Below are 144,179 nucleotides of genomic sequence, written 5' to 3'. Positions count from 1 at the left end.
TTTTTTTGTACGCACGTGCGTCCAAATACAGAAAATACAGGATTTTTGTACGCACGTGAGTCCAAATACCGTAATATATTGTACGGTCACGTGTTGCAAATGAACGTCCGCGATTGGATAGATAAAATAGATATAGAATAATAACGAAATATTTTCTCGTATAAACGAGATATGAGTCATAACGAGTAAAGATCTCATGTGATATGGATAATTTTCTTCTAATAAAATTGAAAGAATATCTCGTAATTACAAGATAAGAACGATTGTTTTCTAATAACAATATAAAATACATATACATACATGTTAGAATGTCTTCACCTGGACCCGTCATTTATTAAAGTACTTGATTTATATAAAACTGCAAACTCAGCACGAACAACGCATGGGCAATTATACATCTTAAGGCCAAGTTTAATTTTACTTTTTGTATAGGTACTTCAAATCATTAATAGATATGACAAAACAAGATATGTTCGAAACTTTCCTAAGAATCAGCACTGAATATCATTAGTGTTTAAAAAACTTTTAATTGCAATAAATATTTATATGCAATCTAATTTAAACTCTATTTGACTTGGTAATTTTATTTAGCACAGAGACACATATCAATGAATTGTCTTTGCCTCAAAGAGGACAATATTAGATACATTATATAATATCACGACAATCTTGATTTTTTTCGTGAGGACCGTGTTTTAAGTCGGAGAAAAGCCTCAAACTATCCATTATGTGAAAGAATGGACAATCTCGGCGCGGACGCCTCGATTTGTCGATTCTTGCACATAATGGACAGTTTTCGGCTTTTCTCCTTTACTGAAACTGTGTGTTCGAGTAGAACGTATGTGCAATATATCGGTGCTTAAATGTCAATAATATAAGCACTCAATGGTGGATGCCTACTTGAGATACAAATTACTAAAATTATAGCTTAATCATAAAATATACTCACTGCATAAATTTTTTATTACGGATTTTTTTTTGTCGAAAAACGAAACAAACTATGCAACAACCTATTAACAGGAATTGCACAGTAACTGCATAACTATGTAAATCTTTTCAAGACCCAGTTGTTCGAAACTTTAACAAGCGATAAAGCGAAATTTTAGTTGTAAAACCAAATGTATTGGTTAAGGATTATGAACACTTAAAAGTCCAAACAGTTAAATCAAAATATCATACTAGTGTTTCCACCCAACACTTCTATATTTAATTACAATTTAAAGGTCCATTACTAAGGGAAAGTGAGTTGGCAATTTTTTTCATAGCCAGTGCATAGACTTCTGCAAGACGCTAAATAATGAAGATTGGCAGGTCAAAATTTACAGAAGGTCTTTAGAACTCAAAGAAATGTATGTGTATTATGTTGAAATTTCAATGAATCAACAGAATGACCCCCCAGGTCTTTTTAACTTCCTTCATACTTCATAGAAAAATAATTGTACATATACTGCGATTTATTTCGAATTTCTACATACCAGCTTTCATTTTCCAATAAAATGAAATAGTTTCTGTGCTTTTTAAAAGAAATTAAAATGTTCACTTTCCTTAGTATTGGACCTTTAAGCTTAACAGTTGGTTAAAGTTTTGAACAATGGGCCCAGAGTGATAAAATATTTTTCAGTTAATACCGAAGCAAAAACAGTTATGTACATGATAACAAGCGAGTATATTTGTGTACTTTTAAACGCCATGGTACATACCTTATTGTTTGACAATATTGCCTATCTGACCGACATATTTAGAACTTACTTCCAATTTTCTGAGCATTCAAATGAACGAAATGCTACTAGAAATATTATAGCTAACAAAAAAATAAACATAATAACCAACTCCGCGACATATCGTGAGTTACAATAAACATATTAATAACAGTCATGTGCTACAGACGTACTTGCTACAGCCACTCCAGAATAGCCATAAAAGCTAGAAACGTATCCGAAACAACAGTCATTTAATGATATAGCCGTTTTTACTAGAAAAATATACGGCGAACAATAAATGAAAACCAACGATGTAATTAGCCCGATCCAACTGGTTTTGTATCACATAATGTGATGATTGTATCACATATTGTGATGATGAGAACGACCATCGATTTGTTTTTGATCATAGTTATAGTCATAAAGATGAAATATTTTAATTCCTGCGGAAATGGACAACGTTTACCGTCATGACCTCTTCACTACATGAAACATGTCTCTTTTTTCTTGTTTCGCTTCGTTCGCTTTTAAACGGCCTCTCTATAGAGAGCGAATATCATGTTAATCTTCACGTTTAAGTCTGCGGTCTTAAAGAATAAACTTGCATTTTCGTTTAAATGTGAGAAGTGTTTTTGGTATCTTTTCACAAAAGCATCGATTTTATGGTAAAAGTTTGTCGTTAGACAAAACCTATCGCATGCCTCAATGTTCATCCGACCCCATCGATGTATTTTAATATCAGCATTTTGTACATTAAAAGTGGAGATAATATTCCTGAAAGTATTGGAAAAGTTAAAATCTCAAATCCATTAGTGAAAATACAGCTAACTGATACACTGGCACGCAATTTTTATGTTATCCGGTCTATTACGCTGTCAGATTCATTCGAAAAAACGAGGGTTTGTATTGCACCAAAGATGTAACAGCATAATATAAGTACGGTTTCAATGGACATTTTTATTGGTTTTCAGAATATGACCATGTGAATTGCTGAATTTTGTGCATATTTTTTCACCAGGTTCAATGCACTGAGATAACATTGTAGCGTAATATCTTCTGCATAATAATTTTGACCTATATGTTAAGGATGCGTTTCTTTATAATAGTTACATGATCAACCTATAAAAAATGAAAAAAGTCTGACGAAAACAGTCAAATTAAGACAAGTGTACGTAGCTTCGGCTTCGAACAGCTGATTGTATGGGAACAGGAAAACAAACACAGGCCAAAACATCATGTAGATGAGGCATCTTCATCTCGAAAATCTATTAAAACTGCTCAATATTTAAACAATAGGTTTCAGGATCAATTAAACCATTTGAACTGGACAAAAGAAGTATGAGCGTTTACTGTTATTTCACTCAACATGGCGTTTTCCAGATAACATTTCTTATAACGCATTTCCTTGTTTTTACAAAATCCACAAACATCTGATAAAATTGCATTAGGTTTATAAACCTATTCCGTCTGCTGTAATTTAAGAGGCAAGACATAGAAAATATATTTAGTAAACGGATATGGACAACAATTGTTTCATTTACATAGTAGTCACTCATTTCATTTCTTTACCTAAAAGGTCAAAGATCATAGTTCAGTCAAAACTAGTTACTTTTAAATATAGGTAGGTTAAGAAATTAAAATGCATCCCTATAGCACGGACCTTTCGTCGTATCCGTATGTTTCTATCTGGCATTGCACAACAAGTAAATTTGTATTTTGTGATTTGAAGGTCTGTATATATCAAGCATGGCCTTGATGTATTTAGGGGCCTGATCATGAAAAGCTTTATAGGTGTGGGTCAGGATCTTAATCCCCACTCTGTATGGTACAGGGATTCAATGTAGTTCTTTAAGCACTGGTGTTCTGTGCTCGTTATGGTGTGTTCTCGTAATTGTACGTGCAGCTACATTTTGAACGTTCTGAAGTTTGTTTAAACAAGACTTTGGAATGCCATACAAAAGAACATTATAGAATGTCGAGACTTGATGTAACCAGGGCGTTTACTAAGGACCTTGTGGCATCGGAGGTGAAATAGTCTCTTACATCTTGTATCTGACGCAACTGGGTATAATAAGACCGACATATTTGCTTTTCCATGTCCATTTTCGAATCAAGGATTGCGCCTAGATTACTTACGCTGGATGACGGTGTTATGGTAGACTCATCAACTTTCACTGTAATGTTATCAGTGTGTTTTTCATTTTGTTTTGATGTAAATACAATGTCTTCGGTTTTTCCAGCATTCAGTTTCAGCATGATTTTATTTATCCAGGTGATTACTTCATTAAGACAATGTTCTACTCGTAATTCAATTCTAGTAACAGACTCTGTTGGCTTAAATGACAGATATAATTGTCCACCATCAGCATAGAAATGATAATGGTGCCCATGATTCTCACAAATTGCACCAACAGATTTTGTGTACATGATAAATAATTTAGGTCCACGATCTCCAGTTTAAAAAAGTAGCTGTTCCTACATGTAAAGTTAGTTACGCTGATACAAATAAGTGATATAAGACAGAATATAATTTTAAAAGGTCAGTTCAATACACAATTATTTAATATAGAATTGGTGTCAATTAGATGCGGCTGAGTAGAAATAATCTTAGTGTCCGAACAAAAAAAATATTAAAAAAAACATTACACATTGCAGAGCTTCAGCACATTTTTTTTGCACTCCATCTTTCCTCCTATTACCATCTTACATTATCTGAGCATTGCTTTTCTGTCGGAAAACACAGACATTTCATTAAAATAATTATACGTAAAAGAAAATGTAGATAAAGTATAACTAAGCATTGCTTTAATGCCGTTTCTCAATGATGTCTATCATTAAATCTAGTTATATCAAAATCAAATCAGAGTTGACGGCAAATAAACATTATGCCTTTCACACGTTTTATCATGTACTAGAAATATATCTTGCATGTTATTTCAATCATGGATAAAATGGATATTTTATTGAAAGCAGTCGAAAGGATCGAAATTTTACTGACATATTCATCATTCAAGCGGGTGAGAAAATCAAGTGTTTGTCCAATGTAATGTCTTTTTTATTTTCATCATTCATTCATTTATTTGACTTGCGAAAAAGTATTTGAATTAGGTATAAGTTTTTCATAAAAGACGATCAAACGCCAAAAATAAGATTATTGCGAAGGTTTTTCCCGACAAATTATATCTTGGAACCTAATATCTAAACGTAAATTACACGGCTTTTGATAAACCCGTTGATATTTGAAAAATAGCTTACAAAATAGAACAATTAAGTAAATAGGTAAGTGAGTGGTTCAGGTCTATTATTGTACAAGACTTGCAAATATCTTTACCCCAACCGCTCAACTGTCAGTGTTGAGTAACATGTGTGGAAGCTTTCCAGCAGCTGGCCTGGATAATTTGTTGTTCTGTCAAATTGCATAGATAATTATGCCAAATTACGAGAAAGGCCACCTCCATCAAAGGCTTTGATTTCACAAGTACGTGCACAGCGTCAGAGTAATTTAAATAGAACCAACGAAACACTATAAATAACGAATAAATGAAACCGCGGCATGACAACATTTAATTAGTGAAAATTGAATATTGCATACCAACGTCTTCTTCGAAGTAAGAGGTGCAACAGATTGAAACTGTTTATAAATCATAACTATATATCATATAATTCATGAAGAGGTATATAGTTTGAAAATGTCTGGAAATCTATGATTGTTGAATGCTTTGAAATGTTAATATCAGTATGTTAAATATTTAATGTGATTTTAGTTTTAAAATTTGTACCAAAAAAAAAAAATGTATTGACATATTATAAAGAAACTTGTTTTTTTTTTTAATTACACACATTGTCAAGTGAAAGGTAATGCCAGTGATGTTCAACGCAGAGCTGCACTGCATATCAGCCTTATGTAGTGAATGATATTAATGCTTTGTTTACCTGTAGATACGTGAACCTGCGTTTGCGAATTGTTAATCATGTTAATAGCTAGTTTATATCTTTCAATACCAAGAAACCTGTTCTCGGCAAGTAACTGCAAACTTCGTCACAGATACCATTAATTGCTATGCTATATATTCTACATACATGCACCTTTGAAATCTAACCCAAAATCGGACTTATTTGATGGAATTTATATTCAGGTTTCACCAAGCCATTGATACACCATGAAAACAAACTCTGATTTGCTTTTAAGTTTAATGTATTTATGATGACATATTTGTTTTTTAAAGAATGGATAATTGAAACCTCATATTGTTTATACAACATAATTTATTTAGACATTACTTAACCTAACTGGTGCTGTAAAAATGAAATGCATGTTACGGCGTCACAAATTATCACGAGTAGCCCATATCTTCATAATGTGTTAATGTTTCTACATTATTTATGACTGTGTTTATAGACCTACTGCTCTGGTACATATAAAGTCTCACATTGTAAAACACACATGAAAAGCAAAGCTGAATAAGATAGTATGTTTTTATTAAAATAAATATCTTGACTACCAGGGATGGTGAGGATGTTGTTAATTTCATGCTGGGTGAAACCGAGACTGTTATTGGCTTGGTCAGATTTGTTCTATTCTTCCGAAGAGGATAATTTACTTAACGTGTATGAAGTTAAAAGATGGGACTGTGTCTGACAGATCATATAAATAAAATGACTTCACATGCGTTTCCAACAGTATTTAATTACAAAAATACAAACTAGTTTCGCCTATGGGCTCATCAGTGTACATACAATGTAACGTGATCTATATATATCTGCCCACCCGCTTAGCTCAGTAGGTAAGAGCGTTGGTCTACGGATCGCGGGGTCGCGAGTTCGATCCTCGGGCGGGGCGTATGTTCTCCGTGACTATTTGATAAACGATATTGTGTCTGAAATCATTAGTCCTCCACCTCTGATTCATGTGGGGAAGTTGGCAGTTACTTGCGCAGAACAGGTTTGTACTGGTACAGAATCCAGGAACACTGGTTAGGTTGACTGCCCGCCGTTACATGACTGAAATACTGTCGAAAAACGGCGTTAAACCCAAAACAATCAAACAAACTATAAATCCTACCAAGGTGGGGGGGGGGGGGGTCCCAGTTAGGTGTCTGCGCAAAATGTTTTTTGATTTTATTTATATTTTGTGGTAATATACCTACATGTATAAAGTTTCATTAACAAGTGTTGCTGTTACCAGTTTTGACTTACTTTTATAGATATTCACATTTAAAGTGGGTGGGGTAATCTGACATGTGATCAGCCAGGAACACAATTTCTGTTATTTTTTTAAAAATGGTTCTAACTTTTTACCTGAAACTTTCATGATGAAATAACTATGCAATGGACATTCACACAACATGTTGCATTTTAAATTGTACTGAATACTTTTTTCAGCATAGAGCCACAAAGTGGTCTAATCAAATTTACTGATTTTCAATGGACGAACTTTACCAAAAAGCTAAAACATTTTTCATTAGTTGAGATATTAAGGTGTTATTTACAGCAGATATTGCAAACTAAATAAACATTAAAATGACAGTATATCAGTACACTCTGATTAATATTGGAAGAGTGGTACACTCTCAAACTGGGAAAAAGCGGGTGGGGTAAATAAATATTCGAAGCAACACTACAAAAATTGTGCAGTTGTTAAGAAATTGCCTCAGATTGTCTATTACTATCTTAATTTTATTAAATACAACATTGATTGATAAATTTTAACAAAAAAATCCCATTTTATACATGTGTGTCATGGAAAAAGCATGGACCTTGAACATGACATGTAGACAAACCAAATTAACCCTGAAAGCTCAACGTATTTAACAAAAGGTTTTGCCTGAGGCGGAATATTTTGAGGAAAGCTATTGTTCAAATTAACATTAAATTTTCTGCATTGATTTTTCCACGGCACTCATGTATAAAGTCTTATTAAAGTGAACAAATTTTGTTATAATTTATCAACCAAGTCTTTATTTAATAAAACTAGAATGTGTCTGTAGGACACAGGGTGTCCCCCTCCCCCCGCATGGTACATTTGTCACATATAAGTGGAAATAATTCAAATGTTTTCAGTCTTAATGGGGTATAGCCTAAAAAAATACTATGGAAAGGATTCATTATTCTATACGATATACTTTTTGAGCTATGAGCATCACAAACAAAAAATCCACTATTTTAGCTATTTCAAGGGCCATAACTCTGTAATAAATGCTAAAATTCTCAAGAAGTGCCATGTGTGCAAAGGTCACATTATGATAAAGACTCAAGCAAGGTTTCATGAAGTTACATTTAAATACTTCTGAGTAAGGCACCGAGAATACTTCTGGGTAAGGCACATAATTAGGTAAAAATGTACATTTTGTTACTATTTCAGGGGCCATAACTCTGGAAATAGGGGCAAACCCAGATAAAAAATAGTAGATGCGCAAGTTCATATCATGATAAACACTCATCAATTTATATCAAATACTTTTTGAGCTAGGCATGTCAAAAGGTAAAAATGTGCATTTTTGACTATTTCAGGGGCCATAACTTTAGAAATAGGGCGCTGACCCAGATTAAAAATAGGAGATGCGCAAGTTCATATCATGATTAAGACTAATGCAAGGTTTCATGAATCTATATCAAATACTTTTTGAGCTAGGCGTGTCACAAGGTGAAAATGTACAATTTTTACTATTTCAGGGGCCATAACTCTAGAAATAGGGAGCGGAGCCAGACGAAAAATAGGAGGTGTGCAAGTTCATATCATTATAAAGACTCGTGCAAGATTTCATCAATTTATATCAAATACTTTTTGAGCCAGGCGTGTCACAGGGTGAAAATGTGCATTTTTTACTGTTTCAGGGGCAGTAACTCTAAAATTAGGGGACGGAGCCAGACGAAAAATAGAAGGTGTGCAAGTTCATATCATGATAAAGACTCTTCCAAGGTTTCATCAATTTATATTAAATACTTTTTGATCTAAGCGTGTCACAAACTTCGGACGGACGCACGGACGAATTGACGGACGGACGCACGGACAAGAGCAAATCTATATGCCCCAACCACTCATGGGGGCACAATTAAGATAGTAATAGATAATCTGTGGCCATTTCGTAACAACTGCACAATTTTTGTAGTGTTGCTTCGAATATTTATTTACCCCACCCACTTTTACACAGTTTGAGAGTGTACCACTCTTCCAATATTAATCAGAGTATACTGATATACTGTCATTTTTATGTTTATTTAGTTTACAATATCTGCTGAAAATAACACCTTAATATCTCAACTAATCAAAAATGTTTTAGCTTCTTGGTAAAGTTCGTCCATTGAAAATCAGTAAATTTGATTAGACCACTTTGTGGCTCTATGCTGAAAAAAAGTATTCAGTACAATTTAAAATGCAACATGTTGTGTGAATGTCCATTGCATAGTTATTTTATCATGAAAGTTTGAGGTAAAAAGTTAGAACCATTTTTGAAAAAATAACAGAAATTGTGTTCCTGGCTGGTCACATGTCAGATTACCCCACCCACTTTAAATGTGAATATCTATAAAAGTAAGTCAAAATTGGTAACAGCAACACTTGTTAATGAAACTTTATACATGTGCGTATATTACCACAAAATATAAATAAAATCAAAAAACATTTTGCGCAGACACCTAACTGGGACCCCCCCCCCCCCCCCCCCCCCCCCCCCCCCCCCCCCCCCCAACCCCTTTATGCACCATTTGGAGCACAGAGTTACCTTTTAACAGCTTTTCTTTTCTTTTTTGATACTTAAAAGGACATTTCTCTGTAGATACTTAAAACAATCATATTGGCGTCCTTAAGATATTTGAAATAACAAAACAGAATAAATATGTTACTCCATGCGGTTCAGTAGTTTCTATTTGAGAAAGTATTGTGCTTATTTAGTCTAGCTCATTGCAAATAGACAGTCTGGTTCTTTAATTTGCCCGGCGTATAGCACCGATACAAGAAGAACCAGTACTATTCTCGTGGTAAGGCTGATGAAACGCAAGAGCATCTCAGATTTTTCCAGTGCCTGGACCAGGATTGAACCACGGACCTCTGGATTGCCAGTGTGTCAGCGTGGCGTTGAAGAGGTTAAGCGTTTGCTTTGAATATTTTCCGACTTTGGCATTGATATGACAAGTAATCTCGCGTTTGTTATACACATGTGTATGGGACTTTCATTGAATGCTGTTTGAATGATGTATTTGAAATCGGGATCATAACGTAACTCAAAAATTTCCTTTTAAGGAAATAATAGAGATTATTTTAAGAGAGTTTTTCGAAAGTAATAAAATGTGTCATTCGAGATTTATTATCCTCCCCCAAAGGGAAGCCTATAGTCGCCGCTTCGTCCATCAGTCCCGCAATTCTTGTCCGGAGTATTTCTCAACAAATACTCGTTGGAATTAGCGAAACTTCATAGGAAGCTCACTATCAAGAGGAGATGCGCATATTGTCTCCGTGTTTCAATTGAATGTTGTTTTTGTTTTTTTACCCAGTTATTGCTCTTTGATTATTCAGCATACTGTAGTATTACTGTAGTATAATTTTGTCCGGAGGATATTTCAGCCACCATTGGTTGAAATTTAGCCATACTTCAGGAGGCTTTACTATTAAGAGGAAGTGCGCATATTGTCCTGACCGGAATTCATCGAAACTTCAAAGAAAACTTCACTCCCAAGAGGAGATGCGCATATTGTCTTCATTTTCCGGTAGGATAATATTTGGTAAACTATAGTGTTAACATATCTGCTATTTCTACTTTTTTTTTTTTTTTTTTTTTTGGCATTGCATTAAAAGTATTAAGTAATTAAGTAACTGAAAATAAAAGGTCCCAAGAAGCTTTCTTTCATTAAGAAGGTTTAAGCTTTAATTATTGTTTAACGTAAGAGGTCACGGGAGCCTTAATAGCTACAAAGCTATGAAAACCTGAAATAAATTGTAACAGTAGCTTTATTAGCTACATATGTTAGTAATTTGAAAATAAGAGTCTCAGCAGCCTTATTTGCTAAAAATGTTAGATGTAATGAAATCTAGAAATAGTGAGATCTAATGTAATCTGGAAATAGTGGTCACAGGAGCCTTGAAAGCTAAAAAGATTAGTGAGAGAGCCAAATATTAGCTTTAGTGATAACTGAAATTATTAGATAGTCGTTTTATGTTCATTTTGAAAAAAAAAAAAACAACAGTATTCTATTTATTTATTTATTTATTTATTTGGGCTTTACGGCGCACCAACACAGTATAGGTTATATGGCGCCAAACAGGAATAAAAACAGTACTCAGATTTTTTAAGTTTATTACTGATATATCCTATAACAAATTTATCAACAGAGATATTCACGTCTGTTTACGTTAAACAATTTCAGAGAAAATTCCAAACTAAATTTTCTGGCTAAAGATTTACATCAGATGATATTACAAAGTAGAGCAGATAATACACGAAAATCTTACACAGCCTATTTTAAAAATTGTTTTTATGGTGTAAACCAATGGATATTTTTCAAACATTTCCGGCTCTAATTTTGCTACGATAGTTCTTTTCCGGCGGTTGAACAAGTTTACTACTGTATAGCTTAAAATTGGCGACGTTCGGACGTGAAAAAATCCATATATATTGAAAATAGTTACTTTTATCATTTTATCATGTTATTTTATATTAGATTCTGCGAGAAAACTTCGCGGAGGACCCATTGAAAAGAAAAAAACATTGACTTCAGATGCTCAGCAATCATCCCCCAAGGTACGCGTATTTATACAAGATCATAGTTTTTTTGTCATAATTATATTAATTTTCTGGCTTCTAAAAAGTTTATGCACGAAACTAAAATTCTGTAGTTAGATACAATATATTATGTATCAAGGCTAAATTACTTCGAAATTTTAGGGTTACAGTTTCAAAGAAGGCGTAAGAACCTACTATGTGAAGAACTACATTTCCATACATACTGCATACGAGGGTGACAACGAGCCATATTTATACTGATATTTACAGACTCCTAATTTGTATATATATCTGAGACCAAAACATAGAAATGACAGAGTTCCTTCAATTCATGAACCTCATTTACAAGACTACTGGCGGTAGAAGGGATAACATAACGGAACTGTAAGATTTTACTTTATGATATGCCGACGATTATTAAAAGATAATGGTTATTGTATTATACAAACAGCTCTTTTCTTACGATTTCGAATGAGGGCTTCCTCTTAAGCTTCTTACAAAAGAAATCTGAAATTATTGGCATATCAGAGCACATGCCTGTTAACACCATAACACCATCAGTTGCATCGTCTTGTTACACTCGGAAATAACTGTAATGTGTTCTGTCTGTTGTAAATGATAATACTTTGAGCATTACAGATGCTGTTGTAATTAAGGCCCAAGAAACCTTTTGCAACATTATGCTATATGTACGGTAATAATGAATTACCAAGCTATCATCATCCTAAATGTATATTATTTTGTTATTTCAGGCCAGAATGTATATCAAAGATACCCGAATCTCTTTTCATTACTACTTATTAATTCCATCAGTAAGTATTAAACTAGCTATACAAACGTCTTTATTATTAAGATGTTACTGCAGCTGAGTGTTACTGCAGCTGTGTGTAAAACGAACATTTAATTATTATTAGAATGCAGTAAAGACTGTTTTTGTGGTGGCTTCAGAAAACTTGTAGACCTTCAATATTGAATGCTTTTCTCTTTCAAAACCGTTCGTGTATGTACTGCCTAAATACTGGAAACTCCTGTGCTAAAGATTTTATTGTACAGGGAACAGTTGCACTTAGCTAAATAGCTAGATCATTTTACTATCTCATATAATTTGTTCAATTTTCGTCGCACTTTTTAGCCTGCCGAATAGCAAATAAACATACTTACCAGTAGTATGGGGGACGTCCCCTATACTGCTCTTACCACTGTGCCGACTTCATGATCCGGATCACGGCTGAAAAGTACAACAGATATTGCCCAAAAAAGTGATCATACTTTTTGGAGACATGAATGTTTACGGAAGATAGTCAAAGTAAATAATTTACTGCACAAGCGAGAACTAAATGTGTACCGGGGATAGTAACGATATATTTTAACAAATGAGATAGTAATAATAATTACCCATTGCAAACGGATATTTATCCCATGGAGAAGTCTACCCTTGTTTCATTGGGTATCTTACGTAGAATTTGTTAAGTAACCTACGTACTTTTTGGAAGGAGGGGAGGGGAGAGGGGACTATAAGGTAATATAAAATAATTTAAGTAAAGAAACATTACATTTTATCATTTCATAGAAACGTAATTTCAGAGAGTTTTATATACGTTTCAAATCGACGCACAAAAGCTACTATGTTTATAAGTACTGAAATATGAATAGTAAAGTGCAGCAAAATGGGTAAATAATCAAGCGTGAGACTGGAATATGCCATGTAAAATCGGGTACAGCTGTACTCTGTATGTAGTCAAAGATTTAGTTGGGTTTGATTAGTATAAGCATGCCCCAATCAGTTAAAATAAAAGTTTAGTTCGAACCGAAATGTCAAAGAAAAACTGCCACGTATTATAAAATATGCATATATCACATAATTATGTTAACGAAATCTTTGAAATATCCTTCATTATTTTTCAATAAATTTGGAACACCCTTCGCAGACGAAACTGGTGTACATACCTATTTGAATAATTTGAAAAATGTAGGATCTATGGCAGTATTCAAGGTTTAGTAATTGTGGTCTGTTCATCGAGTAAACTTATTGCTCTTGCAGGCATCTGGGAAGAATTACCGAATTTCACATTAAATGAATACATGCATTAAGTGTGGTTTTGAGGTCACAACTGTAGTGAAAGGCAAATAATTCGAAAGCATCATGGAGTTCTATGTACAGTTGCTTTGTTATACACTTTTATGGGCACTACATTATCGTATACTTCTTTCTTACGGAGTAACCTTATCAGTATTTATTCTTTTCTTTTGTTTTTCTAAATTAGTAAGAAAGTATGGAAAACCCCGTCTAATATTAGATTTCAAGCATTAAAACGTATCTTTTGAAAAAAACAACACAAAAGATCTACGGCTAAGAGTGATTCTATGGGTTGTAAAATATAAACTTAATCAGCTTATACTCTGTAGGAGACGATAGTCGAGTTTGATACTCGAAGCTTGTTCTGCAAAAAAAAAAAAGAAAACAACGACCGCCTATGTCATATATGTGGTTTTCATTGTAATAAACACTTCGAATAAGAATATATTCAAAAGAAAATTACCTTTCAGGTTTTAACAACGCTGTCACTAGCATGTACAATGACTCGGAAGAACAAGTGGTTGACACGACTTGGGGGACGGCCTGGAGCAGTGTTGTATGTACAGTGCTTAAAATGTATTTAGGATCTAAAAGACAATTTTATATTACACCAAATTAAGTTATTTAGTTCATTTACTGGCTATAGCTGTATAATAGATAACATTTAAATGTATCTATAATTTATAGAACTAAACATTCGGAACTCTAAACTGTACAACGTGAATTCGAACTGTCCACCACGGAGGCCACTGAATTGATGTATAATTTGCATTATCGAAATATATTGTAGGGGTATTGCACAGTTAATATAGCAATTAAACCAAGTCTGCTAGGTTGCTTTCTCTGCTCTAAGATTTAATTTACTAAGATATCTGCAATTTTAATATCAACAGGCATATGAACCGCGCCATGACAAAATCAACATAGTGGGTTTGTGACCAGCATGGATCCAGACCAGCTTGCGCATCCGCGCAGTCTGGTCAGGATCCATGCTGTTCGCTAAAGGTTTCTCTAATTGCAAAAGGCTTTAAAAGCGAACAGCATGAATCCTGACCAGACTGCGCGGATGCGCAGGCTGGTCTGGATCCATGCTGGTCGCAAACCCACTATGTTGATTTTCTCATGGCACGGCACAATTATCGTCTGTTGAAAACCAGAGGGTGGTATCTACTAAATTTTCTGAAATTTGGGTTTTCGCATTTTCTGTTTTTGACATCTGAAATACATACTGTGTCAAAATATGAGCGCTAGATCTTTATTATTTTTTAAGTTATTGATCAAAGATCAAATGTCGTATCTCAAAATATAGATCTTTTCTTCGGCCAGAACCAAGCAGATATAGATACTATGAATTTTCTCAGTTTATGTGGCAAAATATCATGCCAGACTGTATCATTTACCCATACAATGTTTTGGCTTTCATTAACATCTAAGTATATGGTATATACATTTAAATCAGAACATAGCATTTGGTAGTAATATCCTATAGCATTCACGTTAAAGGATCATATTTGTTTCCTCAAAATGCCAGAACCTAGCATCTGGAAATGCAAAATGTTTACTAGTAAAATATTGCCACGTTTCATCTGCCAAACTGTGATATCTAGGGCTAATTGTTTTTGGTTTTGTGAGATAAAGGACAATATCTGCAATTTTTAAATACCAGATTGTCTCAATTACCAATGATACATTTTAAAAGCTGTCTTTTGAACTCAGAAGGTGCAAATTGGTGTTGATAACATGGTATGTCAACTTTTAGGGGTGTGTGTTTTGTTTTCAAAAATGATATTATCTGGTCATTTTGTGGTTAATAAGGGTGCAAAATGTTGTAAAATATACCAGGGAAAAGAAAAGGTATGTTTTATATATCATAAATTTATATTACAAATATACAAGTATATACATAGCAAACATGAATTGAAACTATTAGGGAAATGGCCATTAGGAAACGAAATAATCGAAGCATAAACTAACCAGAAAAAGTCTATAACCAGTTCTAACAAAAGATAATATGTAAGGGTAGACTTCTCAGAAGCACAGAGTATTAAAAACACAGCCCCAGAGATATGAATTTGCAAAGTAGGCCCACAACAAAAAGCCCACAACAAAAAGAAGCTGTAATGGAAAAATATTTCAGACGGGATGCTTCAAACATCCAACAAGTACATATTAATTTATGCTAAATGTAGAAGGAGGGGAAGAAAATGGTAAGGGGCAAATCTGGGGTTGGTGGGGGAAAGGAACACAAAGAAAACAGTAAGGTACCGTTTTAGTCCCACAAGCACACAAACGCACCCACGCAAGAAGGAAAATAACAGATCGTTTACCATCTTAGGATTCCGGCAGCAAAAATAAAGGGAAGCCACGAAAACATTCGACTAAGTATGTGTATGCGGGCAAATATTTTCAACACGATAACAGTGACAGAGACAAGACTTATATGCCGAAACCGAAAGATTTAAATTCTAAAGACACAGAATATTATTTCCAGTTGTCAGATTCAGTGAAAAGCGTTCTAAAGGAAAAGCTGGTGAAGAACACATGGAAGGACACTGTGAAGAAATTATTTAATTAACGTCGAAGAAATTATCACACACAACCAAGAAACAGCGCAAAGAAGTATCAAGTATTCAACATCATTGTTACAGAGAGGCAGACGTAGAGCACTTGAAGACGTTGAGTTATAATAAAGAAATAATGAGACAAACGTGTATAGCTGCAAACGAAAGATGTTTAGGCCGATTCTTAAATGATGAAGGACTTAAATGGGATAATGAGTCCAAAGATTTTTTTTCCAAGCAGCATGCTATTCAAACCTTATATCAGAATCAGCTAAGAAAATAACTGTGTACCCACTTGGAAGAACATACAGTGGATATGGGGTTTCTTATAGACAAGTATGGTTCCGAAAAAAGAAGAAAATATTGTTGCTGAATAATTGTTTGAAGTTGAAAATAATAAGAATGATGGATACCCGCCAATCAAAGTAGCTGATCTTGCCATTGGTACTTGCGAACTATGCTAACTGTTCATATATGATATACACCAGCAAACCAGATCAACAAAAGATTATTGAGCCAACTTTAAAGGTATATGACAATGATAATGAAAAAGAATTAGCATATATTTCAATTATCCCAAATATTCTGGACTATTATGATGCATGTATTAGTGTTGTGACACGGGGCAGTTTGCAGTTTGTACAGTTTGTAACCTCACCGTTGCCAACTGCAAGCACTGGCGTACCTGATTTCAGTGTTTGCAGTGTTTCTGTCCATTAAACTCTATGACTTCAAGTCAGCAAGGAAAAAGGCAATTTTCAAGACTGAATGTGACGTCGAACTTCGGATACGTCGATGCAATTTTTACAGTCCCTTGAATATCGAGGTAACGGTATTCGACTGTAGAGACAACTCCGCCAAAACTTTATTGTAGGCTAGGTAAGTATGTACTCTAAGCACTTTCTACCTCTAGGCATAAAAAATGCATAATTACTACAGTGGTCAGTAACGTGAAAAGAACAAAATTAATCAAGGAATGCCAAGTGAAAGTGTGACATTTTTGTAGTGAATTTCGTCAGCAAACAGAATATTTTTCCAAAAGTTGAATCGACAGAATGTCACAAGGTAAAACATGTTGAAAAAAGCTTCTGATGGAAAGAGAACAATCTCTGCTACTTGATATATGCGTCAAAATACGGGGAAAATATATAGAAAATCGAAGCAAATAAGCTCTGGGCTGATAAATGCATTACTGTTTTATCCTGTATAGCTGGTAACATAGGTAGATAAATTTTTTACTGCACTGATATATAGTATGCTGAGGATTACGACTGACAAACGAAGTTCACACTATTTCACTCTATAAACAGATTGTTAAATGTAATAAAATGAAATCCTATTTCCATGTTATGCTTTCTAGCTCTGTCTAGATAATAAATGCCCCGCCGTTACATGACTGAAATACTGTTGAAAAACGGCGTTAAACCCAAAACAAACAAAAGATAATAAATGCAGGATATTTAAAGTGAAAAATATGTGCACGTATCATTCACGCAGTTGTCAAGCCAGATGCCGTATATTTCGAATTTTTATAAGTTAGCCAGTTAAAAAAGTACTAATAAAATTAAAAGTAAAACTTCCTTTTTATCGTTCAGTATACCGATTAATAAATCATTTGTAGACTGAAGCCAACATGTTTCCAGGTGGAAAGTCATATCTGTCATTTTGCGGCCAATTTTAAATTGGCTAAAACAATACCTAATGTTACCTGTGACCTTGGCGACCTTTTATAAAAAATTTATACTGTCATCTAATAGCTTTACTGTAATGTTTGCATTTTTACCCAGTCTTTCTAGACCTGAGCTAAAATCCACTAACTATTACAGCTAAGATGATGAAATAAATGCGAGGTTTCTACATCCTGCGACGTGTAATTTTATCATACACGTACTTACTAAAAGACTCTCAAAATCTGGAATTTTAGCCGAATTCCACCATGTTGTATTTTCCTCACTTGAACCTCCGGATGTGACTTTTAACACTCAAACTGCTGATAACAAACGTATTGTGTTATCACCTATATGTTTGTCTACTATCATAACGTTGATAACAATTGATAAGTAGACAATCAATCTGCGGGCAAACACTATCTAAAAATGATTATCTAATAAAATGTACATGCATATAAAATTATGTTAATATTTGGAATATCTAACAAAATGCAATATGTTTGAAACGGATTGACACAGTAAGTGAAATTATTTGTTATTTATTACAGGTAGCACATGACATTTTTCAATATAAAAGACACGTTATTCATCTTAATAAATTATGTGTTCAAATTAAGGGGGTAAAAGGTAATAAACTTGAAAATGATGCAAAAATGCATTGATCACAGTGCGAGAAAAATCATAAAAATACAATTTTAATAAAAGTCATGGGAGTGTATTACATTGCGGCATCGCTAGTTTATATAAATATCAAAAGTAATCAGTTGAACAGTTTTATTACGAAAATGTACCCTGGCCAAAATACGAAACTTACCCCTACCACTTGAAGAGAAAGGGCATCATTTTTGGATATGTGTGTGGTGTAAATTCCCCCGACACAATTTAATGTTATATAGCGGCCTTGATGGTGGTGAAGGCCCAGTGTGGTCCTCCAGACGTTATTTCAAGAATGAGGTAAAGGGAACCTGAGTAGAACCACAAACTTTCCTTATGTCCTCACATGAAAGGTAATATATAAATCGAGGTCAGAAACAGTGCAAATGAAAACAAAATATCGTTAATCACGTCGTGTCACTGCTAACTGATACCATGAAGCGATAAAGTTCCTTAACTTGCTGTCAGACAAAAGCCTTCTGGAAAAAAAGTAAATTCCCTTGTATAAGTACTTCCTTTTTTATACAACCATTTTGAAGGGGGAAAAAATGGAAGATTATAGAATATCAGTGGCCAGAATTTTACGTTTTTAAGCTAGAAAGTATAAAGCAAGAACATTCAAATTTTTCAGAATGAGTAAGCACCAATTAAGAATTCTGGGATCAGTGGTTGAAAGATCAGTGTCAAAAGGATTTTACTTAACATCTGTTAATTCTTTTGTTTTCGGTTTCTTGGTCAGGAAGTATAACAGCTACAGCTTTCAAACTTTACAAAATTACGGAGCACAACTTGTGAAGGATTCCTATTGTATTTAGGGTCTGTAGATTAAAGGGCAAGGTCACAGGGATAACCCCTACCTCCCAACATCCATGCACACACAAACACACTCATTTTCATATCTCTCAGTCGATTTCATAAACCCTTGTCAGGCCGCCCGCCACCCACACACAGGCCTCCATGCGCTACACCCCCCCCCCCCCCCCCCCCACCACACACACACACACCACCACCAACCTCTCACGCCTCACACACATACCAACTCTCCTCTCTTTCCGTGTGTACTTCTTAATTCAGTTACTTGTTTCTTAGTATCCTCTCAAGCATTCCTCTCCCTCTCCTCTCTCCCAACAAACACCTCTAAATTTCCTCATCGATATGGGTTCGAGCCTATTTTGGTGCGTATTATTATTTATATGAGGTAGCCATTCAGCTGTCTTACGAAAAGTCGATGGTTTTATCCAAGTGCCAGTCCCTGAAATAATGCCCGGAGAAGCACCTGGGATCTGCCTCCACCACGAAAAGCTGGAAAGTCACCATATGACCTATATCATAATTGTGTCAGCGTGGCGTTGAAGAGGTTAAGCGTTTGCTTTGAATATTTTCCGACTTTGGCATTGATATGACAAGTAATCTCGCGTTTGTTATACACATGTGTATGGGACTTTCATTGAATGCTGTTTGAATGATGTATTTGAAATCGGGATCATAACGTAACTCAAAAATTTCCTTTTAAGGAAATAATAGAGATTATTTTAAGAGAGTTTTTCGAAAGTAATAAAATGTGTCATTCGAGATTTATTATCCTCCCCCAAAGGAAGCCTATAGTCGCCGCTTCGTCCATCAGTCCCGCAATTCTTGTCCGGAGTATTTCTCAACAAATACTCGTTGGAATTAGCGAAACTTCATAGGAAGCTCACTATCAAGAGGAGATGCGCATATTGTCTCCGTGTTTCAATTGAATGTTGTTTTTGTTTTTTTACCCAGTTATTGCTCTTTGATTATTCAGCATACTGTAGTATTACTGTAGTATAATTTTGTCCGGAGGATATTTCAGCCACCATTGGTTGAAATTTAGCCATACTTCAGGAGGCTTTACTATTAAGAGGAAATGCGCATATTGTCCTGACCGGAATTCATCGAAACTTCAAAGAAAACTTCACTCCCAAGAGGAGATGCGCATATTGTCTTCATTTTCCGGTAGGATAATATTTGGTAAACTATAGTGTTAACATATCTGCTATTTCTACTTTTTTTTTTTTTTTTTTTTTTGGCATTGCATTAAAAGTATTAAGTAATTAAGTAACTGAAAATAAAAGGTCCCAAGAAGCTTTCTTTCATTAAGAAGGTTTAAGCTTTAATTATTGTTTAACGTAAGAGGTCACGGGAGCCTTAATAGCTACAAAGCTATGAAAACCTGAAATAAATTGTAACAGTAGCTTTATTAGCTACATATGTTAGTAATTTGAAAATAAGAGTCTCAGCAGCCTTATTTGCTAAAAATGTTAGATGTAATGAAATCTAGAAATAGTGAGATCTAATGTAATCTGGAAATAGTGGTCACAGGAGCCTTGAAAGCTAAAAAGATTAGTGAGAGAGCCAAATATTAGCTTTAGTGATAACTGAAATTATTAGATAGTCGTTTTATGTTCATTTTGAAAAAAAAAACAACAGTATTCTATTTATTTATTTATTTATTTATTTGGGCTTTACGGCGCACCAACACAGTATAGGTTATATGGCGCCAAACAGGAATAAAAACAGTACTCAGATTTTTTAAGTTTATTACTGATATATCCTATAACAAATTTATCAACAGAGATATTCACGTCTGTTTACGTTAAACAATTTCAGAGAAAATTCCAAACTAAATTTTCTGGCTAAAGATTTACATCAGATGATATTACAAAGTAGAGCAGATAATACACGAAAATCTTACACAGCCTATTTTAAAAATTGTTTTTATGGTGTAAACCAATGGATATTTTTCAAACATTTCCGGCTCTAATTTTGCTACGATAGTTCTTTTCCGGCGGTTGAACAAGTTTACTACTGTATAGCTTAAAATGGGCGACGTTCGGACGTGAAAAAATCCATATATATTGAAAATAATTACTTTTATCATTTTATCATGTTATTTTATATTAGATTCTGCGAGAAAACTTCGCGGAGGACCCATTGAAAAGAAAAAAACATTGACTTCAGATGCTCAGCAATCATCCCCCAAGGTACGCGTATTTATACAAGATCATAGTTTTTTTGTCATAATTATATTCATTTTCTGGCTTCTAAAAAGTTTATGCACGAAACTAAAATTCTGTAGTTAGATACAATATATTATGTATCAAGGCTAAATTACTTCGAAATTTTAGGGTTACAGTTTCAAAGAAGGCGTAAGAACCTACTATGTGAAGAACTACATTTCCATACATACTGCATACGAGGGTGACAACGAGCCATATTTATACTGATATTTACAGACTCCTAATTTGTATATATATCTGAGACCAAAACATAGAAATGACAGAGTTCCTTCAATTCATGAACCTCATTTACAAGACTACTGGCGGTAGAAGGGATAACATAACGGAACTGTAAGATTTTACTTTATGATATGCCGACGATTATTAAAAGATAATGGTTATTGTATTATACAAACAGCTCTTTTCTTACGATTTCGAATGAGGGCTTCCTCTTAAGCTTCTTACAAAAGAAATCTGAAATTATTGGCATATCAGAGCACATGCCTGTTAACACCATAACACCATCAGTTGCATCGTCTTGTACACTCGGAAATAACTGTAATGTGTTCTGTCTGTTGTAAATGATAATACTTTGAGCATTACAGATGCTGTTGTAATTAAGGCCCAAGAAACCTTTTGCAACATTATGCTATATGTACGGTAATAATGAATTACCAAGCTATCATCATCCTAAATGTATATTATTTTGTTATTTCAGGCCAGAATGTATATCAAAGATACCCGAATCTCTTTTTCATTACTACTTATTAATTCCATCAGTAAGTATTAAACTAGCTATACAAACGTCTTTATTATTAAGATGTTACTGCAGCTGAGTGTTACTGCAGCTGTGTGTAAAACGAACATTTAATTATTATTAGAATGCAGTAAAGATTGTTTTTGTGGTGGCTTCAGAAAACTTGTAGACCTTCAATATTGAATGCTTTTCTCTTTCAAAACCGTTCGTGTATGTACTGCCTAAATACTGGAAACTCCTGTGCTAAAGATTTTATTGTACAGGGAACAGTTGCACTTAGCTAAATAGCTAGATCATTTTACTATCTCATATAATTTGTTCAATTTTCGTCGCACTTTTTAGCCTGCCGAATAGCAAATAAACATACTTACCAGTAGTATGGGGGACGTCCCCTATACTGCTCTTACCACTGTGCCGACTTCATGATCCGGATCACGGCTGAAAAGTACAACAGATATTGCCCAAAAAAGTGATCATACTTTTTGGAGACATGAATGTTTACGGAAGATAGTCAAAGTAAATAATTTACTGCACAAGCGAGAACTAAATGTGTACCGGGATAGTAACGATATATTTTAACAAATGAGATAGTAATAATAATTACCCATTGCAAACGGATATTTATCCCATGGAGAAGTCTACCCTTGTTTCATTGGGTATCTTACGTAGAATTTGTTAAGTAACCTACGTACTTTTTGGAAGGAGGGGAGGGGAGAGGGGACTATAAGGTAATATAAAAATAATTTAAGTAAAGAAACATTACATTTTATCATTTCATAGAAACGTAATTTCAGAGAGTTTATATACGTTTCAAATCGACGCACAAAAGCTACTATGTTTATAAGTACTGAAATATGAATAGTAAAGTGCAGCAAAATGGGTAAATAATCAAGCGTGAGACTGGAATATGCCATGTAAAATCGGGTACAGCTGTACTCTGTATGTAGTCAAAGATTTAGTTGGGTTTGATTAGTATAAGCATGCCCCAATCAGTTAAAATAAAAGTTTAGTTCGAACCGAAATGTCAAAGAAAAACTGCCACGTATTATAAAAATATGCATATATCACATAATTATGTTAACGAAATCTTTGAAATATCCTTCATTATTTTTCAATAAATTTGGAACACCCTTCGCAGACGAAACTGGTGTACATACCTATTTGAATAATTTGAAAAATGTAGGATCTATGGCAGTATTCAAGGTTTAGTAATTGTGGTCTGTTCATCGAGTAAACTTATTGCTCTTGCAGGCATCTGGGAAGAATTACCGAATTTCACATTAAATGAATACATGCATTAAGTGTGGTTTTGAGGTCACAACTGTAGTGAAAGGCAAATAATTCGAAAGCATCATGGAGTTCTATGTACAGTTGCTTTGTTATACACTTTTATGGGCACTACATTATCGTATACTTCTTTCTTACGGAGTAACCTTATCAGTATTTATTCTTTTCTTTTGTTTTTCTAAATTAGTAAGAAAGTATGGAAAACCCCGTCTAATATTAGATTTCAAGCATTAAAACGTATCTTTTGAAAGAAACAACACAAAAGATCTACGGCTAAGAGTGATTCTATGGGTTGTAAAATATAAACTTAATCAGCTTATACTCTGTAGGAGACGATAGTCGAGTTTGATACTCGAAGCTTGTTCTGCAAAAAAAAAAAAAGAAAACAACGACCGCCTATGTCATATATGTGGTTTTCATTGTAATAAACACTTCGAATAAGAATATATTCAAAAGAAAATTACCTTTCAGGTTTTAACAACGCTGTCACTAGCATGTACAATGACTCGGAAGAACAAGTGGTTGACACGACTTGGGGGACGGCCTGGAGCAGTGTTGTATGTACAGTGCTTAAAATGTATTTAGGATCTAAAAGACAATTTTATATTACACCAAATTAAGTTATTTAGTTCATTTACTGGCTATAGCTGTATAATAGATAACATTTAAATTTATCTATAATTTATAGAACTAAACATTCGGAACTCTAAACTGTACAACGTGAATTCGAACTGTCCACCACGGAGGCCACTGAATTGATGTATAATTTGCATTATCGAAATATATTGTAGGGGTATTGCACAGTTAATATAGCAATTAAACCAAGTCTGCTAGGTTGCTTTCTCTGCTCTAAGATTTAATTTACTAAGATATCTGCAATTTTAATATCAACAGGCATATGAACCGCGCCATGACAAAATCAACATAGTGGGTTTGTGACCAGCATGGATCCAGACCAGCTTGCGCATCCGCGCAGTCTGGTCAGGATCCATGCTGTTCGCTAAAGGTTTCTCTAATTGCAAAAGGCTTTAAAAGCGAACAGCATGAATCCTGACCAGACTGCGCGGATGCGCAGGCTGGTCTGGATCCATGCTGGTCGCAAACCCACTATGTTGATTTTCTCATGGCACGGCACAATTAATAATATATATATTTCAGTCCTATGAACATTATCGGGAAATCTCATCGTTTCCTGTACGCTGCCGCATGGGGCTCTATTGCTTTCCTTGCTACTGATCTGATACTTGGTTTTGTGGTGATTGTTGAACTTTCAGGACCACCATATGTTACCGGTAAAAGCCTAAAGCAAATATATTTTAAATGTTTTGTGTAGAATTGGTAAGCTTTTGCTCTAACTCTATTATTTGTGTTTCAAACCTTGAATGACAAATTTTATTCCTACAGTTCTGTATATCAGTTGTTTCGTATTTTTTCAAATTTTGTATACTGATATTGACCTAAACTGACCTTTAAGGAGATGTAAACACTTAATAATTTATTCTTGAATTGTTTGCTTATTAATTTTTGTTCATTGTATTCATTTAAAACTTTGCTTTCGGCTGATAGCCGTTTCATTTATGTAACGACAGATAGTTAACGTAGGCATACTAAAGTACTAACTTGTACTCCACATGAAACTGCCAAATCCTTTATTATTATTATATAGGAGTTGGTCTTGAAAAAGCGAATAAGCAAAATCCCATGAACACTGCTAATTCGTGCTATTCTATATCTATCATAAGTAATTTTAGAAACGATTCAACGACAAGCAAATATGACACTTATTTGCGATTCGGTGACGAATTCCCACCGTTGAAATGCTCGCCGTAAAAGTAATATGCACCCGAATTTTATCGACAGTCAGTATAGATGAACGAGGGCGTATTCAATGTTGCAGAGTTCAAGGTTATTTACTCTTTTTGTACTTGGACTCAGTGTTGTTAATTTTCAGGTCTTTTGGGATCACGGATAACATTAATTTCTCCTTCAGTAGAATTTCACTTAAGCCGGTGCTTTGGGGCGTGAGAGGTGTTGCACATTTCATTACCTCTCATAAACAGACTCTGTCAAACCGTGTCTGCTGTAATGTTTCTTGGTTGCTTTCAATGCTTCTAAAGAATCTTTTTAACAGATTTTATTAACCAGGTTACATTCTGTGATTATATTCGAACAAGAAAATTATAATTACTGGAGCTCTACTCTACACAAGCCGTGAAAAAAAAACAAGTTTTTTTCTAAAGAAATCTATAACAAATAGATTGATTGGATTGCGAATGTTCTATTAAGTACTAGACGTTTACATAGAAATTAAAATGTATATTTCTTTTCGTTTGCAGTGTTCAATAAAGTACTGTCAATGATAATTATTGGTGTAGACTATTTTCCAATGTTTGCCGCCCTCGCTCTTGAATCTGTCAATGGTTATATGATTGGCACAGCCTACGCCTGGATGTTACTTATTGTGCAGATATTCACGGAGGCAGAGTGTGAGTTGGCTGCTGTAAGTTACATGTTGTACGTGTCAAGGAATGTTTCAAATGAAGTACAAATATCCGGAAATTTGATGTCCGTAAACGGGTACTTCACAGTGTCAATTTTCGATTAAAACTTCTAACAAAAGACTAAATTAATAAATAACTCACGGGAATTAATAAAGTAACTAATATCGTACTCAAGAAGAGATCAAATAATCTGAGGTCCATATTTTCTATGGAATCTGGTCTTGCATATCCTCAAATAAATTCTTGATAATTAGCAACAGCATTTCTTCATAGCTTTATCTTATACTCATCTTTTTCAGCAAGCTCGACTGGTTTTGTTTTTTCGAGACCTTCCTAACCTTATATGCCTTGGATACCTGTCTATCAGTCTGCCAGTGCGGGCTATTTGGGCATTACGAAAGACGTCAATAGGGCTTATATCGTCGTCAGAAAGGGTATCTGTCCTTAAACTGACCAAAAAAGCAGAATTCTCGTCTGAAGCAAAGCATGTGAAGAGTTTATTGAAGCCACTCCCACCCCCAACGTGAGTTGTAAATAGCCACATAAACATACAAATACATATATTGTGTGACAGTTTCAGTACTTAAGTGATACATCTATCAAAAATTAGTCTTACTAGATACTTTTTGATGATACGTGTTTAAACCGCTTAGTAGTGCCTAGGAGGTAACGTTTCTAGACACTGGTACACGTTTGATTTCAGTTTCAATTTATTAAGCGTTTGACATAATTATGAAAAATTATAACACTGAAATTTTAATGCAATCACATTGTACATGTTAGAAATGTGAAGTAAGACCACAGTCATTTTGTGTCTGTTTATTTACATTCTCCCCATTCGTCCTATTGAAAATTATGACGTTAATTTGGTATGAACCGCAAAAGGAAAGGCGCCAAAGTTACGATAGCATTGCTTAGTGATTACGTACCGCTGTTTTGACGACGTCCACGTGAAGTCAATGAGAACGTTCCTTAGATGACGTCTTAGGTGTTCTGTCCAGTGATCAGAATGAGCGGGAAGCTTATCATAATGTTAAATACAACAGAGAATGTGCAAAATTATAGGAAAACCTTATTTACAAACGAAAAGGAAATATAATGTAAATATAAGATATAAATATTTTTTCGGAGTTCATGTAAAATGAACGACAGAATAGAATCGACAGAATCCATGCATTTCTTAAAAACAGACACTGTTCAATCTTGATTATTTGCCTGCATTCCAAACATTAAAATACCAGAATAAATAGAACTCCTGTAATTGCATGTATTTAACTCAAAACTTCATTAACGATTAATGTTAAACATCAAACAAAGGAACCATTCTTCGCGTAACCATTTCTTGATTGTGGTCTGCTAGGATTTGTATCATGTGCTTGGAAACCTAAATGTAAGGCCTTACGCGTGTAGCGATCACCTCCATACCTGTCCTTACGCGTGTAGCGATCACCTCCATACCTGGCCTTATGCGTGTAGCGATCACCTCCATACCTGGCCTTACGCGTGTAGCGATCACCTCCATACCTGGCCTTACGCGTGTAGCGATCACCTCCATACCTGGCCTTACGCGTGTAGCGATCACCTCCATACCTGGCCTTACGCGTGTAGCGATCACCTCCATACACTTCAAAATTCTATAAGAAGATCGTTTGGAAGCATAGAAAAAATAATGACAGTTGTCAACAGACTGTTCGTCTAAGTACATGTATTCGTTTTCTGTACGTAGTCGTACATGTTTACGACTTGTACTGCCGGCATGCATTTAATAGCTATTTGTTTTGTCCGTGTTTTTGTTAAATATCTAACTGCTAGGTGTACGGTTCATATCAAAATGACACCATATCCAGGCAATAAGTATTTTAGCAATATCTTGCTTACCCTAAATGTACAGACATTCAATTGTGAAAAATCAACCTTGTTTTTATAGTACATTATAATACCATTTTTTTCCTGTGGTAATTCACCATAGACTTATCCACGCTATTTCGTCTTCAGAGAACCACCGTCAACATGTAACGAAAAACTGATTGCAATGTTGAAAACCTTTGTCAGTGACTGGATATACCAAAGTAAACACGGTAAGTGGTTTGTGCCTCAGCCAGACTTCCTATATTGCAACTTTATTTGCTGCTAATAATCTTATTGACATTTAGTTTTTCGGCGAATGCCGTACTAAGAACGAATTTGTCAACTAGACTGACCCATGTCACATGATTAAGTTTGCAAATCAAAACTACCTTTGTCTGTTGTTTGTAAAATAAGAGCAATGAAATTTTGGTTAAAGATCATGAAGAACCCTAATACTGCTTTATATGATATTTATCTTGATCAGTGTAGAACTATTAACGGTATTTGCTGGTCAAATCAAATTAACTCTATTATAGATCACCTTGGTTACACGTATATACGCATGAACTTTGATAATAATGTGAACTATTTCCCGTTGTTGAAAAACAGATTATATGATCAATTCATTCAAGAGTGGAGTGAATCTATAAATGCTATGCCTAAATTGGACAGTTACTGTAAATATAAAACGTCATTCTGTTTTGAGGATTATATTGTGAAATTAAAAAATACTGATTTACGAAAATTGTTTACTTGCATGAGATTAAGTTCACATCAGCTTGAAATTGAGATTGGTAGATATAATAATATAGATAGAAGTAACAGACTATGTAAGATTTGTAACCAAAATGTTGTGGAGTCAGAATATCATTTCATTCTTTGTTGTAGTAAATATACTGATATTAGAAAAAAGCACATTGGTAATACACAATGGCCCACTGTCCAAAAATTTAATAATTTAATGTCTTCAAAAAATGCGAAGGTGCTTGTTAAGATAGCTAAGTTTATTAAAGAAGCCACGCAATATAGAGTTGATACACTTAAAAACAATACTACATAATGTAACGTAGATTATTGTATATGTTTTGTTTGTTTAGATGTTTCCTAACATTTTTGTTTTTCTTCTGTAATTTATATGTTTGTTTATTGTATGCATACACTTTTACTTTTTTGAACTGTATATGTATACATGTATTTGTATCAATTGTTAATATGCCATGTTCCAATTATATTTGTTAATGGCCAAAGGCATGTGTAATGCCGAATTTGCCGAATAAACCTTGAACCTTGAACCTTGATAACGCATTATAGATACGAACGAATTTGTCACCTGGACTGACCCATGTCACGTGACTTAAGTTTGCAACTCAGACTACTTGATAACGCATTATAGATAATTTATCAAAATGAAAGATTTATGCAACACTCTGCCTGATTGGAAGAGAGCGTCTATTTTTTCACCCTGCTGATTGTGCAACGCTGAGTGAAATGTCAAACAAAGCGTTTATCCTTAATGACGCTGTTTACAGTTTTAAAGCTACGTTTCGCTCAGTATATTTAGCAAGAATATTGATATATCTGATATATCTAAAAAAAAAATGATAAGTAAGTTTAATAAATATAATAAACATCTGTTCAAATACCAACATATATCAATTCAGAGAAAGAGCTGAATACGGTCTGCGTATCACATGAATAAGGGTGTGATTAGCCGATCGATTAAAGTCTTCTAGGTAGAGAAGTGCCTTCCAGGCCACTGCTGTAATTATTCGTCGTAGAATAAACGAAACAAAATTTACATTCCTACAAAACCTTTGTGAAAAAATAAAAGAAAACCATTTAAATTATTAAAGTGTGGTGTTTAGTTTTGCTATTTGCAAAATGCTAGATAGATGATAAAATAACACAAATGATATGAAAATCTCATAAACATCTTGTCTTACTACAATTTGCCGCCGACCATTTTTTAAAGATATTTCCTGTTTTCTATTGTGAAATTGCTATTTGTTTGGTTTAAAAGAACATACAATTTTACATAATACTGCGATTCGTGCGTTATTTCATATACAATCCTTGATTGAAAAATGTCTTGCAAGTACCTGGAAAAATGTTCAACACTTAGCGCCTATAATATGCAGATCGCTGTCTATTAGAGAAATACATCGGCGAAATATTATTTAACATTTATGGGGGCATATATCTCTATGAAGTACTCTATGGTCTTCTTTGGTGGCATCGGTTTCGAATTGTACATTGTGTAGCCATATTACCTTGTTCACTGTACATTTTTTGTCTTCCAGCTATATGTAGGACTATATGAGCCGTGCCATGAGAAAACCAACATAGTGGGTTTGCGACCAGCATGGATCCAGACCAGCCTGCGCATCCGCGCAGTCTGGTCAGGATCCATGCTGTTCGCTATTAAAGCCTATTGGACTTGGAGAAACTGTTAGCGAACAGCATGGATCCTGGCCAGACTGCGCGGATGCGCAGGCTGGTCTGGATCCATGCTGGTCGCAAACCCACTATGTTGGTTTTCTCATGGCACGGCTCATATCATTTTACAGCATGTTGTCTACTTTTAAGAAACGATGTTATATCTGTTATATTTGTACAAGTATAAACCACATTTTGACTTTTGACAAATTCATGAATCGCGCTAGCGATTCTTTGAATGATTTATCAATAGTCCCGATATGATTTATCCTTTTATAAACGCACAAGAAACAACATTCTATCCTTATATGTACATTTAACAGTAGCATAACTACAAAAAAAAAGCGGGCCTTTTCCATAAATATATTGAAATTATACTATCAAATAATCTTCGATCACCGACCTGTATAACAGATAAACAGCAAAAGTCAAAACGAGCAACTCATGTTAAAATAAAACATCACTTTCCGATAAAGATACAAAATTAAAATCCAAGAAAAAAAATCGCGTAGTGGTGTCGATTCAGTTTTTACAATTTCGTCAGAAAGAGGGATTTTAGCTATCAAAGATTTCAAAAAGACTTCCGATTTTCAAAGATTTTTATTGAAGCGCCAGTTTGTTTATGCTTTTGTAAGCTATATCAGAACGCACGTGCAATCCCGCGAAAGGATCACTCTAGATGTTTTTACACCAGTGTTGTTTATATAATATTGAAACGTAAAAGTAAATATTTAAAGAAAGTCAATATTTGTCAATTCTAGGTTATAAACATAACCATTTACTCTTTTATATTCTCAGGTTTTAAATATTCTGCACGAATGCTGTCCATTATGGTAATCGGATTAATGTTGATTTACAAGGTATTGCTTACATTTTTTCATTTTTCTATATTAATGTCATAGTACTAGAAATAATAATGAACGAGTCATATTATATAATTTTTCAGGTATGTTATTTTAATGTTGATTAGTAGGATACGTTCCTGCTTTATTTTGGTCGCGTTTGTTCCACACAAAATGAAAATTATTAGCTATTCAAAGAATATCATTCAAACGTAAAAAGCATTTTGATATATTTGTATACTATTGATTGATTTCTTCTAGTTTCTTAAAAAGCACTATAGAATTATGCTATATAAACTCAATAAGAAAGATATAGATGCTGTTTAATTGATATTTTATCAACTAGTCACGCACCTATTTTACTGATGGAAATTTTTTCAGGTTACACTTGAGGTAACAGTAGTTATTGTGTCATTTTTGAAGTTGATTCAAGATTCGTTACAAAAAGAATTGGATGAAATAGGATGGTCGGCGAAGGCAAATGAAACCCAGGATACAACTGATTTAAGACAAAGAATATATCTATTTTATAATATCCTTATTGATGGAAAGAGTAAGTTGCCAATAAATTCAATGTACAAAAATACAACTGTAATATTCTTTTTGTCACATGTTAATAGCTTTTTGCTGAAACATCAGAAGTTTATCTTTCGTTGCCGATATAGACGAAATAAGTTCTACCAATGTCTTTTATACTTTAAAAAAACGATATCAACGTCAAAATGGTATTTCACTAAAGTAATTCCAACACTTCAAGGACGCCAAACATATGCTCAGCCCAGTGTCAGGATATTGTGACTGAATGGGTATCATGTAAAGTGTCTACGGCGGGATATTTCGGTGAGGCAGCACTTTAAAGTTGAGCATTGTGCTCACTGCTACAAGAGGACACGGTCGTTTATATGGCTACAAATTGTTGCAAAAGATGCTAAGCTCCGGACACGCACGCACGCACGCACACACACACACACACGCACACATGAATGAATGAATGAATGAGTTGGGTTTTACGGCGAATCGACACAAAAAGGTCATATGTCGCCGAGAAAAAGTTAAATGAATTACGTTAATTGTAAAGCATATATAAAACTATTAAAGTAAAAAGGTATATAGATATATAGTGTAAAAAGACAGTTGCAAACATAAAAAATGTAAAAAAAAATGTGAATAAAAATCAAATAAGGTTCAAATTTTATGATATATGTCTATTTGCTTCAAATATTGCAAAATTTTTTCGGCAGAAATTATGAAAGGAGACATTAGATATTAAATTCTTATAGAAAATGTTAAAAAGAACAGTTTACAAAAATGTAAAGGTTTAGAAGAAGTTTACTGACTTTGTTTACTAAAACTACTACAAAACATGGGATTAATTAATCAAGTAATTGGTTCAGGGTGATAAACATTGTCATACATAATGTGGGTGATGATGAGGAAAAGTTTGAAACCCACTGAACGATCATAGCAGAGATGAAACGAAAGAACTGAATTCCAATATATTAATCGGAAAATCTTATTAAAATTGGATAAAATTCATGGAATATTGGTGCAAAAGTTATGGACCTTGTTATATATGATGTTTGTGAAGTTGGATGACGATCAACTATTGGGGCTGAATCAAATTCATTAAAAGAAAGAAAGTAAAGAGAAAGTGCATCACATCTTTGTCAGGATATTATATGTTAAACGGTTATACTTGATGAAGTACCAGGGTAAGTCTTATGTAATATGTGGTTGATGATAAATATTCAAATATTGACTGCTGTAAGTCTAAATCAAATTCGTCTTGTTAAAACAGAAGAAGACAAGTAAAAGGAAAATAAAGCATGAAATAAGCCACGGATACCAACGCCAACTCTTTCACGAATAGGAAAGCTCCCCTATTGATTTCATATAAGAGATTAAAAATTAAAAGTCAATATTAATGTTGTAAGAGTTTGACTATTTTTCATAATTTCTACACAAGCGTTTATAAAAATAGATAGTGCCTTAAACCCTTTTTTTTTCTTTAAGTTAACTTATAAAATGTTGTAAGAGTTTGAATATTTTTCATAATTTCTACACAAGCGTTTATAAAAATAGATAGTGCCTTAAACCCTTTTTTTTTCTTTATGTTAACTTATAAATTGACGAGCTTGCTTAAGCTTTTAAGAAATTATATAAATCTACAGGCGTATCAAATATAACTACTGTTCTAAATTTAATGCGTATCCGCAAGACTATATTTTTAACAAGCAAATTCGATGAATTGGTATCCCCCGCCGAAAGGGTTTGTGGTGAGGAATGGCAAAAAAATATATCCGGAAAAAAGTTAAGGATGTTAATAAGAAGCAAATAATTTCATTAGTCAAAATCAATTTAACAGAAAACAAATGTTTAATTAAAGAGTACATAATAAATGTATGATACTTTGATCCTGACTAAAGAATTTATTTTGTATGGGATATGCTTACTGTAATAAGCTTAATAGCTTTTAAAATTAAATGCAGTTAACTGAAATGTGAGCTTGAAGTTTAACTGGAACGAAATATTGTCTTTGAGTGGTTTGGCACCAGGTGTTGCTGTTTAACATGTACTTAAAGAACAATGTCCTTAGAGAACACAGGGAAGATATCTTGAACATTTGGGGCAATTAGAATAATTCACTTTGGCTGGACCTCGTGAAATTATTCCATAGTCGTATTACCTCGTTGTCGCACTTGCTCTACCCAGGTGCTCTCTAATGCCTGGAACCATGCATGGAGGGGTATCTAGGGTCTAACTCAACCATCAAAACCAGGAAAGTTTCAAGTTTCCATATGACCTTAATTGTGTCGGAGTGACTTTCAACCCATCCATGAAGTTAAATAAATACATTTAAACATGGTTCTGCTACATATCAATTCATAGGTAACTTCTAAGTGTAATTCATTTTCACAAAATGGCTATATGCATTTTATGCAGAAACAAGATGGTATAGTTTAAAGTTCAATATGCGCAGAAGAACTTTTACGTGTATACATCTATTGTTACGTTCTGTGTTGTGTATTGGAGACGCTAAGAAAGAAATATCATGAAAATGCCAATGAGTTCTAAACATTAGTAGCAATAGATTTAAATAATTCAGACAATTTTGAATTCTGAAAAATAGAAATATACTGGTATTGAATTGATACACATAACTATACAATAGCCAAAATATCGTGCATTACTGGAAAAAGTGTATACTCACTGAACAAATTATTATTTGACAGCCTTAAGACTTCTATATAATAAAGTTCATAGTAATATATTAGAGTACTACCGGTTATTGAGTGCTAAGGCTTCTCCTTTCTCTTGTAGGAAAGCAAATTTTGATAACAGAGTCTGTGTAAGCATCACTATTATGGTCATCATCAATGCTGGCCTGAAAAATAAACAAATGGTAACTAGATACAAGTATGGTCGAATTGTGGTTCATCGAGTAAGATCGTGAGAGTGAAAATATAATCTATGTTCTTTAAAGAGATGAGTAACGGGAAAAGTAGCACGACAAGTAACAGGATAAGAAACGAGATAAGTGTCAAGATACGTAACGGGATAAGCAACGGGAAAAATAACAGGATAAATAATTTAAGAGGATAAGTAGCCGGATAAGAAATTAGATAAACGAAATCAGTAAAGCAGTGACACGCTTGTTGTGATAAATAAAGAATGTTTAGCCCATAATTTAATTTAACTACCAGTTTTCATATATTTGTGAGAGAGAATGGTCCATGACGATATATTTGTAAAAACTTACAAAGAGATATTATTAATGATAATAGAAACTGAAAGTCTTGAAGGAAATTAAAAATATAACTACATCTATTTGTTAGGTCTTTAAGTGAATTTTACATGTAACTAGCTGTGTAAAAGTTAGGTAGATTTAATCAAGCTGTGACACTGATTTATCCAAAGACATTTATAGACAAAAAAAATTTTAGATACCATGCGTTCATGAGAATTGTAAGTATCCACTGGTAATAGCCTTGTTGTATCAGCGTGATCACCACCATCAGCGCTAGAGCTACTATAAATAATATCATGAAATACATCACAAAACCTGAAAAAAATAAAGTATATGTAGTAATGGTGAAAATTCATTTTCATTTTTCATGCCTTTTACATTAAACAGCAATCTTCTCAAAAACGGTTGTTGAAAAGTGTTATCAAAATCCGTCCAATATAGTAACAGTTAACTGCTAGCATTTCATATTAAATTCCTCTAAGTGATATAATTATTTTTTCTGAAAACATTTTTTCAAACTTTTTTCTATGCGTATGAAGCAAACAATTATCAAAGTTGACATCAAGAACTCAGTCCTTTCAAAGCCTAACCGATGAAACTAGCGGAAATTGGGAAAAGCATGTTTTGGAAAAGCGGGAAGTATTAGGTTTTTATTCTTTACGGCCGATCGGGTGGTTAGGCGTTTGGGCAGATAAAATCGGTGTCCGCTCAATAACTAGAATCAAACCAAATTTATGGTATGCATCTCTATAAAATTAAGGTGAGGTACGGACCAGTATATCCATCACTGAATGGGTCAAATTTCTAAGACTGACGGTGTGTGCTTGGTAACTAGAGTACTTTCCTTTGATGTCAGCCATACTTATGCAGAAGATGCGTAACTATAATTCTAGGCAAGGTCCGATACAGCAATTCGGACCAGTATCTCCAGGCTTATGGCTCTCTGATTGGCCAACCTGGCCATAATTGACAGCATCCGCCCGATAACTGAAGTCTAGATTTGTAATACCAAACATACTTATACGAAGTATGTCTTACAATACGCATGATAACCAACCAAATCAAATTAGCATCTCCTGAGTAATGACTCTTGAATGTGTCAAAGTTGTGACAACTGACACTGTACACACAATTTCTTTAATATATTTACTTGGAACTAAAGGGAGGGGCCTCCGTGGCCGAGTGGTTAAGGTCGCTGACTTAAAATCACTTGCCCCTCATCGATGTGGGTTCGAGCCTCAGTCGGGGCGTTGAATTCCTCATGTGAGGAAGCTATCCAGCTGGCTTACGGAAGGTCGGTGGTTCTACCCAGGTGCCCGCTCGTGATGAAATAATGCACGGAGGGGCACCTGGGGTCTTCCTCCACTGTTAAAGCTTGAAAGTCGCCATATGACCTAAAATTTTGTCGGTGCTACGTTAAACCCAACAAAATAAATAAAATAAATAAATGGAACTAAAGGGAATATATGCAGAATATGTATCTCTGTAATATCTATGTCAGGTTCAATAACAAAGTTTAACTAGATTGGATTAGCATCTCCCTCAAGAATTGTAGCTATTAAATTTATTAAAATGGCAACATTTCCTATTAATCATTAGAGTATTTTCTTTGATCTTAACTATTCTTATACAGAACGTGTATCACTAAAAACTCTTGGCCATGTCATGCTCCTTGAATAAGTAAACATTTCAAAAGTTGACAATGCATATATTGTGACTGTTTCAATTAGCAAATTGACACATGTAGGAAAATTGTTTGCAAACTACATGTGTTTCCGTTTTAAATATAATTATGGTTTAAGAAAATGTATGTTACCCCAGGCAATATAGGCTACTTGATATCCTGCATATCTCATACTTCCAATCTGAAAAATGTCCAGTATTCCAGTGGCATACAAACTAATATAATTGTACATCAAATAACGTTTCAGATTATGATAATAAAACATAGGTTTTGAGTCTACATTTAGCGTGGTGATATAACTAAGGAATTTTAAATTAATAGATATACTTTCCAAACAGCTACCAGTACATAATCAGAAATGAAAACTGAAACCAAATTCCAGAATAAAATGCCACTTCTAACAGCGCACCCACCAGACCAGAACACTACAGTAATGTATGTGTTGTTGTGCAAAAGAATGACATGAACACGAAAAAGCATAGACAGAGAAAAGCATTAAAACAAGGAACAAATCTTTTCCTAGAAGTATGTGTTTCATTAAATAACTATCAAAATGTGAAAACCTTTTTGATTACAGAAAAAGGGAGAACAAAAACATGACATTACCCTATAAGAAAAGTAAGAAAGAGAAACTTACCAGAAGAGAGGCATTCGATCGTGTTGACCTGTGTGGTATATGGACAGTGTTTCCTCTATATAAATCGAACAAGTTTGATCTGAAATAATGAAACTGTATTCTACAACTTTGTAGACTGTTCTCCAGCTTTTGTTTCCTTTATCTCTTTTCAAAGTCTATAACCTAGGTAGGAATTTTCAAAAGCACTGGCTGATTTATTTTCATTTGTTGTAGAACTCTGAATCCAACTACATTTAAACTTGGTTCAAACAATATTTATTAATCAAATAGCATTTAATTACAATACATATTTACAAAAGCTAGGGATCGAGTAGAAAGCTAAGCTTTTTTAGAAACTCTTTCCCGAAAACATGTATATATTAAATTGCAGTGACAACAATTCATTGTAAAATTCATGCATGCTTGCAGACAATTCTTTTCAAGTTTTAAATATTTTAATAGTTCTGAATTAGAAGTAACTGTATACTAGTCGATTGTCGACATGAAATAGAAAAAGTGGTACTTCTAAATGTGTTGCGTTAGGACTATTGGGAAATAGCCGATGAATGTTAAAATTATATGAACAGAGAGAGAGTGAGAGAGATAGAGAGAGAGAGGTGGGGGGGGGGGGGGGGGTATTTGGTTGCTTTTGGGATGGGGTTACTTGTGGGATTTCTAGGCTTGGTGTTTCAGGTCTTAAATGAATCTCCTGGTTTGATGTATGTATTCTTGAACGTGAGTGAAGACAGATGTATTGATTTGGGGACTATTTGCATCACCAAATAGGAGGAGTGGTAATGTAATGTTTGTGATAGCACTAATTTTATCTTGTAATTGTGTTCGCTGCCTCTGGTATCGAGGACTCTTAAGAAAGTTGTGGTGCATCGTTTCAACCTCCCCGCATAGACAAAGAGGGCTGTTAATAATGTTTTTTTTTAATAGAGGTGCTCATTTAATGAGCTACACTGTGTCGTTAATCTGGTATGGAGAATTTGGGATTTTCGATCACCCAAGTAGTAATGACATGGTACCTTTAAGTTTACCTTTAAAGCTATTGAGACTGGGGGCTTCTCTATGTTCAGTGGATAGTTGGTTCCAGTCAGATATTGTTTGAGGCAGAAATGAAGTAGAATAGAGTTGTGTGTTACAATGTTTAGGTCTAAGGTCCTGAGCATTTCTTAAGTTGTAAGCAGTCGTGTTCCCAACGAGATTAGGTACTAATAATGATAGATAAGATGTAGTGCGATTGTTTGTCATTTTATAGAAAAGAGTTAGCCTTTATTTCCTTCTTCGTTCTTTTAAAGGTTGGAAGCAAGTCTCTTTGTACAGATTGTGGATGGAGACTAATTTGGTGGTCCCTGATATGATTCGAAGGGCTTCCAGTTGTATCTTTTCTAGTTCGAATTCATCCTGGGTAGTTCTGTTGTCCCAGACAACATTAGAGTATTCGAGAAGGGGTCTAATGAAAGCAGTATAGATTGTTTCCAGTGATCTTCTATCCAGAACAAATTTAAAGCTTCTTTGATGTTTACCCTTTGCCATGCCTTTATCTTGATGTTTTCGATATGCTCATGCCAGGATCCATCGTTCGCAAAAGTGACACCAAGGTGTTTATGAGATTCTACCTCTTGAATTGGAACGCCTTTCATAGTAAGTGGGGGATGAAAAGGTTTGTTAGCTTTACGAGATAGTAATAAAGATTCAGTTTTAGACGGGTTGAAATCTACAAGCCAGGTACTCGCCCAGTTGGAAATTTTGTCAAGATCAGAGTTTAGTGTGATTGCAGAGTTATATGGGTTGACAACGATGATGTAAAGACTGGTATCGTCTGCAAAGAGGCGGATAGTAGAGATATTATCATGGACAATGTCATTGATATATACAAGGAAGAGTTGGGGACCACGAATCGAGCCTCGAGGAACACCCGCGTTTACAGGTAGAATATCAGAAAAGACCCCAGAGAGGACCTCTCTTTGCTTTCTCCCAGAGAGATAGTCTAAGAACCAGTTTAATAAGGGACCAGATATACCTGTAGCTTCCAATTTATGAAGGAGACCGCGATGCCAGACGCGGTCAAAGGCTTTGGAGATGTCACAGAAGACAGCACGTACCTCCTTTTCTTCATCTAGAGCCTGACAGAATGTATTATAGATGGAGATGAGCTGATTTGTAGTGGAATCATTGGAAACAAAGCCAGATTGAAGAGATGTGATAGTGTTGTTTGCAATATAGAAGTTGAAAACATATTTGTGTATAATTCGTTCAAGAGTTTTACTGATAGTGCTTAGAAGAGAAATTGGTCTGTAATTTGAAACTATAGTAGGGTCGCTTTTCTTGAAGACTGCACAGACGTGTGCTAGTTTCCACTGGGAAGGTACTTTTCCAGTTTGTAATGATTTGTTGAAGAGATGACTGAGAGGATGTGCTAGTTCTTGCGAAAGTTCTTTTAATATTCTGTTGTTTATTGAGTCTGGACCCGATGCCTTACCAGTAGATAGTGATTTTTGTACTGATGCTACTTCTTTTGGTGTTATTTCAATGTTGTTTAGCTGTGGTGTGTCTATATTTCTATTTGCGTTTGGAGGGGGTTATTGTTATCATTCAGTTCTGTCTGCGAGTGAAAGAAGTTGTTCAGTAGATTTGCTTTGTCTGTGTCTGAAGTTACATATGTCCCGTTGTCATTAAATATTTGTATGCCAGTGTTTTTGTTGATTTTGATGTAAACTGTTTGAGTGTTTTCCAGAAGTCTGTTGGAGTTAACCCCTCTGTTTTTAGCTTGTCTGCGAGTTTCACAGTTAAGTTATGGTAGAGTTATGTTTTATTTCTGATTTGGTTGTATGTTTGCCAGTGTTGTGGGTTATTTGATTTTTTTGCTTTGTCGTATGCTCTTTTGCGTTTTCTGATTTGTTTTCTTATCTCGTTGTGGAACCATGGTGGTGATGACTGTCTTATTGTGACTATTTTATTAGGAATATGTTCTTTAGTTATTTTGTTGATAGTATCTGTAATGTTACTAGCATATGTGTCAATGTTGTCTTGTTGAAGGGTTTCCCACGGAAAGCAGGCAATTTCACGCATGAGGCCATTGTAATCTCCACGGTTAAACTGCCAAATCATTCTCTTATATGTTCTAAGGTGTGGTTTCGTAAAATCAATGCAACAGAAAATTGGACAGTGATACATTGTGTTCTGATCCAAAAAAGATTCTCCAACACCGGTAAGGGCCACCTTGCATGAAGAAGAGACAAGGAACAGATCTCTGAGTGAGCTTGATGTTTCAGTGAAATGTGTGGGTTCTTGTATTGTTTCAGACATGTAATACTGTGAGGTTATATTTAATACCTTTGCTGAAGTGAGAGGTTTAAGCATGTCGAGATTGCTTCACCGGCCACAACTATGTCAGAAATGTTGGTATCAAATGCGAGTCCAATAGAGTTTTCTATCTGAGCAAGAACATATGGAGCAGAATTTAGAGGACGATAGAAAGTTCCATAGAGAAGTTTTTTCGTTTAAAGTTGAAGTTCAATCCATATACTTTCAACTCCATGTACTTCCAAATCAGGTCTCCTTATGGCCGGTATTGGATTGTTCACATAGACGAGGATACCACCATGATTATCAGTACCCCTGTCTTTACGAAATCGAGGCGAGTAGTTTTGAAATAGTAGAGCGTCAGAGTCTGTAGTAGCTGCTAGCCAAGTTTCCGTGAGAGATATGATATCAAAGAGATCCAGCTCACCTTCTAGGATGTCCTTTTTTCTCAGAAAGCTTTGGACAATATAGTGGACAAAGGAAAAAGTTTTCGAAAAGTCATTTATCATTGTGAATGAGGAGTCAGAAGAAGAAGTAGGCCTTTCGGGGCTAGGGCCAGCATTTTTATGTATATCACCTCCAAGGAGAAGAATCATTGCCATCCAGGATACGAGTTCAAAGCTATTGAACCGTTTGGTTCCTTTCATTTTATGCTGAACTGAACAGAACAATCCCATGGTCACCCTGTATAATTGTATGTCAATCGACATTATGTTATAGCAGTATGAAAACAGTGTAAGGGTGGGGTAACCCGTGTCCCCAAGCAACCAAAAAGATAAAGAGATAGTTCAGGATGAGAATGAAAACAGAAAGAAATGGCATAGTGAGAGATTTCTTTTAGCCCCATATGGAGATGAACAAAATTTTCTCCATATGAAATTGTGTACAGCGAAGTTGAACTATTTAATAAGCATTTGTATTTCATTGCTTAATTGACAAGACGTGATTTTACCATATATGTGTGTTCTAACTGATAAATATTGTGGAGGACTCAATCACCTGCAATTTTATATTGTTTAATTTATTTAAACTTTTCATGGCCGCTCCACGGCACTTAACGACTACTGTTGTAATAGTCTATAAAATCTGCAAGAAGATCTTTTTGAAGCACACCAGGCAAAAACCAGATACAATAATGGCGACAACTATCAATGCTATCAACAGCGTAAACAAGAGGACCATGATGGTCCTGAATCGCTCACCTGTCCCCACATGACCCAGTTTTGAACTGAGTATGACGTCGTTTGTTCTATTATTTGACATAGAGACTTAGTGTTTGAGCTCATGTGACCCAGTTTTGAACTTGACCTAGATATCATCAAGATAAAAATTCTGACCAATTTTCATGAAGATCCATTGAAATATATGGCCTCTAGAGAGGTCACATGGTTTTTCTATTACTTGACCTAATGACCTAGTTTTTGAATGCATGCGAGTCAGTTTCATAACTGACCTAGATATCATCAAGATTAACATTCTCATCAATTTTCATGAAGATCTCATGAAAAATATGGCCTCTAGAGAGGTCACAAGGTTTTTCTATTTTTAGACCTACTGACCTAGTTTTTGACCGCACGTGACCCAGTTTCAAATCTGATTTAGATATCATCATGGTAAATATTCTCACTAGTTTTCATGAAGATCCATTGAAAATTATGGCCTCTAGAGAGGTCAAAAGATTTTTCTATTTTTAGAGCTACTGACCTAGTTTCTGACCGCAGTTGATTTAGTTTCGAATCTGACCTAGATATCATTAAGATGAACATTCAAACCAACCTTCATACAGATCCCATGAAAAATATGGCCTCTAGAGAGGTCACAAGGTTATTCTATTTTTAGACCTACTGACCTAGTTTTAGACCGCACATAACCCAGTTTCGAATTTAAACTAGATATCATCAAGGTAAAAATTCTGACCAATTTCCATAAAGATCCATTGAGAAGTATGGCCTCTAGAGAGGTCACAAGGTTTTTCTATTTTTAGACCTACTGACCTAGTTTTTGACCGCACATAACCCAGTTTCAAATTTGACTTAGATATAATCAAGATGAATATTTTAACCAATTTTCATGAAGATCTCTTGAAAGATATGACCTCTAGAGAGATCAAAATGTTTTTCTATTTTTAGACCTACTGACCTAGTTTTTTACCGCACGTAACCCAGTTTCAAACTTTACCTAGATATCATCAAGATAAACATTCTGACCAACTTTCATAAAGATCCCATGAAAAAAAGTGACCTCTAGAGTGGTCACAATCAAAAGTGTACGCACGCACGGACGACGGACGCCGCGCGATCACAAAAGCTCACCTTGTCACTTTGTGACAGGTGAGCTAAAAAATGAATAGCGCGGAATCACACTTTTACCGACCTGTATGATGACAGCATATGGAGTATAGTGATCACGCTGCCTAAACATGCAAAGCTTACCGCTACTATAAAGCAAACTGAAAACATAAAATGCAGCAGAATCTAGCAATTATATCAGCTTCCGATACATGCATGTAGCTTAGTGATATTATACACAAATGCAACACTCAACTAGAAAGATTCAAGTCCCGAGACATGCAAAGCTTATCGCTACTATACATTACCTGCAACAATAAAAGCGCTGAGTCATGCAAAGCTTTCCGCTCCTACAGGGAAAACGAATTGAATTTCATAAAACACAACATTCATCTAGTAACGATTAAAGCACAGAAACATGCAAAACTTAACGCTGCTTTACAGCAAACTCGAATCCATACAGCAATGATTAAAGCGCCGAGACATGCAAAGCTTACAGCCACACATTCAGCGCCGAGAAATGCAAAGATCATTCAAAATAGTTTAGCTGTGAATGAGGCTGCAATAAGATGCTAACCTTACTTGTAACACAAGCAAGTTGTTGACCTAGTACTCTGGTGATGACATGCTTGACTGTCTATCCAAAGGACCAGGGTTCGAATCCCTGCCCAGGCACTGGAAATTTCTCAAATCCTCTTGCGTTTTTCCGCCCAACCAGAGGTCATTACTGGTTCTCCCCTGGAAACACGGGAATAGACTACATGTAATATCATGTGCCCCGGCAAAAGAGGTTAGGTGGGGAAATTTGTATTTTAAACAAGTACGCTCCACGAATCTATGATAAGGTAAATGTGATCATCAGTGGATGTTTTGTTTATGATTGAAAATGGATTAACCAACTTTTTTTCAAATGAACCATTTCTCGGCGATCAAGGATAGACACGGGACCATCGTGCATATAGCCGGTCATTTATCTGAATAATTACAGATTGCTACGACATTCACTTACTTCTACCATTAATAAGTAGGTAGTACATCAGATACGTAAGGTCTCTGATAGTGGTAATAGACTCGTCCTCGCCAGGTTCAGCTTCATAACCTATCTCCTCGAGACCTGCCTCGAATCCCTGTTCTACGAGATCCAGAATTGATATCACCAACACCGTCGACTCTAATGTAACCTTAAAATGAAACAAGTGGTAACAAAGTAAAAAAAACATGTATTGCCACATTCGTACTACTGAAACAAACAAACTTCGAACATTGTAATTAACAATCCAATCTTACAGAATATTGGTATGATCTTAAATACATATCGGGAACTTTTAAGCCTGTCTACCAATATTTACGGTAATATGAAAAAAATGATTGCATATTGTCGCCCAAAATACTTATGAGAGAAAATTGTTGCTTGAGAAATGATATTTATTTCGTTCTATTTCTTATTTCCATAGAAAATTATAAATTTCATTTTGTATGAACATCAAAAGGAAAGGCGCTATAGTTACGATAACGCTGCATAGTGATAACGCACCGCTGCTTTGACGACGTCGGCGTATAGTCAGAGAGAACGTAGATGACGTAGCAATTGTTCCGTTTTGTGAACAGAATGGGCGAGTAGCTGATTTTGAATAATGTTTAATGCAAGAAAATATGTGCAATTTATAATATAACCTTATTAAATAGAAAGGAAATTTTAATGGAAATAAAATGGGGTAACTGGGACACTGGGAAAAGATTGTCGTGTAGTCATGATCAAAGACAAAATATAAACTTGATTTATCGACATGCTACTATTTGAAACCAACACGATATATGACAGCTATAATTTTTATAAAATTCTGAAAACCTGTGCCTCACTCTTACCCCCACCATGTTCCAAAGACATGGGACAGTGTAAATAAAAGTAATCCCCTCCAGGTGAATCTCTTACACACGTAATGGAAACAAAAAGGCATGGCATGTAAAACACAAAAATGCTCGTGTACATGTATAAATATATAAAAAACAAACCTTAAGAACCAAAAACGTATGTACTCAATGCCTTTTCAGATGGGCCCTTAAGGGCCCGACGAAACAGGCCAGAAGACAAATATCAAAACAGTTCAGTCCTGGTAGGATTTAAAAACTGCTTATCATAGAGTCCTCCCCATCTTCCGTCAGACGCAATCAAAGAGGGAAGCGTAGTGTCTAACTGTAAACGGGTTGAACACTAAACATGCGGTATGTCTCAAAACAGTTGGGCGTAACCTCTTTTAATAAAACGTTTGATAATCTTTCCAAATACATTTGGAAAATTACCGTGACCCAAGATCTTACGAAGTTTGTAAACCACATCCCCATGAAAAACGGGTTTAGAAATACCTTCTCGCAGAAGTGCCTTTAAATTACTATTGAATTTTAAAACTAAATCAGAATTACGATAATAAAATTTAGCAAAATATTTACGCAATTTGTAATAACGGTAGCCTTGCTGAAGAAGTTTACCTGTAATATATTGATTACGTTCATTGAAATGCTTGACATGACTACACGCTCTGGCAAACCGAATTAATTGAGAAGTATATACCCCATAAGATGTAGCCTGAGGTACATCCCCGTCCAAATGGGGAAAATTTACAATACTAAAATTAAAATCATCCCTCTTGTCATAAATTTTGGTATGTATAAAATTGTCATAAATAGAGAGATGTAAATGTAAAAATGAAGCATCAGTATCCGAATTGTTAGTTTTAATTAACTGAAGCTCCCTAGGATAAATAGTACCCACCAATTGACCAAAAAACGGGTTATCCATATTAAGAATATCATCTAGATAGCGTGATGTATTATTAAATGCCGTTATAATATCTGCCTGCGTATCTGGAGAGAGGCTCAACATAAAGTCTCTTTCATAACAATATAAAAACAAATCTGCGACAAGGGGTGCACAATTTGTTCCCATGGGAATACCAACAACTTGTCTAAAAACTGCATTCCCAAACCTGATGTAAATGTTGTTCAATAAAAAGGAAAGGGCTTTACAAACTTCGTCACAGGTCCACATTGTATAATGTTTAATGATATTGTTAGTAAAAAAAGCTTTATCAAAATTGCAAGCAATAAATGTAGCATTCTCTCTGGCAAAATTCTTTTGAATTAGGGTAGTTAATTTGTCATTTAAGTTATGTGGTAAAGTGGTATACAAAGTAGAAAAATCGTATGTACTGACTGTAGATACCTTGTAATTATTAATTTTCAACTTATCCAGGATTTCACCAGAATTTTTAATCGACCAAAATAAGTGTTTACCAGAGTTTTCGTATACTTTATCGCAGTATCTTTCCACGTGGGCTTTCACAGCAGTTAGACATGATGTTAATAGTTTTGAAATATTTGTAGTTGTACAAGAGCTTGAATTAGCGATGAAGCGAGCTTTATATGGCTGTTTATGCAATTTAGGAATCCAATACATGGTCGGTAGTTTAATTTATTGATCGTCTATACGAACTTTTAAATTAGAAACTTCAGTGATGTGATCAGTAATCAACTTATTTTCAACAGAAGGACTCAATGTATAAGTGTTAGTGCTATTTAGTTCGTTTTGTAAAACATTAATATAATGTAGGCGTCAAATGATGATAATATTGTTGGCCGCCTTGTCTGCTGGAACTAAGACATACTTAGAATGAAATTCTTGGATTTCCTGTTTCAAATGTCTTAAAGTAAACTTGGGTTTTGGTGGAAGTAGGTGTTCATTAGTTTGATAAAATTTTATTCGAGAATCAACAATGTTAAAAATATTTCGTTTCCGAGACGTTAATGCATTGGGATCAGCGTTCTCACGACGACACCATTTAACACAGAAGGTTTCGATGGATTCTGCAATCTGACCACGACATTAAAATCAATAGTTGAAGAAATTCTATATTTATGTCCTTTAAAGAAACCCTGTCCACTAGCTTCGTTTTGCTCAGTTAATAACTGTGATGTCGTAGATAAGCCATATACATCAGGATGTATAACAGATGGATTCAGAGGGTGTATTCCTGTAGCACGAAACGCACTTGCTGCATTATTCATCGTGCATACCTTATAGTACGCCTTTTTGAATAGACCGCAGAAGTCGTACCTTGTAACTATCTGTCCGTGATTTTCCTTTAAGAACTGCATGCAGGCCTAGTTGTATTCTACTTTGAGCGGTTTAAACATACACTTATCAAGTGGTTGTAACTTGCTTGTTGTATGTGGTGGCAGACAAAGTATCTCAATCTTGTTTTCCTTCGCTAGAGTAAGAGTTCGGAGACCAATATGAGAAGTATGACCGTCAAGTATGAGGAGTACCGGACGTGTAGATGGAAGGTATTTCAAAAAGTGGTTCTCAAACCAGTCCTGAAATAGGTCCCTGTCAGTGAAAGACGATTTACTTGTGGCAAACAGTGTGTCGGTAAGTGCATTGGAAACTAACCCTTTATTCAGTATCTGCCCTTTACAAATAATCATGGGAGGAATAAAATGCCCAGATGCACTTGCACACACAACAGCAGTGACATTTTCACCTCTATCTCCACTTGTTTTGCTGTGGATGTTCTTTTTCCCCGTCTGACCAATGACTTTAGCTGGTTGATGTACTGTATTCATACCTGTTTCATCTACATTATATATTTGTTCACCTTTTGTGTGCAAGTTACATTTTTCTATTGTACCACTAAGTAACTTGAAATAAGCCGTTACAACGTTCTGCTTAAGCATTTTTGCACGTGCTGCAGACAGGCCTTCTTGCTTCCTTATCGCCAACTGTTTGTGGCGGCGCATGAAGCCCTCATACCAATCATACCCGGCTTCCTGTTTATCTACATTGAAACGGTGTTTTACATCTAACTTAACAGCAAATTCAAATGCAAGCTTGCAAATGTCACGAATAGTCAGGCCAAATCCGCAATTTTCCATTTCTAGTATATACTCAACTAGCTGTGACTCTTGTTCTTCGGTGAAAACAGGCGGTCTTGTTGGAGGAGCATCTATCTGAACTTTCCCGTTCACTCTTCTTTCTAGTGTTGATTTGGGAATACCATGGCTTTTAGCAGCTTTTCTTATACTCATTCTTCGACTTTTGATCGCAGCGATTGCTCGAATCATGGCATCCGCTGACCATTTTCCTTGTTTACTAGGGTCTGTTTTCTTTCGACGAACCATGCCTGTAAAAACAGAGTCAAAATTTAATACACGTTTCAACATTTCACGTGCGGGTCAAAGATCTAACGACAGTGCACAGAATGTTATTGTTATGGGAATTTAGGGGATAACTGAAAAAAACTTTGCCTAAAATATAAAAGCAGATAATTTGGTCACGTTTACCAAACGCCCTTTTTAACTTTGAATCATGCACACACATTTTCAGTCATTTTTTTCCAAGTTAAGCCCTAACAATTTATAAAAGCGTCCGTGTACAAGTGTTTTATCATGAAGAATCAGGGTTTTATGATGATCCGTTCGTTCAGTTTATGTCTAACAAGGAAACAAATACAGATGCTTATTATTTATAGATCTAGCGATCAAGTTTAATAAAAATATATATAATGTCAGAAGTAGGATGCCAAAATCTAACCACCTTCCGGCGCACTATAAATCACAAAATATTGGAATTGTAGTGTCCCACTTACCCCTAATGCATTGGGGTAAGTGGGACACATTTGAAAACGTACTTTTTTATATTCTTCGTAGTATATATTTTAAAACTACTATTGGTTTATATAATAGTGATGCTGCAACTCCTCAAATATTGATTTGAGGTATCAACATATGATAAGATATATACACATACAAAATATGTCATATTTTACAAACAAGCACTTGTTTCATAACGTCGTATCATGACGTCATAACAACAAGTTTTGAATAAAGGACTGACCATTCTATATCTAGATATTTATGAATAAATGTTGTTGTAATTCAACTAAAATATTGTTAAAATGATGTTCGGTGTTTATTTTGCGATGATACTTAAAACACATCAGTATTCCATACTAGTCTGATCTAATATTACAAATTTTGTAAACACTACCGCGTCACAATATGTTATTTATGTTTTCTTAATTATTTCAATTAGTAAAACTCACCTCAAGCAGCTAAGGGAATCGATTCTCTATTGTTGTCTTCAAGTTTTTCGGCAGACGAACTTTACCATTATAATCTGTGATACTGAATGTTCTTTCACCACGGAAGATCTTATTAAAGGGAAGTAACTTCTTTTTTCCCAGTATAGCGAAAAGTGCGAAGTGTCCCAGTTTCCCCATTGTCCCAGTTACCCCATTTTACCCTAAGTACAAGAAATGAATTATTTTTTCGCGATGATCTATGGATTTGCCGAGCATTTCGCATGCACTCCGCAAAAAAAAAAAAATTCATTGCTTAAATTAATCTCATTTCGCGATTCGTCGTTAAATAAAATAATTCGTTTGGAGTTCAGATGTGGAGAAATTATGAAATTATATCATCAAGGGCGCAGCCCTAGTGATATGATAATCAATACACATCTGAACGACAAACAATGATTTTGTTCAAGAGCAAATCACTGTTTGGGATATACTATTTCAATTCTAACACGTTATCTCGAATCATTATCTACATCTTTGACGATTTTCACCAATTTGCCTGTTTTGTGTTGTTTTCTTTTCAAGCGCGTCGCTATGACGTTGACACTATGACGTAATGATATTACGTGTATGTGTGAGTGCGTGTTGCAAAATAACACAAAATCTCAGTTAATATGCTTACGTCACGTTAAACATGCGATGGCGTCAATTTTTTTGTTGCGACAACGAAAGAGCGCTAATAGATTTTATCCAATGTTTTATATTAAGAGCACATTAGAATTAAAATAATGTATGCAAAATCGCGTTTTACTTGAATTAATACACTCAAATCGGATATACGTCCCCAGAATAATTCGCACGAATTACGCCCTCGTGAAATTATTCCGCGGACGTTTACCTATTTTCGTGCATTAATAACGTTAAAAGACGGTTTTTCTATACATTGTTTCCTAAATTATTAGAAGTAAGAAGTAATTATTAGCTTACCTATTGACCAGCTAGATGACTAGACAACTACTTAAAAGACAAGAAATGTAAGGAACGTTATAATCTAGTTACCGACTTAATGAACAAACAATTCAATCGTTCATTAGCCGTGAGTAGTAAACATTGGTAATATTGACTTTGTTAATCTTAGTTACTGACTTAATTAATTTTAAGAGAAAAATTTGGGCAATCGGGGGGAAAATTTAAATTTTTCAAAAGTTAAAAATCCAAGAATTTTTTTTAAAATAAAGAAAGCCCTTTTTAGTCAAACTTTCAAAATACCGGCCCCAAACAAAAAAAAAAGGGGTTTTCCCCGTAAAAATTGTCCCTCTCAAAAATTTTTACGACAAAGCCCAAGAAATGGATACAGGTTAAGGTGGAATGCGCCTAATTTAAATTTTATGGGTTTCGTTTCGAAATTTTGATTAATATAAAATTCAGCAAATTCCTCGTAGACTGGGGGATTTTATTTTTTTGTATTTCTGTAACTTTTTTCTGTAAAAACCCTTTAAAAACACGACCATTGACGTCCTTTTTTGATAACCATAATTTCCCGTCCTCAGAAGTTTTTTTAAAAAATCGTTCTTTTCATAAAACAAGTATGGGATTTGCTTTTTTTCTCATCATATTTCTTTTTAAAAAATGCCCTTTGAAAGGGGTTTTATCCTGATTTGGGCTTTTTTTGGGACCCGATAAAAGGGGCCGTATATCTTTCTTTTTAACCGGGCAGTTAAACTTTTTACCAGTGATTTTCGGTCAGTTAAATCATGTGCCCTTTATGATTGATTTTGTTGTCATAAGAAATTTTGAAACCCGAAACCATCATCATGTTTTGGAAATTTTCCGAACAAGAAAATGAGGGTAAAATAATGAGTTTTTTTCCCAAAAAGAAAAAGTTTTTCCCGATTTTGCCGGAAAAACACTTCATTATATAAGTGACGTCATTACGAATAGAATATGACGCCCATGAAAGCGGTTGTTAAACACTTTTTTTTAAAAAATTTTTAAATTTGGCCAAATATCGGAAAATAAAGAAATGACAAGATAAAGAGAATAATAGGTTAGTGCCTAAGAGGGGAAAAAGGGTTTTTCGGCCGGCCCCGGAGTTAGGGGGTTTCCCTCGGCTCCCCCGATAACCTCCTCCGCCTCCCCGGATAAATTTTCTATCTCCCGGCACAAACCAATTATTCTCTATATAAATTGTGGGGGTTTTTTTTAACGTTGAAGCCAAATATTTACGTTAAGGGGACGTCAGAGCGACAATATACGTTTAGTTTGAATAAAAATTTGCGTTAAATTTTGTCTCGTAAAACCAAAACGATAGCTTTGACAAAAAAAAAAACATGACATAAAAAACTTTTTTTTCTTCGATTGGAAGGAATAAAATTAGGGGGTCACCAAAATTCTTTTTTCACTGCATTTTGAATACGACATTCTGAGCTGTTCGATACAAACAGTTTTTAAAATTTTTTTAGTTTTGGGTTTAAACCCGTTTTTCAGGCAATTTTTAAAATAGATCAATTGGGAAAAATTTTTTAACTTCAATATTTTTTAATCAAACTTTAAAATTTTAAAAAAACCCGGGTCCCAAAACCCTCTAAAGAAAGGACGATACTTACCTTGTAAAAAACCAAAAAACCCAAATTCAACATCACTGCAAAAATTCTTGCCGGGGTACCGAAAATCTAGGGGTATAAAAAAGCGGGTTTTTTTCTTTAAAAAACCCCCCCCGATTCCCAACAGAAACTTTTTTCCCCCTATATGATAAACCTCATTTATAAACCCACGTGAATTTTAAAAATACAATTATACAATATCTAAGCTATAGCTCTGCAAAGCCGGGCAATATGCGTCCGAAGAGTTCTAGTTTCGAGGATGGGGGAATTTAAAATTTTAAAAAATGTTTTTGGGACAAGTTGGGGGATTTTGTGCACGCGTTGAGGGGTTTTACTGAGGCAAAAAAAAAAAAAGGGGAATGCATTTTCTTCGGGTGGGGCGGTGAGGAGGCGGGGGTTGAGGGGTTCAAACCCTTTTTTAAATGTTAAATCACAATCTCCCCATTTTAAGTTTAAAGCCCCAATCCCTTGGTGGTTTTAAAGTTGTGTTTGGGGAAAATTTAAAAAGGGAACGACTTGCGTTTTACTTTTTATTTTATATTTTTTTTAAATTCTAGGCCGAATGTGGAGCAATTTATAAAACAAAATAAAAATTTTCCATCGCTTCTCTTTTCTGACAAACCCAATCAGAGGGGAAGAAGCCCCCAAACCCAAGGGGGGGTACAAATTTTTCACGTCTTTGGGAAAAAAACGCCCCGGGGGATAAAACCCTTTACGAAAGCGCAAAAATAAAGAAGGGGAAATGGGGGGGGGGCTGTGAAATGTGTATTGTGTTCCAAGTTTTTAATCAATACCTTGAACAACTTTCAGGTTTGTTCCCGAGGACAAAACTTAAATTCTTTTGTGCCCCTTGGGACTTAGATTTCCAAACAAATTTCAAAAGCTTTGTATATCGTCCCATCGCCACCAACGTATTTGCCAAGATTGAAATCAATATCTTGAATGGTTATTATGTTTTGCTGTGGACACACACTATGACAGACAGACTTGATCTTACTGTGTCCTTGACTTTTGACCTAGAGACCTAGTTCATGCACTCTCCATTTTGTTCCATCGCCACCTTTTAAATTTTATATGAAATATTTCAGTCCCTTCGATAGTTAACAAGTTTGAAAACATACAAAATAAAAACCCCCATTTTGACCTTTACTCCTTTTGTGAGCTTGACCTTTCCCCTACCGCCTGATACAGGGGGCTTGCGCATCGTGATTGTCTCTTTGAAACCCAACTTATCCCAACCCTTTTGGGACATCCCTCCAGACACAAAATTTAGGGGAAATTTTTAAAAATTTTAAAGCTATTTTTTGGGTGCCTTGCCCTTTAAAAACTACTGACATATTTTATAGGTTTTCTACACACTGTTTGATTCCCACTTGCTATATGCCAATTTTAAAGACAATCCCTTTAAATACCTTGAATACGGATTTTACACTCCGGAAACAAAACATGACGACGGAAAGAAAAAGGGACGGACGCACGCACGCGCCGAAACATAAAAACGCATTTTTTTAAAAAAATTTAAGTTACTAGTATAAAAAGTGGGGAAATGATGTATTTGTTTTAAAAAATTTTTATATGAGACAGGGTTTTTAAAAAATTTTTTATTTTGACCCCCATTCATAAATTTACGGGAAAACAAACCCCCTTTGGGAAAATTTAAATTTTTATTTTTTTGGGTTTTAGGACTTATTTCTTTTCCTTTTTAAATATACCCAATCACCTTTTAAACGTTTTAGCAAAAACAAAAATTTTTTTAATCTTTTTTTGGCAGGTTGTCTGCAAACAAAAAAGCATAATTTTAAAATTTTACACGTCTTGTTGGTTTAGTGTTAAAATCAATTATTTTAAAGAATTATTTTCCCTTTTTGACTTTTAAAAAGTAGTGAAATAAGAAAAGGAAAAAAATAATAAAGTTTGGATAAATTCAATGTTTGAATTTATTATACATCCCTTTTTGGGGTTTAAAAAAATCACGTGTAGAAAAGAAGACTTGCACAAAAAGAAAAAAATTTAAACTCCAAACTAACGGGGATTTTTTAAAATTTTAACCCCTCATGGGGGGAAACTTACGGTGGGGAGGGGGGGGTCTAAAAAGGGACTCCGAACTTTAAATGGCTTCCGGCGTTTGAAAAAATATTTTTATGATTTTCCCAAAGTTATAAAATTTGGGGGATATTGAATCCCCAAATTATTTTTTCCCTGACCTCTTGAAGGGTTTCCCCGGGGAAATCCCAATCGCCCAAAAAACCCAAACAAAAACTTTGGGGGAAGTCACGAAGCACAAATTTTTATACGTGTTTGCTAAAAAAAAAAATGTTTACAGAAAAAACCAGTTAAATAAATTAATCAAACAGATAAAAAATTTTAGCCTTTTTGAAAAAAATAAACATTTATTTATTGTGTTTAAATCTTACAAAAAATTTAACAAAAAAGCACAAAATACCCGGCCCCCAAAAATGCAAAATTAAATTTTTTAACTGCTAATTTTTATCATAAAAAAATAATTTATTACATTTTAACTTTTTAAAGGCACCGCCCCCCCCCCCCTGATTTTGAAAAAAAAAGCCCTTCTTTTAAAATTAATTTTTATAAACCCTTAAGAACATGAGTTTTTGTTTCGGACTATCTTAAAAATCCCAAAAAAAGGGAAAAAAAAATCCCGAGTCTGAAATCAAACCCCGGGCCGCCGCAGTTTTAAAAATTTTATTTCAGTGGCCTTGAAGAATACACCACAAAAGAATAAAATTATTTTGTCGTTAAATAAAATGAAAGTATTTGTAAAAAAACTGTATGTTTTTTATTACTTAACGTTCACGTTTTTTTAAAGTTAATAAAGATTCTGTTTTTTTATTTCTATTGCTTTATAAGCATTTTTCCCCCAGTCCCCCTTTACAACGTAATTCTTTTTGGGAATTAAAAAAAAAAATAGTAAAAACAACAAAATTCTTATGTTTTTAAATAACATGTAACCTGTCAGAAAATTTTCAAAGCTTTTTTAAAAAGAGCAATGATTTTCTGTTGTTTTTTTTTGTGGGTTCGATCTGGAGGCCCAGTCCCCCAAGCGGCTAAAAATCCTCTTACTGTAACTAAAACACATTTTTTCCCTTTGAATATCTGAACTGCAAAAAAAGGGCCATGCAAAAATGTGCCAATGAAATATCCTGTGACCGACTCCAAGGAAGGGGAGGAAAACCCTTTGGGAGAAATTTAAAATTCCGATGATAATCATTGAAAATTATTTTTTTTGGGAACCCCGGGAAAAGCAAAGTATTTGAAAAAGTCAGGAAAAGAAATTTTTTTTAAAAAATTTTAAAAACAAAAAGAGTTTTTAATGGGAAAACTCCCTGTGTGAGTAGCTTCCCAACACAGGGGGTTTCCGAAAATCCAATATTTCAAAGCTGCAAAAAGGTACTATCTTAAAAAATTTTTTTCAGGGTTTATTTGAAATTTTACATGGCCCGCAAAAATTCTGTTAAAAAAATTATAAACGATTGTATGCCTGGGTTTTATACCCGCCGTTTCATGGCAAAAGAAATAAAATTTTAAATTCACCCAAAGGTCTTTTTTTATGAGTTCCCAAAAGATTTAAAAATTTTTTTTTATATTTAAACCTTTTTTGATGTTGCCGACATGGGGAAAAAAACAGTCTGAACAGTAAATAACCCGCTAGAAGACCTAAACAGGGGAATTTTTTAAAAAGGGCCCAAAAAAATTGCTTCATTAAACCTTTTTTAAGTCTTTTTCCACGAAACCTTCATGTAAGATAGCTGGGCTCAAGTGCCCAAGCTTGGCGCCCAAAAATGTGAAAAACCCCACACACGACAGAAAATTTTGGGTAATTTACTGGGTTTAGGGTCTTTTTTAAAAACGTAGAAAAATTAACATTTTTTCCCACTCTCGCCAAATTTATATCTCTTTTTTTTTTATCACAATCATAAACAAAAAAATTTCCATTAAGTTTGCGGGGGTTTAAAAAAACCGTAAAAATTTGTCATGGGAGTTGAAGTAAAGTAAAAAAACAAAAGTAGGTAAAGAATTAATCGCGTCTTTGTTATCTTCTTCATTAAAAAGGGTAAAATATTCTCCCAGCTTCATTATGCATTTAAATATTCGAAAACTTTCGATATCAAAAATAGTGTTTCCACTTTTTTTTGATTCCAATAATAAAAGACCCCTAGCCAAAAAGGTTGACGGGGGGGGGGGGGGGAAAAAAATTGGAGATGGAACTTAATAAAAACCTTAAAGTACCTGAAACATCGAGGCCCTTAAAGGGTTTCCAATCACTGAAAAAACCCAAAACCCCAAATCAGGGGCCAAAAATGAAATTTAAACCCCCATGCAGCAGCGTTAAAAACCGGTGGGGATTTCCCAAAAAATTTCCATAGGGTAAAAAAAATTTTTCAAAACGCAAAATGTAATGTTTTTACTATTTATTATTTACCTAAAAAAATTTCTGAAAAAAATGGGCCCTTGTTTTTTCCCACAATTAAATCTGAACAGACGACATAAATTCCTTTATTGAACCTTTTAAAAAATTCCGTTTAAATTTCCCGATTGTATGCCCCCCGGACTATTTCTTTAATAGGCATAACCCAGCACATTTCTATAAATAGCCCACTTAAAAACTTCCCCTAAGTTTTTTTAATAGATAAAAAATTGAAGATTTCATAATGAAACCCCAAAATTGTAAAATCAAATTTGCTATATAAAACATAATGTACCAACCCATTTAAAAAATTTAGATAAATGTGAAATAAAAAAACAAATTAAAAAACCTAAAAACCTAACTTTTTTTTTAAAACAAATGTACTTTACAATGTGTTTTTTTTAGGATAATAAGTTATTTGCAGGGGCCAGGCCCCGCCCGGTATTTATTTTCTAAGTGCAAGATTTAATTATGTACCAGGTCAATAAATCCTGGTGCTAATATATTTTTAGGTAAGACTGTCCCGAAAAGCAGCATTCTAAAAACAGATTTTAGAAAACCCTAAAGCGTCAAAATAACCGATTTACCCCTCGCAGCTTTTTATAGGCTTTGTTGAAACTAGTGTTTTAGTAAAAAACCCTAAAAAATTTAAAACAAATACAAAATTTTACAACACCGCCCGGGTTCCGACTCCAACAACATGACAAACCGCATTCTTTCTTTAAAGAGGAATGCCCGCAATAATGTTAACAAAGTCGGGAAATAAAAAATAGTTACGTATAAATAATTGCTGCAAATTTTTTGAGCATTAAAATAGCAAAATGTTTTAATTATTGAAAAGAACAACTGCGTGCGTTCCCAAACACTAACCAAACGCGTCAAACCGAATTTTTCAGCCCATATAAACGACGGTGCAAATTGTAGCGGTGAGCCCCAAACCCCCCAAAACTTTACAGTGCTCCCTAAACGGGAATAAAAAACCCCCCCCCCGTAGACACGTGAATAATAACCCCCCAGTCACATTATACTAAAACCCCGGGCTGACCAGCCCTTTGCACTCCCCTCCTAATGCTGGCGCCAAGTGGAAAGCTGCTAGAACCATTTTTTGCGTCATCCCAAAGACGTAAAAAAAAAAAAATAGAACTGCAATCGTGACGTCGCCATCTCTCAAAAAATTTAATATTTGGACAAATGGGTTTTAAAAATAGTACTCCCAAACTGTTACACCCCGAAAAACCCCCCTTTCAAAAAAAAAATAAAAATTTTACCAAGGGGGAATCGGGAAATATACTAAAATCGTGACTCGCCACCCTCCCCCTAATTATCCCTGCAAAAGGGTTAAATAGAAAAAAAATGAAACCTTGACGTCGTTATCACTTAAGAATTAAACTGACAGATGGAAATTTAGAAAATATTTACTAAAACCCCGTGACGTGCCATTTACAGAATTATACTTAAAAATTTGGTAATGGGAAAATAGTACTGAACCGTGACTTCGCAATCCACTTAAAGAATTATACTGACAGAGGGAAATTAGAAATAGACTGAAACCGTACGTCGTATCACTTACAAAATTTATACTGCCGATGGGTAATAGAAAATAACGGGAAACCGGACGTCGTTTCCCCTTTTTCCGGGAATTATATGACAGATGGAAACGATATAGAAAAACCCTTGAAAATCTGTAAATAGTCCCTGAAACCGGACGTCACAACTATTACAGAATTATACTGACAAAAGGGTATCAGAAATAGAACTTAAACGTGACGTCCCCCAATCTCCCCCGAATTTACGGGATTTTATGGTTTCAGAAAACAGTACTAAAAACCTTTAAACGTTTTTTTTCCCTTCAGAAGGATCCTAAAAGGAAACAACTCAAAAGGGCTTTTTTCCCCAAAATGTCCTAAGTTACAAAATAAATAGGCCAAAAATTCCCAAGACTTATGTACATTTTGACTGAATTTTTTTTTACAATTTTTTTCCCAAAATTAAACAATCTTTTAACGGAAAATGATAAGGGACCTGAAATGCCGCCTTTTTCTAAGTCCGTTTGGGGCCAAAATTTAAAAATTTAAATTTAAACCAGAGTTTTTCAAACGGGGGGGGGGGGGGGGTAAGGGGTTAAATTAAAAATTTTGGGGGGGGGAGGGGGGGGGGATTGTAGGGGATATTAATGGGGAATTTTTGGCCCATTTGGTTTAATGCACTGACAAGGCAGTTTTAAAAGGGGCTAGTTACACGCAAAATTTTAAAATCAAACTTTTCTAAGTCAAAAAAAAAGGATTTAATTTTAAAGAAAGGGGGAAAAGTCACAAAACTTTGCTTTTTCCCGTAGGTTTGATGACGAAAAATTTTAAGACCAGTCACCCCAGTCGCAAATTAAAGATAAGTTTTTTTCCAACAAAACGAAAACCCGAAACTTCAAATTAAAAAAAAGGGGGCCCCTTTATTTTTGTGAAAAATTAAAACAAGAAGTACCAACTCTTTTAAATTACAGCGGTTTTGATTACTAGGAAGCCTTATTTTAAAGTTCCAAACCAGGGGCCACTATATTTTTTCTGAGTTTTTAACCTTGCCGCAGAACTTTAACGAAGGAAAGGGACCCCGCCGACAATCCCGACACCAGGGGCCAGGGTGAAAAAAGATCCCCTTTTAACTATTCAAAAAATTAGCTGAGAAAAAACGAAAGGGAAAAACAGTGAGGGCCGGGTTATCTCAGGTAGTTTATTCTTCATAAAATATAATAAAAATTAGGGGGAGTCGGTATCTCAAACCCAAATTTAAAATTTATTGTGGTATCTTTTAAAAAAGATGGAAAAATGAGAGGGTTTTCCCCTTCAGAAGCTGTTTAAAAAAGTGGAATCGGGAAATAGTTTTTAAATTGGGGGGTTGCCCGGTTCCCCGAACCCAAAGTTTTTTTAGGATGGTATCTTAAAAAAATTTAAGGAAAAATTTATGGGGTTTTCTCAGACATTTGTTTTTTTAAAAGGGGCATCAGAAAATTTAGTAATGGAATAGTGAGGGGCGTATCTCGAACAAAAAAAAATTTTTTATGGTTTGGTTCTTTTAAAATAATGGAACAATGATAGGGTTTTCCCCAGACAGCTGTTTTTAAAAAGATGGCATCATAAATAGTTTTGGGAATTTGGTGATGTCGGTTTTCTCGAACAAAGTTATATTTATGGAGGGTATTGTAAACAATAGGGAAACCAAGTGTTTGACGGTTTCCCAGACAGTCTTTTTTTTTAAAAGATGGAAATTCGTAAATAGTTTTGGGGGGGGAAGGGGGGGGGCCCGGTATCTGGGAACAAAGTTTATGGGAAAGTTTTTGTAAACAATAATGAAACCTAAAGAGGGTTTTTCCCAGACAGTCTGTTTTTAAAAGATGGTATGGAAAAACCAAAAATGGCGCAAATCCGTAACAAAATTAAAACTTACAGATGGTTTCATAGTTTAGTAATGAAAAAAACGATTTTTAAAAATTTCAACCCAATCTTCCTGAAATATATGTTAGAGTCATTATTTTTCTATTTTAACATAATTTTTAAAATTTAAAATTTTCAATTTAGTTTTAAAAAGAAGCAGACATTTTTTAAACCTTTTCAAAAAATCTGGGGTGTCACGGGTAAACAAAATATGAAAGTCGGGAGGGGGGAGAGGGGGGGATCACGGAGCCCCTTTTTTTTTCCCCCCTTTAAAATTGGGATGCCCTAACTCCCGACTTGCGTAAAACTTCACATATTTAATCATAACGTTAAGGGTTGCCACTGACAAATACATTGATCAAAACCCAAAATTCATAACTGAGGGGTTAAAAGGCAGTCCTTTTGATGTCCCATGACCATGATCCAAATATTTATCTCTAAACTTTAACAGCTCACTACCACATAGTGTCATTTTTGGTTTTCCGAGTTAGTGTAAATTCCATTCAAAACACTCAGGATGACGCATTTTATTTTTCTTATTTCCCTTTGGGCTGGTTTTTGTCGACAGTCATTAACCTAAAACATAATTTTTATATATAACATCCCTTAGTCAGGTGAAAAACCCCCCACACAAATTTCGGTTTTTTCTTTTTTTTTTTTTATATAATATTTTATCATTTTTTATTTTACAAAAATCTTTTCAATTTTTCCCAAAAAAAATCAATGAAAACCGCTTTTACAAAAAATTATTTACAAAAAATTTTATGAAAATTTAAAACCCAAGTATCATTCAAAAGGGGAAAACCCTACATAAAAACTTTTTTTGAGCCGCGCCATGGAAAACCAACATGGGGGTTTTTTTGGGGACCAGCATGGATCCGGACCAGCCTCGCATCCGCTTAGTTGGTCGGGGTTATGCTGCCCCGCTTTCAAAGCCTTTTCAATTAGAAAAACCGTCAGCGAACGCAGGGGATAAAAGTCGGTCGGATCCATGCTGGTGGGGGGGGGGGGGGGGGCAAAAAGGCCCTATTTTGGTTTTTTCCTCTTGAAAACTGTTTCTTTTCGTCTATTTCAAAATTTAAAAATTTTTTTCTTTTTTAAATAAAACGGTGGCGCGATATGCAAAATGAAATCATTTTTTTACATCCTCAATATCATCCCCGGTTTTTTTGAAATTTAAAATTTTGTAAGTCAAAAAATGATCCCTTTTGCATTTTTGTGCGACATTTTTAAACTTTAAAAGTTGTAAATTAAAACTCTAGAAATGTCCCCTTGTTATAAATTTTTTAAATCTGATAAGATTAACAAACCCAGTATTGTAATTTTTTCCCGGGGATACATAAAAAATGCGACTAAAATATAAACAGCTAGCAGTTTATTTCCAATTTGGGCTGATTTAAAAATTTTTAAAAATTTTTACCTTTTTCAAATTTAAAAGTCTTTGGAATAAATTTGGTGCTTTTTTCGCGACAACAAAAAAAATAAAAAAATATTTCTTTGTTGATAAATGACAAAAAGATAACATGTTTGGCTTGTACAAAAATTTTTCCCTTTTTCAAACCTCGTGATGAAAATATTTTTAAAGAAAAATTTTTTTTTTGAAAATTTAAAAGGATCAAAACATGCTTAAAAAATATGATTTATCACAAGAAAACACGGGTTACCTTGTCATTTTTAATAAAATTTAAAACTTTTTAAGAAGGGCTTTTTAAAAAAAGGCCCAAAAACCCAAACCCTACAACATGTGTAACTTCCACTTTACTGATCACCCAAAAATACCCTTTTTCTCTAAATTCGCAAAAAGGTTATATAACAAATGTTATTTTTTTTCAACTTATCTTACAGTTTTTAAAGAAATTTGAAATACAGAAAAATCTGTCACGAGCATTCAGGTCCTGATCACACTTTTCTGTGGGTAGTTTGGGCTTTTTAAATGAAAAGGAAAAAGGGTATGTTTGTGTACGGTATATTTTCAAACCCAATAAATAAAACAGGGCTGACTTAATAAACAAACATATGTAGGTTTTAAAAAAAATTTTTTAAAATTTTGGGGGGGGGGGGAAATAAATTATATAAAAATCAATAAAAAAAGGTTTTTTTTTTCTAACACGTCACTGTAAATTTTTGGAAATATTGGGGAATTTTTAAATTTTGGCAACTTTAAAATGTCGAACGCCGCTAAATTTGAAACCCCCGTAAATGTCGCAAGGTTGACGTTAAATGTCGCAACCACCGTTAAATGCCCGGCAAAATCGTCCCCCGCAAAATGTAAAAACCTTTAAAACGTTAAAGTCAAAAAAAATTTCCCCCACCGTTTATGTCGCAACCCCAACGCTAAAGTCGAAATTCCTTTTTTACACTATGTATAAATTTCCTTGTTTTATATTTATTTTTCCCGGGGGGGAAAAGAAAAATTAGCGGTTTTAGGTAATACAAAAATTATTTTAAAATTTATAATGCTGTTACGTATACAAAAAGGGGGGCATTGTTGGCCCTAGATCGTCCCCTGGTTCCACCCCTTGTTGAGCAGCCCTGCAAAAAAAAATTTTTGTGAAATTTTTTTGTAATGGGGCCCATATTTTAGGACAGAAAAAATTTTAGGTTTCTTTTAACTAAATTTCGATTTGGTAATAGTGTTGTATGTTTTTTGGGGGTTGGGGATGGGGTGGGGAAAGGGTGAAAAACGACACAAAAACTAAAACACAAAAACACAGCACCAAGAAAATTTAAAAGAAAGTATAAATATTTACATGTTTTTAAAAGGGGGGGGGGTGGTGGGGGGGGGGGGGGGGAGGGGGTTTTTGTGTGGGGGAGGCGGGAAAAAAGGATTTTTGAGGGGAAAGAGACTAAACCAAACAAATTTTTTAGACTAAAAGTTAAAAAATTTTTAAAATTTCCGCTTTTTCCTGGGAAAAAATGAAGGGGGGCCCCAAAAAAGGGTTTTCCCGGGCCCTTGAAGCTTGATAGCCCCCTTAGGGTTTAAAAGTAAACCCCCAAAAAAAGATAAGAACCCCATGGGTGATTAACAAAAACTTGTTTTTTACAGCTTTGGGAAAAAAAAAACAGTCTTCTGGGCGCGTATTGGGAAATCCTGTTGTTTAAAAAGGGCCCGGTTTTTTGGGCCCCAACCGTTTTCCCCCACCCCCAAAACCCCCCCCCTTTTTTGGCTTTCTAGTGACTTTTAAAACTCATTTAAAGTTGAAACCCCGCATTTTTGGAAAAAATATTTCTCAAAAAAGAGACCCAAAAAAGCCCCAGGGCCCAACATTTTCTACTAATAAATTTTAAACCCCTTTTCCCCAAGGGGGGAAAAACCCTTGACCTCTTAAAATGGGGGGGAGTACCCCTCCAAATAAATTTAAAAAATTAAAAAAAAAATGCACCAAGCAAACCCTGGGGTTTTTACCTTTTTTTCAAACTTTCCCCGGGGGAAAACCCGAGCCCACGGAAAAAGACAGGGGTAAAAAACCCCCCATACACCGAAATTTTGAAAAAAAAAAGCAATAAAAGTCCAGCTTCCTACTTGTATTTCAAAGGGGGGGATGGGAAAAGACCCTAAACCCCCTAAAATGGGGGGGTGCCCCTCTAAGGGGGTTCCTAAAAATAGACAAAAATGCCCCCACAGGCCAACTTTTTATACCCGTATATAAAAAAAGTTCCCCCAAATACGGACAGAGGAAACCCCCCTATCCCCCCCGGCTCGCCCCCCCGGGGGACGCTTTTTTGTTTAAAAAAAAATGGGGGAAAACCCCCGCCCCGCCCCCCCCCCCCCCCCCCCCCCCCCCCCCCCCTCCCAAAAACTCCATCAACAATTTCTGGCCCCCGGCCTGTTGTGTAACGAAATTCAGGTCGACTAAAAACATGCGATACAACGCGCGGGCAAAGGAGCCCGAGCTTAAAAACTCCCTGAGCTATACCCCGGGCCCCATTAGAAGAAATAGTTTTGGGCCTGAAATAAATCCAGTACTGGGGGGGTACCACGTTTGGGCTTTAAAAACCCTTTTCATGAAATTAAAATATGTATGGTGCGGTACCACTGAAAAACAAAAAGTGCAAATTGAGTGAAAGGGGCAATTTAGCTCTTCCCAAAACAACCAAAGCAATTTCCCAGGCTTTTCTCCCTGAGTTTTAAAGACTGTTTAAATTACCTTATTTTTCCTTTTGGGACATTTACGTTGGTGTTGGAAATATAAAAAAGGTGGGCAAAATTTTTTTCGAAAAATTTAACGTTAAAGGTGCGAACCTTTTTGCGGCAGCAAGGGGACCCCAGGGAAGGGGGTTGCGCCTTTTTAAAGTCAACCCTTTCGACATTTAATGGTGGTTTTCGACATTTTAAAGGGCGTTGCGACATTTAACGGTTGCCAAAAGTTAATCAAAGTTAAAAACATCACTAATTTAAAAAAAAAAACCCTTTGAACTTTAAAATATTTTATAATTTTTAAAAATTCAAAAACTCAAATGTTTTTTTTTTTTTTAAAATTTGTCACGTATCTGAATTGCGCCAAAGTAGTTTTTTCGACCAAAAAGGTAATTGACAGTAACGTCAAAAATTTTTTTTTAAATGGTGATTTTATATAATCATAGGGGGTTACTTTAAAAAAGTGAAACGAGAAAAATTTTGGTGTCAAATTATTTTTAAAAAATCGAGCCCTGGGGTTTTAGAGAAGAAAATTCTTAAATTCTCCCTCTGAAAAAACCTTCATCCAAAAGTATTTCGAACAAATTTCTTTTGGTGAACCTCTACGAAATTCCTTCAAACTCCCCCTCATATTACCTTAAAAGCCAACACCCTACCCTCCCATAATAAACCCCAATTTCCCGGGGCTTTTTTTTTTTTTTTGCTAAAGGTGGGCTGTTTTATAAAATTTTCTTAAGATCGTTCTATCCAGCTGTCCGAAATAAGAATTAAGGACAATTTCACGCCCACGTGAATTTTAAAGGGGAATTATTTATGTTTTGTAAAGAGTTTTTTTTTTTTTTTGTTTTTTTTTTGAGGGGGGGAAATAATGCCCATAGGGAAAACTTGGGTAAGGGGGTTTTTTTGTTTTACTTTTTAAAAAAGAATAAATTTTCGTTTTTGGATCCCCTTTAAAAATTTGTTTTAAAGATTTTCCAAAGCCACACGTTTAATTAAAAATTCATCTGTTTCTTTTTGAATGGACTCAATTTTGCGTTTTGTTCCCCCTTTGGGGACTTATTTTCCCCCGGTGTAAATTTGGGTTTTTTAAGAAACTCCCGACACTTAGCGCATTTTGTTTCTGAAAGAAAGGATTTAAAAGAGGCAATTCACGTTCAAAGTTGGTATATATGTGAACAAAATTTGGCCCGGCGTTGGGCATTGTGTTCGTGATCTGATTGCACCGATATCATTCCCCTTATCGATATATCACATCATTTCAAATCTAGAGTATTTCCACTAATTTTTTTCACTTTCAAATTTTTTCCCCCGGTACCCTAGAAAATTTACATTACCGGGTTAAAGGGCACTTTTTTCCCTTTTCGTCTTTAAATTACTCTGTTTTTTAACATCCGCAATTTAATGTTTTTTTTTTTTTGTTCAAGTGGTCAAATCAAAACAAACCCGCATACAGTCTTTTATAGGGGCCCAAAAATTTAAAGGGAACAAAAGAAATAACGAATACAAGGTTAAGCCCCAGGGAAAATCTCCTTTTTTGGTAAACCCCAAAGCCTCAAATCTAATAAAGTTTTTTTTGAAAGAATTTTAAGTTCCCCTAGCAAAATGTCAACATCTTGAGGGTGTTCAACCCAAATTTTGCAACACCCCATAGCCCCCAAAACGCTTTCGCAGTTGTCCCCCTTTTCTTTTTAAGAGACATCTTCAAACCCCAAAAACATTTCCCCAAATTTTTTTATCGTATGTTCAGTCATTTGATATTAATTGATATCGAAATTTTTTTAAAATAATTTTAGGATAAAAAAAATTGGGTTTTTACTTCGTCACTTGTGAATATTTTTAAACTTATTCCTTTTTGGGGAATATTCTGGGGACAATTTACAGCTGGTATTTTTAAAACAAGGGAAAAAAAATTTTTTTTAATTTATCAAAAAAATTATAGTCAGAATTTTTTTAAATAGATTATTGATTTTTATTGCGTTAAGCATTTTCGTTTTTATGATTGGGTTTTTTTTAAATTTTTTACCACTTTCTTGGAAAAAACCCGGGCGTCCTAAAAATTTAAAAGCGGTCACAAAAGAAAAAGCAACGTGTAGATTCACTTGGGGTAACCTAGCATACAACCCCTTTGGGAAAAAACTATTTAAACCGACAGAAAAAAAAATAAAAGAAGAGGGAAATAAAGGAATAGGGCCATAAAAAAGAAGACCATTCCCTATATCATAATAATTCGCAAGATATTTTCTGGTTTTATGAAATAAATGGCAACATCACAAGATTAAAATATTCTGGAATCAGTAAATTAAGTATCCAGATATAGTCTGCATGTTGGCTTTTAGTGAAAACGCCCCGAAAAAACTGGTTTTTGTCAAGTTTTTCTATGGTAATTAATACATGTCCTGTTTTTTGGACCCCTTGCTTCAGTTTTCGAAAATTTTTTTTTTTCAAAAACAGATTTTTGATTTTAAAAAGTTTTTTATTTAAAAAATTTATGTTATGATTTTATTGAAAAATGAAAAAAAATTATCACGGGCCCTCCGGTTGGGGTTTTTAATTTTTTTTGCCCCTTGATTGTGCCCATTTTTTAAAATTTTTCAAAAAATTTTTATAATCCAAAATATATTCCCCGTAAAGTACAATTTAAACAGATAAATTTGGGTATCCTTTAAACTATTAAACCTAAAAAATTTCGTAAAGTACAATAAACAGCCCTAAATTTTATATCTAACCCATAATTTCCCAAAATAATTTCATAAAAAACCCAAAAACAGCATAAATTTGATATCTAAGCATTTTTTTAACGGAAAACAATATCCCATTTGAAACAGCTCAGAGAAAAACCCAAAAAAAAATGGAGGGGGGGAAAAAAAGGAAAAATTTTTTCCCAGGGCCCCCAAAGGGTTTTTTTTTATAAAATTTTTTTCCAAATTTTTAAGGGTTTGGAAATTTTTTGCTATTTTTTTTGAGTTTCACTTTAAAAGAATTTAAAACAAACCCCTGCACCTACCTTTGGGTTTGTCTTACCAAACTAAAACCAAAAAAAAAAATTAAAAAAATCACCATATTAGATTTTTGCTTAAATCAAAATTAAAAAAGAGGTTTGGGGGGTGGGCCCGGGGGTTTTTTACAACGAGGTTGGTACAAATACTCTTTCAGCGTTTGACAAATGAAATTAAAAGAAAAATCAAATTTTTAAAAAGCGATTTCCCTTAAATAACGGATTTTAAGGTGTTTCTGGGGCATTTTGATGTCAAAAAACGATTTTAAAATTTCCCTTTCTTTGAACAAAAACCCATAGTTTACAATACGGGTGCACGGTTTTGGGTACGGGACGGGATTAGAAACCGTGTGACTCAATGCCCGATTGGAGCGCCGGTTTTAAAAAAAAAAGACTCCCGTTTATGTCGGAATTTAAGGGAATTTGAAATAAAAATCTTTTAAATGTATATATTTGTAGCCATGGTTTTACTTACCCCAACTGTTAGTCCCGTATTTATTTTTTACAATTTTTTGCTAATTTTTGCCGTACGCGACAATTTTGATAATCACTTCCCGGGGAAGCGCAGAAGCCACTTTCCCAAATCTGCAAAAGCCACCCTCGATTAGAAACACAACCAAATTGGCACGGTGTTGGGGTTTAAAAAAAACGACCCGTCAAAAACTGTAGCGAGCGCCTTTTAAAAACTTTCCAAAAATTTTTTAAAAAATGAAACCGTACAGGAAAAGGGGGGGTAAAACCAAAATTTTTAAGTTTTACAAAAACCCCATGATTAAAGTTTTAGATGAAAAAATGTTATTTTCCCACGTAAAAAGTATCCCCCGCGGTTGGGAAAAAAAATAGATCTAATTTTGAGTACCCCTTTTAGCACTGGGCGGATCTTTTATTACACTTGTTAACGGGGCGAAGCCCTAAGGGAAAACTTTCCCAACTGGGTTAAAATGTATTTTGTTTCCCCAAAATATTCCAAGTGGGTTTTTTCCTTTTCACTCCCGAAAAATTTTTCGCGGGATTTTTGATGGAAAAGAGTTTTTTTTGTATGTGAAAAAAGACAATATGGGTGGATATATGTGCGAGTTGGGATTTTGCCCGAAACGTTTGATTTAAAAAAAAACCGGGGGAATTTTTGGGGCCCCCTCGGGGGCCCCTCTTTGTTTTGCCCCTGGGCTTCTAATTTTTTCCGGGTTCGGGAAAGGGGCTTTTGGGGTTTTTTTCCTTACAAATCAGAGAAATTCCCCTTTTTGTTAAAAGGCCCGGGAAACTGTTAATTATGAAGCAAGATTACGTAAGTCGTTTTTTTCAATTGCGTTAATTAAAAGAATTTTTGTTTCAACAAAGGGCCCAATTTTTCCCTTTGAAATCGGCGAAAGAACTCTTTTTGATAATTTATTAAAAATTTTAATTTTTTATTGAAATTTCTGTTATTAAATTTTTCCCATTTCCCGACACTAACTAAAAATTAAAAAAATTTTTAAAAATTTTTTATATTTTTAAATAATTATCCCTTTTTCAAACGGTTAAAAAAACATTTTGGGATTAAGGGGGTATAACATACGGTCCCCCTAAAATACTTATTAACAAAATTTAGTCAAAAAAACGTATTATGAAACAAATTAAACCTTCGTGGCATAGGGTAAGCTGTAGTTTGAAAAAAATTTATCTTTAAAAACCCAAAAAACGGGAAATTTTGTAAAAAAATTTTTAAAGTAAATATTTTTTTTAATTTCCAAAATAACCCCAAAAAAATAAAACAGCTATATGATTTAAAAATACAAATAAACTTTGAAATTTTGGCAAATTGACATAATACAAAACCGTACTGTTTATTGTCCAATTCAAAGGGAAAAACCCAAAAATTTTCTTTGCATAGATCTATGACGGATTTCTTTGAACACCCTTTGGGTTTTATGCTAAAATGCCACATTATCAAATTTTTTAGGGGACAAGAAAGCGTTTTTAATTTGGGTTTCTTTACAATTAAAATTTTTTACAAAGGTTTTTGTGGCAACCTAAATGTTTGCAAACACCGCTAAATGTCCCCGACCACCGTTATATGTCGCAAAGGGTTTTACGTTTAAAAGTCGCAACCACCGTTAAATGTCGGGGAAAAACGTTTTGCCCCTAAATGTCGCACCTTTAACTTTAAATGTCGAAAAATTTCCCATCGTTTAATTTGTAACACCAACGCTAAAAGTCGCACTTCCCTTTTTTACACTATGAAAATCAAATTTTTTCCCTTTTTATATTTTCTTTTTTTAGGAAAAGGGAAAAAATTTAAAAGGTTTTTTGTAATACAAAAATTGGTCTTATTTATAAGTGCGTTACGAAAAGCAACAAACGGACCTTTTGTTGGGGCCCAATTTGCTCACCTGAAAATTTCCCACCCCTTTCTTGAACATTTACGCAAAAAAAATATTTAATTTTTTTGTAAATAGGACCGTGTTTTAGGACCCGAAAAATTCTAGGGTTTTTTCTAAACTAAATACATTTTTAAAAAATTTACTTTTGGAGTGTTTTTTGGGGTGGGTATATGGGGGGGGGGGGTGAGGAAGGGGGGGTTTGACGGAATGTTGGTTAATTAGGGGGGAAAAAAGAAAAAAAACAAAACCTTTAAGAGACTAAAAGTAAAAAAAATAAACCAAAAATTCCCCCTTTTAAACCCACCAAAAAAGGGAAAAGAGGGCTAAAATAGGATCTTTCTCCCCCCACTGAAGCTTAATATTACCTTATGACTTTAAAACCTCCAAACAAAGAAAAAAGAATCCATGGCTGATTAATAAAAAAAAACTTCGCCCGGTTTTTTTACAGCTGGTTTCAAAACACAGTTTTTCGTCTTGGGGTCGCGTAGTTTTAAAAAAACCCGTTGGTAAAAAGGCCCCGGGTCGCGGCCCCCAGCCGATCCCCCAACCCCTAAACCCCCCCTTTTCGGGGTTTGAAGGACTTATCCATTTAGGTTTTCACCCGCCCCATTTTGGGAAAAAATAATTTTTTCAAAATGTAGGCCCAAAAAGCCCCCCAAAAAAAAGGGGAACATTTTCACTTAAAATTTTAAAAATTCCCCCGGAGGGAAAAACCCCTTTACCCCTTTAAATGAGGACAGTAAACCCCCAAGTACCCTTTAAAAATTTAAAACCAAACAAAGCACCCCGAGGCAACCCTTTAATACCTGTTTTTCAAACTTTTCCCCCCCTTTAAACCCCCCCATGCACCGCATTTTGAACAAAAAAAGAATAAAGTCCAGCAAATTCCTGTTTTTTGTGAAGGGGAAAAAAACCCCCAAACCCAAAAAAGGGGGGTGCCCCTCTTAGTACCTTTAAAAAAAAGGGCAAAAAGCACCAAAAAGGCCGGGTTTTTATACCCGTAAATAAAAAAAATTTCCCCCAAATCCCGGGTTTGAAAAAACCCCGAAACCCACCGCACGTCGCCCGGGGACGCTTTTGTTTTTTAAAATGGTGGCCCCTCCCCCCCTTCCATCCCAATTTCTGGCCCCCGGGCTGTTGTTAACGAAATTTTAGGTCGACTCAAGAAAAAAAATTTAAAATTTCAACCCCGCGACAATACGGAGGGGCGGGGCTTAATTCTCATGAGCTAAAAAGGACTCCATGAATTTTAAAAGTTTTTAGACCCGAAAAAAAATTTTTTGTAAGTGGCGAGTTAGTTACCCTTAGGCTCAAACCTTTATTTTAAAGCGAATTTTAAACCCTATGTATGGTGGGGGGGACCCCCTGAAAAAACAAACGTGAGATTTGAGTGAAAAGGGCATTTCAGCCCTTCCAAAAAAACACATTGGCCCACGATGCATGCAAACATGCATTACCCCCCTTATCTCTAATTGTAAAAAACTGTTTTAAATTTTCCTTATTTTTCTGTGCAATTTTTCGTTGGAGTTCGGGCATATAAAAGGTGGGCAAATTTTTGCGACTTTTTAAAGTTAAAAGGGGCGGGCCCTTTAGCGCGACAATTTTTCGACAATTTTAAGGGGGTTGCGACATTTAAAAGTCAAACCCTTTTCGAATATAACGGTGGTTTGCGGCATTTAGCGTCCCTTGGAAATTTACGTTGCCACATATAAAGTTTGTTTGAGGTAAAATTTTATCTGAGAATTTTCCAAGTACACATGGTCATTTTAACACTTCTTTTTAACAAACACGGAACTCAGGGTGACAATGGATGATCAAAAAGGGGCGGAAAAATTGCAGGGTAAAAGTTTTCAAGGGATGTTTGATAGAATTTCAACAGCGTGCTACCGCTTTATTTGCAAAACACTTTATTGCTGTAAAGGCGTAATTATTTAAAAAAAAATAACTTTGAAAATTCTTCCAAAATGCAATTAATTACCAATTTAAAAGAAATTTTCCCTTTTAAAAATTTTTACAAACTATAGAAAAATTAAGTTTTGGAGGCGTACAGTTTTAAAAGATGCTTTAGAAAAAATTTACCCCTATAAATGGGTCCGAAAAAGACAATTTGAAAAACATTTTTATTAAGAAAAAATGTTACAGAAATGTTCTAGAAGGAAACGGTTCCCCGATGAAAGTTTTTACATTCGTAGGGAAAAACTTCACGAAAGGGGGTTTCCCCCCTGACTTATTTTTATATCAAAAGACCGAAGTAACTTGGTTTATTTATAATTTGTTCCCAATATCCTTTTCCCTCGATTTTTCGAATGATAATGAGGGTTATTGTACCTATCCTGGCGTCGGCGCCGCCGTCACGTTTACGTTCAGGTTAAATTTTAATGACAAGCTTCTTTATTTCACCACGTCTTCATAACTACTGCAAGCACGCACGCACGCACGCACGCACGCACACGACACACCCTCTTCACGCCCAGTTCAGGCATTTGATTTTGTTTATGCTTTTGTTTCCTCTTCCAAATATGTACTTAAAAAATGATATATCCCAAACAGTGACTTGTCATTGAATAAAATCTTTGTTTGGAGTGTAAATGCGAAGGAATTATATCACGAGAGCGCAGCCTGAATAATATAATAATACGCATCCAAACGACAAGCAATGACTTAATTCACGCGAAAATCACTGTTTGAGATATGTTATTTCTATGTTAACACGTTATCAAGGATTATTATGTACATCCTTGCCGATATCCATCAAATATTTGCCTGATTTATGTTGATTTCTTTTCCAGCATGCCGCTATGCCGTCTAACGCCATGACGTAATAATTGTGTAATCAGGAAATGAATTATTGAATAATAACCCACAGTTTTCAGCCTTCTTTGTTTAATAGGAATACAAATCGGGCCGTGTTGGAATTGTTGTTTTATTACATTTCTATCACTTCTATCCCCCTACACAAACAAAGATAAGAAACTCTGTACAATGCTCACTGAAAGACGCGATTTTCACCTTTCACTAAAACCAAATACAGCCAAGGTGTTCGGTCCCTTGTCCCTTGAAGTACAAAGTACCGAGTTCTGACTGTATTTAGTTTGTTTCGGTGAAATATAAAACTCATGTCTTCTCTCCAGCACGCTGCGCCACTATCAAAAATATTATGTATGTCGCTCTCTTGATGAACGAAATGTCTATCTTCCACCAAAACAGAAAAGATCATACTGTATTTCGTACGTTCATATTATTCGCATCATTTGTATATACTAAAATTGACACATGGGTCTATGACCTAATGGATATATGAAATAAACTTGTTAAAAAAAAATACTTGTTAAAACTACGTTCTTCGTAAAATGATATTAGCCTTATTGAAATGATACATAGTACTTTATTTTACAGACGCACTGCGAGACTTTAAATGGAAATATTGTTACCATTGAAAGCTCTGATGAGAACGGTTACGTGATAAGTTGGCTGCAACCAACAGTTATGTAAGTATTGTAAGGTTGGCTACATAATATTGGTGGTATATATTAAACCAACTTCCTATATGTTTGTCAGTTGACTGTATAAGCAGTGGCTATGTTTATATAAAATAGCTTAAAGTATTGTAAAATGCTGGTGGTAAGAATCACAAGATAATCTATAGTATGCTCTTCTACAGTATGGCGATTACTAAAGATGATGATGATACTGCTGCTGCTGTTGTTGATGATGATGATGATGATGATGTTAATGATGAAAAGTTTATAAAAATGGCTATTGTAAGTTTTGTAACAAGTTGGCTGCATCATATAGACAAAAGTATATGAAGGAGTTACATAACATAATGCCCCCACCAGAATTCCCAAAACTAGTTTATTTTTTACAACTTAAGTCAAAACATTTTATTATAATCGGCTCGAATGTTATATTAAATGCAAGTTAATTTTAAATGTTCTCATTTACTTCAGAAATATGTGGAAAGAGGGGGTCATCAGATCCTACTTACCTTTTTGCTGTCTTTAAGGCAAATTTGTTGTATAATTGATTGTTTATTTTTTCTTTCTTTCCTGTTTCATTACAGCGACATCGACTAACCTAACAATATGGACTGAGGTACATGGTAACGAACAGAATTTCACGATCTGGGAATCAGTTCAACTCGACAATGGACTTTGTATGGAAAATGACGGCTGCGTGGCCAATGAAATATTGCTTCCAGTTTGGTATGATGCACCATGCTCGGAATCACATCTTGTTGTGTGTGAAATTTCTTTGATATAATGTTTTAAATGTCGAAGATATTGTGAAAGTGACCTGTTGCGGTTTTCTGACCATAGATGACTTTAAAAAATTATACAGGAATGACAAAGACATCTGTTGTATTTATGCTTTTATGAAGATGTATGAACTAAGAGCATGTTGCAATATTAATGGTACCTTTAATTTACACTATGTTTTACTCTTATATGTCATATATTTAACAAAGAGTGCATGTGTAGTGACATGACTGGTTGTCATAACCTTGTTGTCTGTGGAATGGATGTTTGCAGAAATGAAATGAACGTACTGTTCCTGAAATGTTTTGACTGTTTCAAAAATGTAAACAAAATGTTTGACAGTTTATGAACACGGTGTTAGAAGAATGGCAGGAATTAACTTTGCTTCAAATAACTTCTTACTGCCGTTCACATTAATTATTCATGTTTAGAATGTTAATAATACTTTTCTGTAGGATACGTTTGTGATTAAACAATAAATATGTTTTTCCCGGAGATTGTATTCCATGAATGGAATGATTAACCCAACTGTCATCTCTTTCTGCTATTTGGTTGATAGGTTAGTTTTGGCGTTTTAATACGCAAATTTATAAAATACTTGATCATGACTTAAGACACCATAAGGATTTAGGTTTCGGTGGCTTAGAGTTCAAAACGTTCAAGTCGGCCTCTACTGAAATTAAATTCAGTCTGTTTCAAAAACTAATATTCGCACTATTTCTGTTGAATATGAAAATAAGCCTTATATTTAGAAACAAAATGTGGATCGTTTCATTGTAATGCTATTAAAAACTGGCATACTTAGTTTTAATCAGAGTCACTTATTCCTGTCTCCTTAAGTACAGTCTCCCGCCGGATGGTTTGTTTCTGTAACATTAGACTAAAAAACTATAGGTCGTGCAATTTAATCAGTATAAGACATGTTCAAACTTGATTCATATTTTATCAAAATTCTGTCGAGAAATATGCACGAATTCTGCAGCGGATTAATTGCGTGGCATTATAAGCGCAATACTGCACCGTGAAAGATGAGTGCAAAAAGTTAATAATTTATTTATTATAAACTCATGTACACAAATAATATATTTACTTTTAACTACATTTTTATTGTAATAATGTTCGGTACATTTTGTTGATTTTCTGTCTTTTTTATTTTAGTAAGAAACTAAAGATATATAACGTATGTTTGTATATTCACTAAAAATGGTCAGACCCAAAGCTTTGTTCATTGTCTTGGAATAACTCTTATGTCTGAAACTTAGTAACATACATATACATTTTAAGTCAGATTTGTTTCGTTGCATAGTTTTGGCGTAGCAGGCACTTGCTTGAGTGGTTGACCGGTGTGTTTGGTTTCTTTATCCATACCTAAGAGTTGGCTGCACTTGCATGAAAGGTTTAAACGTACAGTTATTTCATTTCCGTCATAAAGACTAGTACTGGATTGCATTGACCTAAGTGACCACGTTAAATTCTTCGTGTGAGAAAGCCATCTAACTTTACGGAAGGTCGGTGGTTCTACCCAGGTGCCCGCTCGTGACGAAATCACGCACGGTGGGGCACATGGGGTCTTCTTCCACTATCAAAGCTAGAAAGTCGCCATATGACCTATAATTGTGTCGGTGCGACTTTAAACCCAACAAAAAGCTGTATAGACTTAACTTTGAAAGCTCTTGCCGGGAGGATTTACTGGTGGGTTTGAATCATTGAATAGACAAGAGTTGGAAGTACATGCCAGGAGGGTATGCTGGTTTTTGTTGTTGTTGTTGCTTTTGTGTTTGTGTTTTCAGTATCATTATTTAGATTTAGAATTGGAAGCACTTGCCATGATGGAACTAGTGTGGTTCGTTTAATTTGATAGACAAGATGGAATCATTTTCCGAAAGAGTTTACTTGAATGTGCGATTTGTTTCATTGCATAGGGTTGGATTTGTTTCGATTTCATTGGAAATACTTAAAGTTGGTAGTATTTGCCGGAAAGGTTAATTGATATGGTTTGTTTCACTGGATGGAGTTGAAATCTCTTGCCGGTAGGATTTACTGGTGTGGTCTGATACTTTGAAAAGAACACTTACAGAAAGGATTTACTGAAGCAGAACAGTGTGGCTTTTTTTTTCAAATTAACGTGGTTAACATAATGATGAAAATGTTATTAACTGTATATTAGAGATTCTTCTGTTATGCGTTCATTTAGTGTTCTTTTTCTATAAATTAACCTTTGTCTACCATTGTAAATAATTTTCTGCAATGTTGTATGATTATTTGGCAATAAAATATTATCATTTTAAACTCGTTAGAATACTTTCTATTCAACAAGAATACCTTGAAAAGATATTTGACTTAGGTTATGCAATTGATTGATCAGTTTTTGATATTCAAATGCAAAGTTCGATTTGTACTAGGACTGTGGGTGGCCGCACAAGCAGGTCTGAATCAGATGGAGATCTAGCAATATGACTTTAGTCATTAAAGGATACATACCTTTAAGAAATCCTCCAACCCCACACTTAGATTTTGCCAGCATATGCTTTAAATAACATCTAATCGATATTTTACACAAGTTTTATCAAAAATCGATTGCTAACAATACAGCAATATACAACATTTTTCATGCGTCAGGTTACATTTGCAACTACAGACACATTAATAATCAAAACACAAAAACATACATACAGGTATGTAGGTATATAGGCCTAATGGATAAGGCACCTGCTCTGCAATCGGGAAGTCGAAGGTTCAAGACCTGTCAGAGGCGGGTCTTGCTACTGAAGAGAGGCTGATTGGTGAGATAATGGTTACCGATTGCCAAAGTACTGATACTACAATACTGATGAAAGGTGATTTTTGTTAGTACGTGTATGGAAAGTATCCATTCCAAAAATGGCACAATCGCTAAAAGCGCTTTAATAGTTAGAAACCCAATACATATAGGATTTGATTCGGGTAACCAGATCATCAATACACGGCTGCCTCAAAGGTAGTGATAGAGAAGGCCACATTTTCCAGTCTGTAACGATAATGACGTCGGAGGTGGTAAATTATTCCGCATTGAACTTCATTGTACAGAGGATAGATACGAAATAGTTGTGAGACAGTCTACTAGTATTCTGTGCGGTTACATAGAGAACGTGATTTTGATAAATCACATTCCAAAAAATAGGAATCGGAAAGTAATGCTGTTCAATATATGAAGGTGTCTCATAAGCAAATATGGTTGGCCCTTTCAGTACGAGTGACACTATAATACTCAAACACTTTACTTTACTTTCCTCACAGGTAACGACATCAAAGTACATATAAGCAATATTTTTGTAGTAAATTATGTAACAGGTAACATCTCAAAATTGCAGTTAAATCAAATGTTGCAATAATATGATTACGCAAAAACAAACAAAGAAATGAATAAATTGCTGTTTTCTTAGTATCGTGGAAGATTTAAGTTGACTAAATCATTTTATTGAACAGAAATGTTGATAGGGACATGCATGACCTTTTGCAATTTGACCTCGTTAGAGTCGACATAGTTCGAAAAATGGAGTTGGGACAACATTCAATAAATAAACATAAAGGCGACGACACTTGCTTTTCTCAAAAATATGCTCAAGATATAATTTTCATTCAAGCTTTGATAAAACAATAAGAATAGGGAGTTCTCGTTAAATAAGTAAAATTATAAGGTGGCTTACGTTCTATATAAAATTTTACAATTTGGTTGCCTTAACTTTCGTCAAAATTCAGAAATGTGCCTCGGGTAAAGTTTAAGATATCCGCAAAAACTAAATGTTGCGTAAGACGGTTTGTTAAGTGTATGTAAAAATATCGTATACAATCTTTGTATGATTGCTTACCAAATGATGACTATCCTAAAACACAGATGAATTGAAAATAACTGAATAAAAAAGAGAAAGTGGAAATCCGCAAGTCGCCTAACACGACATAAATGAAACTGTTGCAGGCTCGTTTTGTTTGAGTCTGTTCATAGACAGTAGCGGAAATGTAAGTTACCGCACACACTGACCAATGCTGTTACCTGTTGAAAATGACAAAGCTAACACTGTTAGCTTCTATGATATGCCTCGAAATGACAATGGCAATGATTCTTGTAGTCGTACAACTTAAATTTCAGAACTAATATGCTTGGAAGTATATATATTTCATGGTTTATCAAAACTCGATAATTCTAATGTTTACAAACTTAGTTTTGATGTTGGTAACTGTTCAGTACAACATCAATTGTTTTTAAATGACACAAAAACGTTTTGAAATTATAATTATAATGAGATGATGTTTGTAATAATAAAAGAAGATCATTTTAAAGCATCTTATACATCCAACAAAACAATGACAGATCTGGTTTAACCGAGTCTCTTCATGGAGATTAATGAAACAACCCTCACGACCCAAGCACCAGCTTAATACAAAAATACTAGCCCGCCCGCTTATCTCAGTAGGGAGAGTGTTGGTCTACGGATCGCGGGGTCGCGATCCTCGGGCGGGGCGTATGTTCTCCGTGACGATTTGATAAAAGACTTTGTGTCTGAAATCATTCGTCCTCCACCTCTGATACTTCATGTAGGGAAGTTGGCAGTTACTTGCGGAGAACAGGTTTGTACTGGTACAGAATCCAGGAACACTGGTTAGGTTATCTGCCCGTTGTTTCATGACTGAAATACTGCTGACAAACGGCGCTAAACACAAAACAAACAAACAAAATAATACAAAGATACTGAATGGATTTCATGATCCCAAAGACCAGAAAATATAAAAACACTGAATCCAAACACATTTGCCTCCATGAAGGCAAATTGATATAGATTTGTGTTGAGTTCTTGGCATTTGGCATTATGACCTATATATAAGTAAGATCATATGCTGACCACCGAAAATCATCATTATACACTATTAGTTTGTAAACAGTAGGCCAAACCGTTCTACATTACCATTTGACCTATTGACCTCTAAAACAATAATAAGCAATCAATCTGAAAGAATGATAACTGTCTTTGATTATTGAGTCAAAACCATAACAGTTTCAAGGTCATTAGAACCTTGTCATTTGACCAAATGACCTCCAAAACTATAGATTTCCTTTACTGAGGCAGGCAAACTATTCAGCGGAAACCATTGTAGACTCGGGATCACTGTAGCATTGACCTTTTACCTACTAACACCTAAAACAGTAGGGTTCATCAAATGATCACAGACAGACAATCATCTTGTTAATTTACCTTTGACCTCCAGTAATATTTCGGACATAAACTAAGTACAGACGATCTGCCTGTGATGTTTGTCTTCTGTAGCCTAACCATTATGTATTTATAAAATGGTCCACCTACAAACTGACTGAAAGACACAGACAATTACTGCGTACAAATATACACACTCTTGTTTTGATGGAGGGGATTGGGACATAAAACTCCTTTATGTTGTAACCTATTCAATAAATCCAGTGTAAATATTTAAAAAATAAAATCTATAAAAATATTCTTTGGAAGCATAGAATGCAACCAAGCAAATATAGCAGACTCTGTTTGATTGGGTCTGTTCATGAGAGGTAATTGAAAGTGCAACACCTCTCATGCCTCTGTTACATAGTTATTCAATTAAAGATATCCTTTATGAACAACTATAGACATCGCGTCCTTAAAAAACAAACGTGGCTTAATACACCTACAGCAAAAGCAGAAAAGTGTTTAAACAGGATCGGTATCAAATGTCGAGCACTGACGTTGCAAGGTCCCTTGTGTCACACTTATGAAATGAAGCCTAACATCATTTTCAGATATTAAACGAGATATGCAATTAATAAATTTATTATCTCATGATTATGAATTCCGTTGGTTGATCAAGCTTGTTTCTCAGTTAATTTTTTACAACTTCACAAGTGGTAGCTTCTTCATTTCAGTCTGGCGTTCAACCATTTGAATTATTTGTATATTTTTATTAAACATTTTTTTAATTAAAACCATTATGTACGTGAATGTTTAACAAAATCTTACGCTTGAAACTGTTGTAGAGACTTATTAGGACTGAAAATATCATGCAATATGCATAATCTGTTATATGGCTTGAAAGTGTATCTGAAGAAAAGCTTAGCCTGGACCATCTTTTATAACCATTCACACAACAACAATCCTGCGACAAGTAGATTTCCATGAGAATACCTACTAGTATTACTGTGAAATCACTGATATTTTCTGGCACATTTGGTCGTGGATTTTGTGGTTACGTCAATCTGCAAAATTAAATCCCAACGAACAAATTAAAGTTAAAATCCAGGAAAACCCTAATTTGTTCACAGCTTTAGCTTTGTAAATATGTTTCAAAATGGTCTAAGAAAATACAAATTGTAAACACCCATTATTTTCCTGCATAAATGGCATCAAAACTTTAAAAAATGAAACAACAACAAAACTAATATCGTGTTAACAAGGTATACAACATCCTTAATCAAAAGTAGAATTATTTATTAAATGATATTTGACATAAACATCTACTTTTATTTTAATGAGTGTGACAAAAACTCTTGAATGGATGATCACTTCAAATCCCTTGTCTAACACTGAAAGCCAATATGATTAAAGATTAATACCGCACTCCATTTTTATATACGTTTCAGAATCTAATCAGCACGCATAGCATCAAAAATAAAAATAGGAAAAGTATAAGCATAGTTATTAATTTCCCTTCTAATGTAATTACTTAATAGCTTAATATGGAAATTGAAATGTCAAATTTCCGTCGAAGTGTAAAATTTAAGCACAATGTTTGAAATCGACGTGCATTCCATTTTACAAGTTTGTCAGTCTAACAAGTTTGGTGTTTAACCCTTTTACAGTTCCTCTTTGATTGTATTTAAAAGAACATTTATATAAACAAACAAATATAGAAATGCAGTGGGGGACACAATGGACCAATCAGTGATGTGTTCAACCGGCTGTCACGCTCCAAGTGGTATTTTGGCAGTGGCTGTTTCAATGTTGTTTCAGGTTGTGTTCTTTGTTTGTTTGTTTTTCTTTTTTTGTCCTTGTAGGTTATTTTTTGTTTTACTTCATTTATCTACATATTTGTAGTTGTCTATCGTTTACGTAGCCATGCATACACTGCTGAAAGGTCTTACGTTAATGTAATGTTGTTACACTGCTGAAGGGGTCGTACGTAATTGTAATGTTGTAGTTTATTTTACATACACTGCTGAAGGCTCTAGGTCGTACGTAAGTGTAATGTTGTATTGTAATTGAAATATTGTGCTGTATTATACATACACTGCTGAAGGGTCTTAAGTAATTGTGATATTGTACTGTATTATACATACGCTGCTGAAGGGTCTTACGTAATTGTAATGTTATACTGTATTCTACTTACACTGCTGAAGGGTCTTACGTAATTGTAATGTTATACTGTATTCTACTTACACTGCTGAAGGGTCTTACGTAATTGTAATTATGTACTGTATTATTATACATACACTGCTGAAGGGTCTTGTGTAATTGTAACGTGTACTGTATTATTATACTTACACTACTGAAGGGTCTTACGTAATTGTAATGTGTTACTGTATTATACATGCACTGCTGAAGGGTCTTACGTAATTGTTATGTGTTACTGTATTATACATGCACCGCTGAAGGGTCTTACGTAATTGTAATTTGTTACTGTATTATACATGCACTGCTGAAGGGTCTTACGTAATTGTTATGTGTTACTGCATTATACATGCACCGCTGAAGGGTCTTACGTAATTGTAATTTGTTACTGTATTATACATGCACTGCTGAAAGGTCTTACGTAATTGTTATGTGTTACTGCATTATTCATGCACTGCTGAAGGGTCTTACCTAATTGTAATGTTGTACTGTATTATACATACAATGTTGAAGGGTTGTATTTTTAGAATATTTTACTCTGTTGGATCTTTGTCTTTACTTTTTTTTCTAAAATCGTGTTAGAGGTTCACAGATTATTAGGTTCAAGTGTGACTTTACTTTTACAGATTGTATATTCAGTCTGATCGTCAGGTAACTTTCAGGGTCAACTGCCGGTACCATTCCTCCTGTTATCTCATACAGCATCGCAAGGGCGAGGATCGTGTAAGGTGCTGAGCTCCAAGGTATTGCATATGTTTCTCATAGTCTTAAGTGATTAATCTAAGTTGTAGAACTAACTCCACCCTAGACCTAAAAATATAAAATAAACATCTGTCTCACACATTCAGCTTTCTCGGATTCGCGGGGATAGGCTCTGCCTGAACTGGAAAAAAAGTCTGAATAGTCTTCTCTCAACTTTCTTACAAAATCTACTACAGCAGATTTGCATTGCGTGGGAATATTTATACAGAGTTTGGAAAGATTTTCGAACCATGACTTTTATCATACATTGCTATTTAATGTCTTCCAAAAAAATAACTACTTCCAACTCATGCATCAAATATTGTTTTGAATGTGAGTTTGTAAAACAATCCATTATATTATTTTACTTTACACCTATGTACTTACGTTTTGCCCTAAATATGTGACTATCATTGTAAAAATCATGGAAATATATAGCAAAATAATGTCAATTGCCAATGGTGCATTTCCATCGCTTAGAAGTTTGACAGAATAATACCAGAAATTATTTTATCTTCATAAAAACGTTTTACATCTGGACAGTCAACGTCTGTTTCTTTCTTTTTTAAATCCGTATGCCCTTTATCTTTGACCTTACCTGCATGTTTCAAATCGCCCAGAAATCGAAAGAATTTTGTATGAAACAGGGATAGCCCCATATAACTCCGTCACTTGTCATAACCTTCAGAAACAACGCTAAGCCTGTCAGTTTATCCGTTATGGGCCATATTATCTGGTACCTCACTTAATCTTCTACATCAATATTAAAGTTTACATATACTAATGACAGTACTGGAATGGCGTCTTCCTTAGTCAGCATGCAGACAAATTTTAAAAGGTACATAGACGGCGTAGAACAAATAGACAGCAAGTAAAAACAAACATAGACGCAATGCAGCACGGCTTCGGGACGGTCAGTGGTCAAGTTCAAAATATCAACTGCATGGAAAACCTCACTTTTAATAACAAAATTTTCTAAATTTATATGAAAATGAAATGTAAAGTTATCCCCGCCAGATGAATCCCTTATATACGTACGAATTGGTCGTATAAAAATGTATTAAAATCGTGTACGCATGTATTCATTGCATTTGCAGATAGCGGAACAAAAGGACTCTTAAGAGCCCAGCGAAAGATGCCAGGAGACAAACATCAAAGTAACACTAAGTGCATATTGACTTTTAGAACTCTATATAGTGGAATAAAACTAATCCTAATATGAGCTTCATAAGCGCTAATATCCTTATTTATCATGCATATTTTATAAACATTTGCATTACGAAAATCGTTTCAGATTAAATTGTCCAAATGCCCAGATGGGCGTTTTAAAGTCATTGAGTGTACAACTTATTAAAGTCTAACAACAATGACTTCATTTATTCTACAGTCAACTTGAAGCATTATTTATTTCAATTATTGTTAAGATGATTTATTACAACACTTCCGCAAGTTATCTGTAACTACACCTTGAGCCGGTATTAAAGAGCCAACCTTAGCATTGTGCTGCCACATTTATACAGTCAAACTGTTGCAGCACTTGCTGGGTATATTTTTAGCTCACCTGTCACGGAGTGACAAGGTGAGCTTTTGTGATCGCACTTCGTCCGTCGTCCGTCCGTAAACTTTTACTTTAAACAACATCTTCTCATAAACCGCTTAGCCAATTCCATCCAAACTTCAAAGGAATGTTCCTTGGGTGAAGCTCTACAAATTTTTTTCAAAAAATTGAATTCCATGCAGAACTCTGGTTGCCATGGCAACCGAAAGGAAAAACTTTAAAAATCTCCTTCTCCAAAACCACAAGGTCTAGAGCTTTGATATCTGGTTTGTAGCATCATCTAGTGATCCTCTACCAAAATTATTCAAATTATCTTCCTAGGGTCAAATATGGCCCCAGCCCGGGGGTCACATGGTTTATATAGACTTATAAAGGGAAAAATTTGAAAATCTTCTTGTACAAAACCACATGGCCTAGGGCTTTGATATTTGGTATGTAGCATCATCTCGTGGTCCTCTAGCAAGATTGTTCAAATTATCCCCATAGGGTCAAATATGGCCCCGCCCCGGGGGTCACATGGTTTATATAGACTTATATAGGGAAAACTTTGAAAATCTTCTTGTACAAAACCACATGGCCTATGGCCGCTTTGATATTTGGTATGTAGCATCATCTAGTAGTTCTCTAAGCAAAATTGTTTAAATTATCCCCCTACGGTCAAATATGGCCCTAAGTTTTACATAGACTTATATAGGAAAAAAAGTTTAAAATCTTCTTGTCTAAAACCACAACACTTAGACCTTTGATATTTGGTTTGTAGCATTGTCTTATGGTCCTCAATCAAAATTGTTCAAATTGTACCCCTTGGGTGAAAAGAGGCCCTGCCCTGGGGGTCCCAAGTTTTATATAGACTTATATAGGAAAAAGCTTTAAAAATCTTCTTGTCTGAAACCATACGACCTAGGCTTTTGATATTTGGTATGATGCATTGTCTAGTAGTCCTCTACCAAAAGTTTTCAAATTATGCCCCTGGGGTGAAAAGAGACCCCGCCCTGGGGTCACTTAGTTATTATGTGAGTTACGTAGGAAAAAATACTTAAAAAATCATCTGATCCTATTTCCAAGACTGTTTAATTATAATTACCTGATGACCCCAAGTAATATGATGTCACTTGACTGTGACCTTGACCTACTGACCTACTTTCTTGTTTTTTAAGATACAGCCTTGAAATTTTGATTACATACACAGTTTTGCACACAAATCGTGAAACTGAATTTCATTGACCATGAATGTGACCTACTGACTTTCTTAATATTTTATCATCATTTTGACATTTGAAACATGTAGCTCATATTACTCAGGTGAGCGATCCAGGGTCATCATGACCCTCTTGTTACCTCTTGTTGCTGTTCTGGCCTGGTCTGTAATAGAAATATTAATTTTAATCTGATGACTTGAAGTTTAACGCAAGCGAGTTGCAGTAACTTATTGGTTTGGAAAGGTGGACACACAAGGTCATTCTTGTAACTCGTGTCAGGAAATCCCCATAGGAGTCGTATTGGTCCTTCCTGGTAACGTTGTAAATAGCTGGAAAACGAACTTCGGATAAAACATTTGGTCGTTCTGTCGAGTTTCTCTGCAAAGGATTATAACGGGATCTGCATTTACTGTAAACGATAGGCTGCAAACTTAGACAGAATTCACAAAATTAGATGCAAAGCTGAGGAAATTACGGTGCCCCTAAAGTGACATGTTACGCACTTTTTTTCCACTTTGGTAATGTGAGATTTTTTTTATTTCGTTTAAACGAGATAAAAAAGTCTCACATTACCTAAGTGGAAAAAAGTGCGTAACACGTCACTTTAGGGGCACCGTAGGAAATCGATTTGAAAAGTGTTTTGTTTTTCGGTGTGATATAAAAGTTGCATGTTTTCGAGGAAGTTGCAGTCTGCTACTGACATAGCCATGCAGGATACATTGCACCACTTGTCATAGCTGTCTCGAGTTAAGGCCCTCTGCATGGAAACTTTGAGGTTTATTTCAAGATTGCCATTTAGAGGTAAAAGTATTCTTGAATGTGGTTAATCATACTTTGGCCAATTAATAGATTTATACGAATCTTATACAGTTATTTATGTTCACAAACATGTAAGATGCTCGAGGTGTTTTTAAAATGTGGTTTTCCTATCCCTGTATTTCAGCGTAGATATAAATTTGATTAACATACTTTGCAGTGAACTGCAAATACAAACTTTTAGTATGCATAACCAGTTTTAGATAAATATATTGTTAATTGTGTCAAAGTGCACATCTGGAAAATTATAAAAGTACCAATTTCTGAAGAAAGAGGTATTTCAGCTGAAAACCTTTTTTGAAAAATAGAGACAACTCCGCTAAAACTTTATTGTAGGCTAGGTAAATGTGTACTCTATGCACTTTCTACCTCTAGGCATAAAAAAATGCATTCTTGCATAAAAACTACTTTTTTCACTGGATCCGCCCCTGTATTAACGGGAGAAAAATCGTGTGCAAACAAGGCAATTCACGTGCTGTTAATACCCGATTTTTATTTTTGAAATGCTTTGCCAGGGATATATGTATGTTTTTTTACGCACACTGATATTTGGCATCTGCGTCTTTTTTCTTCCTTAACAACATCATCTTGTAGCATTATAAATACAATGTAATCCATAGTATGTTTAGCTGTATCTGTTTCCAACCCCAAACGTACTGCCCCCATCAATGTACGCCCTAGCTTCTCTTAGAGTTCACTCCCTTTACAAAGCGCCTGTACAGTTATTGTAAATAACTGTGAATAAATAAGTATCGCGTGTAACTTGTGCTATTGTTCGTTTTTAGGTATTATATGTATGATTTTGGTAAGTATCAGTCTGTATGTTTTTATCTAATTTCTCGAAGAATTTATATAAACAGCTTGGAAACTTGACACTACGTTAATACTTATCCGTACTCCAACTGCGTGTCCGTACTCAATATAACTCGAATGCAAAGTTATTATTCTTGAGATCGAGTCCACCAAATTGTGAAATGATATGAACAGTTATTGGTAATTTTATGTTTGTAATAATGAGAGATAAAAAATCGCTTAAAAACCTTCAGGAGGTGCTTTTGATAGCGTTGTTTATTTCCGGGCCCTGGATACGGATATTTAAAACATGTTTACCGTTTCCAAGAACAACTGGAATGGTAAATAAAAAATGTACCGGAATCGTCAAGTCATCACGTATGAAAACAATACATAAATCGCCGTGAAATACATTTTTATGGAAGAATAGCGACAATACACGTTTTTTTTTTGTGTATTAACATCTGCAGAAGCCCTTGGGATATGTTTGTGACCTCGACCTTCGGTCTCGGTCACAAACAATCCCGCGGGCTTCTGCAGACGTTAATACACAAAAAAACGTGTATTATCCCTACGTAATTACTACAGTGGTCAGTAACGTGAAAAGAACAAAATTAAACAAGGAAGGCCAAGTGAAAGTGTGACATTTTTGTAGTGAATTTCGTCAGCAAACAGAATATTTTTCCAAAAGTTGAATCGACACAATGTCACAAGGTAAAACATATGGAAGCCGTGGAGGGCCACTTTTGAGTTTCGACTTACGATTTTTTTTTTCTTTTAACTTTTGAGTTATGACTTTCGACTTTTGACTTTTGACTTATGACTTATTATTTTTGACTTATGAGTCGCGTATTTGTTCCACGTGCATGCCTCATGATGGTGGACAAGGAGATATCAGACTAAGTAAGTTCATTTTGTCCTAGTTTTTTTCCTGTATTATTAGCGAAATAATTGAAAGTGAATTTTTGAATGATAGAACAAGTTAAACATAGAATAGAAAGGAGAAAGAGAGAAGAAATGGGAATGTCTCGGGTTTGCTAAAAGAATCTCTTACATTTGGATATGTATGTCTGTACATGAGTGAACATAAACATGTTACTCTGATCAGAAAGGGCTGGGTTTCAAAATAGAACAGTGTCCAAGTCAATTACGAAATTTCGCAAATTATTAAGAAGATCGTTTCGACAACGGTTAAAGATTCTGCATTCAAAAAAGAAGTGGAAATTAGTTTCAACCTGTCCACATTGGTACAATGGTGTGTGATAAATATCTTTTAGGTAAAGATGTTGATTCAGTTCACTGCATTTGGTTCGTAGTCGTGTATGGAGCACCTGGAATTTCCTGTTTCTTTGGTAGCTCCGGAGACAATGTGAGCACATTCATTTTGAATTTTGTCGAGTTGATCCATTACATACTTGGTACAATTGCCCTACACTACGTCTGCGTATTCGAGTATTGGTCTTATGAGAGAAATATATCTGGTTTCAAGGGAACGACGGTCAAGTGAGAATTTCAATTTACGCATTATGTATGTTACGCGCACATAGCCAATCTGCGCATTTGGTAAATCGCGCAGCGCAAATAACCAATTTGTTATCTGCGCAACGATTTGTAAATCGGGCAACCTTATATATTTCTTATATGCGCAGGGTAACTGTCTTGCGCGTTTGGTAAATGAGTCTGCGCTTTAAACATATGGATGATATCTCCCGATAAAAATTAAATATCATTGGAGGGTTAGACTTGTAGGCTTATATAAAACTGTTTAATTTTAAAACTGACGGTGATCAGGCACGCGTAAAGGTGTGAACTGACTGTGCTTAATTTGTAAAGAACAAGAAAAACATTTTTTTTAAAGTAAATGAGCGTATTTAAGCGGTAATTTCAATAAGATGCTCGCGTCCCTGGTAGTTTATGGACTAAAAATTTCTGTTGATGACGGTATTAAGAGCCATTTGTCATAGGTGTTAAAAAACTTTAAAATGATACAAAATATCCAAAGTATATTTAATAACACAAGTTTTTTTTAATTTTTTTTTTTTTTAACTTTTAAACGCCGTAGCCTGTGCGGGATGTCGATCCAGCGCTAATATCAAATCCTGAAATGACACCGATATTTCAAATATATATTGATCATTTCTTACAGATCGTATTGATATTTTTTAATGTTTTGCAATACAAAAGAGTAATTTTCGCTAGAACGTGAACGAATTTTTGTTGCTGTGCAAGATGTATCCTGCGCTAATAGAAAATTCGGAAATTACTCTGATAATATGAATAACTGCCATAAACCGTGCTAACTTTTACATTGTTTAACAATTACAGACTGATATTGCAAATCTTGGTTTTAAAAATGTGTCATAAATTTATTTCAACATCAGTAAATTCATGGAAGTCGGTCACCAGGTTTCAATATCTGCAGTATGATACAATATGCAATAAAACTCAAACATGCGTGAAGGTGTGATTTCCTTCGGATAGCCACATCGTCCTCTCTATTCTTTTCATAACTAAAGTATTTTTACTTCGTTCGATCACACGCAGTCATTTTATACCGGATATAGAACATAAAAAAGACTTACATAAAAGAATGAATTGCTACACACTTACCACAATTCACCATATCGCTTTTTTTCATCATATTGAAAAAGCGCAATTCTTTTTAACCAACGCATATCTCTTGGCATTGCCAAGATTAAAAATAAAACAAAAATAAGCAGAATTAAAAGACGATTCTTACAGATCTTTTATACTTATATCATTTTTTAATGTTTTATAGTGAGACAGATAGAATAACTAATAAGTTTCGTCAAAATGTGAACGAAATTTTACATTTTGTAGGTGCGCAAGATGTGTGTCCTGCGTTAATAGAACTCTGAAAATTACTCCAATAACTTGAATATCTTTTATAAACCATTTTAACTTTTACTTCGTTTTTCGATTACAACCTAAAAATGTAGTTTTTGAAAATCTGAATATAATGTTTCATCGTAGCCTGCGCGGGATGTTGTTCCTGCGTTAATAGCAAATTCTGAACTTACGCCGATATATCAAACATATTTCAATTCTAAAGGATGCTATTTATGTATCTTCATAAAAAATGTTTTCGGAGTAGAAAAAAAGTAGAGAGAAGCCTGATTGCGGTCATAACGAGAACGAAATATACATTTGTTATCATTGCAAGATGTGTTTGCCTGCGCTAGTAAAAAAAATCTGGAAATAATACGGATAAACTTTGATATCTTTCATAAACAATGTTAACTTTATCATTGTTTTGTGATTTCAGGCTAAAAATGTAGCTTTTGCCAAATGAAAACTTTGCTATTAGCGCGGACCACCTCCCACGCAAGTTACAGGTGTAACATTATAGATCCATTTAGATTTTGTAAAAATAAAACACTATGTTTAAGTCTGTAATCGTAAATCAAAGTAAAAGTTAATATGGTTTATAAAAGATATTCAGGTTATTAGAGTAATTTCCAGATTTATTATTATCGCAGACACACATCTTGCGCAGATAAAAAATGTAATATTTCGTTCTCGTTATGACAGAAATCACTCTTTTTATATTCATTTTTAAAGTATTCATTGTAAAGTTACATAAATAGTATGTTTTATGAATGAAATATATTTGAAATACATGTAATTTCAAACTTTGCTATTAGCGCAGGACCGACCTCCCACGCCATTACAGGTGTAACATTATAGATCCATTTAGAAAATTATAGTTTTAGTTTGTAATCGTAAATCAAAGTAAAAGTTAATATGATTTATAAAAGATATTCAAGTTATAAGAGTAATTTCCAGATTTATTATTAGCGCAGACACACATCTTGCGCAGATAAAAAATGTAATATTTCGTTCTCGTTATGACAGAAATCACTCTTTTTATATTCGTTTTTTAAAGTATTCATTTGAAAGTTACATAAATAGTATGTATTTTATGAATGAATATATTTGAAATACAGTGTAAATTTCAAACTTGCTATTAGCGCAGGGCCGACCTCCCACGCAAGTTACAGGTGTAACATTAGAGATCCATTTAGAAATAATTATAGTTTTAGTTTGTAATCGTAAATCAAAGTAAAGTTAATATGATTTATAAAAGATATTCAAGTTATCAGAGTAATTTCCAGATTTTCATTTAGCGCAGACACACATCTTGCACTGATAAAAAATGTAATATTTTGTTCTCGTTATGACAGAAATCACTCTTTTTATATTCATTTTTTAAAGTATTCATTTGAAAGTTACATAAATAGTATGTTTTATGAATGAAATATATTTGAAATACAGTGTAATTTCAAACTTTGCTATTAGCGCAGGGCCGACCTCCCACGCAAGTAACAGGTGTAACGAATGTAGGACGTTTTGGCCAGCGGACGTTTTGGCCCGGACGTTTCGGCCTAGGATCTTTCGGCCTAGGATGTTTTGGCCAGGCATTTTTTGGGGGTAGGACGTTTTGGCCAAAAATAAATTGTGGTTCCATATCGTGCAAAATAGGGTCTGGAGATTATTCTAAAGAATGTTATAGTATAAGTGAACAAATTAAACTGATAATAAAACATACTCATGGTATTTTATTTTTATATAATCATTTTTTATATATAAACATAATTATACACGTTGTATATAAACATATACACATTGTATATGTACATATACACATTGTATATGTTTGTGTATGTGAAAATATTTGCCATTGACAACAAACCAAAAGAGTTATGAAAATAAAGTTTAATCACAATTATTTTTTTAAAAAGAATGATCAATTATACTGTAACATATGATAACATATTAATGTCCAGATCATAATTTGCATATTATGGAAATAATTTTTTTTTGGCCAAAACGTCCTACCTCAAAAATGTTCTTGGCCAAAACATCCTAGGCCGAAAGATCCTAGGCCGAAACGTCCGGGCCAAAACGTCCGTGGCCAAAACGTCCGTCCTCCAGGTGTAACATTATAGATCCATTTAGAAAAATTATAGTTTTAGTTTGTAATCGTAAATTAAAGTAAAAGTTAATATGATTTATAAAAGATATTCAGGTTATTAGAGTAATTTCCAGATTTATTATTAGCATAGACATACATCTTGCGCAGAAAAAATGTAATATTTCGTTCTCGTTATGACAGAAATCACTCTTTTTATATTCATTTTTTACAGTATTCATTTGGAAAGTTACATAAATAGTAATGTTTTATGAATGAAATATGTTTGAAATACAGTGTAATTTCAAACTTTGCTGTTAGCGCATTATCGACCTCCCACGCAAGTTACATGTGCAAACATTATAGATCCATTTAGATTATAAAAAAAATAAAGTTTTAGTCTGTAATCGTAAATCTAAGCAAAAGTTAATATGATTATAAAAGATATTCAAGTTTATAGAGTAATTTCCAGATTTTCATTAGCGCAGGGCACCGAACACATATCTTGTGCAGCTACAAAATATAAAATTTCGTTTACGTTTTGATGAAAATTAGGCCTACTCTTTATTCAATCGATTTTGTACTATAAAATAATAATACTAATAATAATATAATAATAATAATAATAATAATATAGATAAGATCTGTAAGAATTTTCTTTTAATTCTGAGACTTTTTATTTCATCTTTATCTTAGATATGTTGAAGATATGCTCCCGTTGATAAAAAGAATATTATTGTGAAATTTCAAGATATTTCAATATAATAAAAACGATATTTTGCTAAGTGTGTGCTCGGGTGAAGTAGAAAATTATAAAAATAGCCTAAAACATACCAGAGGACGACGTGTGCAAGCTGGAGGAAATCACACCTTCACGCATGTTTGGGTTTTATTGCATCTTTCATCAGATCGGAGGTATTGAAACCTGGTGACCGACTGCCGTGAATTTACTGATGTAGAAACAAATTTATGACACATAATTTAAGTACCATGGTATTCAGCATTTGACATCTATATTTATTAATAAATTGACCAACTGCATGATTTATCAAACACGAAATGCAAATTTCTGATATATAAAGTTACATTTGTTATTTGCGCTGCGCATTTGGTAAATCGCGCAGGGTAAATTTATCCTGCGCAACGGTTTGTAAATCGTTGCGCATATAACCAACGTATAAAAATTTGTTATATGCGCTGCGCGTTTGGTAAATAGCGCAGATTGGTTATTTGCGCTCAACATGTATACCCTCTTCTTTTCTACAATGAAGTTGATATGAGAATTCTGTTGCTTATACCATCATGAAGTACGGCCTTGTGAACTGTTAGGGACTTCAAGACATCTTCAGTTTCTACTGGAGAAAGATTAATTTCATTTAAAATAGTGGTAGAATTGGTAAGACCGAGATTGGGTAATTCTATATTTTCGTCATCAATGTATTCTTTCAAAAATCCCAAGTTAGACGCTGTGTCCACGTGCAGGAAGACCAGGAAGACCACATTTTTTAATTCGATAGTATATCTCATTCGGTATACCGGTATATCGCATGCTACCCTGAAGGGATCCCGATTTTCGTCGCTTCGCGAATCGATTCCCTAATAATGAAACAATGGCAAATGCAAACGGAGAAGTTTCTGTAGGAAAACACATTTAAGCAATAAAATATGTAGGAACATGTAGACATCAAGTCATACAGCTCAGACTTATCTCTCTGTTACAAGATTGCGTGCCAAACTGGCTTCCCCGAATCTTTCTGCCATACTAAAAGGTTCCTATATACACGTACGTTTTTCTGTCATTTATATCTGAGCGGAATTAACTATCATGGAGTCTCAGCATCTTTTACACTTAATACATTTTTTTTTCAAAATACTTTATTAGAGGTTTAATCATATTAAATCACATTGTGAATGTATTTCTAGATGTCTAATGTATAAATACAGCATTCAAACCGATTTCTAAACCATAAAATAAAAACAGTCGCACCGATGCCTGATTTTATTTCTGAATTTTAAAAGTAAAAGCATTTTATATAAATGGAAATTCCCATTTGAAGGTCTGCTAACTTTTAAATGTATCCATTGAGTTGTTTTTCTTCCATTTTCAGGACAAACATATTTGATACTTTGTGTCGTGTTTAGTGAAATGTTACAATACGGATAAAAGGAAGGCAAACTCGAAAAAGTTCGATAGGCATCCGAATTAACTTAAAAATCTAAAAAATAATTTCCATATTTACCCCTTTCACTGCCATCGGAAGATTCAAAAGATGGCAAAGTGGCGTCTTTGACGTCGAAAGCCATTACAAAATCCTGACGTCAGTAATTATGTTCATGATGTGCACATAATGTCTCAACACCACTAAATGTCGCAACCATGTTTAAAAGTCGCACTTTTCCCCTTTGATACTACATCATTTTAAAAAAAATTCCTTGTGATATTTTTTATTTTTAAAAACTAGACATCATGCAATCCTAATTATTAGGTGGGACGTGTAACCTACCGTGTCAATATTATATAACAAGGTTACGTTGAAATCACTCCGAAATACTATATTTGGCGCCGTGCATACATGTACACCCTGCAATAGTGTTCCCTTATCCCGCCCCTTTGTTTACATAACCGACATACAAATTGAAATAACATTTTATCAAAACTTTTTCTGTGCGTATCATGCAAACAGTCATCAAACTCGGTCCTTACGAAATCTAACCGATGAAAGTAGCGGTAGTTTTGGAAAGGCAGGACATATTATGTTTTCATTCTTTACGGGCCGATTGGGTGGTTAGGCGATTGGGCAGATGAAATCGGTTTCCGCTCAATAACTAGAACATGTTGGCTGAGAATCAAACCTTTATACAAGGTATATATCTTTATAAAATTTAGGTTAGGTATGGACTAGTATATCCAAGGTTATGATCATTAATTGAATGGGTCGAATTTCCAAAACTGACTGTGTGTGCTTGATAAATAGAATACTTTCTTTTGATGTCAGCCATACTTATACAGAAGATGCGTTACTATACAGCAAGTTCGGACCAGTATCTCCAGGTTTATGGCACTTTAATTGGTATACCTGGCCATAATTGACAGCATCCGCTCGATAACTGAAGTCTAGATTTGCAATGCCAACCATACTTATACGAAATATGTCTTACAATAAGTTTCATAACCAACCAGATCAAATTAGCATCTCCTGAGTAACGACTCTTGAATTTGTCAAAATTGTGATAACCGACACTGTCCACACAATTTCTTGAAAATATTTTCTTGGAACTAAAGAAAATTTATGCAGAATATGTATCTCTTTAATATTTATGTCAGGTTCAATAACACGCCAGATTGGATTAGCATCTCCCTCAAGAGGTGTAGCTATTAAATTTATTAAAATGGCAAAATTTCACAGTGTCCCATTAATCATTAGAGTATTTTCTTTGCTCTCAACTATTCTTATACAGAACGTGTATCACTAAAGTCTCTTGGCCATGTCATGCTCCTTGAATAAGTAAAAATTTCAAAAGTTGACAATGCATATATTGTTACAGTAACTGTTTCATTTAGCACTCTTGTTAATGGAATAAGTTGACACATCATGGAAAATTGTTTGCAAACTAGATTGTAAGGTTAAATATTTAGCCGAGCCCCACTCGGGGCGTTGAATTCTTCATGTGAGGAAGCCATCCTGCTGGCTTACGGAAGGTCGGTGGTTCTACCCAGGTGCCCGCTCATGATGAAATAATGCACGGAGGGGCACCTGGGGTCTTCCTCCACCATTGAAGCTGGAAAGTCGCCATATGACCTATCATGTGTCGGTGCGACGTTAACTCCAAAACAAAAAATATTTAGCCATAGTTATATAGTCTCAGTGTACATTTATATTTGTTTGCGTTTTAGATATAATGGTTTAAGAAAGTGTATGTTACCCCAGGCAATATACGCTACTTGATTTCCTGCATATCTCATACTTCCAATCTGAAAAATGTCCAGTATTCCAGTAACATACAAACTAAAATAATTGTACATCAAATAACGTGTCAGAGTATGATAATAAAACATAGGTTTTGAGACTACAGAGTATACATTTAGCGTGGTGATATAACTAAGGAATTTTAAATAAATAGACATATTTTCAAACAGCTACCAGTACATAATCAGAAAACTGAAACCAAATTCCAGAATAAAATGCTACTTCTAACAGCGCAGCCACCAGAACAGAACACTAGAGTAATGTATGTATTGTTGTGCAAAAGAATGCCATGAACGCGAAAAAGCATAGACAGAGACAGGCATCAAAACAAGGAACAAAACTTTTCTTAGAAGTAAGTCAAATAACTATCAAAATGTGAAAATCCTTTTGATTACAGAAAAAGAGAGAACAAAAACATTACCCTATAAGAAAATTAAGTAAGAGAAACTTACCAGAAGAGAGGCATTTGATCGTGTTGACCTATGTGGTATATGGATAGTGTTTCCTCTATATAAATCAAACAAGTTTGATCTGAAATATTGAAATTGCATTCTACAACGTTTGTAGACGGTTCTTCTCCAGCATTTGTTTCGTTTATCTCTGTTCAAAGTCTATAACCTATGAAGAAATTTTCAAAAGCACTGACTGATTTATTTTCTTTTGTTGTAGATCTCTGAATCCAACTACATTGAAACATTTCATGGCCGCTCCACGGCTTTTAACGACTACTGTAACTTGTAATAGTATATAACATCTGCAAGAAGATCCTTTTGAAGCACACCAGGCAAAAACTAGATACACTAATGACGACAATTAAGTTAACACACTGCTGACAAAGACATAAAAAATGAATAGCGCGGAATCACACTTTTGCCTAACTGTATGATGACAGCATATGGAGTATAGTGATCACGCTGCCCAAACATGCAAAGCTTACCGCTACTATAAAGCAAACGGAAAACATAATATACAACAGAATCTAGCAATTTTATCAGCTTCCGATACATGCATGTAGCTTAGTAATATTATACACAAATGCAACATTCAACTAGAATGATTCAAGTCCCGAGATATGCAAAGCTTATCGCTATTATACATTACCTGCAACGATTAAAGCGCTGAGTCATGCAAAGCTTCCGCTCCTATAGGAAAAACAAATTGAATTTCATAAAACACAATATCCATCCAGAAACGATTAAAGCACAGAAACATGCAAAACTTAACGCTATTTTAAAACACGGCAATGATTAAAGCGCCGAGACATACAAAGCTAACCGCCACACATTCAGCGCCGAGAAATGCAAAGATCATTCAAAATAGTTTAGCTAGGTGAGGCTGCCATAGGATGCTAACCTTACTTGTAACACAAGCAAACTGTTTACCTGGTACTCGCGTGGTGACATGCTTGACTGTCTATCCAGAGGGCCAGGGTTCGAATCCCTGGCCAGCACTGGAAATTTCTCAATTCCTCTTGAGGTTTTCCGCCCAACCAGAGATCATTACTGGTTCTTCCATGGAAACACGGCAATAGACTACATTTAATATCATGTGTTCCGGAGGAAGATGTTAGGTGGGGAAAATTGTATTTTTAAACAAGTACGCTCCACGAATCTATGATAAGGTAAACGTGATCATCAGTAGATGTTTCGTTTATGATTGAATACATGGCATAAGCAATTTTCCGGCAAATGAACCATTTCTCGGCGAAGCGATAAAGGCAAGCAGGGATAGACACGGGACCACGTATCGTGCACATAGCCGGTCATTTATCTGAATAATTACAGATTGCTACATTCATCATATACACTTACTTCTACCATTAATAAGTAGGTAGTACATCAGATACGTAAGGTGTCTGATAGAGGTAATAGACTCGTCCTCGCCAGGTTCAGCTTCATAACCTATCTCCTCGAGATCTGCCTCGAATCCCTGTTCTCCGAGATCCAAAATTGATATCACCAACACCGTCGACTCCAATATAACCTTTAAATGAAACAAGACAAGTGATATTATAGTAAAAACATGTATTGCCTCACGGCCACTACTGAAACAGACAATAACTCTGGTAAAGGACTTTGAACATTGTAATTAACAATACAAGCTTACAGAATACTGGTATGATCTTAAATACATATCGGGAACTTTTAAGCCTGTCTACCAATGATTATGGTGTAAACATATGTATAATTTGAAACAAATGATTGCTTATTTTCGCCCAAAATACTTATTTTCTTATGCGTTTTTCTGATGTTGCTTGAGAAATGATATTTATTTCGCCCTATTCTTTACCATAGAAAATTATGAATTTCATTTTGTATGAACAGCAAAAGGAAAGGCGCCAAAGTTACGACAACGGTGCATAGTTATAACGGACCACTGCTTTAACGACGTCCGCGTATAGTCAGAGAGAACGTAGATGAAGTCGCAGTTGTTCCGTCTGGTGAACAAAATGACCGGATAGCTTGACTTTAAATAATGTTTAATGCAAGAAGATATGTGCAATTCGTGTATAACTTTGTTTTCAAATAGAAAGGAAATATAAATTATATGTAAATATAAGAAATGTATTATTTTTTTCCCGATGAACTATGGATTTGCCAAGCCTAATCTGTCGTTCATTTCGCATGAACTCCGAAAAAATAATTCATTGCTTAATATCATGTCGAGAATCGTCGTTAAATAAAAACATTCGTCTGCAGAAATTATGGAATTAGGAGGGCGCAGCCCTAGTGATATGATATTCAATACACATCAGAACGACAAACAATGATATTGTTCAAGAGCAAATCACTGTTTGGGATGTACTATTTCAATTCTAACAAGCTATCTCGAATAATTATCTACATATTTGACGATTTTCACCGATTTGCCTGTTTGTGTTGTTTTTTCCGGCGCGCGGCTATGACGTTGACGCTATGACGTAATGACAGTGACGTGTATGTGTGAGTGCGTGTTGCAAAATAACACAAAATTTCAGTTTTCTTTGTTTGATATAAAAATACATCGGGCCGTGTTAGAATTTGCATTATAACGAACAAGGTCATGATTTAAAGTATTTTTCATTTATGGTAAACAGAAAATCGTAAGCTCATTTGCAAGCTTGGTTGAATGCGACACTTGCTTCATTGATGAAAAATCATAATTGGGTTAGTTTAGGATCGCAGCCAAAAATGAACTTCTTATCGAAATACGGACTGAAAGTATGGTTAGAGCGAACGACTCTTGTTACTGGTGTTTTTCGGTTTTTCGCGTCAGCTCCTGTTACTGGTGTTATTCGCGTCAGCTCTTGTTACTGGTGTTATTCGCGTCAGCTCCTGTTACTGGTGTTATTCGCGTCAGCTCTTGTTTCTGGTGTTATCTGCTTCAACTCCTGTTACTAGTGTTATTCGTGTCAGCTCCTCTTACTGGTGTTATTCGCGTTAGCTCTTGTTATTGGTGTTATTCGCGTCAGCTCTTGTTACTGGTGTTATTCGCGTCAGCTCTTGTTACTGGTGTTATATGCGTTAGCTCTTGTTACTGGGTTATTCGCGTCAGCTCTTGTTACTGGTACTTTTCGCGTCAGCTCTTGTTACTGATGTTATTCGCGTCAGCTCTTGTTACTGGTGTTATTCGCGTCAGCTCCTGTTACTGGTGTTATTCGCGTCAGCTCCTATTACTGGTGTTATTCGCGTCAGCTCCTGTTACTTGTGTTACTCGCGTCAGCTCCTGTTACTGGTGTTATTCGCTCTTGTTACTGGTGTTATTCGCGTCAGCTCTTGTTACTGGTGTTATTTGCGTCAGCTCTTGTTACTTGTGTTATTTTTGTCAGCTCTTGTTACTGGTGTTATTCGCGACAGCTCTTGTTACTGGTGTTATTCGCGTCAGCTCTTGTTACTGGTGTTATTCGCGTCAGCTCTTATTATTGTTGTTATTCGCGTCAGCTCCTGTTACTGTGTTATTCGCGTCAGCTCCTGTTACTAGTGTTATTCGCGTCCTTATGGTGTTATTCGCGTCAGCTCTTGTTACTGGTGTTATTCGCTCAGCTCTTACGTTTAATGCGTCCTGTACGGTTATTTTGTCACTCTGTTATGTGTTATTCGCGTCAGCTCTTGTTACTGTGTTATTCGCGTCAGCTCTTTTTACGGGTGTTATATGCGTTAGCTCTTGTTACTGGTGTTATTTTTGTCAGCTCTTGTTACTGGTGTTATTCGCGTCAGCTCTTGTTACTGATGTTATTCGCGTCAGCTCCTATTACTGGTGTTATTCGCGTCAGCTCCTGTTACTTGTGTTACTCGCGTCAGCTCCTGTTACTGGTGTTATTCGCTCTTGTTACTGGTGTTATTTTTGTCAGCTCTTGTTACTAGTTTTATTTGCGTCAGCTCTTGTTACTGGTGTTAGTTTTGTCAGCTCTTGTTACTGGTGTTATTCGCGTCAGCTCTTGTTACTGGTGTTATTCGCGTCAGCTCTTGTTACTGGTGTTATTCGCGTCAGCTCTTATTATTGTTGTTATTCGCGTCAGCTCTTGTTACTGGTGTTATTCGCGTCAGTAGTTAACATTTATGTCAGTAAGAAATTACAAACGTTAGCACTACGTAGTAGCATTTAACGTGCGATAAAATTCTAACGGCATACTGCAGAAAGTGTTATTATTGTCATTATTTCACTTCATGATAATTTCATATTATAATTTTGCGTTACTTTTATGTTAATTTGTGACTGTATTTGAATGATTGTTGTTTTTTAGTCCGTTTACGAGACAAATGCTATTTTAGCGGGTTTCATAACAGGAAATAATGATACTACAGTATTATGTCTGGATCAAACATCAAAGAAAATATATATTAGGCATTAACAGCCAACAATCGCAGTAATTAATTTACGGTAGAACAAAGAGGCTAAACCTGTGTAATTGTATAGACAAATGCATTTTGTAAAATATATCAGCAAATTATAATGTAGGTTAATTTAGTTATCAATTCTAATGGCTAAATATGGCAATTTATAAGGCATCGAAATAATATTTGCAGTAATTCTGGTTTTTTGTGTGTACAAAAAAAAAAAAATAATATTTTTTGGATATTGAATTTGTATAATGAGAAATGTAATACTAAAGTCAAGGATAAAATAGCGATCATTAGAAGTAAGAAGTAGAGTCATTATTTGCTTATTGTCAATGACCAGGTGACTAGACAACTACTTAAAAAAAATCATGCGGAAACATAAGAGGTTGAAAAGAAATGTAACGAACGTTATTTTTTGTAACCGATTTAATGAACAAATATATCAAGCATTCATTAGCCGTGAATAGTAAACATTGGCAATATTGACTTAGTCGGTTGTTGACGTCTAGACTTATTTATATAGGCCTACCTTCTTCATGTGACAGTATTCTATTACCAAAGCTAGAATTCGAATGGCAAGAGATCCGAAGTCCATCAACGACATTAACCCCTAGCCCGAGGATATATTACGTTTAGTTTGTCTGCCGTGGGAAATTACATCTCTTGCTACATTCAGTGTCATCTATTCAAATATCACACTGTGGATATTAATTTTAGTGGAGGACTAATGTTCTTGGATTTCGTGACTGAGCCAATTCCAAAGAAACGCTAAATCATTTGTAATTTATTTTTTAAAAGTTGAAAGTCAGGATTTCAATTACTCATGAATTACCGGTTTTAGTCAAACACACAAAATACTGTTTCCACGAAATAAAGTGGTATATGTGCATCTCGAAAATTTACGACCAGGCCCAAGAAATGAATGCAGGTTAGAGTGAATATTCAGTGCTTGTTGGAAACAATAGTCTCAGCTACAAAAATACAGAAAAGCTTTTTTAATTTTACGTATTGGTTAAGTTATAGTACTTGAAAATATTTATTTTCAATAGTATTCATATATCACAATCAAAGATTAAAATTTTTGAAACATTTGTGCAGAAAAACCTCAACATTTAAAAATCCTTAAATAAAAAATATTTGATGCATATATATGATATTATACCTTGTAAATTACGAACAAGCCAATCAACATCACTGACAGAATACTTGCCGAATACCGAAAATCTAGATGTATAGAAAAAACTTTTTTTCAATTCTACAGAAACTTGTCCTTTACTATATGATTATGATGAACTTTATAAATACAACGATACAATATCCAAGCAATAGCTCCGCAAAACGGGGCAATAAGCGTCCGAAGAGTTCTAGATCAGAAGAGGAGGAAGTAAAATTTAAAGAACTTTTTGGGTGGAAGTTGTAGGGGACGCTTAGACTGGCATCAGTCATTACAATCATAAAATGTAATGCACTTGGCCATAAAATTAATCCTCATTGATACCACTTTCTGAAAAAAATTCACAATATCTCTTTCCTCTGTTGAAATGAGCCTAGAGAGAAAATATTTTTTTCTGAGAAAATATCAGTGTCAGTATGAAGAAATTAATATTATTACAGATTATTTGATCTCAAAAGACTTTGTAAGTCAAGGGGACGCTGTGTGGCAGCACTGACGATTCTAAGGCATAAGCAGCTAAAAGTGAATGCTTTTCCTTAGGGTAGGGGACGGTGAGGAGGCAGAGGGTTGAAGAGGTTCATGTGCCAGCTCCTTTTGTGACCTTGACCTTTGAACTTCACTGCACACTGTCTGATCGCCATTTACCTTCATGCCAAGTTTAAAGACAATGTCTTGAGTACCGAGTTATACTCAGGAAACGAAATATGACAGACGGACAGACAAAGGGACGGACAGACGCACGCGCCATAACATGAAACGCCCATTTTTAAAATGGGCGTGTAAAAATTTGACTTACTATGTAATGTATAGGCTGAAGTACGGGATTGATATTTAAAGAACATGCTATAAAGATAGGGGATTTTAAAACATTTTATTTGATCCCGTTTCACGAATTTACCATGGGTGAAACATGCTGAAGACAAATTACCTTTGGAAAATAATTTATAATTTTGGTAGGACTTACTCCGTTTCCTTTTGTGCATCCAATAAATAAAAGACCACTTTTATGTTATAAAGGATAAAAACTGTGTTCACGTACATTTCATCACTGAAAATGTCAAAGTTTTTCATTTGTTTCAGATAATTGTAGAATGTTCAATAAAACAGATATTTTAATTATTAAAACGTTTAGTTCAACACTTCGCCTAAAAATACATGAAAACTCTTACATGTATCTTTTATTCCCGTCGGAACGAGCTAAACAATATCATAGTTGGGCGAAAATATTCATAATTAGTTTTGTATGAACATGTTTGAGAATAAAAAAAAAAAAGAAGTAGAGGGATTATCTGCTGTCCAGGATCGCTACGGCTGATTGTAAATAGTAACTGAGTTCTATAACCGCTTCGGTTGATTATTAAGAGTTACCGTTTTCATATTAGAAACAAGACCACAATTATTTTTACTATATGTTCTATATAAAGACTGGACACTATTGCAATTTTGCATGCATTCCAAACCCACTAAAAGTACCTGACTTTAAGGTAGTTCTGCACGTTTGATAAACCGGAAGTAATGGCTTAACGTCATTTATCCGGAAAACGTAGAATAAAGACTGGATTCGGCGTACGGAAATGAAAATCATTTTATGAATTAATGGCAACCCGTGAGTAATTTTTTACAATGGCACTGTTTCTATCTTTCTTAAGTTAAAAAATAATATTAAAACACCTGACACGTTAAATAATTCAAAATAATGTCTTAAAATTACCTTGAAACGTGCAGTTCACTTTAATTATGGTCAAATATCTCAAAAATATGCAGATGAACCTATATATTTTTTCACCACATTATAGACCATAAGATTATTTACGACTGTGAGAAGTTTCATTAAAATCTACATTGTAGAAAAATTTCTATAAGCGAAAATGTTATAAAAGTTGTGATTTTCCCATAGACTCCCATTATGAAAAATTGCGTCAGGTCCATTTTTTTTCCAAATCAGTCTAGCAAAAAATCAAGCACACGACCCTATCTATTTTAATTGCTGAATTTTCAAAGTACATTCTGAAGTTTTGAAAAATCAGGGTCTATATCCTGTGTCTAATATCATAATTTTAACATTATTCCTCCGTGACAATCTCTAAAAATAGACTGGCGCTTGTCTCTATGAAATGGGATTAGACAAAAAAGGGGAAATATGTATAAATATATTTATTATCAGTCTAGTAGCTAATCTGTGTTGTCAATAGTATAAAATTCGTTTTTATATGTTTTCTTTGAAGGTTAATACATTTATTTTGTCTCAAATAAAACATGTTTCCCAAAAGGGCCACATCTGGGTCCCATATTGTAAGTTGTTGATTATATCAGACCCTTACGTCTCAACGATGTGATATATCAATGTTTTGATTTTAAACTTATATGTGTTGTCAGTAGTATGAACATACTTTTTGTATGCTTTACACGAATTTTGATACATTTCTCTTGTCTCAAAAAATGTGTTTCTCAAAAGGGTCCCATATTGGTCCCATATACTAGTATCCTATCGTGACTGTTAGGGCAGTGTATATGTTTTTTTCTAATTATTTATTGTGTGTTTGTTAAAAGAATTGTAATGTTATGATAATTATACCTTATCTTGTTACTCCATGCACTGAATTTAAACATAAAAAAAGAAACTTTTAAAAAAATTAAATCTCGCGAGATTATTTGAATTAGGCGCAAGTTTAAATGAATTGTTTTTTGGTTTAAAATGTAGGAAACAACTTTGATAGATACTGAACAATGTTTTTCGTGCCGTTTGTGCTATATCAGGGCCAAAGTCTAAAAAGCATTTCTTTATACTTCCATGACATGTTGATATCATTTTAGTGTTCTATAGAAGACTTTCTCTCAGAAGGATACTATCTTTCTAACCTTACACATTTTTCATTTATTTTCTTAGAAACATGAAAAATGCTTGCAAATATATTATGATATTTTGTAAATAGTCATAATTTTTATGGGCATGTGCTCACACTGACATTACTGTTGTATCTACAAAGAATGCGTGCCGAAGTGTCCTGGATAGATCAGAATAATAGTCCATCTTGATTCCGACACAACTACATGAGCAGCTACCAATATTTCAGACTTTGTTGAAGATATCAATTAAAATAAAGACCCAGATAAAGAACGGCCTTTAACGGTCCATACTGTATACGATATAGGACGCTGAAAGGCCCCACATGGGGTATAAGATAGACCCACATTGGTCATGTATAGTACATAACGTATGGGACCCGTGCCAAAATGGTTCGCAAAACCCATCTGGGTCCCATAATTATGGGTAGCCCATATAGGTCCCGTATGGGAGACCATAAAGGTCCCACATGAGCCCAATACATGCTTGTATGATGGGTGGGGCGCAACTCCTATTGAAAAACATTCCTATGAAATTTCATGACTGTCATATTGTCCTTTTTGCGATATGTGTAACACAAATTTTCTCTTTTGCTCTGATGGATAGACGGACAGACAACAGGGGTGGCATAATCAGCCAGGCCTTATAACCGTTATACGCACAAAATACAATCAAATTATGTTGATATGGTCCCTATGGTAAATCTATGTGTGCCAGTATCTTTAGATTTTGAAAAAAGAGAGAGGCAAATGTTATAAATTTTAAGCATATATTTCAAGCTATTTCCTGCATCTAGCGACAGATGACGGCAGATGACGTCTACGTTTAGCAGTATAACTGTATTCACACAATAACAACAAATATGCAGGACAAACTTTTCAAACTTTTATTTTCAACGATACTGAACAAAGTCTATTTCAAAAAGGACATTACGCACAAGTACTAATTATTTATCAATTTAAAGGACATTTTCCTATTTAAATTATGGTAAATACTTTGAATTATTTTTAACCCAAAACTCAGAACACAAGAAATTTCCCAAATATTTATTGACTTTTCAATAACACACATGTACACCTGTTATAAAAGTATGCATAACTGAAGCTATCAGTCAGAGTTTATAAGAGCGTTCTTAGAGATGTAGATCTATGCAATTGCCCTACAATGAAAATTTGATATAATAAAATTTTTCAACAACCAGACCATCACTAAAACATAAATAAGTGTAATAAAACAAAATCAGACATCTCATTTTTTCTAAGAATGAAATGTGTATATCACTAGAGGAATGGTTCAAGAGCATTTAGAACATTATTGATTTGTAAAGTATATTACATGACACCTTAATAAAACAATAAAAGTGTTTATTATACAAGAAATTATATATGTAAATTATACAAGAACGTTCTTAGAGAACGTATTTGCTTTCCCTTTCAGAAGAAACAATTCTTCAAGAACGTTCTTGGAGAAACGAATTATCTGTAAAATATTTCTGCGTACAAAATGTAATTTTCTGTCTTAGAACGTTCTAAGAGAAATATTGCTGGACAGATATTTCATAAAATTCCGGATAATTCTATAAGATTGTAAAAAAGAAGGAAACATCAAAAAGCTATATGCTGTAACATCCGATTTACTGGGAAGGTCAAAGGACAATCCGCTCCCATTACACACAAGTGCAGTATCTTTGGCAAATGACTTTCTACGATACTTTGCTGATAAAATAATCAAGTTGAGAAATGATCTTGACAACATATCAACTGAAACACCCAATGGTAATTCTTCCTATTCAAATCCACCTGTGATTGTGAATACATTTACTGCGTTCAAACCACTTTCCGAAAACGACATCTTGAAACTTATAAATGCATCAAAATCTACAACTTGTTAACTTGATGTGATACCAACTAAGAAATTAAAGGAGCAATTTTCACAACTTGCTCCCGTTGTGACAGAAATTGTAAATCGATCACTGCTATCTGGTGTGTTCCCTAAGGAATGGAAAAGTGCTGTGATAAAACCTTTGTTGAAGAAGAAAGGTCTCGAACTTGAACTGCAAAACTATCGCCCAGTGTCAAATTTAACATTCCTCTCCAAAATTCTTGAAAAAGCTGCACTAAATCAAATCAACAAGCATATTGAAGCTAACAATCTCCTCCCAGCTTATCAAAGTGCCTATAGAAAATATCATGGGGTTGAAACAGCAATGGTCAAAATGTATAATGATCTTTTGAAAACCATAGATGAAAATCAAATAACAATCGTGGTCATGATCGACTTGAGTGCAGCGTTCGATACCATCGATATCCCGATACTGATTCAAATCCTTCTAGATGACTTTGGTATACATAGCACTCCCTTGAAATGGATAGAATCTTATCTCACGAACAGAACAATGAAAGTTTTAGTCGAACAGTCAGCATCTGACACGGAGCCACTGAGGTTTGGTGTCCCGCAGGGTTCTTGTGCCGGACCAGTTATCTTTACCCTGTATATATCGGCTCTCAACCGAGTGGTGCAGAAATATCCAGCTGATCTCTATGGATACGCGGACGGCCACAAGATTGCGTTAAAAATTCAAGCGGGAAATTCTCAAAATGAGACAACTGTTTTTCAACAACTCGACAGTTGTCTCAATGAAATCATAAAATGGATGACAACCTTCAAACTGAAAATGAATCAGTCTAAAACTGAAATTATTATGTATTGAACAGTTAGCGAAATTTAACATCACAAGTGTAAACGTTGGTGGGTGTGACGTAAAATGCGTCGATCATGTCAGAGACCTAGGTGTAACTATGACCAATACACTCAACTTTGACCATCACATTCAGAAAAAGTGTCAGATAGCTCATGTGCAGTTACGAAACCTTAGGGCTATACGGAAACATCTCACACAAAAGTCAACTGAATCATAAGTGCATGGATTGGTTCATTCTCACATTGACTTCTGCAACAGTTTATTTACAGAAATTCCAGCCTACCAAATCAATAAACTACAGCGAATCCAAAATCATGCCGCTAGAGTAGTCAAGAATGCTTCCTATGAAAAACCAAGTACCGAACTTCTGAAAGAATTACACTGGCTTCCAGTTAAGGCTAGAGTCATGTTCAAAGTTTTAGTAATAGTCTTCCGTGTCATCAATGGTACAGCTCCAGTATATCTGAGGGAAATGTTTGTACCTACTCGACAACGATACAGACTTCGCTCACAAAGTGACTAACTTTAACATCCCTAGACGGCGAACAAAATTAGCAGACAGATCTATGGCAGTCGTTGGTCCCAAATGGTGGAACGATCTGCCTAGCTACCTGAAAAACATTCAGTCTGAAGCCAGCTTTAGATCAAAACTGAAAGCACATTTATTTAGGCAGTTTCATGAACAATGAGTGTAGTCTTGTTAAAATACAAAATATCATAAGTGGTGTAAAATAGTATTTATACATGTCCAAATCTTTAAATCTAAGTTCTAGAATCCTGTTCATATTTTGTATGTATATATTTTAAATGTGTGTTATGTAATTGAAAAACGCAATAGAATATTTTATAATTTTGCGCTATATAAATGCCATGTATTTGTATTTATTTAAAATGTTCTTGGAGAAGTCTTCTGTTATCTATATTACATGGTACCAATAAAGAGAAACATAAAAGAAAAATATGTATATAACTATTTGCATTTTCTTTTCGATTAATAAGATCTCAATATAATGTTATTCTTTAGCCCCAACATTTACTACCCTGGCAGTAAATTATGTAGGAGAAGCTTATCAAATAACAACGCTACGCTAGTAGTCTAGACTGTCTGTCTTGCTTTCAATTATTTACATGCAAATATAAACAATGGGCAGTTGGAAAATGAAACTTGACGAACTTATATTTTTTGATGGTTACAAATTAATATTATCCATATTTTTGTGCATCCATATTAAAATCAAATTTAAAAAAATTCCAACTCGAGACTGGCATTCCTGATATTTAAACTTTTAATGTAAATTGAAACCAGTTGAAACTTCAAAATCAAACAGTCATTTAGTTTTTCTGTCATTACTGACAGATCCATTAATTAAAGATAACCTAGCAATAAATGTAAAAATTATGTTCTATTAAAGTTTGGGGATGTAGAGCAAGGTCTTAAAAATATAACTTATCACAGTATGTCTGTAGTTTAGTTCTCTATATCTTGATTTAAAGCCTGTTTAAAATAACATAAATTTCTTAAAATTCTTCTCAGTTTACAAATTTCTGGTGGAGTTTTGCTTATCAGGTTTGTTTACGTTTACATTCTCTATTTCTCTAGGGTTCTCTATGGTTCATGAGCTCCTCCCGGCAAATTCAAATTTTTTGGCTGTTGGTTTAAATTATTGATTGAAACAATACAATTTTTTGTTCTAAAAAATAATTACACCAATTGATAACGAATGTTTCAATGTATATTAATGCAATTTTGTATAACTTTTTATTCAATAGTTGATTCAAAACTTTTAAAAAGAGCTTTCTGATGTAAAGCATGCATAATTTATATAAAAACCTGCCCCAGCGCCATCTTCTGGCTTTTGTAAGACAGTTAACAGCTTTATTTCCTCGCAGGTTTCAGTTTAGTTTCTTTTAGAAATGATGATACATAACATGTAATTTGATTCTATTTAAGTTTTTCTAAAATATTTTTGCTTATAACTATAACGTCATAGATCTCAATATGTAGTCAATCTAACATTATTATTATTATTATTATTATTATTATTATAATCATCAGACTATTATATACACTCTCACTGGCTGTCATTCTAGACAGTGTCTATTTTCAGAATGACAGCCAGTGAGAGTGCATAGGCTATCTATAACTTATCTATAATAAAATGTCTCTTAGGTCTATATGCAGATCTGCTGCATATTTTTTCACGTATGTGTGTAGGCCTACCAAAATAATACATTTTAAATATGAAATTTATTAAAAAAAAAGAACAAGGTTTAGGTTCAGTGTATTTACTTCAAATATACACCAAAATGCGTCATTTAAAAAAAACGGGGGAGGATATCCCCGTACCCACCCACCGGCCCTTGTGGGATAATGGGGTTTTTCTACCAAATAATTTGGGATTAAATTAGGATTAAATACGATTTTCCCTGTTCTAACTAAAATTATTAACATTGTGTATTGTACAAAAGAAAAATATAATTTGTTGTTGTTACCCTATTGACAGGTGAAATATCCCTGGGCCTTTTGTCTATCATAATTAAGTTGTAGATATGTCGGTGATAGGGAATGGACAAAGTTATGACTTCAAGTAATATGTTACCTTGACAGATTAATGTCAGAAAGCGACTAGCTACATGGGCCTGGTATCACGAACCTGTCAGTAGAGTAGCCATTGACATATACCCTAATTAGTTTTCCCTCTATATAAGAAACGTCAAAATGTTTGTAAGTTAGTTAGCCTTAGACTGCCACTGTGGTACTAAATAAAGTATACTTAAAACGTTAAACTTGTGTTGTTACGTGTCACATCTTTTTGTGGAGCCGAGGACCAGGATCAGAACCGAAGTACTTCAGAAGATTGGTGAGTGTTGATTTTATTCCTTTGTACTAAGTATTGTTAAAGATGGCAGATCAAGAAATTGCTCAAATCTTTCAAAATCTAGGGGAACAGTTACGAAATGTCTCTTCAATATTGGGAACACAGGGTACGGCACAGGTTGTACATACTTTTGATGGGGATCCAAAAAAATTTAGATATTGGATGAAAAGCATAGAAAAATACGGGGTTTTGACTAGGCTAGATGGGGAAAAACTAAAGTTAGTTGCGTATCAATCCAGCAGTGGCGCTGTTAGTGATTATATTCAAAGATATCTTCGCGAAAACCCTGGGGAAACATGGGCAGATCTTAAACAAGAATTAACCACCCGTTTTGCAGATATTCAGGATTCACAACATGCTTTTAGTCTCCTTAGAAATATAAAACAATCTCCTGGCGAAAGTGTTCAAATTTTTGCAGAAAGACTTCTCTCGCTGGCCGAAGAAGCATTTACTGATCATCAGGGTGACAATGCTATTTTAGAAAGACAGTTAGTGGGATTTTTTATTGACGGGTTACTACATGATTTTTTAAAAATGAAGGTTTTAAGAGATAACCCAAACACACTTCAGGCTGCTATTAAGGTTGCTATGCAAGAGCAAAATTTAAGGGCAAGATTCGATTTGAGAACAAACACTTACTCTGGAACAAAAGCAGAAACAAATTACGAACCTATGGAGGTTGATCATGTAAGACCGCAAAAGAGTTGTAGATTTTGCAAAAAATCTGGCCATCTTGTAAATGAATGTCGCCTTAGGCAAAAGCAAATAAATTCTATAGCGCGTGAGAAAGAACAAATTGCGAAAGCGAATAGTTTTCAGTCAACAAACTGGAAGTCGCGGGTAGAATGTTGGGGTTGTGGCAAAATAGGACACATACGTAGGGAATGTAGGAATACCAGGAGATACTACTCAAGGCAGCGGGAAAACTAGTTTCCTCCTATTATGATGAAGCCGATAATAGGAGAAAAACATATAGGTCAACATATAACATTGCTATTTGTGGAAATCCAAACTCTTGTTTAATTAAGATAGGAAAAAGAAATTTTAGAAGTCTTATTGATTCAGGAGCTGAGGTCAGCTTAATTAGCAGGAGAACATATATGTCATTGTCAAAGAAACCAAAACTTTTAGATAGGACCGCAAATCTTCAGTCTGTTAGTGGAAGTAGCTTACGTTGTGACGGATCCGTAGTATTAAATTTCAGGATAGGAAATAAAAACAAATCACATTTGTTTTATGTTGTATCAAATATAAATAGGAATGTAATATTAGGTAGAGATTTTCTTTATCAACATAGGGTCCGTCTATATTACGATCTCAAGTGCATTAGAATAAATAACACCTACATCCCCTTAGAAGATGAATCTCATATAGCAAGCATCGTTAGGCTTCAAACTAGCACGGTCTTAAGACCTCAAACAATTAATATAGTTAGGGGACGGCTAAAACAATACAATGGCCTACGGGCGGGAACAGAGTACGAGGTAAAAGAATATCAAAATGCATTTTTTCAATCAGAGCCAGGGCTTAACTTAATAAACTCAGTTGTCAAATTACCACATGAAAGAGTCATACCTGTTCTTATAATGAATAATACTCATAAAACAATCCGATTAAGGAAAAACTGTCCTATTGGTCAAATTGAAAAAATAGATTCGACCGAGATCGCATCGGTTAAACAGGTATCTGGAGATGACGAGTCGCCTGACTCAGAGATCTTATCTGAGATAAACGCACCTACAAATTTTAAAGATCTTGTTACAGACTTGGTAAAGACAAATATTGATTTGTTTGCTAAAAATTACTGCGATTTGTCAACGACTGACACTGTCAAAATGCATATTGATGTAGGCAATCACCCGCCAATTAGAGTAAGGCCATATAAAATACCCTTGAGCCATAAGCAGTATATGGAAACTGCAATTAAAGATATGGCCAAGGCAGGGATTATTGAACGCTCACATAGTCCCTGGAGTTTTCCAGTAGTCATTGTAGACAAAAAGAACGACAATTCCAAGCGCCTATGTATAGACTTTAGGCTTCTTAACAGAGCCACACGAATTACGTCTTATCCTCTACCAAATATTGATGGCATTTTATCCTCTTTAGGAAATAAGTCTTATTTCACCACCCTTGATTTACGCTCGTCATATTTCCAGGTCAAACTTGACGAAGAGTCAAAGAAACTGACAACTTTTAGTGCAGATTACATGGGTTCTTGGAACTTCCGGGTAATGCCTTTCGGGCTCGTCAATGCGCCTGGGATGTTCCAGTCCTTGATGTCTAAAGTTCTTGAAGGCACCGAGGGCTTCGCTATCAGCTACCTTGACGATATATGTGTCTATAGTTCCAGTTTAGAAGAACATCTAAGGCATGTACAAATAATATTTGATAGATTAAGACAACATAAGCTTAAACTCAAAATGAAGAAATGTCAATTTATGCAACCTCAGACAAAATACCTAGGCTTTATCATAGATAGGAAAGGTGTAAGGCCAGACCCTGAAAAAGTTCAGGCTATAAAAGATATACCAGTTCCAAACTGTGTGAAATCCGTGCAATCACTCTTAGGAATGACAGGATTTTACCGTCGATTCTGCAATGGGTATGCTGAAATTGTGGAACCGTTGGTTAATCTTACCAGAAAAAATGTTAAATTTAACTGGACTCCCTCTTGTCAAACTGCATTCGAAAAAATAAAATCTAGCTTGATACAAATACCTTACCTGTCATTCCCGGATCCTAACAAACCATTTTACCTGTACACTGATTGTTCAGATCTTACCCTAGGGGCATGTTTGACACAAAAATGTGATGATAACGAGGTGGGAGATTTTAACGGGGAGAAACCGATATTCTTTCTTTCACACAGATTAAACCCTGCCCAAACAAGATATTCCGTTATAGAGAAGGAATGTTTTGCAATACAGTACTCATTAAATAAGCTTGATTACATAATCCACGGCTGTGATATCACAGTGCGGACAGACCATAAACCATTGGTTTACCTATTAGAATCTAAAATGAAAAATAAAAGAGTACAGATGTGGGCCCTCAGTATCGCAGGCTATAATTGTAAAATAGAATATATACCAGGCAAGAAGAATATTGTAGCAGACTTCTTGAGCCGACCCCCAAAGTCAGATCCACCAGTTTCCGAGGATGGAAATCTGTCAGACACTGAGATCGATATACCTGATAACACCTTTAAAATACGCGAAGAACCCTCTGCTCAGGTTCCAGTTGAAATCAGTGCAATAAATTCAAACCATGTCGACCCAAAACAGGTTATCGATAAACAAAGTCTCCCGCAAGACCTCCCCCTGGACCCTATCCCTGATTTTAACAAATTCAACATGGTTGAAGAGCAAGGAAAAGATTCCGAACTCTCCCAACTGAAGCAAATCAGGCATCAACAACAGAATCGCAAAAATTTTTAGAGTCAGAAAACATACTATATTACTTGTCAAATGCTAATGAAAATCCTACCCTTAGGTTATATGTTCCGGAACACTTACGGAAACTGGTTATCTTTCATTATCACGACAACAATGGTCATGCCGGTAGCCAAAGGCTTTTCTCAACACTAAAACAAAAATATTATTGGCCAAACATGTTTAAACAACTTCATAGCTATGTTGCAAAATGTGTCCTTTGCCAAAGTAGAAACCTGTCAAAAATTAAATCCCCCATAAATCCAGAAACAGACTGTCCGCCTTTTCCATTCTCGGTTATATCACTTGACGTTTGCGGACCCTATCCAAAAACCATGTCGGGAAATAAGTATATAATCTGCTTTATGGATAATTACTCTGGGTTCATAGAAGCTTTTCCTGCACCCGACAAGAGCTCCGATACTTTAATCCACTTGCTACTTAATGAAATATACCCTCGCTACTCTTGTCCCCTGAGAATCATCACTGACAATGGCAGTGAATGTACGAGCTCGGCTTTCGAAGATGTCCTACATGAATTGAACATTGAACATATTAAAACTACTACTTATCACCCGGCCGCAAATGGTATGAATGAAAGGTCAGATGCCACTATAAATAACATCCTTTCCAAACAGGCTCAAGAAAATGTCAAATACTGGGATATGTATCTTAATCTGGCACTGGCTGCAATGCGATTTTCCACTTCTGAAAGTTCCAAAACCACGCCATACATCCTCCTCTTTAACCGTGACCCAATTTTACCCATAGATAACCTATTACGCCCTAGAAGGAAGTACCATGGTGAATGTTTTCATAAGATCATTTTACAGGAACAGCATCGAGCTTTCCTAAACGTCCGCCGCGAACTGAAATTGTCTAAACGTAGACGTGCTAAATATGCAAATAAAAGTGCACAAGATGTCAAATTCAGTATAAACGACCCTGTTTACTACAAAAATTTCCAACGCCAGAACAAACTTGAACCAAAATGGCGTCCCTACTACAGAATAATAGAACAAAAATCCCCCTTAACCTATGTCATAAAAAACCAATTAGATAACACTGTTGTGAAAGTTCATGCCGAACAAATTAGACATGCCAACATTGATGAATGGCCTGTTCCCAAACCAAACTCAGATCGACCCCTAAGAAAAACGAACTATGTTGTCTACCCTGAAGACAGCAGCTCTGATTCAGAGAATAACTCTGCTTCAGCCACCGGGTTACCTCCTATAACAAAACGGGTGCGCATGCACCGGGAAGATTCTGATAGTGAGGATGACATTCCGCTAGCAGAACTACAAAAACATCTTAGGAACAAACAACTCCAGGAACAACAACACCCAGTTAATCACCCACACCTAACTCAATTAAACTCCTCCACAGATTCCGATTCAGATATGCAAACTGCGCCAGAAGATGACGAAGAAAAAATGATCATTGACTACTAAGTTATGATTTTTTTTATATATAGTAAACATTTAGAAATGTTCTCACTGTGAAGTTTACTTTTATTCTTCAGAATATTCAGGATGGCTGTGACAATTTTTGACGAGATCGCCTTTGTCATTTTCACAAGAAACTACCCATTACGGGTCAGGACTGCTCTCTCTATGCTAAGGCGCGTCGCCCTGCAAGGTGTCACTTTGCCAGACTCCATGGCATACGACATCTTGGAGGATGGACTGGCACATGGTCTGGGGAGGTTTATTTGCAGGAACTTCCGCGGGGTTTCTGCTCACCACCTTCTCCGGGCCATGGAGGAGCTTCGGCTGCAGCTCGGATTTTCCGGCTTTGTCAGGGATACGATCCGCCCTGGAAATCGCCGTACCCTACGGGGTATTGCGCAGGACGTCCTTCGTGATTGGCCACACGAAGTCACATCTTATGGGGTTCGGATCGATCCTTTGGCTTTCAGACGTGAATTGCGCCGGCTCCCCGAACTCCTCCGAGCCCCCATCCTCCTGCAGAGAGACCTTGGCCTGTGGGGCTCGACAACGGTCGACCCTGTTCCTTACGTAGAGATGGACCTTGCAGGATTTAATTCCTAAGTATATCATTTGGAAAATTTTTTCTTTCCTATCTCTACCCCTAACAATCACGTTCCTGTTGTTCATCACTATTAACACATTAAGTTACTGTGGGCTGGTTTACATAACACTTACTTGATTGGTTTATTGGTTTACAAGAAATGGGAATTGTATCTTACATGACAACTTACACATCGCTAATCTATTTTTTTTTTTACTTTTTCAGCGACACGCCAAAATCATGATTTTTCCCTTACTTTTCTGCTGCCTAGGGGTCATACAATGTCTAGAACTTTATGAACATGTTGTTTTTAACAAAGTCTCCAAAGTTTCTAATACAAAATCCAGTTGGAATGTCGCGTTGGTTTTAGACCATTCTTCCTTTGAAATATTCTTAGACAAAATACAAAAACAACTTGTTTTGGCTGAAAATGTTACAGCATCAATGCATACCAAATTTTCTACTCAAAATCAAGAGGGACGGTTACATTTTGATGTCCCCGCCATTCCTGTTAAAACGCTAATGCTAACCTATCAACCAAATAGCAGAATGAGATGACAGTTGGGTTTGTCATTCATTCCATTCCTGGAATACAATCTCCGGGAAAAACATATTTATTGTTTAATCATAAACGTATCCTACAAAAAGGTATTAATAACTTTCTAAACATGAATAATTAATGTGAACGTTACTTGAAGCAAAGTTAATTCCTTCTAACACCGTGTTCGTAAACAGTCAAACATTTTGTTCACATTTTTGAAACAGTCAAAACATTTCACGAACAGTAAGTTCAACATCCTGTAACAGTAAGTTCAACATCCTGTAAGTATCATTTCATCTCTGCAAACATCCATTCCACAGACAACAAGATTATGACAAACTGTCATGTCACTACACATGCAATCTTTGTTAAACATATGACATATAAGATTGAAACATAGTGTAAATTAAGGGTACCATTAATATTGCAACATGCTCTTAGTTCATACATCGTCATAAAAGCATAAATACAACAGATGTCCTTGTCATTCCTGTATAATATTTTAAAGTAATCTATGGTCGGAAAACCGCAACAGGTCACTTTCACAATATCTCCGACATTTGAAGCATTATATCAAAGAAATTTCACACACAACACGATGTGATTCCGAGCATGGTACATCATACCAAACTGGAAGCAATATTTCATTGGCCTCACAGCCGTCATTTTCCATACAAAGTCCATTGTCGAGTTGAACTGATTCCCAGATCGTGAAATTCTGTTCGTTACCATGTACCTCAGCCCATATTGTTAGGTTAGTCGATGTCACTGTAATAAAACAGGAAAGGAAGAAAAAATAAACAATCAATAATATAACAAATTGCCTTAAAGACAGCAAAAAGGTAAGTAAGATCTGATGACCCCCCACTTTCCACACATTTCTGAAGTAAATGAGGACATTTAAAATTAACTTGCATTTAATATGACATTCGCATCGATTATTATATATAATAATAAAATTTTTTGGTTTAAATTGTAAAACATAAACTAGTTTTGGAATCTTTGGTGGGGGCATTTTGTTATGTAAGTCCTATATATCCTTCAGCCGACTTGTTACAAAACTTACAATAGCCATTTTTATAAATTATCATCATCATCATCATCATCATCATCATCAGGAGCAGCATCATCATCTTTAGTTATCGCCACACTCCAGAAGAGCATACTATCGATTATCTTGTGATTCTTACCGCCAGCATTTAACATAGCCACTGCTTATACAGTCAACTGACAAACATATAGGAAGTTGGGTTAATATCTACCATTAATATTATGTAGCCAACCTTTATAATACTTACGTAACTGTTGCTGCAGCCAACTTATCACGTAACCGTTCTCATCAGAGCTTTCAATGGTAACAATATTTCCATTTAAAGTCCCGCAGTGCGTCTGTAAAATAAAGTACTATGTATCATTTCAATAAGGCTAATATCATTTTACGAAGAACGTAGTTTTAACAAGTATTTTTTAACAAGTTTATTTCATATATCCATTAGGTCATAGACCCATGTGGCAATTTTAGTATATACAAATAATGCGAATAATATGAACGTACGAAATACAATATGATCTTTTCTGTTTTGGTGGAAGATAGACATTTTGTTCATCAAGAGAGCGGCATACATAATAATTTTGATAGTGGCGCAGCGTGCTGAAGAGAAGACATGAGTTTTATATTTCACCGAAACAAACTAAATACAGTCAGAACTCGGTACTTTGTACTTCAAGGGACAAGGGACCGAACACCTTGGCTGTATTTGGTTTTAGTGAAAGGTGAAAATCGCGTCTTTCAGTGAGCATTGTACAGAGTTTCTTATCTTTGTTTGTGTAGGGGGATAGTAGTGATGGAAATGTAATAAAACAACAATTCCAACACGCCCCGATTTGTTTTCCTATTAAACAAAGAAGGCTGAAAACTGTGGGTTATTATTCAATAATTCATTATTGCGCATTATTTCATTGTTGAAAATCGCGTCTTTCAGTGAGCATTGTACAGAGTTTCTTATCTTTGTTTGTGTAGGGGGATAGTAGTGATGGAAATGTAATAAAACAACAATTCCAACACGCCCCGATTTGTTTTCCTATTAAACAAAGAAGGCTGAAAACTGTGGGTTATTATTCAATAATTCATTTCCTGATGTCACAATTATTACGTCATGGCGTTAGACGGCATAGCGGCGTGCTGGAAAAGAAATCAACATAAATCAGGCAAATATTTGATGGATGTCGGCAAGGATGTACATAATAATCCTTGATAACGTGATAGAATCGAAATAACATAATCTCAAACAGTGATTTTCGCGTGAATTAAATCATTGCATGTCGTTTGGATGCGTATTATTATAATACTTAGGCTGCGCCTTCGTGATATAATTCCTTCGCATTTACACTCCAAACAATGATTTTATTCAATGACAAATCACTGTTTGGGATATATTATTTTTAAGTACATATTTGGAAGAGGAAACAAAAGCATAAACAAAATCAAATTCCCGAACTGGGCGTGAAGAGGGTGTGTTGTGTGCGTGCCTGCGTGCGTGCGTGCGTTGTTATGAAGACGTGGTGAAATAAAGAAGCTTGTCATTAAAATTCAATCTGAACGTAAACGTACAATAATCTTCATTATCATTCGAAAAATCGAGGGAAAAGGAAATTGGGAAAACATTATAAATAAACAAGTTGTATCGGTCTTATGATATAAAAATAAGTCAGTGGGGCAACCCCTCGTGAAGTTATTCCACGAGATGTATAACCTTTTCATCGTGTAACACGCTTCTGCTAGAACATTTCTGTAACATGTTTTCTTAATAAAAATGTTTTTCTATTGTCGCTTACGGACACACTACATGGGTAAATGTTTTCTGAAGCACTCTTTTAAAACTGTACGCCTCCAGACTTAAGTTACTAGTAGTTTGTAAGAAATTTAGAAGGAATTTCTTTTAAATTGGTAAGTAATTGCAGTTGGAAGAAATTTCAAAGTTATTTTATTTATAATTACGCTCTTACAGTCAATAAAGTGTTTTGCAAATAAAGCGGTAGTCACGCTGTTGAAATTCTATGCACACATACCTGTGAGAACTTTAACTCTGCAATTATACGCACCTTTGCATCATCCATTGTCATCCGAGTGTCCGTGTATGTGTAACAAGAAGTGTTGAACTGACCATGTGTACTTGGGCATTCTGCAGATAAAACATATCTCATACAACATATACATTGTAATAATAATTGTAAAGCAATCAATACAACGCTTTCTTGTACTTTTATCATATAGCTGTTTTAGGGTTTTGGTATTTGGATTGCAAATAATATTTACTTTAACAATTTGTACACAATGTTATTCTGATGTTGCCTAAAGATAAATTCTTTTCATACTACTACATACTGCTTACCCTATGCCACGAAGGATTAATTTGATCATAATACGTTATTTTGACTGAGTTTTTAATCAGTATGTTAGAGGACCGTATGTTAGTCTTCATAAGGCCAAATATGTTTTACTCGTTGAATATTTAATAATATCAATATTATTAAAACTTTAAATTTAGTTGGTTTCTTAAATAGTAAAATAATAACAGTAATCAATAAACATTAAATGTAAAGTGAACAAATCGCAGTAACTATCAGAAAAAGTTCTTTCGCCGACTTCAACGGAATAATTGCCATTGTTGAAACAATACTTCTGTAATACGCAATTGATAAAACGACTTACGTAATCTTGCTTCATAATGAATAGATCCGGCCTTTACAAGAAGGGAATTTCTGATATGTAAGGAGAAACAACCGAGGCACCAATCAGAATCAGGAAAATAGAAGACACGGGCACATCTATGAGCTGCACACGCTGAGAGGCACATTCTTCCGTTTTTTATATTATCAAACGATGCTGCAATATCTCCATACTCACACATATATCCATCATACTGTGTATTTTTTACAAACAATAAACTCTTTTCCATCGAAAATGCAGCGAAAATTGTCAGAGTGTAAAGCGAAATCACTTGGAATATATTGCGGACAAAATACATCTTAACAGTTGATAGTCTTCCCTACGACTTCGCCCCGCTACAAGTTTAATACGACTTCGCCCAGTGCTACAATAGATCTGTCTGTCTGTTACAACCGCGTGGATACTGTACGTCGAAAATAACATTTTTTCATCTAAGGCTTTAAAGGCGTACGCTAGAATTCCCTGTATATGAGATGGGCGAAAATTTTTCCAATAACAGAATTTCTTTAAACTTTGGATATTGAAGGACAATCATCTAAGAAACAAAAAAAATGCAATAAAAATCATAGGTCACCGGATTCGAAAAAGAGTTATCTGCCCTTGAAAACGTCATTTTTGGGGGAAATGCCGATTTCAAGGGCAGATAACTCTTTGATACCGGTGACCTATGATTTTTATCGCATTTTTTTGTTCCTTAGATGATTGTCCTTCAATATCCAAAGTTTGAAGAAATTTTGTTATTGGGAAAACTTTCGCACCAAATTCTAGCATACGTCCTTAATCACAGGGGTTTGTCAAACTCCAACACTGTGTAACTTCCCTTTATCTGTACGGTTATCCATTTTTAAAGAATCTTTGAAAGTTCTTAAACAGGAGCATGTATTAATTACCATAGATAGCTTGACGAAACAGCTTTTCGTGCGTATTCACTCAAGCCAACATGCAGACTATATCTGCTATATTTAATCTTGTGCTGTTGCCATTTATTTCATAAAAACCAGAAAACATCTTGCGAATTATGGGAATGGTCATCATTAATATGGACCTATTCCAAGACTTCTCTTCTTTTACTTTTTTTTCTGTCGGATTAATAGTGATTTCAAATGGTTGTATGCTAGGTTAGCCCAAGTGTATCTACACGTTGCTTTTCTATTGTGACCGCCTTTTCAGTTTAGTGACGTACCGGTTTCAAGTAAGTGGTAACCAATTAATCAAGACCAATCATACATAACGTATAATGCATAACGCAATAAAAATCATATAATCTACTTATAATTCTGTAAGTACCTTTTTAATAAATTAACAATATTTTGTTCCATTAGATCTTCAAATATCAGCTGTAAATTAGTTACAAAATATTCTCCAGAGGAACTAAGTTTATCAAATATTCACAAGTGACGAAATGTAAACCATTTGTTTTTATCCTCAATACTCAAAACAATTCCGATATTTCAGCCGCGCCATGAGAAAATCAACATAGCGGCTTTGCGACCAGCATGGATCCAGACCAGGATCCATGCTGTTCGCTTTCATAGCCTATTGGAATTAGAGAAACTGTTGGCGAACAGCATGGATCCTGACCAGACAGGTCTGGATCCATGCTGGTCGCAAAGCCATTATGTTGTTTTTTCCCGTGGCACGGCTCATTTAAAATCTAAAAACAAATGATTGAACATACGATTAAAAAAATGATGGAAATGTTTGTGGTTGTAGATGTCTGTTAACAGTAAAGGGACAACTGCGAAAGCGATTGTTGCATATTTCATTATCTCGCATGAACACCCTCAAAATGGCTGATATTTGCGTAGTGACTTTATATGCTTTCAAAGAAACGTTATATAGATTTGAGGCTGTGAGGTGCCGAAAATAGATGTTCTGTGTTTGAACCTTGTATTCTGTTATTTCTCTGTTCCCTTTCAATTTTGGCCCTAGTAAAAGACGTGTATGCTGTTTTTTTGTTGAGTGACCACGTGAACACATAAATGAATAACATTGCTGCATGTTAAAAACAGAGTAGATTATAAAGTACGATAAGAAATAAGTGGCGCTAAGCGTGTAGTGTGATATTCTAGGGGTACCAGGGGGAAATTTTTCAGAGTGTAAATATTATTGGAAATACTCTAGATTTGCATGATGTGATATATCGATAAAGAAATGATATCGGTGCATATCAGATCACAGAATCACAATTTCCAACGATGGCAAATAGTGCTCACACATCAATCTCAATCATTGAAAGTGCATTGCAGCGTTTGTATCCTTTCATCAGAAACAAAATGCGCTAGAGTGTCTGTACGTTTTCTTAAGAACAAAGTTACACCCTGTGGAACTAAGTACCCAAGGAACAAAACGCGAAATTGAGTCCATTCAGAAAGAAACAGCATGAATATTAATAAACGTGTGGCATTGAAAATCTTTACAACGAGATTAAATGGGATACAAAAACGTATTTATTCTTTTTTACAAAGTAAAACAAAATAACCTTACACCAGATTACATGATCGGCATTATTCCTCCTCAAAAAAAAAACAAAAAAAAAAAAACTCTTTACGAAACATAAATTATATACCCTTAATACACTGTCGCGTGCAATTGTACCTTAATTCTTACATTCGGACAGCTGGATAGAACGAGCTTCAAGAAAATATTAGAACAAGCCCACCTTTAGCAAAAAAAAAAAAAAAAAAAAATGTCCGGGTATGCGGGTTATTAGTGGGGAGGGTAGGGTGTTGGGCGTTTAAGGTAATATGAGTGGGAGCTTGAAGGAATTTCGTAGAGGTTCACCAAAAGAACATTTGTTCGAAATACTTTTGGATGAAGGCAGTTTCAGAGGAGAAGTAAGAATTTTCTTCTCTGAAACCACTGGCTCGATTTTTAAAAAATAATTTGACAGCCATGTTCTCGATCACTTGTTTAAGTAACTCCCCTGACTGATTATATAAAATCACCATTTAAGAAAACATTTTTGACATTACTGTCAATTACCATTTAGGTCGAAAAACTACTTTGGCGCAATTCAGATACTGTGACTAATTTAAAAAAAATCATTTGAGCTTTGAATTATATATATATATAATTCAAAGTTCAAATGATTTTTTTTTAAATTAGTGAATGTTGTAACTTTGATTAACATTCCACAATATTTCAAAATTCACAGTGACGTGTTGAGAAGAAAATAAACACCTTTATTTATTGATTGTCTTATATAACTTATTTCGAAATTTAAATATTTGTTTAATCCTACATATGTTAGTTTATTAAGTCAGTCCTGTTTGATGTATTGATTTGAGAATATACAGTACACAAACATACCCTTGCCTGTTTTCATTTAAACGCAATCTACCCACAGAAAAAGTGTGATCAGGACACTGACATGCTCGTGACGGATTATTCTGTATTTCATAATTGCGTTAAGCTGTAAGATAAATTGAACAAACAGCATAGGTTCAAATAACTTTCTGCGAATTTAGAGAAAAAGGTATTTGGATGATCAGTAAAGTGGAAATTACACATGTTTGTATGTTGGATGTTGGACCATTATTTTAAACGCCTTCTTAACAGTTAATTGCGATTAAACTGACAAGGTAGTGATAAATCATATTGTTTAAGCATGTTAGATCCTTAATTACAAAAAATATCATTTAATAATATTGCATCACGAGGTTTGAAAATGGGTAAATTTCTGTACAAGCAATCATATTATCTTGTTTGTCATTTATGCAAGCAAAGAAATATATATTTTATTTTTTATGTACGGTAGTCGCGAAAATGCTACCAAATTTATCCAAAGGCTTTAATGTAGAAAACTGGTAAACTTTTTTAAATTTTTCAAATCAGTCAAGTTGGAAATATCTGCTAGCTGTTTATATTTTAGCCGCTTTATATGTATCCGGAAGAATTACAATATATGTTTGTTAATCTTATCAGATTTAAAGATGTATAACAAGGTGACATTTCTAGAGTCTTAATTTACAACTGAAAGTTCAAACTCTCGCACAACATGCAAAAGGTATCATTTTTAGACTTACAAAATTTCTATTACAAAAACCGGCATGATATTGAGGATGTAAAACAATGATACATTTTGCATATCGCGCCACCGTTTTATTTATAAAGAAAATGATTTAAATGCGAAATAGACGAAATGAGCAGTGCCATGAGAAAACCAACATAGTGGCTTTGCGACCAGCATGGATCCAGACCAGACTTCTCATCCATGCTGTTCGCTGACGGTTTCTCTAATTGCAATAGGCTTTGAAAGCGAGCAGCATGGATCCTGACCAGACTAAGCGGATGCGCAGGCTGGTCTGGATCCATGCTGGTCGCAAACCCACTATGTTGGTTTTCTCATGGCGCGGTCAAATAAAGTTGTATGTAGGCTTCCCTTGTGAATGATACTTGGTTATATATTTTCATATGATTATGTAAATATTTGTTGTAGAGCGGTTGCATTGATTTTATTTGGCAAAAATTGACGATTGTGTAAAATAAAAAATGAGTAAAATATTATATAAAAAAAAAAATAAGAAAACCCCGAATTCAGTGTGGGGTTTATCACGCTGACTAAGGTATGTATATATATATATATATATATATATATATATATATATATATATATATTATGTTTTAGGGTTAATGACTGTCGACACCAGCTAAAGGGAATATAAGAACATAAAATGACGTCATTCCTGAGTGTTCTGAATGGAATTTACACTAACTCGGGAAGCAAAAATGACACTATGTGAGTAGTGAGCTGTTAAAGTTTAGAGATAAATATATGTGATCATGGTCATGCACATCAGTAGGACTGCCTTTTTAACCATCAGTTATGAATTTTGTTTCGATCAATGTATTTGTCAGTGTCTACATTAACGTTATGATTAAATATGTAAAGTTTTACGCATGTCGCAGTGTAGGACATGCATATTTAAACGGGGAGAAAATGAGAAGGTGGCGGTAGAGCCCCAGAACGGTATTCCGAGGCTCCGTGATCCAGTCTCGGTCTGACTGCATATTTTGTTCACCCTGTGACACACATATTTTATGAAAGAGGTTTAAAAAATAGTCTGCTTCTTTGAAAACTAAATTGAATTTAATTAATAATTATGTTAAAATAGAATAATACTGACATCTTATCATATATTTCAGAGAAGATTGTGTGTCTGAGATACCAACGTCGTTATTTCATTACTATCTACTGATACCATCTGTAAGTATAATTGTGTACGAGATAGCGCCATTTCTGTTTACTTATACCATCTTTAAGAACAGACTGTCTGAGAAACCGTCATCACGTTCCATTATTGTTTACAATACTTTACTACGTATATAACTTTGTTCGAGATACCGACATCACAATTCAAATACTATTTACTGATGCCATCTTTAAGAACAGACTGTCTGAGAAACCGTCATCATTGTTCCATCATTGTTTACAGATACCATCCATAAATATAACTTTGTTCGAGATACCGACATCACTATTCCATTACTATTTATTGAAGAATAAACTACCTGAGATACCGGCATCACTGTTTCCTTACGTTTTGCTCAGCTATTTGTTGAATAGTTAGAGTTATTCTCTTCACCCTGGCGTCTGTGTGTCGGTATTGTCGGCGGTGTCTTACCTTCGTTAAAGTTCTGCGTGCAAGGTTATAACTCAGAAACTATAGCTGGCACTGGTTTGGAACTTTACATAAGGCTTCCTAGTAATCAAACCTACTGTAATAACAGAGTTGGATACTTCATTGTTGAATTTTACACAAAAATAATGGACCACTTTTTTGACTTAGAAGTTTCGGTTATCGTTTTGTGTGGAACTAAACTGTATCTCATTAGCGACTGTATGTACTGGTCTTAAACTTTACAGTCATCAAACCTACTGAAATAGCAAAGTGTGATAGCTCTTGGTTGCATTTAATTGAAATTATGTCCTTTTTTCGACTTAGAACGTTTGATTTATATTTTGCGTGTAACTAGCTATAAAGCTGCATCTGTCAGTAGCATCTACAACAATTGGACCAAAACTTCACACTAGATATCCTCCTCAATCTCATCCAATGTTTATTCATTACCAAGTTTGAAAGCTCTGGTTGAAATTAATTTAAATTATGGCCATTTTTGGACTTAGAAACGTACGGCATGCAGGTCGTTATCATTGCCGTTATAAGATTGTTTATTTGGAACAAATTGTAATAAAAAATTCAGTCACATGTACATAACTTATGACATGTAACTTAGGACATGTGGAAAACAGCCCTAAGAGTTGTTCCTTTCAGTATCATTCTGAGAGAAATAATGACGTCACGGTTTCAGTACTATTTACTGATACCATCTATCAGTATAACTCTGTGAGAGATGGCGAAGTCACGGTTTCAGTACTATTTACTGATACCATCTATCAGTATAACTCTGTGAGAGATGGCGAAGTCACGGTTTCAGTACTATTTACTGATACCATCTATCAGTATAATTCTGTGAGAGATGGCGACGTCACGGTTTCAGTACTATTTACAGATAACAGGTTTCATCTATATACTGTTACCATCTGTCAGTATAATTCTGTAAGTGATAGCGACGTCACGGTTTCAGTACTATTTTCTATTACCATCTGTCAGTATAATTCTGTAAGTGATAGCGACGTCACGGTTTCAGTACTATTTTCTATTACCATCTGTCAGTATAATTCTGTAAGTGATAGCGACGTCACGGTTTCAGTACTATTTTCTATTACCATCTGTCAGTATAATTCTGTAAGTAATAGCGACGTCACGGTTTCAGTACTATTTTCTGATACCATCTATCAGTATAACTCTGTGAGAGATGGCGAAGTCACGGTTTCAGTACTATTTACTGATACCATCTGTCGGTATAATTCATTTAGAGATTGCGATGTAACAGTTGCAGTACTATTTTAATACCATTTGTCAGTATAGTTCTGTGAGAGATGGCGACATCACGGTTGCGCTATTATTTTCTGATACCATCTATCAGTATAACTCTGTGAGAGATGGCGAAGTCACGGTTTCAGTACTATTTTCTGATACCATCTATCAGTATAACTCTGTGAGAGATGGCGAAGTCACGGTTTCAGTACTATTTACTGATACCATCTATCAGTATAACTCTGTGAGAGATGGCGAAGTCACGGTTTCAGTACTATTTACTGATACCATCTATCAGTATAACTCTGTGAGAGATGGCGAAGTCACGGTTTCAGTACTATTTACTGATACCATCTGTCGGTATAATTCATTTAGAGATTGCGATGTAACAGTTGCAGTACTATTTTAATACCATTTGTCAGTATAGTTCTGTGAGAGATGGCGACATCACGGTTGCGCTATTATTTTCTGATACCATCTATCAGTATAACTCTGTGAGAGATGGCGAAGTCACGGTTTCAGTACTATTTTCTGATACCATCTATCAGTATAACTCTGTGAGAGATGGCGAAGTCACGGTTTCAGTACTATTTACTGATACCATCTATCAGTATAACTCTGTGAGAGATGGCGAAGTCACGGTTTCAGTACTATTTACTGATACCATCTGTCAGTATAATTCTGTGAGAGATGGCGACGTCACGATTGCAGTTCTATTTTCTGATTTTTTACGTCTTTGGTATGACGCATAAAATGGTTCTAGCAGCTTCCTAGCTTGGCGCTCAGCATTAGGAGGATAGAGCTAGGACTGGTCAGCCCGGTGTCAGTATAATGTGACTCGGTGGGGTATCATGTCACGTGTCTACGGCGTGATATTCCAGTGAGGGAGCACTATAAAGTTGGGCATTGTGCTCACTGCTACAAGTAGACACCGTCGTTTATATGACTGAAAAATGCATGTTTGTACGCATTCGGTTAGTTATAGGCATACGCACGCAGTTGTTCGTGTCAATAATTACACATTTTGCTATTCAATGCTCACAAAAAATTGCAGCAATTTACTTTATACAGTAACTATTTCTTATTTCCAGACTTTGTTAACATTATTGCTGTCATTCACTCTTCAAAGAAAGAATCGCGGTTTGTCATGTTGTTGGAGTCGACCTGGGGCGGTGTTGTAAGTATTGTATTCTGTTTTATTTTGTACGTTTTATACTACACACTAGTGCAACAAAGCCTATATATTGCTGCGAGGGCGTACTCGGTTATTGTGCACGCTTGAGGTTACTAGATATGTTATAGAATGCTGCTTACTGTACAGTCTTACCTATATTAATATTAGCACTCAGGATGATTGACTGGTACATAATTAAAATCTTGACACTTCTATACTTACCGTGTCGGGACCTGGCATTGCAAATAACTTATTATCCTAAAATACACATTGTAAAGTACATTTGTTTTAAAAAAAGTGTCTAGTTGTTAGGATTTGTAATTTGTTTATTTATTTCACATTTATCATAAACTTATACATGATTGTGTACATTATGTATTATATAGCAAATCGATTATACATAGTTATTTCATTATTTGAATCTTCAGCCTATATATTTAAATGAAATATAAGTTTTTATCGCGCTATTTATGAAATTTTTGGCCATGATTTGGTGTTAGTCCAGGATTGTAAACCGGGAAGGTACCAATTACGGAATTTAAAGGTTTATTAATTACTCAAATTTTTACTTTGTCTAGTGTTCAGTATTATTGGAATCAGCATGATGTTTTAACATTTTTTTTTAAATAGTAAATACATTACATTTTGCGTTTTGAACTTTTTCAGCCCTATGGATATTTTAGGAAAATCACACCGGTTTTCATACGCTGCTGCATGGGGTTCAATTGCATTTTTGGCCACTGATTTGGTGTTTGGTTCTTCAGTGATTGTAAACCTTGAAGGACCATCGTATGTTACAGGTACTTTAAGGTTTTTATTAAGTTCCATCTCCATTGTTGTGTCAACACTTTTTGTCTAGTGTGCTTTTATTATTGGAATCTGAACATAGTGTAAACACTATTTTTGATATCAGAAAGTGTCGAATATTTAAATGCATAATGAAGCTGGCATGAATATTTCTACATTACATGAAGAAGACGTAACAAAGACAGCGATTAGTTCTTTACCTACTTTTGTATTACTTTACTTTAACTCATACTGACAAATTATGCGTTTTAACCCTCGCAAGCTTTAATGGAAATTTGTTGTTTATGATTGTGATAAAAACAAAAGAGAGATATAAAATGGACGAGAGTGGAAGAAATGTCATTACTACGTTTGAAAAAAGTACCATAAACGAGTAAGTTACAATATTTTCTGTCGTGTGTGGCGAGTTTTCACATTTGGTCGCCAAGCTATGACACTTGGACGCCCGAGCTATCTTACATGATGTTACGTGTAAGAGAGCTTAATAAAAGTTCAATGAAGCAATATTTGGCCTTTGGAAAAAAATTCTCCCATGTATAGGGTCTTCTAGCGATTATTCACTGTTCAGACTGATATTTGCCTCATGTCGGCAACATCAAAACGGTAAACTATAAAAAAAATTCGCAAATCGTTTGGTAACTCATAACATGACCTTTGTGTAGAATTTATATTTTATATCAATAGCCATGAAGCGGCGCTATAACGCTAGGCATACAATCGTATTATAATTTTAAATAACAGAATTTTAGCTGTCCATGTAAAATATCAACTATTCATGAAAACATTTATTAAGATAGTACGCTTTTTGCAGCTTTGAAATATTGGATATTCTGAACCCCGTGTGTTGGCAAGCTATCACACAGCAGTTGCCACATTAAAACTCATATAGTATTTATATTTATTAAAAAAACTTTTCTTTTCCTGACTTATTCAAATACTTTGCTTGCAGTGTTCAACAAAATATTATCAATGATTATCATCGGAATTGATTACTTCCCAATGTTTGCCTCCCTTGCCTTGGAGTCGGTCACAGGATATATCACTGGCACAGTTTATGCATGGCTGTTTCTTGCAGTTCAGATATTCAAGGAAGCTGAATGTGATCTAGTTACAGTAAGACTTTACGAAGGATTTTTAGCCGCATGGGCACTGACATCCAGATCGTACGACAACATAAGAACATCAGAAAATTGTTGCTCTATTTCTTAAGAAAGCTTTGAAATTTACTGACAGGTTACATGTTATTGAAACACATAAGAATTAGTTGTTTTTACTATTTTTTTCAATTCAAAATTGAATTACGTTTGTAACGGGGTACTGGGGGAAAACTGCTTATAAAGCTATATAGAACAGAACAGACAGAATCTTTATTAACTTTACAACACGTGCATCGTTAAGTAACATATACATACAGTATATATACAAATACTTACATTATATTTAACAACCTGTAAGTTTTTATTCTTTTGTGGTGTATTGGCCAAGGCCACTGAAATATTTTAATACTGCGGCGGCCCGGGTTCGATTACAGACTCGGGCATGTTTTTCCCTTTTTTGGCATTTTTAAGATAGTTCAGAAACAAAAACTCATGTTCTAATGTTCATATGATGATCAAACATCAATTTTAAAGAAAGGTCATTTTTTAGCCAAAATCAGGAGGTCGGTGCCTTAAAATGTAACATGTAATAAATTGATTTCTTTTCATGATAAAGTTAGCAGTTAAACATTATATTTAGCATTATGAGGTCAGGATATTGTGTGCATGTTTGCTTAAATTTTACGTAAGATTTAAACAGCAATAAACTAAATGTTTATTTTATTCAAAATGGCTAAATATTGATCTGTTTGATTAATATATTTAACTGTTTCTTCTGTAAACATTTTTTTTTCAGCAAACACGTATAATATTAGTGCTTCGTGACCTTCCCAATGTTTTGTGTTTGGGTTATTTGTCGATTAGCATTCCCGTGCGAACCATTCAAGAGGTCAGAAAGAAGTCAATTCGGGTATTCAACTCATCCGAAGTTGTATCAACTTTGAATATCAATAAAGATATTTATCAAACGCCGGAAGCCATTCATGTTCGGAGTCTTCTTAGACCCCCACCTCCACCACCGTAAGTTTCCCGCATGAGGGGTACTCTCGTTAGTTTGGAGTAATTATTTTCTTTGTGTGCATGTCTTCTTGACTACACGTGATTTTTTCCAAAACAGCATGTATAAATAAATGCAACATAGAATTTATCACATCATGATTATCTTTTCCTATCTTATTTCACTACTTTATAAAAGTCGAAAGGAAAACGTAATTCTTAACAGAATTTGATTTTATCACTATCCAACAAGATCAGTGGAAACGTAACATTATGCTTTCTTGTTTGCAGACAACCTGCCCAAACCAGATTAGAAAGAATTTCAGTTTTTGCTAAAAAGTTAATAGGTGATTGGATATATAAAAGGAAACGAAGTAAGTCCTAACAAAAATATAAATTAATTTCCAAAGGTAATTTGTTTTCCTGTAAATCATGTAAAGGGATCAACTAAAAAGTTTTAAAATCCCTGTCTTCATAGCATAATTATTCTTTAAATCAAGTACATCATTCTATACATTATATAACTGTAATTTTTACACGCCCGTTTTAGAAAAACGGGCGTATTATGTTATGACGCGTGCGTGCGTCCGTCCCTTTGTCTGTCCGTCCGTCATGTTTCGTTTCCGGAGAGTAACTCGGTATTCAAGGTATTAAGGTATTGTCTTTAAACTTGGCATATAGGTAAGTGGCGATCAGACAGTGTGCAGAACATATAAACTATGTCAGTAGTTCAAAGGTCAAGGTCACAAAATATAGCTTAAATTTCAAAATTTCCCATAATTTCGTGTCTGGAGCATGTCCTAAAACTTGGCATACAGTTGGGTTGCAATGAGACAGTCACGATGCGCAGAGCCCATGTATTAGGTGGATAGGTGAAAGGTCAAGCTCACAAATGGAGCTAAAAGGTCAAAAGTGGTTTTTGCATTTTGTATGTGTTTCATAACTTGTTAACTGTCGAAGGTACTGACTATAATCATATCATATAGATAGGTGGCGATTGAACAAAATGGAGAGTGCATGACTAGGTCTCTAGGTCAAAAGATCAAGGACACAGTATGATCAAGTCGGTCTGTCTTAGGCTGGGTCACAGCAAAACATAATAAACCATTCAAGATATTGATTTCAATTCTTGGCAATTACGTAGGTGGCGTAGGGGACGAATTACTAAGCGTATGAATTGTGTTGGTAAAGCTAAGGTCAAGGTCACAATTGAATCTCAAGTTGTCCGCGGGTAACCAACCATGAAAGTTGTTCAAGGTATTTGATTATAAACTTGCGAAACACAATTCACATTACCCTGCCCCACACCATCCCATTCTTTTTTTTTGCGCTTTCGTAGGTTTGATCCCCGGGCGAGTTATACCAACGACGTGGGAAGATTGTACCAACTTGCTTGGGCTTTTCTTCTGATTGATTCGTCAGAACTAAAATGATGGTAGTCGCGGTTGGTAATTTTTATAAGTTGTTATCTATGCGCCACATTCGGCCTTGTTTAATTAGTATAAACTAATGTTAAACCGCAAGTCTGTTCTTGTAAATTTCGAGAACAAACTTCTAAACCATTCAAGGCATTGACTTTAAACTTGAAATGTGTGTAGATTGTGATCAAACGATTTAAAAATGCTTCTGAACCTCCTGTACCCTCTGCCTCCTCACCGCCCCTCCCGAAGAAAAAGCATTCACTTTTATTTTTTTGTGCATCATGTAAAACCATCAACGCTGCGCACCAAAATCAACCACAACTTTTCATCCTAAAACATTTTAAAATTTTACTCACATCTTCCTCTGATTAGATCTCTTCGGACGCATATTGCCCGGCTTTGTAGAGCTATAGCTTAGATATTGTATAGTTGTATTTTTAAAATTCACGTGCTTTATAAGTGAGGTGATCATATAGAAAAAAAAGAGAGTTTCTGTAGAATCGCTCAGTTTTAATGAAAAACACTTTGTTTTTCTATACCTCTAGATTTTCGGTACTCGGCAAGAATTCTGTCAGTGATGTTGATTGGCTTGTTTGTAATTTACAAGGTAAGATATCATCATGCTTTAGATGCTTTCTGCACACATGTTTCAAACATTTTAATTTTTGATAGTGATATATAGATTAAATTGAAGATAAATATTTTCAAGTATTATAACTTGCCTGAAATACGTTAACCAATACGTAAAATTATAGAAGCTGTTTTGTATAGAACAGCTCAGACTATCGTATTCAAAGTGCAGTGAATATTCTCTCTAACCTGCGTCCATTTCTTGGGCTTTCGAGAGTGACATATACTGTGAAACCACTTTATTTCGTGGAAACGGTATTTTGAATGTTTGACAAAAACGGGCTGTTCGTGAGTATATAAATTCTTGAATTTTGAACTTTTGAAAATAATTTACTATGATTGCGAATTTTACTCTTAAAATTAATTAAGTCAATAACAAAGATTAACTAAGTCAATATTACCAATGTTTACTACTCGCGGCTAATGAACGATTGAATTGTTTGTTCATTAAGTCGGTAATTAGATTATAACGTTCGTTACATTTCTTGTCACCCATTTGATATATGTTAAGTAGTTGTCTAGTCATCTTGCTGGTCTATATGTTAGCTAATTAATTACTCTTACTTCTTATAATTTAGGAAAACAATGTTTAGAAAAACCGTCTTTTAACGTTATTAATGCATCGAAAATAGGTAAACGTTTACGCGGAATTTATTTCTCGAGGGCGTAATTCGTGCGAATTATTCTGGGGGGACGTATATCGATTTGCGTGTATTAATTCAAGTAAAACGCGATTTTTGCATACATTATTTTAATTTCTAATGTCGCTCTTTAACTATAAAACATTGGATTAATATATATTAGACGCACTTTCGTTTGTCGCAACTAAAAAATTGACGCCAATCGCATAGTTTAACTGACGTAAGCATATTAACGGAGATTTTGTGTTATTTTGCAACACCGCATCACACATACACGTAATATATTTAGTCTTAGTGTCAACGTCATAGCGGCGCGATTGAAAAGAAAAACAACACAAAAAGGCAAATTGACGTGATAATCGTCATAAGTTTGTAGATATTGATTCGAGTTAAAACGTGTTTGAATTGAATTAGTATATCCAATAACAGTGATTTGCTCTTGATCAAAATCATTGTTTGTCGTTCTGAGTGTATTGATTATCTTATCCACTAGGCGGCGCCTTGTTTGATATATTTTCTTATATTTCTTCACATCTGAACTCAAAACGACTTATTTTATTTAAAGGAGGTAGGTTACGATTGTTACCAGGTTTTTAAATAAATGTTGTTTTACCGCAGCAAAACAATTTTTTGTATTTTCGTGTATTTAATGTTTTGACTGCTTACATTGCAATTTTTGTTATCTCTTGCCCTTCAAGTTCAATTTTTATACAGGTTTGAAGAAAGAACATGACCCTCTTAGGTATTTTATATAGAAAAGAAGAGGAAAATACGTTTATTTATCAGTTTTCGTGCATTTTGGTTTCATTGTTATCCGGTAAAAGTCTGCATAATTAATATTTTTACTAGTTTGCCCGTTAGCTTTTTCTAATTTAAGCTTAAAATAGATATGTCGCGGGGCTCGTGTTTCCATGGTAAGCATTTTCTCTCATTTTTAAACAAACTTTGTATGAATAACGGGTTTTTCGACGGCTTAAGTGCATTCTGTCAACATGGGACTTTTTGGGTAATATTATTAGGCTAAATTACCAAACACTTTTACATGGTACCCTATTTTTCATAAGTTTAAGTAACCATGGTAACAGAGATGTTTTATATAGCTTATATCTTGCTTTTTTATTCATATTTTCTTGTAATAAAAATAGTAAATAAGATAATCTTTCTTGCTAATGTAGCTTTAAAACATTTTAATTCTAAGTAAGTAATATTTTCGTGTTATTTGCATTTTCTTAACAAATTTCACATACTTAAAAATTTACTACAGCTGTACTCCTCGTCTGTCATTTTTTATGAAATATTCGTTCTGCATGTGCTATTTATATTAGGATATTTATGAAATGAAAATAAAATGCCGTAGCTGTGTTCTTAATAGACTGTGTTTAAGCTTTGAATTTTACCTTTAGATATTATGATGTCACGGGCTTCGTTTCCATGGTAAACATCTTTTCAATTCCAATTAACCACATTGTTCTAGTGTATTTTGAACTTTTTAGAGCTTTGTTTTAAAGATACAAGTAATCAATTTATCAATGGAAACTGAAAAAATGGGTATTACAAATACAAACTGCCCATGTTTATTTGATAATGGCCGTATTAAGTAACCTTTCACCCAGCTATTCTTCCAATAAATGGTTTCCCTCATCCATTTTCTTACATTCCGCATAACTTTTCAACTTAACTATATTCAAGATGCTAAAATTTTGATTATTATTCAGAGCGAAAGGATACATGTAACATAAATAATTTTTTCAGTAATATTGGCTGTTTAAAATAATAGTTCAAATAAAGAAAAAATGCTGACTGAATTACGTATTTAAAAATAATAGCTATTAATTTTACGCGGTAATCTGGACTGTAACGTCATGACGCCAGTGACGTTTTTAAAGCAACAATGTTTGAAGCGTTTCTGCGGCATTTTTTTAATTATCTTCTGCATATTCGAAACCATTTGCATCAGATCGAGAGTCAGGTATATGTTTTCTTTTTGACGAATGGATATACAAACATTTGGTTTGTCGTTAAACGCTGTCGTAAATTCGTCCGTTAGCTTCCGGTTGGGCATGCGCACATACAAATATGAAGGTAACCTACCTCCTTAACGACGAATCGCGAAATGAGATTAATTTAAGCAATGAATTAATTAATTTTTTTGCGGAGTTCATGCGAAATGCTCGGCAAATCCATAGATCATGCGAAATAATAATTCATTTCTTTGTTTTTCCGTTCTAATTTGAACAAGGTTATATTAATATATTGCACATATTTTGCTTTCCATTAAACATTATTCAAATCAGTTCTCGCCCATTCTGTCACAAAACAGGAACAATTGCTTCGTCTGTACGTTCTCTCTTGACTATACGCCGACGTCGTCAAAGCAGCGGTGCGTTATCACGATGCAGCGTTATCGTAACTCCTAGCGCCTTTTCTTTTGTGTTCATACAAAATGAAAATTCATATTTTCTTAGAAATAGAAATAAAACGATATAAATATTCTTTTTCGTCAAAGCGAAAAAAAACGCACGTGAGAAAATCCCATAAGAGTATTTAGGCGGAAAATTTGCATTCATTTATATATATTCGTATTATCTTGGTAGGACTGGCTAATAAGTTCAGATATGTATTTAAGATCATTCTTTATTCTCGTAAGATTGGTTTTTTTTACATTGTTCGTAGTTTGTTTGTTTCAGTCGTACGAATGGTTGGCAATAAAGGTTTTTACGATTCTTTCACCTTGTTTCATTTTAAGGTTACATTAGAGTCGACGGGGTTTGGGGATATCAATTCTGGATCTCGTAGAAACAGGGATTCGTGGCTGGTCTCGAGGAGATAGGTTATGAAAGCTGAACCTGGGCGAGGACGAGTATATACCACTTTCAGTGTACCTTTAGTATATGATGTACTACTAGTATTAATGGTAGAAGTTAAGGGTATTATGTTGATACGTAGCAATTCTGTAATTATTCAGATTAAATGACGGCTATATGCACGAGTGTCTATCCTTGATCGCCGAGAATATGGTTCATTTGAAAATGTTGGTTAAATCCCTTTTTCAATCATAAACAAATCAATCATGATGAATCACATTTACTTATCTAGATTCGTGGAGCAGTACTTGTTTAAAAATTCATTTTTTCCCCACATTACCTCTTTTGCCGGAGCTACATGTTATTAAAGTAGTCTATTCCCGTGTGTCCAGGGGGAGAACCTGTATTGACCTTCTGGGTGGGCGAAAAAAGCCGAGTGGATTGAGAAATTTCCTGTGCCTGGGCAGGATTTCGAACCTGGTCTCTGGAGAGACAGTCAAGCATGTCATACAAGAGTACCAGGTCAACATCTTGCTGTGTTACAAGTTAAGGTTAGCATCTCCTATGGCAGCCTCATTCTTAGCTAATTTTGTTGATTGATCTTTACATTTCTCGGCGCTATAATAATTGCTGAATGTGTGGCCGGGTAAGTTTGCATGTCCTCGGCTTTAATCATTGCTGTATGGATTCGAGTTTGCTGTTAAAAGTAGCGTTAAGTTTTGCATGTTTCTGTGCTTTAATCGTTATGGTTGAATGTGGTTTTTGAAATTCAATTCGTTTTCCCTGTAGGAGCGGAAAGCTTTTGCTTGACTCAGCGCGTCTTTAATTGTTGCAGGTAATGTTTAGTAGCGATAGCTTGCATGTCTCGGGACTTGGTATCTTTCTAGTTTGAATTTTCCTTTGGTGTATAATATCACTAAGCTACATCATGTACGGAAGCTGATTTAATTGCTAGATTCAGCTGGCATTTTATGTTTTCTGTTTGCTTTATAGTAGCGGTTATGCTTTGCAGGTTTAGGGGGGACAGCGTGATCATATTCTCTCATATGCTGTCAATCATTACAGGTAGGTGAAAGTGTGATTCCGCGCTATTCACGTTTTAGCTCACCTATCACAAAGTGACTAGGTGAGCTTTTGTGATCGCGCGGCATCCGTCGTCCGTCGGTCCGTGTGTGCGTGCGTAAACTTTTGCTTGTGACCACTCTAGAGTAATATTTTTTCATGGAATGGTCAAGAATGTTTACCTTGATGATATCTAGGTCAAGATTGAAAACTGGGTGTAAGTGCACAGGTCAATAACTAGGTCAGTAGGTCTAAAAATTAGGAAAAAACCTTTATGACCTCTCTAGAGGCCATATTTTTCAAGAGATCTTGCATAAAAATTGGTAAGAATAGTTTAACTTGTTGATATCTATGTCAAGTTTGTTAAACTGGGCTAGGTGCGATCAAATTTAGGTTCAGTAGGTTTAAAATAGAAAAAACTTGGACCTCTATAGGGCATACTTCTCTAAGTAATCTTCATGGAAATTGTCAGAATTTTTTTCCTTGATTGTTTTCTAGTTCAAATTGTATAACGGGTGCAGTGCTGTCCATAATCTAGGTGCTGTTAGGTCTTAAAAATAAGAAAAACTTTGTGCCTCCACTAGAGCCATTATTTTTCAAGGGTTCTGTATGAAGGTGGTTTGATGTTCATATTGTTGATATCTAGGTCAAGTTTGATGTCTGGATACAAACTGCGGTTATTATTACTAGCGTCTGTAGTCTAAAAATAGAAAAAACCTTTTGACCTCTCTAGAGGCCATATTTTTCATTGGATCTTCATGAAGATGGTGGAGAGTATTTTCCTGTTGTTATCTAGATCAAGTTCGAAAATTGGTTCATATGCGGTCAAAAATAGGTCTGTAGGTCTTAAATAGAAAAACCTTGTGTACCTCTCTAGAGACCATATTTTTCATGAATAATTCTTCATGAAAAATTTATTGTTGAGAATGTTAGCTGATGATATCAGGTCAAATGTAAAACTGGGTCACATGCACTTAAAATACTAGTCTTTAGGTCAGATAACAGAATAACCATGTTACTCTCTAGAGGCTATTTTTCATTGGATCTTCATGAAAATGGTCAGTATTTTTATCTTGACGATATCTAGATCAAGTTCAAATCTGGAGCACATGAGCTCCAAAACAGGTCACTATGTCAAAATAATTGAACAAACGACGTCATTCTCAGTTCCTAAAACTGGGTATGGGGGGACAGGTGAGCGGATTCAGGACCATCATGGTCCTCTGTTTACGCTGTTGATAACAGTGTGTTAACTTAATTGTCGTCATTAGAGTATCTGGTTTTTGCCTGGTGTGCTTCAAAAAGATCTTCTTGCAGATTTTATAAACTGTTACAACAGTAGTCGTTAAATGCCGTGGAGCGGCCATGAAAAGTTTAAATGTAGTTGGATTCAGAGTTCTACAATAAATGAAAATAAATCAGTCAGTGCTTTTGAAAATTCCTACATAGGTTATAGACTTTGCTGGAGGAAACAAATGCTGGAGAACAGTCTACAAAAGTTTTAGAATACTGCCCTTTCATTATTTCAGATCAAACTTGTTTGATTTTTTATAGAGGAAAACACTATCCATATACCAACAATAAGGTCACAACACGATCGAATGCCTCTCTTCTGGTAAGTGTCTCTTACTTACGTTTCTTATAGGGTATGTCATGTTTTTGTTCTCCTTTTTCGTAATCAATAAGGTTTTCACATTTTGATAGTGATTTGATGATAATCACTTACTTCTAGGTAAAGATTTGTTCCTTGTTTAATGCTTTTCTCTGTCTATGCTTTTTCGCGTGTTCATGTCATTCTTTTGACAAATACTTTATCATACATGTGTAGTGTTCTGGTATGGGGGCTGCGTGTTAGAAGTGGCATTTTATTTGGATAGAATTTGGTTTCCAGTTTTCATTCTGATTATGTGCTGGTAGCGTTTGGAAAGTTATATCTATTAATTTAAAATTCCTTAGTTATATCACCACGCTAAAAATGTAGACTCTAAACCTATGTGTTTTTATTATTAATCTGAAACGTTATTTGATGTACTATTATATTAGTTTGTATGCACTGGGTACTGGACATTGTTTCAGATTTGGAAGGAATGAAGATATGCAGGATATCTAATGTAAGCCTTTTTGCCTGGGGTATCATACATTTTCTTAAACCATAATTTATATTTAAAACGGGATACCACATGTAGTTTGCAAAACAATTTTCCTACATGTGTCAATTTGCTATTTTGAAACAGTCACAATATATGCATTGTCAACTTTGAAAGTGTTTTACTTATTCATGGAGCATGACATGGCCAAGTGTTTTTAGTGATACACGTTTTCTGTTAGAATAGTTAAGATCAAAGAAAATACCTCTATGATTTTAATAGGAAATGTTGGGACTTTTTTATATATTGAATAGCTACAATTCTTGAGGGAGATGCTAATCCAATCTATTATACTTTGTTTGAACCTGTCATAGATATTACAGAGATACATATTCTGCTTATATTCCCTTTAGTTTCCATTTTATTTTATTAGTCCACTACTGGTTGAAACCAGTGCTGGGACTTTAGGTTAGGCACTTTTCGTCATTCCGTCTGTCCGTCCGTCCGTCCGTCGCAATTTGTGTCCGCGTCCATAACTCTGTCATCCTGAAGGGATTTTATAATACTTGGCACAAATGTTCCCCATGATGAGTCGTCGTGTCATGCGCTAAACCCGGACCTAGTCAAAGGTCAAGGTCACAATTGGAGGTCAAAGGTCAAACAGGCTTTTTTCCTGTCCGCGTCTATAACTCTCCCAGTCCTTTGGATGGGATTTTAGTATTACTTGGCACAATTGTTACCATGATGAGATGATGTGTCATGCCGCAAATCCCGGACCCCTAGTCAAAGGTCAAGGTCCCAATTGGAGGTCAAAGGGCAACAGGGCTTTTTTCCTGTCCGGTCCATAACTCTCCCATACATGAAGAGATTTTAATATTACTTGGCACAAATTTTCCCAGGAGGAGACGATGCCAATGTCTGCGCAAAACCCGGACCCATAGCTTAAAGGGTAAGGGCCACAAGTGGAGGTCAAAGGTCAACAAGGATTTTTTCCTGTCCGGTCCATTAAATCTCCATCTATGAAGGGATTTTAATTTTTCTTGGCAGAAATGTACCTCATACATAAAGACGATGGTGTCATGCACAACTTTCAGACCCTAGCCTCAAAGGTCAGGTCACACTAAGCATTCAAATGTAAAATAGCTTAAACAGGGTCTGTTCGTGTACGGTCAAGTACTTGACATTCTTTAAGGGAATTTGATATCACTTAAGCACTAGTGTTCCCCAATGATGAGACGACGTGTTATGCGCAAATTCCCGGGACCCCTAGCTCAAGGTCAAGGTCACAATGTTTTACGGGGGTCAAAGGTCAACAGAGTTTTTTCCTGTCCGTCCATAACTGTGCCATCCATGAAGGGGTTTTATATTACTTGGCTCAATTGTTTCCCTTGATGAGACGACGTGTCATGCGCAACACCCTGTCCCTTGCTTAAAGGTCAAGGTCACTACTTGAGGATCAAAGGTCAAGAGGATTTTTTTCCTGTCGGTTATATACTTTGTCATGCAAGCAGGATTTAGATATCAGTTGGCACAATATTCCCATGGATGTGGAACAACTTGTTATGCGCAAGTAACCTGGTCCCTAGGTCTAGGACAAGGTCATATTTAGAGGTCAAAGGTCAATTCAAGAATGACTTGGTACGGAACATTTCTTCTTCATGCAGGGAGGGATTTGATTAACTTGGAACAAATTTCACCTCATGAGGCACCCTTGTTTTTAGTATTACGTCCCTTTGTGTTTACTATTAATAGATTTTATTGTAATTTTTTATTATGGGGTAGTGAAAAATCGAGACAACATTTCTGTGGTACAGCATGCATTTCTCCAATTTTTTTAGGTGTATTTTGATCTATCTCTAACTGGTAAGAGTTTCTTGTTGACTTATATTATATAGATTTTTTTTGTTTTTAATGTTTAATTTCCCTTTGTGTTACTTTAAATATATTCCAATGATTTCATTTTTATAATCAGCCAAAAAAATTCAATATGAAAAAACTGTGGGTTTTTATATATGCACTTTTTAGCCAAGTGTGTTGTTATAACATATTGTATATGTAGTTCAATATTGTTTATACATCTTTGAAGATTTCAGTTTTCATTATGTATAACTGCAGTAGAGGAAAATTTGGTTGCATTTACAGGTAGGGGACTTTGTATTGCATGGCATTACTTCTTCACTTGTTTTATTTATTTTGATGGGTTTAACGTTAGCACCGCACAATTTCAAAGGTCATATGGCGACTTTTAAGCGTTAATATAGTGAATGAAGCCCAAGGTGCCCTCCGTGCATTATTTCATCACGAGCGGGCCACCTGGGAGATCCACCGAAAACTCCTCTCTGACTAATCATAAGCTTGATAGTTCCTCACTTGAGGAATTCAACGCCCGACTGAGCTCGATACATCGATGAGGGGCATGTGATTTGAAAGTCAGCGGACCTTAACCACTCGGCCACGGAGGCCTATCCTTGTTGTTCAAGAAAATATATAAAGACATTGTGTGTACAGATGTCAGTTGTCACATTTTTGACAAAAAAAGATTTTTCAAGAGTCGTTTACTCAGGAGACGCCAATTTATCTGGTGGGTTATCATGCTGTTTTTTAAGACAACTCGTATATCGTTTAAGTTTGGTTGGGCTTTACAAATCTTGACTTTAGTTATTCGTGCGGGGCTGTCAATTTGGCCTGGTTGGCCATTCAAGAGCCATAAGCCTGGTGATACTGGCCCGAATTGCTGTTTCGGACCTGGCCTTGTATTATTGTTACGCATCTTCTGCTTAAGTATGGCTGCTTCAAAAGGAAAGTACTCTAGTTACAAGCACCACACCGTCTGTCTTAGAAATTTGAACCATTCAGTTGATGGGATATAATGGTCCGTACTCACTTATTTTATAGAGGATGCTTTCCATTAATTTGGTTTGTTTCTAGTTATTGAGCGGGACACCGATTTTCTCTGCCAAAGCTAACACCGATCGGCGTAAAGAATAAAAACTATTCTTCCCGCTTTTCCAAACATGCTTTTCCCAATTTTCCGCTTAGTTTAATCGGTTAGGCTTTGTTAGGATGAGTTCTTGATGGCAAACCTATTGATAATTGTTTGCTTCATACGTTAGGAAAAAAGTTTGAAAAATTGTTTTCTGGAATTTTTTTTTTTTTCACTTAGAGGAATTTAATATGATATGCTAGCAGTTAACTGTTACTATATTGGACGGATTTTGATAAACACTTTTCAACAACCGTTTTGAGTAGATTGCTGTTTATATGTAAAAGGCATTGAAATATGATAAATGTATTTTCACCATTACTAACATTATACTTTATTTTTCAGGTTTTGTGATGTTTTTCATGATATTATTTATAGTAGCTCTAGCGCTGATGGTGGTTATCACACTGATACAACAAGGCTATTACCAGTGGATACTAACAATTCTCATGAACGCATGGTATCTAAATTTATGTTGTCTATAAGTGTCTTTGGATGAATCAATGTCACAGTTTTATAGAATTTACTGAAATTTTACACAGCTAGTTACATGTAAAATTCCTTAAAGACCAGACAGATACATGTAGTTATATCTAAATTTCATTCAAGACTTTCAGTTTTATTATCTTAAATAATTTCTCTTTTGTTTTTACAAATATTTCGTCAGGAAACCATTCTCTCACAACAGTTTATATGGTATAAACTGTATGTAATTTAAATTATTAGGCTAAACAGTTTTTATTTTATTACAACAAGCGTTTCACTACTTTACTGATTTCGTTTTTTATTTCTTATCCCCCATACCTTATTTTTTTTCCCCCTCCCCCCACCTATTTCCCCCCCCCTTTTTTTTTCCCCCTTCCCCCCCCCAGGCTACTTATACATCTTAAATGATTTATTCCTGTTATTTTTCCCGTTGCTTATCCCGTTACGTATCCTGACACTTATCTCGTTTCTTATTCCGTTACTTGTCGTGCTACTTGTCCTGTTACTCATCTCTTCAAAGAACATAAATTATATTTTCACTCTCACGATCTTGCTCGATGAAACAAAAATTCGACAATACTTGAATCTAATTACCATTTGTTTATTTTTCAGGCCAGCGTTGATGATGACTTAATAGTGATGCTTACACAGACTCCTGTTATCAAAAAATTTGCTTTCCTACAAGAGATTAGGAGATAGCTTTAGCACTAATACCGGTAGTACTATAATTTATTACTTTGAAACGTTATTATGCTGTCAAAAATATTTTGATTCAGTGAGTATACACTATTTCAGTAATGCTCGAAAGTTGGATGTTGTATTGTTATCGTGTATCATGCAATAACAGTATATTTCTATTTTTCAGATTCAAAAATTGTCTGATTATTTAAATCTTTTTCTTCTAGGTTTAGAACTTCATTGGATTTTCATGATATTTCTTTCTGCGTCTCCAATACACAACTACAGAAAGTAACAATAGATGTACTACACGTAAAAGTTTATTCTGCGCATATCGAAAAACGATCCATTTCGTGTTTTTCATTAAATGCATAAAGCCATTTTGTGAAATGAGATGCTCTTAGTAAAGTTACCTATGGAAATCGATATGTAGCTGAACCATGTTAAATGTATTATTTAACTGCGACAAAGGAGGTAATAGAATATGGATTATTTCAAGGTGGGTCCAGCAAAGTGAATTATTCTACTGACATATAACCTAACCTGAGTTTTTGAATATTTAAAAAAATAGTCTGCAATTTGTCATTTCTATTTGTATGTGGTTATGTAATAACAAAGGGAGGAATAGCAGGGTGTTAATGTATGCCACGGCGCCAAATATAGTATGTCGGAGTGATTTCAACTTATTCCACATGTTTGTTCTAAAATGACCATTTCATTGATTTTACTTATTCAAATTTAAATGTCGGTCAATCCGTAATATAAGTCTTTATAAATTTTTTTTAAATGGAGTTTCCGTTGCTAACGCATGCCATGTAACCTGGTTTTTATAATATTGACACGGTAGGTTACACGTCCCACCTAATTAGGATTGCATGACGTCTAGTGAGTTATTTTGTTCATCTTATAATCGAACCAGGAGAGTGTGAATTTAGTGTAACACCGTTTCGTTATTGGCATTTCGTTTCTAACAACTTCTACTTATTTGAAACAGTAGGAACGAATAAGTAGCATCTTTTCGGTGCATTAGGGCGCTAAGGCGGTTTGTTAGATGGCGTCATTACTTCCCTTATTGTTTTGAAATGGAATGCTATTTTCATGTAACAATGGTCACTGGTAAGACATGTTTTAGTAATTCAATACTTTTTATTCTAGGCGTGTATTGTTCAGTTTCACCTTCTTCATGTTTTTCTACAACATCTTTGTCGGCTTTCTCTCCTGTTTGCTGAGAATTGTCAAATCTATTGGAATTGGAGCCATAATGCTTCCACGACTTGATAACAGTGCATTACCTAGACGCTTTCAAATGTTCGATCCAGGTTTGTGTTAACTAGTTTACTTGTTGATATTTTGTTTTTGTGAAATGCTTAATTGTACCTTCGTTTCTTGTTCCGCTCTAGCTCTAACTTTGCTTCTGCTTACATTGCTCCAGTTTACCGTGTACTTGCCATTCCCATGCTTATTTGAGGGATATTATTGACGTATATGAACGGTTAGAAACCGTTATATCACATGTCGCTGAGTCATTAGTTGTGCTAAATATTAGAAAGCCTGATTTATGAAAATCAGGTGCTTTTCGTTATATGTTCCCAGGCTTATAGCTCTTTTCCAGTCAAGATCAAAAAAGTTGTTACGTCTGTTGCTTTTAAAAAAGTCTGCTAAACACTTCACTTATTACTGCTTTTCGCACACTGACACATCCATCTCATCGTAAGAACTGATAAAACAGTATTTATCCTGTATGCTTTTAAACGTTTTATATTTAAATTTATTTGTCTTGTTTGGGTATGTATCTGTATTTTTAAGGTTCGTATTTTGGTAAATTAGAAGTTATTCAATTTGTGATCATTTGCATGAATGGGTCGTTTTCTGTTAAGTACTTATGAACGTGGACGTATAC

The 144,179-nt window shown here is 34.9% G+C and overlaps 3 protein-coding genes and 1 long non-coding RNA gene across 6 annotated transcripts; 2 read left to right on the top strand and 2 right to left on the bottom strand.

Moving 5' to 3' along the window:
- Positions 1 to 11,354: 11,354 nt before the first annotated feature.
- On the top strand, positions 11,355 to 12,230 carry LOC128558818 (uncharacterized). The gene is made up of 3 exons (XR_008371945.1): positions 11,355 to 11,434; positions 11,579 to 11,800; positions 12,169 to 12,230. It is a non-coding gene; the product is annotated as an uncharacterized LOC128558818 (long non-coding RNA).
- Positions 12,231 to 18,108: 5,878 nt separating this feature from the next.
- Positions 18,109 to 32,074, top strand: LOC128558628 (receptor for retinol uptake stra6-like). 3 transcript variants are annotated; one of them, XM_053548491.1, is made up of 11 exons: positions 18,109 to 18,242; positions 21,304 to 21,383; positions 21,528 to 21,749; positions 22,117 to 22,177; positions 23,914 to 23,999; positions 24,601 to 24,734; positions 25,779 to 25,942; positions 26,243 to 26,466; positions 27,939 to 28,021; positions 31,026 to 31,087; positions 31,451 to 32,070. In XM_053548491.1, exons 3-11 carry the CDS (start codon positions 21,676 to 21,678, stop codon positions 31,865 to 31,867), a joined length of 1,305 nt encoding a protein of 434 aa, XP_053404466.1. In that variant the 5' UTR covers positions 18,109 to 18,242; positions 21,304 to 21,383; positions 21,528 to 21,675; the 3' UTR covers positions 31,868 to 32,070. The 3 variants fall into 3 exon arrangements, with proteins under 3 accessions (XP_053404466.1, XP_053404468.1, XP_053404467.1); XM_053548493.1 differs by lacking the exon at positions 22,117 to 22,177 and having other exon boundaries at positions 31,451 to 32,074; XM_053548492.1 differs by lacking the exon at positions 21,304 to 21,383 and having other exon boundaries at positions 18,121 to 18,242; positions 31,451 to 32,071.
- A 14,801-nt stretch (positions 32,075 to 46,875) lies between these two features.
- LOC128558298 (uncharacterized) lies at positions 46,876 to 99,795 on the bottom strand. The gene is made up of 3 exons (XM_053547221.1): positions 99,721 to 99,795; positions 96,183 to 96,354; positions 46,876 to 47,894 (listed from the first exon to the last, which is right to left on the bottom strand). Exons 1-3 carry the CDS (start codon positions 99,793 to 99,795, stop codon positions 46,876 to 46,878), a joined length of 1,266 nt encoding a protein of 421 aa, XP_053403196.1.
- A 14,980-nt stretch (positions 99,796 to 114,775) lies between these two features.
- On the bottom strand, positions 114,776 to 118,876 carry LOC123555365 (type-2 ice-structuring protein-like). Its single transcript, XM_053549032.1, has 4 exons — positions 118,512 to 118,876; positions 117,902 to 117,981; positions 116,098 to 116,188; positions 114,776 to 115,567 (listed from the first exon to the last, which is right to left on the bottom strand). The coding sequence occupies exons 1-4, from the start codon at positions 118,825 to 118,827 to the stop codon at positions 115,368 to 115,370; spliced, it is 687 nt and encodes a 228-aa protein (XP_053405007.1). The 5' UTR covers positions 118,828 to 118,876; the 3' UTR covers positions 114,776 to 115,367.
- Positions 118,877 to 144,179: the final 25,303 nt, after the last annotated feature.

This window comes from Mercenaria mercenaria, chromosome 7 (assembly GCF_021730395.1).
Source record: "Mercenaria mercenaria strain notata chromosome 7, MADL_Memer_1, whole genome shotgun sequence".
Classification (NCBI taxonomy): Eukaryota; Metazoa; Mollusca; class Bivalvia; order Venerida; family Veneridae; genus Mercenaria; species Mercenaria mercenaria.
Note: the sequence above shows the minus strand (reverse complement) of the source record. Positions and strands in the feature narration are given on the sequence as shown.

Coding starts and splice junctions, on each gene's coding strand:
- LOC128558298 (XM_053547221.1), bottom strand. CDS start 99,795: ATGTCGTTGATGGACTTCGGATCTCTTGCCATTCGAATTCTAGCTTTG. Junction 96,355..99,720: donor AATACTGTCACATGAAGAAG/GTAGGCCTATAT, acceptor TTTCATTTAAAG/GTTATATTGGAGTCGACGGT. Junction 47,895..96,182: donor CCTACTTATTAATGGTAGAA/GTAAGTGTATAT, acceptor CTGTTTTTACAG/GCATGGTTCGTCGAAAGAAA.
- LOC123555365 (XM_053549032.1), bottom strand. CDS start 118,827: ATGTATTTTGTCCGCAATATATTCCAAGTGATTTCGCTTTACACTCTG. Junction 116,189..117,901: donor TGACAATGGATGATGCAAAG/GTGCGTATAATT, acceptor TTTATTTTACAG/ACGCACTGCGGGACTTTAAA. Junction 115,568..116,097: donor TTGGCTGCAGCAACAGTTAC/GTAAGTATTATA, acceptor GTTTTATTACAG/TGACATCGACTAACCTAACA.
- LOC128558628 (XM_053548492.1), top strand. CDS start 21,676: ATGACAGAGTTCCTTCAATTCATGAACCTCATTTACAAGACTACTGGC. Junction 25,943..26,242: donor CAGAGTGTGAGTTGGCTGCT/GTAAGTTACATG, acceptor CATCTTTTTCAG/CAAGCTCGACTGGTTTTGTT. Junction 31,088..31,450: donor GATTAATGTTGATTTACAAG/GTATTGCTTACA, acceptor AAATTTTTTCAG/GTTACACTTGAGGTAACAGT.